Source organism: Dipodomys spectabilis, unplaced genomic scaffold (genome assembly GCF_019054845.1).
Source record: "Dipodomys spectabilis isolate Male_0828 unplaced genomic scaffold, ASM1905484v1 ptg000021l, whole genome shotgun sequence".
Classification (NCBI taxonomy): domain Eukaryota; kingdom Metazoa; phylum Chordata; class Mammalia; order Rodentia; family Heteromyidae; genus Dipodomys; species Dipodomys spectabilis.
The window spans coordinates 2,667,034-2,791,426 of record NW_024870698.1 but is presented as its reverse complement, the minus strand read 5'-3'; the positions used below and the strand labels follow the sequence as shown (position 1 = coordinate 2,791,426).

Below are 124,393 nucleotides of genomic sequence, written 5' to 3'. Positions count from 1 at the left end.
TCAGAGCAGCAATGCTGAGGGGCCTGAGACTGCTCCTCCACAGCTGGTGACCAAATGCTCAGCAGTGTTAGCAGTCATCAATAGCGCAAAGAAGCAGGGAATATGTAATGAGGTGGCCAGTAATGGTCACAATACAGTTGTGGTAGGAAGAGAAGGACAGTCAGCAGCCAGGGGAAGGGGCAGAGGAAACTTAAACAAGGGGCTGGGAATAGGATGAGAGTGCACGATCAAGGCTAACAATGAAGACCGAATGAAGATTCTTGTGTGAGTCAGACCCAGAGACGTGGTAAAAGGGCAGACCTCATGTGGGGCTGAAGTTCCACGAAGGTAACAGCCTGAGACCCACAACATGTGATGAGCCTCTCACTGGACAGAGACAGCAGCTGGAGACGAAGGGAAGAAGATGGGAGATTATCTATAGGAGTGGGAAGATAAGAAAAGCCCCAGAATGGCAGCCAGCTATCTGTGTTCAACAGCAGGGCTACATCAAAACAGAAAGATGTTTACAAACTTACAAGACTAAAAAATCGCTTGACAGGTAACTTTTTAAAGAAATGGCAAATACTTGTATATATTCTAGTTCAAAACACATTCACTAAGCACCGGCTACAAATGTTTGTAATCTTTTCTTTTTTTGGGGGGTCCGGTCGTGGGGCCTGAATTCTGGGCCTGGGCGCTGTCCCTCAGCTCTTCAGCTCAAGGCTAACGCTCTACCACTTGAGCCACAGCGCCACTTCTGGCTTTTTTCTTTTTGCTTATGTGGCGCTGAGGAATCGAACCCAGGGCCTTGAGCATGCAAGACAAGCGCTCTACCACTGAACCACCTTCTCAGCCCACGTTTGTAATCTTTTCAAGAACCAACTTCATTATTAAGACTTCTCTGAACAAAATATATTTAAATTTTTAACCAAGAAATCTAAAGCTGCCAATCAGAACTTGTAATCAAGTTGAAACCTTGTAAGAAAAAAAACGTTTAAAAGCTTTGCTTAGCTGGGTACTGGCGGCTGAGATGTGAGGATTGTGGTTTGAAGCCCGATTGGGCAGGGAAGTCCATGAGACCCACCTGAAAACCACTGTGGCTCAAGTGGTGGAGCGCTAGCCTTAAGCTGAAGAGCTCAGGGCCAGCACCCAGGCCCAGAATCCAAGCCCCATGACTGACAAAAGAAAAAAAAAAATCTTTGCTTAAGCCAGGCATGGTGGCTTATTCCTGTAAACACAGCTACATGAGAGGCAGAGATCAGGAGAATCATGGTTCAAGTCCAGTTTGGGCAAAAAAGAATCAGTTATAACCAATAAGCTGGGTATGGTGACAAGTGCTTGTAACTCCAGTGATGTGGCAGACATAGGTTCAGACCAGCCTCAGAAAACTTTGAGACCCTATCTGAAAAATAAAAGCAAAAAGTTTGGAACATGTCTTAGCAAGTAGTGTACCAGTGCCTGACAAATATAAGACCCTGAGTTCAGGTCCAGTACTGAAAAGAAAGAAAAAAAAAAAGCATTGTTTAACCTTAATCCAATTAAGGGAATTTTTTGGTGTGTTTACTTGCCAGATCTGAGGCTTGAATTCAGGGTCTAGGCGCTGTCCCTCAGCTTTTTTGCTCAAGGCCGGTGCTCTACTACTTGAGCCACAGCTCTACTTACAGCTTTTTGGTTAATTGGAGATATGAGTCTTAGATTTTCCTGTCCAGGCTGCCTCTGAACAGCTATCCTGATTTCAGCCTCCTGAATAACTAGGATTACAGGCACTGGCATCTAATTAAGGAAATTGGTTCGTCTCTGGCTGGTAATTATAGATCCATGTGCTAAATACACACACATAAACACTCCACAAAAATGAGCCTAAGTAGCCGGGCGCTGGTGGCTCACGCCTGTAATCCTAGCTACTTAGGAGGCTGAGATCTGAGGATCGCGGTTCAAAGCCAGCCCGGGCAGGAGAGACCGTGAGACTCCTATCTCCAATAAACCACCAGAAAACCGGAAGTGGCGCTGTAGCTCAAGTGGTAGAGCGCTAGCCTTGAGCTGAAGAGCTGAGGGACAGCGCCCAGGCCCAGAGTTCAAGTCCCACGACCGACAAAAAAAACAAAACAAAAAAATGAGCCTAAGTATCATATATAATGGCTAAAAAAGCCAGCTGCTATTGGCTCATGCCTGGGGAGACTAGTTGGAGAACTGAGAATAGGAGGATCATAATTACAAGCCATTCTGGGTAGGAAAGTTCATGAGACCCCTTCCCAAACCATATCAGAGTAGCATCCAGGCTGGGTCATGTGCATATGAGTGCTTGGGTGAGGGGCTTCACGCTGGAGAGAACGTGTTCCAGGACACTGAGCCACAGATATGCTATGCAGAAGATTGTGGAGTGTTTGGGTAAAGGGATGTAATACTGACAGACTAAGAGGGAGAGAGAGGGACATGCACCAAAGGGGCAAACACCTGTCCCTGTGCTTGCTGTGAAGGTGAAGTCTGAGGCGCGGCGAGGATTGTCCTGCAGGTCACCCCAAGCGGGAGGCCTGTGGAGTCAAACCCATGGATAAGAACCTTCCTTAAGGGGCTGGGAAGGTGGCTCAGTGGTAGAGTGCTTGCCTTGCATGCCTGAGGTCCTGGGTTCGATTCCTCAGCACCACATAAACAAAAAGAAAAAAAGCCGGAAGTGGCACTGTGGCTCAAGTGGTAGAGCGCTAGCCTTGAGCTGAAAAGCTGAGGGACAGCGCCCAGGCCCAGAGTTCAGGCCCCACAACCGGACCCAAAAAAAAAAAAAAAAGAACCTTCCTTAAGGAAACTGACCCTGCTCCCAAAGATTAAAACAGAACACAAGTGAACAAACCTCAAAACAGAAAGAACCAGAGTAAGCTTTGGCCCCTTGCAGTTCACCAGTGTCCCAAATGTCCTGCAACTGGGACAGGGCGGGTCTAGAGTTCACAATAGCTCACGGCTGTAGTGCACAGCAGCATTAGCACATCACAACCCTCCTAAGAATGAGTAAATACTGCCCAAATATACTTACCCCAAAAAAGCCAGCACCCAGAGGATCTTCCCATTGCATTATTATACTAACGCAGAATATTCTGGCCCACTAACCAAGTATCTCCAACACTATAATGCATTAGATTCCTCTGCCTGAGATAGTTCAAAGTCTTCAAACAGAAAATTTACTTATCTTTGTACACTACCATGACGGGTAGTTATGACAACAGGCCTACAACCAAATTCTTTATTTCCTGATCTTCAGATTTATAGTATTTTCCCCTCAGAACATAATTTGACAAATGCAAAGAATGATAAATTTTTTTTTTTAATTTAAATTAGTAAGCCAGGTCCTGGTGGCTCATTCCTATAATCCTAGCTATTCAGCAGGCTGAGATCTGAGCATCACAGTTCAAAGCCAGCCTGACAGGAAAGTCTGTGAGACTCTTATCTACAATTAACCACCAGAAAACCAGAAGTGGCACTGTGGCTCAAAGTAGTAGAGCACTAAACTTGAACAAAAACGCTCAAAGACGCCGGGCCCTGGTGGCTCACGCCTGTAATCCTAGCTACTCAGGGGGTTGAGATCAGAGGATCGTGGTTCAGAGCCAGCCCAGGCAGGGAAGTCCATGAAACTCTTATCTCCAATAAACCACCAGAAAACCGGAAGTGGCACCTAGCTCAAGTGGTAGAACGCTTGCCTTAAGCTGAAGAGCTGAGGAACAGCGCTCAGGCCCAGAGTTCAAGCCCCACGACCACCAAAAAAACCCCCAAAAAACAAACAAAAAAAAAACGCTCAGAGACAGCTCCCAGGCCCCGAGTTCAAGCCCCATGACTGACACAAAAAAAAAAAAGAATTAAAATTAATAAGTAAAAGCTCCTTAAAATTCCAACAATCCTGTGTTTCCATACTAATAGTGTGAACTTAAATACAAGAAACAAATCTCCTTTGTTTATCAAAACCATAAACATTTTATAAAGAAATCAAACTGAGTACTGTCTGAGACAAAGGGATTGAGAGTTTGAGACCAGTAGGCTATACACTCTCTCACCAGAGAGACAGACAGACAGACAGAGACACAGACTAATAGCTCATGAAATTATGGGGGAAATTCTATGGGAACATAAAACTGACATCATCTTATTCTCCAGCAAAGCAATCTTCCAAAATCCGGGTCCACAAAAGGGATGTTTGGTGAAACTGTCCATACAGGGCCATTAAGTCTGCTTTAGAGGAGCAGGGATATTGGCGGACGCCTGCTCCAGGTAGGCCAGGGAGCCCTGAGGGATGTCCGCTGGCTTTTTGTGCTGCAGGTTGATGTCCTCCAGCACCTGCTGCCAATGCCGCAGCTTCGTCAGGTGCTTCTGGACCAGTGTATCCTTCCGCTGCAATTCATTCCTTAGTTCTGAGACATCCTACAAATGACATGGATGGAGTAAGCCAGAGCCAACAAATATAGGGAAAACAAACACAGTTCCTCACTGTGAACACTAGGGAGAAAGCAAACTCAAAATCAAGAGTACATTCGGCTTGGGTCCAAGGTGTGAGAACCCAAAGCAACTCTTCCAATGAATGATGTTTATCTAAAATCCTTTCATTTTAAATTTCTGTAATAACAAAGTTACAAGAAGGGGCTGGGAAGGTGGCTCAGTGGTAGAGCGCTTGTCTTGCATGCATGAGGCCCTGGGTTCGATTCTTTAGAACCACATAAGGAAAAAGAAAAAAGCCGGAAGTGGCACTGTGGCTCAAGTGGTAGAGCGCTAGCCTTGAGCTGAAGAGCTGAGGGACAGCGCCCAGGCCCAGAGTTCAGGCCCCACGACCGGACCCAAAGGAAAAAAAAAAAAAAGTTACAAGATTCAACAACACTTGAGGGCAGTGAAAAGAAATGAACTTTTGATCAGTGTGATAGCACACTGCACAGCCCTCCAGAGGCTGACGCAGGGGAATTCAGAGTTCAAGGGCACCCTGGCTACACAGCAAGAGTCTCAGTATCAAGTCCAAACACAGGACAAAGCTCCTCTGAAATAAGCTTTCACCTATGCCAATGACTTTCAGCCTTTTTTAAGAAAGCTCTTCCAGGGCTGGGAAGGTGGCTCAGTGGTAGAGCGCTTGCCTTGCATGCATGAAGCCCTGGGTTCGATTCTTCAGCACCACATAAGCAAAAAGAAAAAAGCCAGAAGTGGCTCTGTGGCTCAGGTGGTAGAGCGCTAGCCTTGAGCTGAAGAGCTGAGGGACAGCGCTCAGGCCCAGAGTTCAGGCCCCACGACTGGACCACCCCCCCAAAAAAAAAAAAAAAGAAAGAAGAAAGCTCTTCCAGGTAAGTTCTCCCAACTTCTGAGTGCTGCTCTGTCTTGAGGCTCTGCTTTCCAACCCTACTCCCCAGCTCCCTACTTACCCAGAGGGTCATGAACACTAATAACCAGCAGTGCTAGACAGTAGCAAGCTGGAGTCCGACAGTAACTCCAGGAAAAGGGTGTAACCCACCAAAGCATAATCAAAATCCTTATATTGGTGGTAAACACTGAAGAACAAAGGAAGTTTATACCTCTTTGATAACTTGCTCTGGTTTCTGGACAGATAACTGCAATCTTTTTTGTAAGAAAAAGCATTCTGTTTGTCTTGCAATATCCAGAAACTTTTGGATACACTGATCAACACCTTAGGAAAAAAAAAAAAAAGACCAAGAAATGCAATAAAGTAAACATAAGACATATAGAGCTCCCACATAAAGTCAGAATATTAAAGCAGCATCTTCTCATAGGCATAATCTGGGCTTTTTAATCTTGGCTACAGCACTGACTCCCCAACTTCCCATGTGTAACCAACATTACTTATCAGATAACTCATGTTTTTCTTAAATGAAGCAGAGACCTTCTGTGTCATGAAAGCCATGAGGTCTCCTGAAGAAAGCCAGTCAGACTCAGTATTAGTATCACAAACAAGGGATTATAGGAAAACACAACAGACTTTCCCCTGCCGTGTTTCCCCCCAGCTCTTTAGTCATCTAGTACCCATGTGAAAAGGGCTCATCATGACTGACTCAGCATGTCAGAAGTGTAGATACACCTCCTACATATATCTTATTTATCAAAAGAAGTTCTCAACATACACCACTGAAAAGCACTGAGTACAAATGAGCACCAAGAGTCTTACTGATGATAAAAAAAACATGATAAAAAATGAACTTACCAGTTCGAATTTCTTCCTGATCAGTTCCATTGACATAGTCCTGACTCACAAGAGAGGCAAAGCAGGCCTGTGTGATGAAAACATCAAAAAAAATGTCATCTGCACATCAAAAACCTCACTTCAGCATTGAGAAGTAACTTCTCCTGAGGCCAGCCAATAAGTTAACAATGTCTCAAAAGCCAAGACAATGAAGATTTCTGGTAAACTAAATCTCAACCAGCCTCACACATGAGACAATGGTATTTGTAGGCACCAGCATCTAATCGTCCTCCCCCCCCCCCCCCACACACACACACTGCCATCTGCCCCTTCCTCACTGTTTCATTTTGCATCGGAGCCTGGATACCGTTAAGCCCCTTACACCCATCCCCACTGATCCTTATATGACTCAATTTATCAGGTGCCATCAGTAGACTCTTCCAGTCTAAATGGGGTTCCCTCCGGCTCCAGTTGTATTTTTACACAATGAACCGACATTGTTATCCATTATTATTTATTCCTTGCCAGTGGGTGAAAATTCTGCCTGGTTCAACACTGTATTGAGTCCTAGGAATACTCCAGGTTGAGGAACAGCACAGGTCTTAGATTACCAAGCCCAATAGAGGATGTTTTCTCTCGAGGAGCAATGACTGAGATGCACAAGAGTCTGTTATGGAGTTCCATGTGCAGGTAACTCTCAGGAAATGCACCACAATGGCCCACTTGCAGGGCAGCAGAGCCAGACAAAGAACATGATGACAGCTGTCAGAGAGTAAGGTTAGAAAGCCTCAAGTTTCAGGAAAGCAGAATCGCATCAGCAGTATGCAAACTATATTTGGTAGATGTTAGGCAAATTTATGTCATCAACTAGATGACCTCAGAAAGTAACAGATTCTTCAGCAGTCACTTTCCCTACTGGACTTCCGAGAATTTCCTCCATCCTGGCAACTGCTCAACAAATTAACTACCATTCTGTGTACTACTTGAAAAGTTAATTCTTGTCAGATTTGAGATGTAAGTAGGGAATGGGCATGCTTTGGGAAACTTATGGCTAACCAAAAGCATCCCCTTCAAGATACCAACCAACACACAAGCCCACGAGGCTGGGTAGGGATATGAAGAAAGGTAAGAGGAATCCTAATTTGAGGAATAGTAGTCCCCTCTTACTCTTAAAAAAAAAAAAAAAACCCAACAACTAAGTACACAGACCTTTATACACAGTGTAAAGGACATCTGTATGAAGAAGAAATGACATGGCAGTTAATTTTTAAAATGTTTTAGCCAGTGACTCAAGCCTGTAATACTAGCTACTCAGGAGGCTAAGATCTGATCTCGGTTCAAAGCCAGCCCAGGCAGCCAAGTCCCTTGGGATTCTTATCTCCAATTAAATAACAGAAACCCGGAAGAAGCACTACCCTTCAAAGTAGTAGAGTGATAGATAGCCTTGAGCAAAAAAGCTCAGGGGCAGTGCTCAGGCCCTGAACAAGTTATCTAAGTCTGTGTCTATCTACATTTTTAAGAAGCACAGATAACTTTCTCCTTAAGAGTTTAAAGTCCCAGTTACACAAACCTAAAGTCGGCCTTAGTTTGGGACGGTTTCGCCTGTTCTCTGGGGCCCAGTTTCTCCATCCATAAAAGGAGACCGGATTAAGTAATGTCCAATTTTCTTCCCCAAGGCAAGGCTGCAAAAATCCCAACACACTCGTTCCATCAAAGGGCATGTATCGAACAACTAGAAGGAGAAAGCCAGAGAAGAGGCATCACCCAGAGGAACGGGAGAGGAGGAGGGCGGGCCAGCGCCGCTGGGCGGTCTGCCCATGCAGGGGAAGCGCAGTCTCGAGGCTGCGCTCGAACCCGGCACGCAGAGAGAGGGGACGGCGGGCTGGGACCCCAGGGCTGAGTCCACAGTTCTCCAGCGACGTGCAGCTCACGAGCCCGCGCCTGCGCGCCTCGGCTGCACACGGCCACGGGCGCTCAGCCTGGAGGCAGCCCCGGCACCCGTCCCCGCGGGGCGCCGGCGCCGGGCCGGGAGGGGGAGGACGCGCACGCGCACGCGCAGCTCTCGTTCAAGGGAAGGCTGGGAACTCCCCAGTTGCAGCTTACCTCGAATGATGACTGCAACTCGTCCACCAACGTCGTGTTAGAACTTCTCGGAGCTCCCGGCGCTGCTTGAAGAAGCGAGGCCTGGCCCGGGAGGCCCGGTGGGGGTGGCGGGGGCCCGGGGGGCTGTCCCGAGAACATCCCTCCCAGTGGAGCTGCCATACCTGGAACGACTGGAGGGGGGCTGGCGGGGGAAGCCCACTGCGCCTGCGCAGAGCGGCGCCGCGTGACGCCCCTGCCGTGTCCGGTCAGTGACGCCGCGGTGGAGGCGTGGCGTCTCGTGGGTTCCCGGAAGCCGGAAGCTCGGGGCTTCTGTCGGCTCTTCGGTCTCGGCCCGGGTCTGCGTAGCTTTGCCTTTCGTTTTTCTTAACGGGAGCCGAAGGCGTTCGGTGGCTTTCCAGCTGCGGTGATGCGCCGGCTCCCCGACTGCTCCCGGAGGTGTTAGCGGGACGCTGGCCTAGGGACGACTCGTGACCCGGGTCACCCCTGACCCTGCGGCGGGAGCTGCGCGGCCCGGCACGTTCGGCCTGCACGGAGAAGGTCGTGGCGCTGGTCTTAAACCACTCGCCCATTGGTCTCTTCAGAGCCCAGGCTCTTTTTCTTGATGATACTGTGCTTTTCCTGGCAGGTACTATTTAATAATCGTGGGATCATCGCCATCACTCTCCTACCTCAGTCTATGGAGAAGAGTCAAGCCCAAAACTATATGTAGAAATATGGTGTAGAGATAAACGCCGAGGACCAAAGGTGAGGTGGGAAAGACACGTCCCCATCCCAGGAGATGTGCTTTAGAAGTGCTACACAAAGGGACTCCTAAAACGATCCTTCCTCAGCGGCCGATTTAGGAAACCACAGGGAGGCAAAAGGCCCAGAGGAAGTGGAGCTGGGCTCACCTCAAACTTATCCTCCCAACCCTGGATCTACGCGAGATCCAGACTCTGAGACACTTCACTCATTTAACTTGACAGCATTTACACATACCTGAAAGTATATTGGTTATTTTATTCTGCACATTTAGTCGTTTCTCTCCCTCCTCCTACTTCTCATGCTAAACCCCTCGAGCTCTATTTGGCAAAGACAGAAGTAGGAAATATCTGTTGACCAAAGATAAGAAGAAAATGTTAGCTGGGTGTCATGGTCTCATGTTTGTAATAAGAGGCAGAGACCTGGAAGATTTCAGTATAAAGCCACTCAGGAAAAACAAATCTGAGAGACTTCCATCTCCAATATATAGAGAAATATTCTTAACCATTTAAGTGTTGGCCTGGGGTTTGGCTCAAGGAGTAGAGCAGCAGATGTAAGAAAGCCAAGCTAGAGCTGAAGGTCTTGAGTTTCAAACCAAAAACCAAAAAGGCCAAGAAGGAACTTGTCTGTAAGCTGTTTTGATTTCAGCAGCACTGTACATTCCTAAAACTTAATGAGGATCTCAGTTGTAGTTTATTGCGGGTTACAATATATGCTAATACCCATTAAAACAGATTTTTTAAAATCAGGTCATTAAAACAGTAATACCCATCAAATGTTAACATAATTTTATTTAAAAACCATAATTTTTCTAAAACAAAAAATAGGAATGGTATCATTTTATTTTTGTCAGTTGTGGAGCTCGAACTCAGGGCCTAGGTGTTGTCCCTGATCTCTTCAGCTCTAGGGGAGAGCTCTACCACTTGAGCCACAACGCTACTTCTGGTTTTCTGGTGGTTAATTGGAGATAAAGAGTCTCATGGACATTCCTGCCTAGGCTGGCTTTGAACCGTGATCCTCAGATCTCAGCCTCCTGTGTAACTTAGGATTACAGGCATGAGCCACCGGCACCCAGCTTCATTTTACTTTGTGCAAATTTATAGCTAGTTTGCCTAACACTGATGTAGGTTGCTAAGTACAAGCTGAATGTATCTCTCTTGGATTCTCTCTAGTGAGCACAGATAAAGTGCTCGATGTATTTTACTAAAGAAAAATCATTTTCTCATTGATAGCATGAGAAAAAACGGTCTTAAAAAGTTTACTGAGACAATATACCTAGGGGTCTAACACAGAAAGAAAGGCATGAATGGGGAAGCTTTGCAGTTGATACCCTGTGATTTGTGTTTAAAAATAGTTTCTCCATTCATGGAGAACATAACAATTGGAGGCCAGAAATGGAGGCCAGGACCAGTGAGGCACCCAGGGGCCTAGACAAGATTGTCTAGTAGTAAGGCAGGCCTGGGGCTGAAATGTCTGATAAATACTTATTAGTTTGCTTAGGGAAGAGACCAAATGGTTAGGAGTCAGTATATGATCTGTTGAATGTGACCTTTCTGAAGGTAGGATTTAAGCACATTTCTTTAGGATCATGATGAAGGGAGCTGTAGGCCACAGGTAGAGGTAGAATATGGCCAGCCACAATAGACCAATGGTGTCTGCCTGACATACCAAGTGATAGAGAATGGTTTTAGAACTCTCCCCATGGCCTTATTTGTGTGTTTGCGTGTGTGCTGGTACTTAAGACTTGAATTGAGGGCCTTACCCTTGTTCTTTCTCCTTTTTATTTATTTTTTGTCAGTTGGGGGGCTTGAACTCTGGATCTGGGAGCTGTCCTTCAGCTCTTCAGCTTTTCAGCTCAAGGCAAAGGCTTGAGCCACGGAGGCACTTCCAGGTTTCTTGGAGTCTCACAGACTTTGCTGCCCAGGCTGGCTTTGAACTGCAACTCTCAGATCTCAGCCTCCTGAGTAGCTACGATTACAGGCATGAGGCACCACGCCAGGCTTGTTTGTTTTCTTAAAGGTAGTGCTTTACTTCTTAAGACACACCTCCACTCCTGGCTTTTTGCTGGTTAATTGCAGAAGAGACTCAAGAACTTTCCTGCCTGGGCTGGCTTAGAAATGCAGTCTTCTGAAGGATTACACACGAGCCACAGGCAACTGTCTGGTCTGAAATTTTTTTTTTTTGGTCGGTTGTGGGGCTTGAACTCTGGGCTTGGGTACTGTCCCTGAGCTCTTCAGCTCAAGGTGAGTGCTCTACCGCTTGAGCCACAGCACCGGTTTTCTAGTGGTTTATTGGAGATAAGAGTCTCACAGACTTTCCTGTGCGGGCTGGCAGGAAGCTGAGATCTCAGCTTCCTGAGTAACTAGGATTACGGGCTTGAGCCACCAGCGCACGGCTTGGTCTGAATTCTTTGAAGATAGGGATTACATCTTGTTTACTTTGCCTTCCCAAGTATAACTTATGACACAAAGTAGGCATGGAATATTTGCCAAATCAATGAATCTTTTACTCCAAGATGATTAAACATTTCCTACATCTTTGACTTTGGAAGGTAGAAGGTATCTTTGGATTTACTCTGCTCTAACTGCCAAGCATTCCCAAGATTTCATCAAGTTGATCTTTAGCCATCGTCTCCTTTCTCATTTGACCAACATGGATACTTAGAAGGTTGGGTCTTGTGCTGTGCGCAGATAGCAGTGAACTCCAGACAAGGCTCCAGAGGCCCTCATGGCACAGACTATGCACTGACCCTTCCTAGCAAGGCATTCTGTTGTACATATCCAGGGGTTTCCTGTGCTCAGGACCAGTGTTGGGGAACACAGATGCTGGGACTTTGCAGGTCTAGATTATAAAGTTCCTATTTTAGAGTTCATGAACTGCCACCTTTCCTCTCTTCTGTAGCTCTGAAGCTGCAATATATTCTGGTTGATGATAAGAGCAATGTATATGGAACTTCAGTGAAAACTCATTAAAATGTGAACTGTGGCTGTCCCCTTTGCTCTTCCTTCCATTTTGTGCTATCCTCAACACCAACTGAGAAGCTTGAAGGCCATGCTGAAGATGGACAGTACACAGGGGTTTCAGATGGCCCCCCACTGCCCTGGAGCCTTGTGATCCTCACTCTGTCAGCTACTAAAACTACTATGCTCTAAATCACTGGTTCAAATTTGCTGCTGTACACCATACCAAGTTCTAGCTGACACACAGAGAACAGGCAACAAATGAAGTATTGGCAGCTAGATGTATGATGGGTAGCAACCATTTCATCTCAAATCAGATTTCGATAAGCAGGCAGGTGATTCAATAAGCTATGCCTTTGTATCCCCCACACAAAGAGCTCTGTTCTTTTATCTGTAAGAGGCCTTTCACAGAAAGCCTTCTGCTAAAGTCTACTAGCCCTTTTGAACTACCTAGGATTCTGGATCCAGTTTTCTTCCTATATTAGTAGTTACAACTATGACTACTCATTCTAATGACCATGGTAGGTATTCATACATACTTGCTACTCACTTTTTTTTTTTTTTTTTTTGCCAGTCCTGGGGCTTGAACTCAGGGCCTGGGCACTGTCCCTGAGCTTCTTTTGCACGCTACCACTTGGGCCACAGCACCACTTCCGGCATGCATGCTAGACAAGAACCCTACCACTGAGCCAGCTTCCCAGCCCTTGATTTTCTTTAATTCTAGAAAATACAACAAATAAGTATGCCCACTTCCATTCCCTCTGCAAGCCAGTTTAGATGAAATATCATTACACACCAAATTTCTGGAAGTTAAAAGTAACCACAATAAGCCTCCTTTTCTAGCCAATGTTTCAGCCTTTAAAAAAAAAACAAACCAAAAACATATCATATTCATGGATAATTTGACCCATCATACAAAAGCAAAATCTTTGTCCTAAAGTTGGAATTCTGCTGATTGCAATCTCAGGAGGTTAGCAAATGTGCCTTTTATGGTCTTGTTTTTCTGTTGGTATTTCAGTAAACTCCATTTAAATTCAAGTTACCAAAAGCAAAGCATTGCAGTATACCACATGGGTAGACTCATTCCTAACTCTGCTCATGCCTCATTTTCCTCATCTGTCATAGGAAATAACCTCATTGTGTTGCTAGAGGGATATAACAGCATAATATATGAAAACATTTAGAATAGTGCCTGGCCAGAGTTAAGAAATAACTAATACAATTAGTCTGTGATAGATTCATTTTGGAAGTCATGTGCCAGATTTTATATACTGGTAAACTGAATCACTGAGTACCCAAAGTCATAATTAGCACTGAAAAAGACATCTATGTAACAAGCTCAAAAGAAACAAGTTATGCTATGGTAACTATCAGCCAAACTAGACAGCACAAAAAACAGGATTTATTATTTATTGTAACTGCATAATAACTTTTAATTTGCTCATGTCCATAGCACCACAAATCTGAAAGATAATTTTTTCCCTCAATTAGAAGCATACACTCTGAAATATGATCAGGAAATGTTTTTGAAAATTAATTGCCATGTGTAGAACATCTTAGGAAATCTTGCCAAGCAAGACACTAGCTTTCCTTTCATCAGATTTTGCATCAAATAAAAAGATCACATCAAGGCACACGTCTTTCACTGTGCTGCAACTCTTAAACAGCCTTGGGTGCCTTGAAAAGAATTCCTTTCATCTAAAACTATTTTCAGCTGCGCTCAGACAGGTGCGGGCTTTCCGAGGGGCTACTCGCTGTTCTGACTGAAGCGGAGCAAGAACTCGATGAGCGTGCGTGTGGGCCTCCCGGTCATGCCCTTCCGCAGGTACGGCACCTCGTCCTTGTTGGTCATCACACCCGCTATGTCCAGGTGCGCCCACTTAGGGTGGGTCACGAACTCCTTCAGAAACGCCGCAGCTGTGCAAGCTCCTGCAGATCTGGAGAGAAAGGCACACACAGCACTGCTGACCCTGCGTCTTCATGCACTGGACATGTCAGTAAGATCCCATATTCCTGCTAGCTAGGTTCCCCAGAGTGCAAAACGCTTGTAAGACCATGTAAGAAGTTAACCCAGAAATCACTTCCAAAGTATTTCTTTTACATGTGGCTTTAAGCCAAACATGAGATAATTTCCCCTATTTTACATTTACATGTTTTGTATCTCTTACTACTTCCTTTTTTCTTTTTTTTTTGGAGGTACTTAGGTTTAAATTCAGAGCCTTGGGCCACACTCTAGCTCTGTTTTAGTTTTATTTTTCAAATACAATCTTGAATTTTGTGCCCAGGCCCCAATCCTCCTGCTTACGCCTCCCACATAGTTTAGCTGACAACGCCTCCCACATAGTTTAGCTGACAGGTATAGGCCATCATGCCTAGATTTAATTAGCTGAGATGAGGTCTTGTGAACCATTTGCCAGGGTAGCCTCAAACATGTATCCTCCCCATCTTTGCCTCCCAGATAGATAGGCTGATAGGTATGAGCCACTGAGCTTGGCTCTTTGCCACTTCATTTGCTATGACCTTTAGTATGCAACAGTTTTAGAGTCTGTTAGGGAAATACTTTGAGCACTTAACACATCCCAGAAAGTGTACATGTTCTACACCAAAAAGAAACTGCAGCCAAACCCTTGTAAAGAGACTTAAGACTAAAAAGTCATCTTGGCAGCCATGGATGATTATAAAAACAATACATTTGGCTCCTCTTACCTGTATTTCCCAATGTTATTAACATCAGCAAGCTGGCAATCTACAACTTGTCTGGTGTAATGCTCAAAGAGGGGCATCCTCCACACACGGTCTCCTGTGTCAATGCTGGCCTAAAGAAGACATTTGGGTGACAGTTAAAACTGGATGAAGCCAGGTGCCAGTGGCTCACACCTGTAATCCTAGCTATTCAGGAAGCTGAGATCTGAGGATCACGGTTCAAAGCCAGCCCAGGCAGGAAAGTCTGTGAGAATCATCTCCAGTTAACCACTAAAAATTGGAGGTGGTGCTGTGGCTCAAGTGATAGAGTGCTTGCCTTGAGCTGAAGAGGTCAGGGCCAGCGCCCAGCCCAGAGTCCAAACCCCACAACCAACCAAAAAACAAAAAAACTGGATGAAGTAGGTTCTGAAAATTTCACAAAATGCTTGAAGCATTAAAAGAGCAATTCAGGGGGAGGGACAAGTTGTGGAGGGGGGGAGGGATGGGTTTAGTAGGGGAAAAACCAAGGAGGGTGTAACACAGTAGGAAATATACTCATGCCGGCACCGGTGGCTGGTGAGAGAGGCCCAGAGCTCAGCAGTCAGATGAACCGCTGCACTCATCTAGCAGGCGAGCTGCATGTACACTATGTGACTCACAAGGCGCTCCTTCCCAAGGCCATCCTCATACCCTTCACTACTAGGGGATTCTCAACATGGCCACATTATTTGTAAGCTGATTCATTTATCAGGAAACCTAAAGTGCCTGGAATTAAGATTATTGCTGCGGTCCATTTCCAGCTTAAAGGCAAACCCACAGCATGATAATTACTTTAACACGGGGGATGAATGAGTATGTAACTGGAAAACCACAACTTACTCATCTCCGTAATTTAGGCTCCCATCTGTGATTCCTACCTTATGCAGCTTCTCCCATAGCCAGGATGAATTGGTGAAGACCCCAGTAGCACCTGACCCCAGGGCTATGTCCATGGCACCTGTAACACACAGCCCCCTCAGGTCACCATCTGTCTCTGCAAGCCGGAACTACAGCCTCTAACCCAGTCTAATGAATCAATCCCTTATTTTCAAAAACATCTAAGCTTCAGACATCTTCATTCCTACTGTCCAAGTAAAATTTCACTCTCATTATTAAGGGAAAAAAAAAAAAAAAAAAACAGTATCAAGTGTCACCCCTAGTAATCTCATCCCAGGGTAACTACAACCACCTTCTGATATTTTCTTCTGGACTTTTAAACATTTTTTAGAGAAATAATTAAGTGGGCATTCTTCCTTCCATTCTTCCTTTTACACTGTAAACACTCACTCCTCTATTATAAACAGATACCTGAAAAATCTCTAATGATATTAAGACAGATGGAGGTATCGTAACTGACCTCACTACTGGCATTGAGGCTGCTCAGTTTTCAGCACTTCTAATCACACCTCGGGAACTATCTGCTATAAGACTTTGATTCCTTTAAGAAAAAAGTCTGCTATTATTCTAACTTACATATTTCCTCTACTTCTCATCTCCAACAGACTTGTGTCCTATTGGTTGATCTTTAAAAGTTAATAATTAGCATTAAATAAAATCAGTTTAAAACTCGTATTTCTAGGTTATCTCGAGTTCCTGACCATGTACAACAGCTTAGTGCTGCCATCCTGACTTCGGTATTGGCTCAAAGGAAATGAATGATGGGCCTGGGTCCGTGGTCCCTGAAGTCTTTCTAGTTCACTCCATCACTGCTGCTGACACTGCAATCTACCACAGGAAATAGTCATGTTCAGAAAACAAATAAAATGCCCTGGGAAACTTCAAATAAACAAGAGAGAGAAAAGAGAAGTGGGCATCCAGGTATCAACAGTGATCATTTCACAGACACGATCTCACCTCTCACACCCCATACCCAACAGTGTATTTTGAAACTAATTAAAGATACTCTAATATCCATCCGTAAAACACATACAGATCGACATCTCAAAATTCAACCTCCCCCCAGCAGGACTCTCTAGCTTCACCAGCCTGCCTGGGTCCATTTGTGTCTTTTTCTAGACCACTCTCCACACTGGTGTGCTGGGTAACCGTTGCAAGGCATAAAGTGGACCTTAGCACCTTGGTGCTCGTGTGCTTCAGCAGCACCTGGTTCAATGCAAAGCCCTGTAACACATCACCAGCCACAAAATCAGGGGAAGTGTGTGCCGTCACCTGTTAAGGTAGCGGCGTTGATGATGAGTTTGGGATTAAAGGTGTGAGCGTAGCAGAGTGCATCAGCTAAGATGAGCCTCCCCTCGGCGTCCGTGTTATCAACCTGCAGAGAGAATGAACAAAGAGAAAGAGTATGGAAATGAGGCCTAATAATGCTGGATTTAAATTGCCATCAAGTATCAAAAACATACTTATATAACTGTCTCCCTCCCTACCAGAGTTGAGAACTTTGATTGGACTTTTTACTGACAATCTAACAAGAAGTGGGGAAATGTGTAGATTCCTGAAAAGTTAGACTAAAGAGCTTAGAAAAGCTAAGTGGCAGCATGGATTCCTAGGCTAGAGAACTCTTGCCAATTCCTGCAATCCTGTGTTTTCTTAGTAGAAACTGCCATGTTCCTGGCAGTTTTCACAGGAGTACATGCTGCCTCACCCTCAGCGTATGGAGTGGTGTTTTCCATGTAAACATCCAACACGGATGAAAGCTAATCATGCCACAAGCATAGGCAGACAACGGCTCCTGCTATTTCCTACTGTTCAGACACAGAGCCCATGCTTTACTGCTACACCATGTTCTACAGGGCTGGCTGCAATTTCAAGGTCATTTGTGTGTACAATAGTTATTGGAACATGAATCTGTTAGTGAGCATGAAAAATACTCTTAAATATTCCCATTGAGAAATTCCTATAGGGCTAGGGGATATGGCTCAAGCTGTAGAGCAAGGTAAAAGCAAGGTTCAAACCCAAGTAGTGCTGATTTAAGAAACAAAGTAACAACAAAAACCACTCATGACTCTGCCTGGAAGAGTACTCGCCCTGAAGACAACCCCAACATGGAGCCAGGGCCGTGAGGGGTTCCTTGAGGAACCTGGGAGTGGGATGCTCTGGATGGAAGCTCCACTACAAACCTGGATGGTCTTCCCGTTCTTGGCTCTAACCACATCTCCAGGCTTGTTGGCCTTGCCACTGGGCATGTTTTCACAAAGAGGGGCCAAACCTATGACAAAGAACATAAAAGAAACATAGCACATACTGGGTCTATACAGGCCATCCACGGCAGGCTGCAGGTGAGCCACAGCACGCTAGACACTGCATGACCTCAACCAAGTGAGAAACTTGAGCGCCACCAGTGACACATCAGCATGCTTATCCAGGCCTAATGTGATTCCATTGAGGAAGAAACACATAAAGTGCAACTGGTGGAAGATCAGGAGACTAATTTGGGCCCTTCAAACCCACCAATGTCATGAAAGAAAAAAGGGCAGGAAGAGGGCTTAGACGAAGGAAAACCGGAGGGTCACGGCAGACAAATCAATGTGGGATCTTAGCTGGATTTTAGTTTCAAAACCAATTATAAACAAAATGGATTTTTTAAGGCAATGGGAAATCAGATTTGGTTACTGTATTAATCCTTGGAAAAAGTAACGGTATTGTCACATAAAATGTCCTCGGTAGACATGCCATGATGTTGGCAACTTCCTTAAAAAGGTACAGCAGGGGGAAAAAGGACTGATATAATGAAACAACACCGGCAGAGGCAATGATACTGGAGTGGTGGGGAGGGGAGCACAAGTCAGACAGACTTAGCCGTTCTACTTCTCTACACAGGGGCTGTGAACGGGCCAAGGCATGAAACCCAATCTCTCTCTTCTCCCCTTTGTCCTCTGAAAGATGCCATTTGCAGCACTACAACCCCTGGCGCTGTCTCTGTGGTCTGCAACCTATAACACCAAGAGATGCCAACTACCAAGAGCTTTTTCTGCCCCAGGCAATTTCTATCAGGCATTTACTTGGCCACATGGTCCCATGAGATAATCACGACATGAGCCAGTGATGAGGCCCTGCTGACTACAGAGCATCAATAAAGCACAAACTTGACATTTGTGCCCCTGACTGCTAACCACTTTTTGCAGAAGTAAAACAAATCAATGGAGCTATATAGTCCACTGATTGCAAGACGCATCTAACTTAGTCAGCTCAGAAATAAAGCATTCATCTCAGCTACACAGCTCTTCTTGATGAAAAGCTATTTAAAACCTGTCTCTGGATCTTTCTGGACGGGAGGACACCAAATATGCTGAGTGCTGGAAGCTCTACCACACGCAATGCTTCCTTTCCCTCTTACCTACGATATTGATGGGCAAATTGAGCTTCGCAGCAGACACAATGGCTGAGCATATGGTTGCAGCTCCTCCCATGTCAGCCCTCATGAGGTCCATATTTGCAGAGGGCTTGATGGAGATACCACCACTGTGGGAAAAAGGCAGTGAGCAAGACCAAGGCCAAAACCACCGCCAGGTGTGGTGGCACATCCCTGAAGCCCTGTCTTTTCCAACTCTGCCACTCCTGGGCTGCTTTCCAGTTGTAAGAAACACTTATGGCTTGGTAAGACTAATGACTGCTAGACCACTCAGCTAAGGGAGGTAAGGCTTGCAAAGAAAAGACAGTATGTTCTTAGCAACGTATGGCCACATCCATGTGGACAGGTTTCCACCAAGGAGAATCAAAGTGTGTAGTGAGCAGATTTTAAGACATTATAAAGACAGATCTGATTTTGAGTCCTGATTCTACTTCTTAAGTTTTTTGGTTTTTTTGGGGTCGGTTGTGGGGCTTGAACTCTGTGCCTAGGCACTGTCCCTGTGCTATTTGGCTTCCGGCAAGCACTTACCACTTGAGCCACAGCGCCACTTCCTGTTTTCTGGTGGTTAATTGGAGATAAAAGTCTCATGGACTTTCCTGCCCGGGCTGGCTTTGAACTATAACCCTCAGATCTTAGCCTCCTGAGTAGCTAGGATTACAGGCATGAGCCACCAGCGCTCAGCTCCACTTCTTAGTTTTGAGACTGAATAAATTAATCTCTCTGAATTATGGCTTCTTTACAGTAGAATGGCCACAAGTCCCAGTGCATATGGTAAGAGTAGGGCTAATATACAAAAAATGCCTACTCAGCCAGCACCTGTGGCTTATGCCTATAATCCTAGCTAATCGGGATGCTCCCAGTTCCAAGCCCAGCCTGGACAGCAAAGTCCATGAGACTCTTATCTCCAGTTAATTACCACTGTAAACCTAGACACAGAAGTATGAATGCTAGCCTTCAGTGAAAAAGCCAAGGGACAGCAGCTAGACCCTAAATTTAAGCTGTAGTAAAACACCCACATACCTACCCCTCCCCCCCAACCCTAGTCACTGACATGTAACATAAGCATTTTGTAACTGGTAGCGTGATACATTTTAAACAATCTGCAAACAAGGTGGGGGAGGGTTCATAGCCCAGTTCTACACTTATACAATGTAGCTTAATCAAACTTCTTTACCATTCTCCCTTAATGTTTCCTACTTCTTAAAATAATTTCCACAGGTTTCAGCATTCTAATTTACTTCATGCAAATAAATTACTTCAACCATTAAAAAAAATTGCGTAATCAAACCCCATGGTGTGGACTCACACTGTGACCTGAGTAACACATGTACACACAAAACAGTCACCAACACGCAAAGCACAGACCTCCGGTGCTGTAAAAGGCAATTACCTGTCAAAAGTGATGCCCTTCCCCACAAAGACCAGGGGTGCATCACCGGCATTAGGGCTACCCGTGTAGTGAATTTCCAGGAAGACTGGAGGCTCTTCAGACCCTTTGGCTACGCTTAGAAACGAGCCCATCTCCTGCCCCTCAATCCAAGACTTGGGTCTGCAGGACAGAAAGGGAGGAAAAAAAAGATATGCTATTACATTTCAAAACTACCCAGGAAAAGCTCATGGGCATGTTCTTTTGGTTTTTGTTTTTACTTTTTAAAAACTTTGTTAGGCTGGGGGGCCAGTATCATGCCTGTAATCTTAGCTACTCACGAGGCTGAGATCTGAGAACAAGATTTGAAGCCAACATAGGCAGGAAAGGTCATGAAACTCAATTCCAATGAACCACCAAAAAGCTAGAAGTGCAGCTGTGGCCCAAGTGGTAGTGCACTAGTCTTGAGCAAAGTGGCTCTAGAACATCACCTCAGCCCTATGCTCAAGCTCCAGGACCAGCTTATTAGTGCCTATTAATTGTACAAATTAGTGTGCATATATTTCCATGTTTTACAGTTTTTAATGGGTTTCATTATGCAAAAGCTCTTAAATATACTGGAGCAAGAAGTGTGGCTCAGTGCTTACCCAGCATGCACAAGGCCCTCAGTGCAAGGGATGTAGAGGCCTGTCCGTGTCCATTGATAATACTCTACTACTTGCTCTGTGGATATTCTGGGGCAAATCACTTACTTCTGAGCCTATTTGCTCAATGATGAAAGAAAATTTATGCACAGTAGCAAATACAATGTTAAAAAATAATGTGTAACCAATAAATGGTAACTTCTATCCCAACATACATAAGTTATTCCTAAAGTTTTAACCCAAAGATGAAACACCCAAGAAAAATCCAACAACACTATCCTACACTGCCTAGAATAAAATACCCTATTTCCTTGCTTTCTGAGGATTGCTGGAACTCCATTTTCCAATACTGTCATACTATTACAGCTTTACCTGCAGTTTGAGATGTCTCTGAAGTGTCTAATGTGGGAAAAAGAATTCATTCTTACCTAGCACACAGAACCAAGGTGGAAGATAGAATAGAAACAGTTCTTAAGGCAAACTAGAAGAGTCACCATACTCTTCTACAGGGTACAAGGGAGCTTTGTATTAATTTCTGTGTTCCCAGACAGACCAAGCAGCACCAGGTCCGAGAAAGACTCCATACTTGCCTATCCATTGGTCCTCAGATTAAACCAGGACTGCCACCAATCTTCAAAAGGACAAAGAATATATGTACCAAGAAGTCAAACAAGGGTGTACTATGAAAGCCACTGTACATGAAGTCAGTATTTGATGTTTTATAAAGACCTCCCTTCTGGAAGAACTGTTTGTGCTACTTCTTTTTTGTTGGTCAGTTGTAGGGCCTGAACTCTGGACCTAGGCGCTGTCCTTCAGCTCAAGGCTAGCACTCTACCATGAAAGCCACAGCACCACTTCCAACTGTCTGTACTTCTTTGATGGAGACCCACCTACACTAGCCAAGGTTTTATGCAGCTACACCTCAGCTACATGAGTCACATGCCACCCACACATCTTGCCTCTTCTCTGCCTGAGCTCTTCTTCCCTCTGATCTTGTCCAGAAGCCTTGCAATTTCTCGGAGATCAAAGCAAACCCGCATCCGAACCCAAAGTGCCCATGTGTACCCTTTGTGAAAGTGTAGGCGAGGCTCCACATCCTTTTACAGGCATCCTGGTCCCTGCTCCCAAGGGGGGATTGTGTTCCTTCCTGAAGATTCTCATTGACAACAAAGACCACAACCCTGAACCTTTGTGTCTAAGCTCCTGGGCATGCTAGAGGCGCTGTGCCTGCTGTAACGGCACCGCCATTACTTGCTGACACAAAGTAGCTCTGGCATCGCCTCTCATAAGCCAAAGCAATGTCAGGACATCTGCCGGGACATCTCGATAAAGCCTACATACCACTATCGATTAAACACCTATGAGCCACTGCTGAGACTTGATCAAACGCTAAGGTGCCGTGTTTTTCTATACATTACAAGCTTTCCTTCACTCAGCTAGTTCATGTTATCCTAAGAAACATGAACTCTAATTACTGAAGAAAGCTTTCAGATGAAGGTCCCTGAAGATGTTACTCTGGTAATGAGTAATTGTTTGGGCAAAGCAAATACCTGCCAACTTATTTTAATTGTAAGTCCCTAACTGCTCAAATTGGGTTGCTTAGACAGCTATGAAGAGAGCTCAAGAGAGCAATGGAACTTGGAAGGCAGGACCTGAAGTTCTCTAGCCCTGCCCTGATCCATTAGCACTAACAACACCAATCCTGCAATCTAGCTAAGGGAATTCCCTTTTCATGCCCCTAGGCATACCCTACCTTTACTGCATCACAAGCAAAAAGACAGGAAGAGCTGACCAAAATGACACACTTAAGTTCCTGAGAGAGCTCCTCTGCTACTATGTCATCCAGCAACTCAACTCCTAAATATTCATCTAAAAGTTAAGAGACAAGTCCACATAAAATTCATATTCAGTTGCTCCCAGCATTGTGTGTAGAACACAACTCTGATGGGAGAGATCACAGAAACGATGCAAATGCATGTGCATCACTAAGGCCTTGGGAAAGGAAAGGGAAGGGAAATGAGCAGGGAAACTAGAAAATGCGTGGGCAGGGCTGTGGCTCAGTGGTAGAGTGCTTGCCTTGCATGCCTGAGGCCCTGGGTTCGATTCCTCAGCACCACATAAGCAAAAAGAAAAAAGCTGGAAGTGGCGCTGTGGCTCACGTGGTAGAGTGCTAGCCTTGAGCTGAAGAGCTGAGGGACAGCACCAAGGCCCAGAGTTCAGGCCCCACAACCGGACCCCAAAAACAACAAACAAACAAAAAAAGAAAATGCGTGGGCACATACATACACACCCACAGCATGAAGTCATAGCACATTCTCAAAGATGAGGAAAGACCCAAAGACCCTCAGGGCCCTAGCCCGTGGGTGGCTGTTGGTGGATGATCTCACCTCTCTGGGTTCAAGTTACTACTCTGAATAGACAAGGGGTAGCATTTAGGACCCGAAGGGCTTCTTCTGGCTCTGACCTCCTCTAGGTCTGAGGCAATCTTGAATTACCTGATGTGGACCTCTGTTTTAGAACTAGCACTTCTGAGATTCTTCTCAATGATCTCAGCAAATCTGGTTGGTGTCATCTCGTTGGCTGGAGTCTCCATCAAGTGGCGGGCCAAGTTCTGCCCAGAAGCAAAGAGGACACCTCTCTGCCAGGCCTCCTGATCCCCGCTGCAGAGCAAGTAGAGTTACTGTCAAATGATGTAAAAAATACCGGCCACTCTGCAGCTAAAGAGGCTCATAAACAAAACAAAACAAACGCAAAAAACCTAGAAGAGAAAGACTACAAATAGACTCAGGTAAAGGAATAATGCAAAGAGCTTGAAACTAGGCCCCACTAAGGCCTGTTTGTCAAGCCAAGCAGTCAACTTACAATCTTCCCCTGTATAAAATAGGGGCTGGGCTTATGGATCTTTGGAGCTATAATCCACCTCAAACACAGATGGGCAGGCTCCTGTACAAAGGTTTATTTTGTACCCTTTTACAGTACAGGGGTGACACAGGTCAAAGGCCAGCAGTAAAGCAAGCAGTCCACAACCAGACATTAAGCTAGAGACTTTTTTGCCTGGGTCAGAGCTCTAAATCCTAACTCCTGGATGGCAAGACTAATTGTAGAACAGTAGCACACAACCATGTGTTACATGATTCTGGCTCTTCTTGCCCACAGCAGGAGTTAATATGGGCAGCTTGGAGATGGATAAAAGGACAGCTGACCTAGCTCAAAGGGGTCGCTATGCATCACACACTTGTTACAATCTGTCTTTGGATCATCCCAGAGACAATGGAACTGGAAATACAATGCTAGAGGTCTTACTCACTGAACTAAGGTCACCCTGAGAAAGTGGTGGAGCCAAGAGTCGAATCCAGCTGACTGCATTCCTAGCTACTCCCTTCCAGCTGCTCAGCACCACGGGCCAAGGGCCACCCATGGTCCCGCAGCACCTGTACTGTAGTGCCTCTAGGTCTTTGCTATCTGTTCTTTTCTCTTTTTTTTTATTGGTTCTGGGGCTTGAACTCTAGACCTGGGCGCTGTCCCTCAGCTGATCAGCTCAAGGCTAGTGCTCTACTACTTGACCACAATGCCACTTCCTCATGCTATCTTTTCTGACAGCAGGGATCTTGCCCTTCAGAATCTAGTGCAGGGCTGGGATGCACCAGTGACTAGTGGCCTGCTGAAGAGTCTCCCCAGCAGATTCTGACAGCAAAGACTGTGCAGCTCTATAATGAGCACAAGGCCCACAGGTGCCAGCCCAGTGGGAATGATATGGACTGAACCCTGCTCGGACACCTCTGTCATCACCGCTCCCTTCTGGTAACAGGATGAGCAGTATGGACTCTATGGGGGGAAACGTAACACGGGACAGAGCCTCAGACAGTTACCAGTACTGCAGTGGCTAGCAAGGTTACAGACAGCCCAGGCACTAGCACCCGACACTAAGGAGCAGGCAGCTCATCTCCAAAAGGCCACCTGTGAGAATACCAGGAAGTACCACCCTCAGCTTAGCTTCCTTCCATCACCTTCCATAGAGCTTTGCTGACACAACTGTCTTCTTCTTCTGCTTGAGGTCATCGTATTCATAGAGACCAAGCACAGCTCCTTCCGCAGCAGCCTGGGCATCTCCGCAGGGATCCACCTCCACGGAAGACAGCTCCAGGTCTTGAACCTGTCTGCACCCAGCTTTGTAAGGACCCAGGAAGCAGAACACGGATGTCAGTCAAACAGAAGAGGAGCAACAGGTAGCAGAGGCAAAGGTGGTATGCTATGGAACAAGCCTGGGGTTCAAATCCTAGCTCCGACACTTAACTATTCTGAATCTCCTTTTCCTTTTCTGTAAATGAGGACGGATGTACAACTAACTTGCAGACAAGACACAGTGCACAGCAAATCCCAGAACGGGGAGGCCCGAGAGGCAGCTCTTCCTATGATCATTTCTGAAACACTGGTGTTTTAGATGAAGCTTCCCAATCACCAAGAGATCCCCAGATGAAAAGGGACAGAGAAATGATGACCTTGTAACTATGCCCATAGCACTGAGCAAAGTCCATCATTAACCTTTACTGCTTATATTCATATCCTATACATAGGTTATGAAATAACAGCTTAACATGAACTTTCAAAGTAAACTTAACAAGCATTTATGATGTACACAGGGCCAAGTATTAGTCAAGTTAATTACTGGTGCTTCAGAATGCTTCTCAAAGCACTTTTGGTCAGTCTCTCCGTGACAAAGGCTGTCCTTGCCACTCAGCTCTCCAAGGGACTATGTCCCCTTAATTCCTCCAAGCTAACTGCCTGACAAACAGGAACAGGCATAGCCCTTTTTATTAGGGGTGAACAAGTAGCCCATTCTCTGCTCCTCTAAAATATGATAACTCCATACACCTAAAAGTCTGGCAGTGCCCCAAACAAAAATAACTCACATAGCACAATCTCTGGTTGGATATAGCTCTAAAAATAAATGACAGTAAAGCCTAACAGAAACTACAGAAGTACTAAAAGTAAAAAATCTCATAAGTTATCTTTTACTATAAGCCAAGCACCTTGCTAAAGGGGAGCTGACTTGGCTAAAATGTGTCACTGGATGAGAACATGCAGGAGTGGCGATGGTGGAGAACAGAGAGAAAAGGCAGTCTTAAAGGGAGGGCCCTCAAGCACTTTTATCAACACAGACATGAAAACAAATCACCTGCTACAGCAGCTCTGATGTTCTCTTTGCCTTCATTCCAGTTCTCCAGGTCATCAAATCCAGCTGTCCTTTTGCCGAGGCCGACCACTACCACGCTGGGGAAGTCCTGGCGCACAAACACACGCCATCAGCCCCCGAGGTTTGTGAAAGCTCTCCTTCCCAGCAGGAAACGGTCCGTGGCACATCACTGATCTCCCACAGACACTTAACCCTCCATAGGGGGCAAAATAAGGATAGCGCCGTAAATGATTCTACATTCTGAGGGATGTTCAGAGTGAGAAACACAATCTAGGCAATGGACAGCGGTGCCTGGTCCCAATCTTAAATACATCTGCTTAATGCTGGAATGAAACTGTATGATCCAATACATACTTTCTAGCACGACTGGGCAGCCGGTACCAAGCCCACAGAAGGTTTACTAAATAACCACGATCTTCATCTCATACCTGATGCAGACCATAAAAGGTTCGGGTTTTGCCGGTCTTCAGAGGTGGTCCAGATCTAGAGCAAGGAGAAATGATTGTTCTACAAATGGCTGTAATATAATTTGCTTTTACAATATTTTCGCAACTGCATCTATGGATTTGTTTCTACAGAATGCTCTCAGGCCAGACTTTTCACATACAGCACTTCTCACTGTAGCTCAAAAACTTGTTAGCAAACTTGTAGATTGGATAACATGAATGTATTCACAAACAAGGGAAGTCACTGCCACAGATGGGCTGGCACAGGTGCTCAGGGGATCTGAGCACCGGATGCTAGCTGAGCTGATGACTCTTGAATCTTTTCCTAAAAGACACAAACACCAAAACAACTATGGCAACCAAAATAGAGGACTTGACAGCATTATATCCGTATGGAGGTTGTAGTAGGGGCTTATCTGGATGAGAAATAGTCAATCGCCCGGTCAAAAGGGGGAACTCCATGTAGCTAGGAGACAGGAGCAGAGCTGAGGCGATAGATAGCCCAGTGAGCTAGCAGGAAGGCCAAAGTCTGGATCCATGACCTAAGGCTCTCTCTACTGGTGAAGGACTAGTAGTAATACAGAGGATATGCAAATTCTGCAGTCCACCCATTAGATAAATTTTTATAATTATTAGACCTCTAGTAGAGTCTACTAGATGATAAGCTATTTGCAGTGGCTCATGTTAATACTTCTACCTTTGGAAATATGGCCTGAAACTCCAGTGCTTCCTACTTTCTCTCCAAAAGTGGTCAGATCTCAGGCCCCTTCTAGCCTTCCTGAATTACAATCTGCATTCTTACTACATCAGCAGATGAGCCACTTTAAAACTTATATTCAAATTCCAGGCAGGCAATAAATGGTAGAAATTTTGACTGTTTTTAAACTATAAGTTACAGGAGACAGACAAACTGGTGGGAAGGCAGGAGGAAGGGATTAGGAAAAGTGAATTTGAGCCAGGGGGTGAGCTGAAGCCCTGTGGTACTTCCCCAATCCTGCATCCCTTTACAACAGGGTTGTGATCTGCTTGCAAACCATGTGACTTCCCAGAACTCCAGACCTACCCGCATTGAACATAAAATGCCTTCTAGACAGTTCCACTTTCACTTCCACTAAGGAATCCTGGCCAGCGGATTTCCTGGCATTTTATCCACTAACAAGAAGGCATTAAAAAGAAGAAAAAAAAAATCTTTGGTTTGGGGGCCTTTAGGAACTAGAACTCCCAGGTAATACTTACATGTTCAAAGTTTCTCTCAGCTTTCCAGCCACCAATTTATCAAAATTCTCTCCTGCACTTGTAAATTGTGGCACATCATCTTCTTTGTCTTTGGAATAGATTCCTAAAATAAGGCCCTGTGAGGACAACCAGGAAATATGTAAGTAATCAGAGTTGAGTCCTTGGTGGTCCCAATACTCCAAAAGGAGCAAATACTTTTACCAAAACTTGGCCTTTCCCATGGACAGAACAGAGGGAGCATGGGTCATGCCGCTGGCTGGGGTATCTCTCACATCAGTGCTTCCAATTCCTCACTGAGCCAAACCAAGACGACTACTACCATTCCATAGCTTAGCTTGGGTTTTATGTCTAGAAGAGTCGCTGACCCCCACCGATAGGGAGTTGCTGACATCAAATGGAATTGTCCAAACAAACCTGCTGAAATAAGCCTTCATTTCCACCTGGGTCCACAACTTACTGCCTTGGCCCAAGCACTTGTTTCCTTTTGTCCACTCCCATATGCATGTGAAAATAGCAAGCTCTATTCATATGCTTTTGTCCTGCTGATACAATAGGTCAGGTTTGATTCTTAGGCCCGCCACAGAACAGAGGAGTGTTGAAATTTCTTTCCTCCTCGAATGCAGGTATTCTTACAAACACAACAAAACCAATGCTTACATTGACGCTATAGGTTGAGCTTCTCTTACCTGAAATGTTCCAGATTTTCTCAGATTTCAGAATATGGGAGCTGACATGGAATGGAACCCGAACCCAGGCCAAAGCATAAAATTCACTTGCTCCATATACTCATGAAAGGCATTATACAATATGTTTAAAAACTGTTCTGTGCTTTTTTCACTGTGACTTGTCACAGGAGGTCACTTTCCACTGGTGGTGATCAAGTCATTGTTCCAAAAATTCTCGATTTTGAATCTTTAAAGGAATTTCAGACTTGTATTAATAATTAAGTACTGCACCAACCTCTAGGCTTGGGAGAGGCGGCAGTAGAACATTTTCCCAGGTGGGGCAGTATCCCCGGTCTGTTACACAAACCCAGGGTCCTAACATCAAAACAAGACAAAAAAAAGTAAACTCTGAGCTCATCATTTGCTTTTGCAAGGCCATTATTAATGACTTTTTAAAAAAATTGCTGTTCTGTTTTGCTGAGGGCCACTCTGTGAAGTGGAAAGAACACGTAGTCTTGTTCCCCATGTGCCAGTTATAAGAAACCAGAACCTGGGGGGTGGCCCCTTGGGGATAGGCCTGGGTGCGAATCCAGATCCTTTCTTTCCGTGCTTGGTCCCTTCTACAAACCCCACAAGTCCTGAGACTCAGCAGTGCTCCCGCCCTCCTTGCCACCAAAGCAGACAAGGCTTCTGGAGCGCCGGTTCACTCCGCCAGGTTCCAGCGTTTTCTGTTGGCCCGTGGGGATCCCACGGGGCCACGCGCCAGGCTCTGAGAGGAGACAGCACGGTCTCCGGAGGAGCTCCGGACCGGTGCTCAGTCCTCCCCGCTCCGAGACACCCACCGGCGACCGGCCCCACCCCATCCAGAACATCCCGGCTCTCCCGGGCCCCCTAACGCGACCCCTTCACTTCGGAATCCCTCTGTGCCCAACTTCTCCACATCCAATTCCCTAAAGGAGGATTTTCCTCCGGAAGTCGCTCCTCCCCACGGCAGAGCCCCGGGCCTGACGGACCCGGCCGCGCCACTTCTCACCCCCCCACCCCACCCTCAGGCCTGATTCCTGACCTTTCACCGCGGGGGGAGGGGGCGGGCCGCGGAGCCGAGCCCGGGGCCGGGCCGACCCCGGGACCTCCGCACGGGCTGGGACGGCGGTGCCACCCCCCCCGCCCGCCCGCGGTGACCGCACGGGTGGAAGACGCGACGGGCGGGACGCACGCGGGCGCCACGGGAAGGGGAACGCGCCGAGCACGGCCCGCCAGGGACTGGGGACCGCGGCCGCCGCCGCTCCCCGCAACCGGAGGTAACTTCGGGTTGTTTTCTCTTTCTCTCCGGCCGCTCGGTTGGCAGCTCGGCGCCGGCGCCCCCCGCCGCCAGCCCCGGCCGGCCGCGCAGCGCCCCCCGCCCGCGCGCACGAGGCTCCCGCGGCGGCTCGGGAGCGGCCCCGCGGCCCCCTCTCACCTTCGTCATGTCTGCGCTGGAGAGACCGCGGCTCGAGAGACGCCGCACGCCCAGACGTCGGACGACGACTCGCCCCGCAGCCGGAAGAGGCAGCCAGAACATCGTCTCCCCTCCCAACGCCGCGCCCGGAGCCGCCCTCCGGGAGCACGTGGCGCCTGGGGGGCGGGCGCGCGCCTGGGGGCGGGGCCATGGGCCGCCACGCAAAGCACGCTTGGGGATGGGGGAAACAGGTGCCGGGGGGCGGGGCGAGCGGGCACGTGAGGGCGGGGTTGTCGGCGACCCGCCCCCGGCTGAGGCTTTGGACCAATGCGCTTAGGTAAGGGGCGGGGTCTGGAGCGGGCGGTGCATGCGTTGGGGCGGGGCTTCCTGCGCGTGCCACCAGCGCGGCTCCTTGAGCGCGCCTGGGGGCGGGATGGGCGGGAAAGCGCAGCTGGCCTTCGGGCGGTATTGGGGTGAGCGGGTGTCTGAGGTCCAGTACCGGCCCCTGAGGGCAGAGACGGAGAGATGATGGTACGACTGGACGGGGCTCTGAGGCCCGAAAGTCCAGCGAGTGGGGTGGGGCGGCCTGCGGGGGAGGAGCGCGCCGGGCCTGGCGGGCGTGGGGACCCCGCGCCGGTCGTCATGGTTACTGGATTCACTAGCGGACGGGAGGACGCCGCCCGGCTTTCCTGGGGGCCGAGGGTACGGCGGGGTCAGTTAGACCAGGTACCGGCTGGTTGGTGTTTAAAATGCGTTCGCTTTTCACCGCGAGAAATCCCGGCGGGGCGCGGGAGGGTTGGCCCCGCTCTGGCATCAGACGGCGGGCGCGCGAGCCCGGCGTCGCCGGGTCCGGGATGGCCTTCGGGGGAGGCCGACCCCGCGCAGCGGTCTCCGGCCCGGAGTCCCGGCAGCCGTCTTCCCTGTGACCTCCGCTGCCACTCGCCTCTGCCCCCTTCCCCCTGAGCTGCTTTCCTGAACGTCTTCAGAATCCTTTTCAGACTAGAATTCAGGAGCTCGGGACCAGAGAGCCCTGGGGAGCTGGGCTGAATACCGCTCTCCATTCCTCCCCCCACCACAGAGGGTAACAGGGACAGTCCTGTGTGGACCGTCAGTACACAGGAAGCGAAAGGAACGTAAGGATAAATGGAATAGATTTTATTTGGACAATGTTCCCCCCCCCCCAACTCATCTCTCTGGTGAAAGTATTCTTTGCCTCCTTCTGTGGCAAATGCTTCATTCATGTGAGAGTGATCCTCATTCTGGCAGAACAAAGGAGGTCAGGATATCTCCCTCTTAAATTTGATGGGTCTATAGCTCAAAAGAATGCCAAAGTGGTGTCTTTTGGGATTGTATAGTCTGCTAGCTTTCATGATCTTGTAGAGGTGAGAAAAGCTACAATTGCAAAATGATGTTTAAAAACGCATTCTCATATGGTTATATGTGGGCATGTGTTAAGGTTTGGATTTGGAGTATGTCCCAGAGGCCATTAATAGTGAGAATCCTTTTTGTTTTCCAGCCCTGTCAGGCAGTATAAGACTCAAGAATTCCTTTGGCCCAAAATGGGACACACACACACATACACATACACACACACTTCTCCTTGGCTGCCTAGGCCCCCCCTCTGCCTGTATTGATAATTTAGTGTGGCCTTAGACTGATATTATAAATATCCTAATGATCCCTGGCAGATAGATGTTTTCCCTCTGCTTTGCTAAAGGTTTGGTTGCCAGATGTTGGAGGCGGTAGATACTTGGAGGTGGTAGAAGGAACCCTTAGGAGGTGGGGCCTATTGGAAAGGAGTTCTCCCTGAGCATATGTCTTAAAAGGGAACATTGGGACCTATCCCCTTCCTGTATCTTTTTACTTCCTGGTCACCACAAGGTAAAACAGGCATCTTCCACTACGTACTCTTGCTTTGATGTATGCTGTGGCCACAAGTCGAAAACAACAGGCCCAAATGATTATGGACTTCTAGAACTGTGGACTAATAATATCTAGAAATAATCCTTCCTCCATATAAGTTGATTTTTTTCAAGTGTTTTTGTCACAGCATTCCTGGAGTTTTAGAGCAAAAGTCCCCATTCCAGAAGTCCTAACAGCCTAGCTCTCCCTCTGTCCCAGTATTTTAATTAAAGAGATGAGTAGCGATAAAAGGCAAAGGAAGGAGAATTAATCAGTGTGGAGAAACAGATAAAGGATTTCAGTGACCACAAGTCTGTCTTCAAGGAACTAACAGGAACTTTGAGGTTTTACCAAAAAAGGAATCAGAAGGCAGGATTCAGGCTGCTCAGTTGACAGCATATAATTTTGGTCCGGCCAATGATCTGACCGATCCTTATCTGGTTCCAGTTTTTCAGGGGGTTGTGCTTGCTTGCCTACCTTTCCCTGCTTCCAAAGCAGCGTGTGTGAATATGCTGACTACCTGTGTTCTACTTCTCCCAGCATCCTGGGAACCATGGCTTTCCCCTCTGGGAAAGCGCTCATATAATGTTTGAAGGAACACATGATTAAGCTGGAGTAGCACTGATAATTAAAGAACAGGATGTGTACTACTTGTGACATTTAGGTAATTAATAGCAGAATGTAACGATTAAGTGGCAGGGAAACCTCAAAACCAGGAAGAGTGGGTGCCAGGGTGTTGGCTTGGCTTGGGGTGGAAGGATCAGGACTGCCTGAAATAAAAGGTGACCATAAAGAGAGTGAGGCTGGCTTGAAGAGGATCTTGAAAGGTTAGGAAGCAGACCTCACTGTGTATGTGGGAGCCAACCGAGAGCCAGTGTGGTAGCTTGTAGAAGCAGGGAGCAGGAAAATCAGTGTGTTAGTATATTTGGTGGGGATTAGTGTTCAAAGTGGAGTGGAGAAAATCTGAGTAGAGTAGGGAAGAGCTAAGCTACAGGAGAAAATGGTTCATTATTCAAGACATTTTTTTTTTTTTTTTTTGTCGGTTGTGGGGCCTGAACTCTGGGCCTGGGCGCTGAGCCACAGCACCACTTTGGTTTTTTTTTTTTTGCTTATGTGGTACTGAGGAATCAAACCCAGGGCCTCATGCATACAATGCAAGGCAAACACTCTACCACTGAGCCACCTTCCCAGCCCTATTTAAGACATTCTTAAGACCCCTTTGGGTTATAAGTTGTAGATGTCTCTGAGTTGCAGTCCCACCTTGTTTAACATGAGCATTTGTCCTGTCTTTGTTAATGACCATGTTTAAAGTATTGAGAGATGCTCTGGGGCTTTTTATCAGGAGGGAAGGAGGGTGGAGAGTTCATGGACAGGAAGGTGGCAAGCTGAGGTATCATGCATCTGCTCATTGGCCATCTTTGCCAACATCCGCAGCTACAAATGACCTTCATCTCCTGAGCCTGTCATGTGATCCTCTCAACACATTATTTCCATGCAAGTTAAATAGTATTCTTTTAATTAAAGAATAGGATTAGCAAAGTCCTTGGCCCACATTTAAATGCCAATGACTGTCTTAGATTCTAAATCAAAATAAAGATGGGGAGGTCTGAAGAGCATTTTCCCTCTTTATCCCCTTTCCCCAGAATACTTTATTCTAGTAGTAAATATCTCAACCATTCAAGATTTGATTTATTAAAAAAAAGTTACAATACTGGGTAATGGGAAAAAAAAGGATAACATTCACTGCCGCTAATCTTCAGTAGGAGGCATAAAGCAGCAAGGTGTAGCCATTACCCTTGGCCGAGTGGGGGGGGGGAGTGGGGGGGGGTTGAGCTCCGCCCCTCAGGAAACAGCAACACTGGGGATGGCTTCATGCGGCCACAGATGCCAGCCCGGCTGATTCTGCAGTGGGGCTCAGAGGGAAGTTTAGGAGGCAGAGATTCCTGGAGCAATAGCCTGCATGGCTTCAGCACTAATCTGCTGAGAACCTGGTCCCGTCCAGGGACTCTACTGACATCCAGCCTTCCACACTACAAAAGCCATCTGGAAACCACTGCCTTCTGTGTGTTTCAGGAATCGCACCTTCAGCCCCTCCAGGAACTCTGGTTCCCTGGGAATCTTCCCACTCAGGATGCACTTTGTAAACCGAAATCTTCCCAGGGGTCCTGGGCCTGCCTCCACCTGCTGGCACAGAGTCCCTCACCTGTTCCCTAGCGAGCTGGGGCCTCCCAGGTGGGATGAATGTGCCTTAAGAATAAGTGTGCAAGAAGTGCCAGGAAGCCAGCAAGCCAGGGAGCAGCTGTCCATGGGCCTTTGCTTCCTGATGAGGAATTTGATAGCTTCACAAAGGAAACAAAATGGGGGAGGGGGTGACTGAGGGCAGCCAGAGGAGCAAATGGTTTTTCTTACTGGCTAGAAATTACTTTTAATGTGTTATTGCATACATTAGATGAGTAATTATAATGTGCATGCTACTTATAAAGCACACTAACAAATCAGATACCTGTGAACCCAATACTTAAGACTAGGAATTACCCCTGCCATTGAAGTTACTGATGCATTTCTTTTTTTTTTTTTTTGGGTCCAGTCGTGGGGCCTGAATTCTGGGCCTGGGCCCTGTCCCTCAGCTCTTCAGCTCAAGGCTAGCGCTCTACCACTTGAGCCACAGTGCCACTTCTGGCTTTTTTCTTTTTGCTTATGTGGTGCTGAGGAATCGAACCCAGGGCCTCAGGCATGCAAGGCAAGCGCTTTAACACTGAGCCACCTTCCCAGCCCATGATGCATTTCTTTTTCTCCCTCTTTCTAGGCTTTATTAAAGTGTTGAGGCTCAGAAGGTGGATTAGGGAAAATGAGGACTAGTGCAAAAAACTCAGAAACATAAAAAGCAAAGCCGGGCACCTGTGGCTCAGGCCTGTAATCCTAGCTACTCAGGAGGCTGAGATCTGAGGATCACGGTTCAAAGCCAGCCCGGGCAGGAAAGTCCCTGAGACTCTCATCTCCAATTAACCACCAGAAAACCGGAAGTGGCACTGTGGCTCAAGCAGTAGAGTGCTCGCCTTGAGCTGAAGAGTGCAGGAACAGCGCCCAAGCCCAGAGTTCAGGCCCCACGACCAACCAAAAAAAAAAAAAGAAACATAAAAAGCACTGAAAGGAGCTGGGAAGGTGGCTCAGTGGTAGAGTGCTTGCCTTGCATGCATGAGGCCCTGGGTTCGATTCCCCAGCACCACATAAGCAAAAAGCAAAAAAGCCAGAAATGGTGCTGTGGCTCAAGTAGTAGAGCACTAGCCTTGAGCTGAAGAGCTGAGGGACAGTGCCCAGGCCCAGAGTTCAGGCCCCATGACCAGACCAAAAAAAAAAAAAAAATGGCACTAAAAAAATCTTTGCTTCTGAGAAACACAATAGGATGCATTCCTTACTAATTCATTCCTTACCTCAAGAATTAGCATCTGGTGAGCAATGGTGGAGTACCCCTGTAATCCTAGCTACACAGGAGGCTGAGAGCTGAGGATCACGGTTCATGGCCAACCTGGGCAGAAAAGTCCCCATGAGACTCTTATCTCCAAGTAATTACTCAAAAACTGGAAGTGGAGCTGTGGCTCAAAGTAGTAGAGCACTAGCCTTGAGCAAAAATAGCTCAGGGATAGCACCCAGGTCCTGAATTCAAGTCTCATCAATGACAGGAAAAAAGTTTGGTTTTATGAGCACAGTGAATTTGCAAGTGAAAAGAAACCCAAGTCTTATACTAAGCTTCACAATGTTTGTTCTTTCTATATCTGGGGGAAATTATTAGTTTGTAATTTAAATTTTATCTTTATTGCATTAAGTTTCCTATACATAGTGTCAACGGTAAATATTCTTCCTTTTTTGCTGGTCCTGGGGCTTGAACTCAGGCCCTAGGCACTGTCCCGGAGCTCCTTTTGCTCAAGGCTAACACACTACCAGTTAAACCATTGCTGCCCTTCTGGCTTTTTTTAGTAATTTATTGGAAATAAGAGTCTCATAAACTTTCCTGCTTGGGATGGCTTCTAAAGGTAATCCTCAGATGAACTACACACACACACACACACACACACACACACACACACACACACACATACACCCTCTTCTTCCTTTTCTTCTGACTTACCTTTAAGATGACACACACACACACACACACACACACACACACACACACCCTCTTCTTCCTTTCCTTCTAACTTACCTTTAAGATCACACACACACACACACACACACACTCTCTTCTTCCTTTCCTTCTGACTTACCTTTAAGATGTCTTCCAGGAAGTTTGAGACATGTCTTAGTGGAGGAGTGTTTTCCTAGGGTTTGGTCCTATGGCAATTCTCTTCCCCCCATCCCCTGGAGCTCCCCTCCCAAGAAAAGATTCTGAGTAATTTTTACCATTAGTGAGGTATTGACCTTATTAGCTACAGTAGCTTAAGAAACCGTCCAGTTAAGGAAATAAATAAAAATACCACTAATGTTTTCTCATGGTTTTGGCCTTTTCAAATGTCCTTGGCTTGAATTATTAAATAACATTTTTGTTTGTTTTTTTTAGAATGAAGCTTTATTAGAGGGAACAATTGAGTCTAGGCATGTGTGAGGGATGTAATGCCTGATTACTATTTTATACTTGTTGAGTTACCAATTAATCAAGTACTTTAATTTTTAGGACCCTCTGTTCTCACTAAAAGGCGTGTCCATGGATGTGACTGATAATTACTGGTAAGATACAAGACCCTTAAACTTCTAAGTTTCTATCCCCATCCTTCCTGAAGGATAATGATATATAATACACTGAGAGGGCCCCATGCCCAATTCCATCTTGAAACGGGTTTTGTTTATTAAAATCAGAATGAGTGAGTTACAAGACCTTCAAGGTCCACTGGCCCTGGCAACCTCTGGGAAAGTTTATTGCCTGTGCACTTCTGCCCCCTTGTGGTCAAAGCCAGTCACACCACTTCAGTTTTCAAAAATGTTTAATTTATATAAAGTTTATGCCGTGGATTGCTTTGTCTATAAGATAAGGAACCTGAGGTAGTGTCATATAATGACAACACTGAAACCGTTAGCTTTCAATTTGAACAGTGAAAGCACGAATATCTTCTGTTGTTGGAGCTCATTGCGTTCCTAATTTCTGCTTCAGAAAACTTATCTCTGATTTCCAGTATTCCTGCTGTTAAGAAATCTTAAAGATACGCATGCAGTTGTATTATGTATAAATCATCCCTTTTCATACTACATGTTCACAGCAGTTATAAGCCAATGTGATTAAGTTTCCAGAAATAGCAAGCTCCCACCAGTAATAGCACCTTTGGAAACAAAACCCAACAAAAAGGATTTATGCATTTTTTAAATTGTTGTATTAAACAGATTATACCTACAAAAAGTTTGTCATTTTGAGACAAAAGCTTCATTTGAACTAAATGTTTTAAAATAATATTTTGGTATTCCAGAAAAGCGTATATAATATAGTATATTATACATCTTATTTTATATTATACTATAGTATATTATACTATATATGATATACAGTACATAATATGTATTATATGTAGTGCCATTACTAGGGCTTGAACTCAAGGCCTTGATCTGTCTACCACTTGAGCCATGCCTCTAATTCCAGCTTTTTTCTGGTTAATTGGAGGTAAGAGTCTTACCGATTTGTCTGAATTGTCTTCAAACTCAGATCCTCCTATCTCAGTTTCCTGAGTAGCGAGGAATACAGGCATGACCCACTAACATCTGGCATTTTATCTATGTGAATATTACATTCATACAGTTTCCAAAGACTTCTGCATATAAAATGTTATTTTCATTTAATCCCTCAACACCTCTGCCAGATGGGCAGGGGAAGTATTATTATATTGTTTTTATGGTACATGAAACTGAAACTCTGTAGCATGACCATTCCCAGATGTGGGACAAGAATCCTGGCTGCTTCCAAGCCTTCTTGGAGTTGCTGACTGTGTGCTTTTATTTTGGTGCTCTGCCCATGCGCTCTTGGATCCAGCACATCTCTTAATTCTGTTGCTAATGATGTCATTGCTTTCTATCTAGCCATCAAGGAAGAAACTGGGGAGGTCTCCCGGATGCTGCTGCTTCCAGCCCCACTTGGAATCCGTGAGTCCTGCTGACTTCTGCTTCCTGTTATCTATATCTTTGTATCTGAGTCCTAGGGTCACCACAACAGAAACCCCTGGGCTGGCTGGGCCACTTCAATGATTCAAATGCATTTCCTCCTGAACTGTAGGCTGGAAGTCTAAGGCCAAGGTTTTCTGGTGCTTCATTGGAGATAAGAGTCTCATCGACTTTCCTGCCTGGGCTGGCTTTGAACCGTGATCCTCAGATCTCAGCCTCCTGAATAGGTAGGATTACAGGTGTGAGCCACTGGCACCTGGTTTCAACATTGTCTCCTCTTAGAGGACACTGGCCATATTGGATTAAGACTCAGCCTAAAGATGTCACTGTCAATTTCAGAACCTATTTCCAAAAGATCCTGGGGTCTGAATTTGCATGGGAAAATGGACATCAGAGACAACAGTGTGGCCCACAACACCATGCTCCATCTCTTCTTTCTTCTTCTTTTTGACGCTTTGGAAGTTCTGGGGCTGGAACTCTGGGCCTCATGCTTGCTAGTCAGGGGCCACCGAACTCCTTGGGGGCAGTCTTCCTTCCTCCCCTTACCTTGTAAGCCGCTTCCTCCCTGCGGCTTCCACTCCACTAGATGTCCACCATGCTGGCCAGAAGCTTCTTCTAAATGTGTACCCCTCCCTCACCAGCTTCCAATTCCTTGCTGGAGCCCAAGTTCCCTTGGGACACCGAAGCCCTCCCTGCCTGGCCCCTGCCTTCCACCGGCCTCTTCCCCTTGTGATTGTACTTTAACCCGATGGTGCTGAACAGCTGTGTATGGTCATGTGATTTCCGTCTCCAGACTTATTTATGTTTATGCCTTCACCCAAGGCCATTGCATTCACCCCTTCCCTCTGTCGTCTGCAGAGCAGCCTCTGAGGTTCTTCTGGTGACTCTCAGCTTTGACTTCCTGCCATACCAGTTCGACCTGGCTGCCTGTGTACTTGGCTCCAAGGCCAAGGTGCGCAGTGCCCTTGGAGACAGTCTGTTTGGGAAGGAATGATCCATTAAGCCAGTCCTGAGCCTCAGGGGCTCTGGGCGCGCTCCCTGAGGTTCCCTGGGCAGCTGTTCTCTCCTTAGAGTGTTGTACAGACAACCTGATCCCTTCCCATTTGTGGCTGGCTATTCTGCACATATATATGCATATATATATATATTCTGCATATATCATCTATGTATACATATATATATTTGTGAGGCTGGAACAGCTTGTTGATATGTGTCTAATCCTTCCCTGCTTTTCTCCTTCTGCGTTCAGGCTGGATTGAGGCCCTCCCAAGGGAGGCAGTGCTGCGATGACTCGGGAGGACCCCCGTTTTCTAGCTTATGACTTGGGCCTAGAACTCCGGAGCAAGCTGAGGGAAGTGGCCAGGCTGGCCGTCAGCCTCCTAGAAGCAGCCCCTTCATCCATGTGGAGTCTTCACAGTAATCCAACAACCAGCGCTGCCATGCCCCAGCTCTGCTACGGTCCACCAGCTCCCCGGGTGGGACTTCTGATGAGTGCTCTTCTGTATCAATGCTCCACTGCCCGCCTCCCAGCCTCCAGCCTCCTGTCACCAGCCAGTGGAAAGTTTGTGTCTCTAGCCCCAAACAATGTCGCATTCATCTCTATATTCCCTGGGGATCCAGCACCATGCCGGAGGTAGTCAGACTCCCCAAATAGCCGCTGAAGTCATGGTGACGGAATCGGGTCCAGGGGAGAACGAGGCAGGGGCAGCCCAGTAACTAGGAGGTGGGGTTTATATAAAGAAGCTTTTGTTAAAGGGGGAAGAGGAGGAGGAAATAGTACAGGTGAGGTAAAGATGAGCCCAAGTTGATACTTGCTGGAGCTGGATAATATCTTGTATTGCATTATTGTAGTGATATATATATATATATATATATGTATTCATATGTATGTGTGTATGTGTCTGTGTGTGTGTATATGTGTATATATGTATATGTGTATATGTATATGTGCGTATATATGTATGTGTGTGTATATGTGTATGTGTATGTGTATATATGTATATGTGAGGTGTTCTCTAATACAATCTGTGGTCATGAGCTGGGTTGTTGTCTCTGCTGGGAAGGCTTGTTAGGGTGCATTTTGTGCCAGTGGCTCTATGTGGGCAGTGACGGCACTAGCGTCGGTCTCTTCAGGGGAGACGCTGCATGAGGGTGAGCTTGGAGGCTGTCTTCGCTTGGGATGGGCTGCCATTTCCTGGGGATGAAAACCTTCATTTAGCTGGGGAGGGAACAATAGTGAAGTGATTATTGTCCCATGTTACCCTTTGACTCCGATTCTGCAAACAGATTCATCTTTAATGATAGCATTGTCTAGAAGGACTAAGCCTGGAAATTTCCACTGCAGAGGGCTGGGTGTCATGAGACTCAACGGTATTACAGCCACTGAAACACTGTCTATTTTGCTTTGTTTTCTCGTGGTGTTGGGGATTGAATCAGTGTTATACATGCTTGGCAAATGCTTCACCACTGAGCTGTATCTCCAGCATACAGCCATTAAGCTTTATAAAGTGGAAGATGAAAGTCGGGGGTGGGGAGGGGGTGCCGGGGGCGGGGGGCTGTAATCCTAGCAACTCAGCAGGCCAAGATCTGAGGGATAGGGTTTGAAGCCAGCCTGGACAAGAAAGTCCATGAGACTCTTATCAACAATGAACCACCAAAAAGAAGTGGAAGTGGAGCTGTGGCTCAAGTGGCAGAGCACTAGCTCTGAGCAAAAGCAGCTCAGGGACAGTACAAAGACCCTGAGTTCAAGCCACAGAAAAAAACAAGATCACAATGATAGGATTCACCGAGTCCTGCTTTAAATAACTGAAGTGCTGCTTGTTGGGAATTTTCTAGAATTAAGGCAAAAGTCTCAAACTTGCCTCTCAATGAAGCGTATTGAAAGTACCAAACATTGTTTAATTCAATCTTTATGACGCTTCATATTCCTTTTGAGAGAGAGAAGTATCACCTACGTGCTCTGATTTGACGTGAGTGAGTCCTGGCTATATAAAAGTTTTGACGCATTGTGTATTCTATTTTAATTAGAGAAAAAAAAAACCACACATTCACATTTTTATTGAGGAGCCATAGAGAATTCATTTTTCTTGACTCTTTATTACTTGTGTTAATTGTGCTAATAGAGGATATTATTTCAGTGTTCATCTCATCAAAAATTACCTTCAGAGAAAAATCTGGAATAGTGTGATCATCTCTCTGGATATTGTGACCTGGTCAAGTTCACACATAAGATTAATAATACATAAAGTCATTGTCTTAGCCAAATGACGGCAACACAAAAAATGGATCTCCCCAGCAGGTCAGCCAGAGGGACGCGGTCACCCTGCCCACGGCTTGCGTGTCTTCCCGGTCTCCTTGGCTTCCAGGCCTCGTGCCAGCTCTCTACCCTGACTCACTGCAGAACAGCTTTCTCTGCCCTGCATCCTTCCTTGGAAAAGAGCTACTCATCCTTCACAGTTCTAATCAAATGTGAGCTATGTGATACTTGCTTTAGTACCCTATCTTAAAAGATTTAATTCCTGTCAGTCCTGTATGCCTGTGCTATTTTTGCATTTCTCACATCTGGCGCAATTGCTTGCATCTCACCAAATAACAACGTAGGCATGAGGTTCCAAGTATAGATCTGGTTTCAGACTTCCTAGACTTCATTATCCAACTTGACTCTGCCTGCCTTAGGTTTTCACATCGTCAGACGGCACTGAGTAGCAATGACGACTCCCTGTGGATGGAGTAAGGATCTCACCTGTTAAAATAGGTAAACCACAAGGAGAATGCCCCTCATAAACGTGCTACTCTGTCAACGCTTAGTATTTTCACCCTTGGAGTATTGCTCCGAAGGCATTTCTTGAACCCATGACTGTCCTCTCCAACTGTGTGGGCAGACCCAGGGTCTGTGGACACTTCCTGGGGTATGTGGTACCTTGTATTAATAGAATGCTCTTCTGTCAGCACCACTGAAAACACCTGTTTTACAGATGAGGAAACTGAGACGCTCATAGTAATGAGAGGCCCAGCATCGTGACACAGGGTGAAGTCCCCACTCACACTACAGACTGATTCAGGACAGGATGTGAGGAGGAGAGAATCTCAGGACTACATGTCCACTCACATTACAGTCTGACTTCGGGCAGGGTGTTGGAGGAGGGGCTCTCAGTACAGGATATCCTCTGCTGTGACTGTGGCCTCTTCTATTTTGGTCTTGATCTCGGGGAGCGGGATTTGACTGATGGCCACTACAACCAAGTTAGCTGCATGGGCCGAAGCGCTGGCCACACAGATCCAAAAGGACTCTTCATACTGCTCTTCCACCACGACGAACTGGAAGAGCTTCTCCTGGAAGTTGGCGATTCGCTCGGTCAGGTTGTGAAATTTCACTGCGGCCATGAAGCTGGTGATGGCTAACGCCACGACTCCACCTGACCCCCAAAGAGACAGCTGTCACTCAGTGGCTGGTGGCAGTCCTGAGGACTCTGAAAAATGGCGTTGGCTTAAGGAATTCTTAGGGCAGCACAAGTGTGTGTGTGTGTGTGTGTGTGTGCGCGCTGGTCCTGGGGCTTGAACTCAGGGCCTGTGTGCTGTCACTGAGCTTTTTGCTCAAGGCTAGTACTCAACAGGTTGAGTCTCAGCTCCACTTCTGGCTTTCTGTGATTACTTGGAGATAAGAGTCTCACAGATGTTCCTGCTCGTGCTGGCTTCAAACTGTAATCCTCAGATCTCAGCCTCTTGAGTAGCTAGGGTGACGGGCATGAGCCACAAGTGCCCAGTTTGGGTAGCACAAATTTTAATTGCTTTTAAAAACAGTGTGTTGGATGGATTATATAGGACTTTGTTAATGTTAATACAGATGGTTGATTACATGTGTAAATGTGAATTAATTCAATACACTTACCAACATACATACATACACCCTGTACAGATACAACCACAACTACCAGCTTTTGCCCTGGAAAAGTTTTTGGCTTAGAAAATAGGGCTTAAGACCCACAAATAAGACCATAGCTTGACCGGGAACAGATGGCTCACTCCTATAATCCTAGCTACATAGAAGGCTGAGATCTGAGGATCTCGGTTCAAAGCCAACCCAGGAAGGAAAGTCTGTGTGACTCCTATTTCCAGTTAACCACCAGAAAACTGGAAGTGGCGCTGTGGCTCAAGTGGTAGAGGGCTTGCCTTGAGCAAAGAGCTCAGGGACAGCGCCCAGACCCTGAGTTCAAGCCCCAGATCAATTAAAAAAGAAAAGAAAATGTTCTAGGCAGGGAGGTGGAAGCAGAGGGTGAGGTGAGCCTTCCGCTCAGATACCTGGAGCCTAGCTTCGCGATTCCCTGGGCAGGCGTTTCTCTCCTTGGGGGACTTCTTACCTGCCAGCACATTCCATAGGAAGATGCCTCCTGGGCCGTTGACTGCCCGGTAGGGGACCTGGGTCATGTTGAGAATGGCAAGGCCCATGCTGACCAGAGACAGAGCCAAGGCCAGGGAGAGAAGCAGCAGAATGGTCACGTGGAGGCCCGTGTTGAGCTCCTTCACCAGATGTGGGAAGACTGGGGAGAGAAGACACAGAGCTCAGGATCCAAACTTGCTTCCCATGAAGGCTTTGGAAGAGGAGGACAGATGGCAAGTTCTGGGTTCTCAAAAGTTAGGAGACTCCGTGAGGGGAACTCACTGCCCCTCGCAGGGCTGCTGCTCAGTTGACCAACAACCTTCTTTCTCTTGGAGTGGCCCTCCAGCCCAGATGTGCCCCAGCGAGCGCTGGCCTTACAGCTCGAGGGTCCAGTGTGAGCAGGTGCACAGCCACGAGGCACTGACTGGCCTGGTGGCCCTTAGGCCTCATGATGAAGTTCTCATGTTGCACAATGCTTCGTGACAAATGCAACTTTCCACGGGAATGTGGACAAACAGATGAAGTGTTGATTTGTATTTTGTTTTCTTTACACAAGTCATTGGTACTAGTTGGGAAGGTCAAATGACATTCTAGAGCACTTCAAACATTGTCTGGGACAGCCTGTTCTCAGAAAACGCAATTTTTTCTGGGCACCGGTGCCTCACACCTGTCATCCTAGCTACTCAAGAGGCTAGATCTGAGGATTATGGTTCAAAGCCAGCCCAGGCAGGAAAGTCTGTGAGACTCTTATCTTCAACTAACCACTAAAAAGCTAGCAGTAGAGCTATTTTTCAAGTGGTAAAGCACCAGCCTTGAGCACAAAAGCTCAGGGAGAGGGACAGCACTCATTCTTAGTACCAGTAACCAGTACACACACACACACACACACACACACACATACGACCAGTGACCAGTACACACACACACACACACACACGACCAGTGACCAGTACACACACACACACACACTGAAAACATCTCCCAAGCCTGAGAGCCAAGTTTTTGTTGTTCTCCCTACAAGGTATTCCTTTGGCTCACAAGTTTCCAGGCAGCCCATGTTCACAGCCTGAGTTCTGATTTAACTTTCCTTCCAGTTCTGTTTCCATCTGTTATTATCTCCACATGGTCATCTCATTCGCCCTGGATACTGTACCCGGGAAGATGAGCTCTTTTCCATGGACTGGGTCTTTCTAAGGTGTCTTTCTTCCCTCTGCTTCCATTCCATCTCCCCTCTCTGAGAGTTTACTTTTCCCTTTTTCCAAATCCTCAGGCTTGTCTTATTCCAACCATGGAAGCTAATGCCCAATATCCTGTCTCCTTATCTCATCTTGATCCGACCATGTAATCCTTATGACCAGCAGAGCAATCCTCACCAAACCCTTGAAATAGGAAGTAACCACTTCCACATGACTGGCAAAGTTCAAAACGACTGTGAACACACCGCGTGGATGGCGGTGTTGGAGGAAGGCACTCTCCGATCTTGTAAGGATATTAAATCCTGTGATTGTGTTAGATGGCAATTAGTAGACATCTGTCATAGCAATTTCACTTCTTGGCATTTATTTTCCAGATACAATGTTATACATGCTCAAGGCTGCATGTATGAGGTGGTCATTATAATAGCAAAAGCTGGAGAGACATCAGTGGGAGCCTGATGGCATACTGTGTCACAGTCACACAAGGCAGGTTTTAAAGAGCTAAGCACATATGCATGGTGATGGTAAATCTGGATATTCCTATCCATGCTTGATTAATAAACAGAGCAGAAAAAAGCCATATTAGGATTATGGAGAGAGGGATTTGGGAGCATAAACTGTGATATTGGGGGAAGATGCCCAATTCTTAGCTTCCATAGTAGGAAATGTATTTTTAAAATTTTAATTTTTTTTTTTAAATCAAAGGGTGAGTATCAGCCAAATCTCCATCTAAAGGTCTTCCAGCGCATGGAGATCTTAGTTATCATTTACATCACTATTTAGAAATTCAAGTCTTTGGGAGTTTTCACGGCATCAATGATTTCCATTTGTTTTTGAGGTTGAGTCCAGATCTGGTTCCCAGAAAGCTGAGGCTCATTGGCCTTTCATGTTTGCGCCATTTTCAAGAGTTTTAGGGTGCCTATGACTCAGTGAAATTGAGGTTTCCCACTTGAAATCCATGAATGCATGAGCCACAATTGCTCTCCAGCATGGGCTGTGTACACGCCAGGTGCTTTGCACATGCTCTTTCCTTCACTCACTCTTACAGATGAGGAAACTGAGACTCAGAGATGTTAACTAGCTTAGCCAATTAGGTCAATTTGAGCTCAGAAGTACTGCCTTAACTACTCTGCTACAGGGCTTTGAAGAGAAAAACAAATCAGAAAAGCTAGTTAAGAAGAGGTCAAAATTTTCTTGAAAGTGCAGCTGGACTTCTAGAGATTTCATTTGAATTTGAATAGATATTCAAATTTCTTATCTATTGGAGTTCCTTCATTTGACTACCATATCTGATAATTCTATCAGCATCTGAGACTTAGATGATTTGTTTGCTCCTCATGCCATTAAAGTCCCTTTTGCTTTAGCAAAGCAAATATGTGTGACATTAGAAGCAAGACCCTTGTCCTAGTTGCGATGGGGAGCATACTTGTGGGGTTGAAGGTAGGGATGGAATCAGAGAATGAAAAACCACAACCCATCTAGAGTATTAGTTGCTTTGACTAAAGTTTTTTCATTCATTGATTTCTCTTTTCTCAATTTCTTCCTCTGTAAAATGGGCATAATAAACCAGTTACTGGGAGCTTATGCCTGTAGTTCTAGCTGGAGGCTGAGATCTGAGGATCAAGGTTCAAAACCAGTCAGGGCAGAAAAGTCCATGAGACTTATATCAACCAGCGGAAGGCTGGTAATGGAGGGGTGGCTCAAGGGGTAGAATGCCAGCCTTGAGCAAGAATAAAAGCTAAGCAAGTATGGAGCCTTGAGTTTAAGCCCCAGTACACACACACAATGTGTGTGTGTGTGTGTGTGTGTGTGTGTGTGTGTGTGTGTGTGTGTGATAAGCTCTTCAAGCACAATGAACCATAGCAGATGCCCTGGGGTATGACTGTGCCCTGTGCCCAGCTCCTCCGCCTCACCATCTCCTCTCCATGACCTGCTTCTCTGGGCAGGAGATATGCTCAGAGACTTTTTCCCTTGAATAAGAAGCATGAATTTCCTTCATGTGTATAAATGAAGACAATTTGTATTACATTTATAGCTTCCTGTCTTTATACATATTTAGTAAGATCTGTAGCCTGAGTAGGTAACTAGACATGACTACAATTCTGAAATAAGTCAAGTAACAAATAGAATTCCTACTCTTCTCGGACTCACAAAGTATCGATTAACTATATTTTGCTGGGATGTTGTTTTCGCCACTGATCTGACTGGCTAAAGGCCTATAACACGTTGTCTTTGTTGTGTTTTCCTTTCTGGACAGCTCATCCCCACCCCTGCTTGGATTCCTGCCTCTGCTCTTTGGCAACTGCTCTGTTTACATCTTGAGTAGCTCCGAACCGACACTTGAATGCGGGCCAATGTCAGTGCCCCGTGCCTGCTCACGTTCCCCAGTAGTCAAGTGACTTGCCCATGGCCTCCCAGTGCTCCTCACACCCCAGCACCCCAGCTCCAGCCCATTTGCTGTTGCTCCACTGGGAAGTGTTCGTATAGACTGGCGTGGAAGCAGCGCCCGCTTCCTCACCTGCCTCCTGTCTGCAGGCGCTCAGTCCTGGGAGCGAGTCATGTGGCGTGCGTTGGCTCTGCTGTTTCCTACCTGAATGATGGCAGGCAACTTATGTAACCCCTTTCCCCCAAAAAACCACCTCTGTGCATCCTCAGAAAAGCGAGAGCTCACTCCTTATACGTGTGTTGCAAGGGATAAAAGAGATGAGTGGAGCACAGGGAATAGTGTAATGCCTGACACATATGAGCACTCAATTTGTGATAGACATTACTAATAGCGGTAAGCTAGAAAAATACACAAACCCCTATTTTCTATGTCTCTATAAAAAAGAGGAATTAACGCCTCTGTGAGTGACTAAGAACCCTGGGTAGGCGCTCTATGGACCAGGCCATCCTGCGTTAGAGAAAGGCAATGGTGAAAATGGACAGTTAGACATAAACACCCTTGCAAACACCAAACAAAACAAAGCCCAGGGAAGTGTCCCCGTCCGTTTTCACAGAGCCATGCCGTACTCACTTGTGAACCGAGACTGGCGGCCCCCGAGTCCGCATTGCCGCACCTTGCACCCCCGGAAGAGCCCGTAGTAAATGTCTCCGAGGAACTTCACCAGCTCTGGATCGGTGGCATTGACCAGGTCCACTCCGGTCTGACAGAGGATCTTCCCACTCAGCCAGTGCGGCACGGCCAGTGCGACGATGATCAGGAGGAAGGAGGAGAAGCTGAGTAAAGACGCCAGCCCATACCACACTTTTTTGAACCATCCAGGCATGCTAGTGAGTGCCGATCATCCCCTGGGTCTCCCAGAAGCCATAGAGGCTGATGATCTCTTAGGGGTCTTCTGGAATCCCAGCCATGCCTGGCTCTAAGGCCAGACCTCCCCAGCACACCACAGCAAGACTTGGAGTTCTTCCTTGCATCTTTCCTCAGCACCTGCCTCCAGAGCCTGTGTTTACTACACTCACACCCCGAGCCTCTGCAGAGGTGATCTCTCCAGACGCTGGGACTCTGTGTGTGTTACTGACTTCAGCATGTTACTGAAGGCAGTAACCCTATATCTCCCAGCAGACTAGGGTTTCAGCGGCGGGCTTAATTGCTCCCCGGTTCAAGTATTTGAATAACCCTAGCATAGACTATGTACTGACCAGGCAGTTATGAACAAGCAAAACCAGGTCGATCTGATGATAAGGTGATGCACTCGAGTCTCAAATAATGCCCAGATAGAAGGAAAATACACCCAGTTGTGACGAGCACCTGCCAAAAAGGCTCAATATCAAATGTCCATCTCTTCCGTGTGTGCCCTGGCATTTCTCTAAAATGTCACTGCTGTCAGAATTCCCGGGGCTGCTGTTAATAACACAAGGACGCTGGTTCTTTAGGCTTTCATTGAAATGTGTAAACTGGAGCTTTGTAGAATGATCACTGGCTGAACCTGTAACATCTCTTTGTGGTTGTTGGAACAGCCTAAACTCTGGACCCCCTAAACACTTCCCTCACCCCTGGTCTGATGTCTTCCATCAGAAAAAAAAAAAAAAAGCTTTTTTTTTTTAATGTGTTATCAAGTAGTAAACAGTCACACTTGTCATCAGGTCCCTCCTTCCATCCCCTCCCCATCTCTCCTCTGTCCCATCCATTCCCTTTCCTTCCCTTTCTTTCCTTTTCCCTTTTTTCCCTCTTCCCTTCCCTCAGTAGTGCTGGAATTCAAAACAAAAACATAATAACCTAAAGCAGGGTACCAGTGACACATCTGTAATTCTAGCTACTCAGGAGGCCGAGATGTGAGCATTACTGTTCCTGAAAAACCAAACCAAACCTGGTTTGAAGGTATGACTCAAGTGGTAGACTGCCAGCCATGACTGAAAAAGCCCAGCCAGTGTTGAGGCCCGGAGTTCAAGCCCAGGACTATTAAAAAACCAAACCAAGCCAGGAGAAACTATGTGAAACAGGGTTGAAACCTCTACACGGGAGGAGCAGGCTGTGGCTGGGGACGGCTCCAAATGTGGATCCGGGATGTTCTTGGTCTGAGGTCAGATCTAAGGCTCCGCGTGGAGAAGCCTCGTCCTCCTCTTCCTTGGTGGTCTTTAATGGCGTTACCTCACGAAGTGTAATTCGTGAGTCAGTATCACTGTGGTGGCCATTTTTCCCTTTTAGATTATCTCCCTCCTCACATACGGGAGAGGCCTGAAGCTCAGACTCCCCGAGGCCGCTTGGTGGTCTCCAAGAGCTAGAAACCGTGAGAAGAGCCATCGCAGAATGGCCAGTGTGGGCATCGGCTGGCCTTGATTAAAACCTTTACGGCATGATCATCAACAATCCCTCCCTAAACCCTACGGGGACAGGCGGCTGTTCCTGTCTTCAGAGTGAGGACACTGAGGCACGGAGCAGTCCAGGGAGTCGGTATCAATCCGTGTGGCCAGGCTCAGCCACAACACGTTTTAGGCGGTTTGTCAGGCAACAGCCAGGGACGAGCACGAGCAAGCCCCGCCCGGGTGCCCAGCTCCTATTGGCTGGATGGCAGGAGGGACGGGCTTGTCCTGTGTCCCCGCCCACGGAGGGGCGTGGCATCTGGGCGTGGCGTGGCGCTGCGGAAAGCAGAAGTGCCGGGGGGCGGGGCGCGGCGCGGCGCTCGGGGCGGGGCTTCGCCGGTGTCCCCGCCCACGGAGGGGCGTGACATCCGGGCGTGGCAGCGGAGAGCGCGCGTGCCGGGGGCGGGCTGGGGCGCGGCGAGGCGGGACTCTCGGGGTCGGCGGTGGCCGCGGCGCTCGGCGGGGCGTTCGGAGTCGCGGGACCCGGCGGGACGAGCAGGATGGCGGCGGCGGCGGGCGAGGCGCGCCGGGTGCTGGTGTACGGCGGCCGGGGCGCGCTGGGCTCGCGCTGCGTGCAGGCCTTCCGGGCCCGCAACTGGGTAATGCCGGAGGCTGCGGGGCCGTGGCGGCTTGGGGGTGCCGCTGGGGGGAGGCTGTCACGAGGAAGTGGGGGGCCCTGGCGTCGGGGAGAGGGTGCTTGCACGTGCGTGCGCCGCCCCGCGCCGGTCTCGGGGCGCGTGCGCACCGCGGGCCTCGGCTCGGTGCTCGGCGGAGCCAGGACGCGGGATCGGGAGAGAAAGTTCCAGATGAGGGTCAGGCCTGGACCCCGGCCGTCCCCGCCCAGCCGGGCCTGACGCCCCGGGGCACACGAAGCCCCTCGAAGCAGGAGGAGGGCCCAGCCTTTCCTTCGGGCTCAGAGTCCAGCGTAGGATTCGCTCCATCCCCACCCCCGAGATGCGCGGGCCGGCCTCCCAGATCGGCGCGGGGAGCCGCGGCACCGCGGGCTCCACGGGCTCCACGGGCTCCCAACTTCATCCAGCCCTTCCGAGAACGTCCGTGCGCCCGTGCGGCCGGGCCCAGTGCGGGCAGCGGAAAGCCGCGCCTTCCCGGTGGGGTTCGTGGTTCACCGGGACTCGGGCACGGTCTGGGGAACTGGTGGACCTCCATTCTTTGTCCTTGTTACCCCCCTTCCTGTCCTGGGGCGGGCGTGCTGGAGACTTCTTTGTGTCATTGTGACTCCCCCGGGCTTGTTTTGATCCCTGTTTAGAGTGGAGATACTGATCTCTGGGGACTTCAGACTGAACAGCCCCGTTTTCGGAATATGAACCCAGCCTCACCTGTGCCAGCAGAGTTTTTCATTTTTCTCATTTAATTCTTTCTAACCAACCTTATTAATCTTTAACAGCCTGCTTTTTGGGGGAGGAAACTGCCAACTGATTAACACACACACACACACACACACACACACACACACACGCCACTTTGTGGCAGAGTCAGCATTCAGACCCCAAACCTACTGCCAACTGATTAACACACCCACACACGCCACTTTGTGGCAGAGTCAGCATTCAGACCCCAAACCTGAAACCCCTCTGATTCAGGGCAGCAGTCCTAGTGGGGCAGGGTCCTCCAGATGTGGTCCTGCAAGTGGAATCTGGGCAGCCACTTGTTTATATAACATATATATTATATGTTATAATATATTTTTATTAGCCTAAGAGCTAAGAAGAGTTTGCCATTTTCAAAGGGATTAAAAAATTGAGATCTGGATTGCTGTCTCTGGGTGTCCCTAGAAGGAGGGTTTGCCCTGGAGAAGTAGTGGTGGGGAGGAAGGAAGGTGTTGGGGTGTAGGGTGCATAAGAGGTAAGAGGTCAGCGCTGTTTTTTTTTGTTGTTGTTTGTTTTTTTGTTTTTGTCAGTTATGAGACTTGAACTCTGGGCCTGGAAACTGTCCCTCAGCTCTTCAGCTCAAGGCTAGCGCTCTACCACTTGAGCCACAGTGAGCTAAGAGTCTCACGGACTTTCCTGCCTGGGCTGGCTTTGAACTGCGATCCTCAGATCTCAGCCTCCTGAGTAGCTAGGATGACAGGAGTTAGCCACCAGTGCCCTGCTTTGTTTGTTTTTTTCCACTTGTATCTTGAGCATCCCTGAAATACTTTCCCCCAAGTAAGCTTTTTTTTTTTCTTCTTCTGGTGTTCGGGGCAGAACCTTTGAGTGTGTGAAGCAAGCGCTCTGTGACTGAGCTACACCCTCAGCCCCAGGCCAAAGCTTTTTTGAGAGCCCATGTGATGCCCCAACTGGAAAACGCTGTATCATGAAACTTCACTGCTTGCACAAAATCATTTTCTAAAAAATTGTGAGAAGGAAAAACTAGTAGAGAGCAAAGGAAAGGGTGATACTGTCCAAAAGAAATGAATTCATTACCCGCCTTATGAAATGATAACCCCTTTGTACATCACCTTTATAATGACAAAAATATTTAATAAACATTGTGTAAAATGACCTTCGGGCTATGAGTATAAAGTATATATGAAACAAGTGAATTTTGGGTTTAGACTTGAATCCTATCCCCAAGATATTGTCTATGTCCATATAGATATCTATGGATATATAGATATATATGCAAATACTCCAAAATTTTTTTTAAAGTCCAAAATATGAAACATTTCCAGTTGCAAGCATTTTGGATAGGGATACCTATAAGCCCACCTTCCTCCCCTCCCTCCGTTTCCAGGTGTGGGTCTTTAAAGAAGTAAGAACTTCCTCTCTCCTCACCAAAACTATTTTTTCCTTTGCTCAGTGGGTTGCCAGCATTGACGTGGTGGAGAACGAAGAAGCGAGTGCCAGTGTCATTGTTAAAATGACAGACTCATTCACGGAGCAGGCCGATCAGGTAGTTCCAGAAAGATCTCTAAATGCTGCAGCAGGAGAGCTTTGGGGAGGGGTTGCCCTGGCTAGGTCTTTTTTTCCTTCAGTGATTTATTTCTCACAGTGTTGGGGGTAGAGACCAGGGCCTGGAGCACTCTGGGAAAGTGCTCTGCCACGGAACCTCCCCCTCCAGCCTCCCACTATTGCCTCTGTAATGATAAAAGCTATTTGTGTCTGTGGAGGAAAAGTTGGAGAAAGTAAAAAAAGAAAAAATGGATCTGGTTCCAGTGGCTCACACATGCAATTTTTGCTACTCGGGAGGCTGAGATCTGAGGATGCCAAGCCCAGCAGGAAAGTCTGTGAGACTTGTCTCTAATTAACTCCAAAAATCCAGAAATGGAGCTGTGGTTCAAGTGGTCAAGTGCTAGCCCTGAGCAAGAGAAGCTCAGGGACAGTGCCCAGGCCCTGAGCTCAAACTCCAGAACCAACAAAAAAAATTAATTACAAAGATAAATTGTATAATCTTATTTTCTTGTCTGGCTTAGGCATACTGATTATTACTTTTGCAAGTAGGAATAATTTCGTATTATTATTTTACAGTTAGACTTTTTAAAAAAATTTATTCTTTAAACGTATCTTCAGATATACTTAACTCTTAAAGGTAAATGTATATTCAAATTGTGTATGTAAATATTATACATTTAATTTAAATACCAGTGCGTTACTTTAAAAAAGCCTCTTTGTAGACAGAGCTTTTCACTTTGTGGATTGCCCACAGTTTACTTTCTGCTTCATGGTTTTTTTTGTTTTGTTTTGTTTTTATTGCTTTACTATTTATCAAGAATGGTGTGGTGACCATCTTTGTCTCTGTATCTGATTGGTCTTTATCTGATTTGGGTCTTTTCTAAAAAATAGAGTTACCTAGCTCAAAGCATGAACAGATTTTTTGTTCAGTTTATATGTTATATGTTCAGTTATAATGTTATTCCTGTTATGTAAAACAAGAAGCCCGTTAGAATGACACAAATATGGAGGGAAACTGTGATTCATTCCTTTCCTCCCTAGGAGAGGGTCACTTTCTAGAAGGATCATTGGTACTGATGTGCCGATGTCTTCATCTACATTTCGTGGTTGTTCTCACTCAGAGGAGTCTTCCACGCGGCGGCGCCGGGCTCGGTGGAGTGTGTCCTGCGCCAGTGCCCCAGCCCTGGTTCACAGAGAACCCTTCCCTCTTTGTATGATGCACCACATTTTTCTGAATTTTGAGATTTCTTTTCCAGTGCTGGTACTGGGGCTTGAATTCAGTGCCTTGGGGCTGTCCCTTAGCTTTTTTGCTCAAGGCTAGTGCTGTTTGAGCCACAGCTCCACTTGTAGCTTTTTCTTGCATGCCAGAGGGTCGGAGTGGGTGGTGGCGTGGGGTGGGGTGATTATTTGGGGATAAGAATCTCACGAACTTTCCTTCCCCTGCTGACTTTGAACTGTGACCCTCAGACCCGAGGCTTCTGTGTAGCTCAGGTTACAGGCGTGAGCCACCAGCACCAGGCTTGATGTGCCATTTGTTCACCACCATTCTATGAGGCTGGGGATGGGCAGTTTTCCCTCTGGAAGCGCTGGTTTCAGGTGCTGAGTGGCATGGCCAGCCAGCCAGCCAGGGCGCGGCGGAGCGCGCTCTTCATGTGAACTCGGGGTCTGAGTGGGTGGACTTTACATTCAGTTGCGCTTTCCCTCATCATCGGGACACTGAAGACAAGACCATTGGCCATTCTGAATAATAAATGCGGGCACCAAACTCAGCAGATGCCCAGCTCTCTTCCATGAATAGTGTAGTCTTTGTATATAACCTGTAATCCTCCAGTACACCTTAAACCATCTCTCAATGACAGTACTTACATAATAGCAATACCATGTTAATACTTGTTAAACCATGTTATTTAGTATAATGACAACAAAAAGAAGTCCTTAACATGTTTAACAGATACAAGGTTTTTTTCTTTTTTTTTTTTCCCCAGAATATTTCAGTTTGAGGTCGTTTGAAACTTTGGATGTGTAGGCCACGTAGGACCCTCATTTTTACCTATGTGATACCTGGGCTGTACTAGACGTTGACACGGCCTCATGAGCTGCCAGCCACCATTCTGAGGGCTGTATTTACATGAAGGCACCTGGTCTCCATACAACGCGCAACATCTGTTTCTCATGTTATCTCCCTTTTAGAAATGATGAGGCGGAAGCCCAGAAACACTAGGTCTTCGCTCAGGGTCAAAAGGCAGGGGTAGCTTCTGTGGGATTTGAGCTGGCAGTGGTGGCAGTGGGGTTTGATGGCTATGCTCTTAGCATTGAGCGAAAGCAAATAGCATCATGTGAGCAGAGTAGGGAGAGCTGGGACTGGGCGGGGGTGGAGTCCCCGGGTCTGGAGAAGCGTGTGCCTTCTATGAGTGGGTCCCCGTGGTCTGGGCCGCCAGCGGCTCCGTGTTCACCGCAGGTCCTGATGTGCACAAGGGCTGCCTGAGTTGCTGCTGCCTGAGACTTGAGTATGAAAAGCATCAGGAAGACTCAGACGGCCCCAGGGCTGGCAGAACAAAACCAAAAAGAACTCCCAAGCACTCTGTACTCACCAACATTTTGCCATTGACAATCTTACCTTGCTGTTGATATTTCGTGGACATTTTCTTAGGTTACGATTCTATCATTTGTGAAGAAAGTTTAAAAAGGAATATACCAGAATATATTACTACTCTATTTCTGGCTTTTTCTTGGTCTTTTCTCTTTTTGGTACTGGGGATCGAACCCAGGATGTTGCACGTGGTACACAAGCGCTTTGCCACTGTTACACCCCAACACATCTCAGCGTTCTCCACTGTCTGTAAGGAGACTAGCCTGCTTCAGGAGAATCTCACTGAAATCGACTTGGACCTCAGCAGTGTATGGTCTGTGGACTAGTTTCCTATGCAAATTGCCAGCCAGCTTTATAGGAAGAAAGAAACTGAGGTGTCTGTAAGGGTGCGTTTCAGTTTGCCCTACAGCTCACGCCGCTTTGTGTCCCTGTGTTCAAGGTGACCGCTGAGGTTGGAAAGCTCTTGGGTGATCAGAAGGTGGATGCCATTCTTTGTGTGGCCGGAGGATGGGCCGGGGGCAATGCCAAATCCAAATGTAAGTTGTTTTCTGAGTTAATCATTCATTGTGCTCTGCTCTGCCCTTTGCCCTGCTGACATGGATTGCCCGCCACCTGGGTGCCAGGCAGCTGTCTGGCTGTTTGTCTCCCGGAATCTTTACAGTAGCTGAGCATGTCTGTTTGACTGGGCTGTGTGTAAAGAACAGATTATTTCTCACAGTTCTGGAGGATGGGACATCCAAAGCTGAGGTTTTGGCCCCTGCAAGGGCCTCCGCTAGCATCATCCCCCAGTGGAAGAGAACACGGGGAATAGAGTGGAACGGGGCCTGGAACCCATCTTTTTGCCAGTAGCCCATTCCTGCAGTAATGGCTTCACCAGTTTGTGAGTGCAGAGCTCTTGACTTGACTCTTTAAAAAAGTGGCAGTACTGGGGTTTGAACTCAGGGCCTTCCTCACTCTTGCTTATGCTACCATTTGAAGCATGTCTCCAGCCCTACTTATTTTGCTGCTTTTTTTTTTTTTTTTCCCCCGGTCGTGGGGCCTGAACTCTGGGCCTGGGCGCTGTCCCTCAGCTTCTTAGCTCAAGGCAGCACTCTACCACTTGAGCCACAGCACCACTTCCAGCTTTTTCTGTTTATGTGGTGCTGAGGACTCAAACCCAGGGCCTCATGCATGCGAGGCAAGTACTCTACCACTGAGACACCTTCCAAGTCCCTTTTGCTGCTGCTTTTGGAGATGAAGTCCAGTGAGCTTTCCTGTCTAGGCTGGCTTCAATTTTCTAGATCTCCATTCTCTTGAGCAGCTAGGATTCTAGCTCAGTCCCTGACACTGGGCATGGCCTCCCATGAACACATCCGTCCATCAGCACTGCGCACTGGGGATTAAGTTTCCCACACCTGACCTTGGAACCACCTTCACACATAGATCTCTATTGCAAGGTAGTGACAACACCTCATTTTATGGGTGAAGGAAAAGCTTCCCACTGAGTAATAATCTTTTGGAATTTTTATCAAGACCAAAAGCTGACATAAACATATACGTTCTTAAAAATCTAATCCCATCATAAGATTAAACAGGTGTGAGTGTGTGTGTGTGTGTGTGTGTGTGTGCACGAGTGTGCACATGTTCTCATATTGGGCTTGAACTCAGGACCTGGATGTGTCTCTGAGCTTTTTCACTCAGGGCTAGTGCTCTACCTCTTGGATCACAGCTCTACTTCTGGCTTTTTGCTCACTAATTGGAAATAAGAGTCTCTCAGATTTATCTGCCTAGTCTGGCTTCAAACCTTGATCCTCAGATCTCAGTATCCTGCCTAGCTAGGATTACAGGTATGAGCTACCAGTGCCTGGCTGGTTAAACAGGTTTGAGACAATACCAATCTAGTGAATTTATTAACCTCAGCTTTGTCTGCTTAAACTTACTGGTTCAAATTTTACCAAGTAGCAGGTAGGAAAGCTGAGCCTTGATTGGGATATCAAAACTGTGCCCCTGCCATTGAACCGGATGTTGTTTGTATCAATTAGATCTTGTTACAAATGGGGATGAGGAATGGGGGGGGGGGGGGGACACCTTGGAAGGGTCTTTCTTGAGTCTTGGGTTGTGTGAGTTGAGCATGAATTTTGATTCCTTCTCTGGGAATGATGAGCCCACTTTTTTTTCTCTTTCCTTCTTTCCCTTCTTCCCTTCCTTCCTTCTCAGCTCTCTTTAAAAACTGTGACCTGATGTGGAAGCAGAGTATGTGGACGTCGACCATCTCCAGCCACCTGGCCACCAAGCACCTGAAGGAGGGCGGCCTCTTGACCTTGGCCGGTGCCAAGGCTGCCCTGGATGGGACCCCGGGTAAGCCCGTAGGACTCGGCCGTGAAAGGAGAGTGTCCCTGTGCTCTGGGCTGCTGGATGGGCTGTAGAAACTGTGTTGGTTGTGAGTTCTTTTGACTTTGGTCCTTACTTCCCGCACACCTGGGGAAATCTATGTATAGTTTAGAATAAATTATGAATCAGACTTATCAATAAACCCACTAGTTGGAAAGAAAATTGTCACTTGGAAAGCTGCTCACCTCCCCTGTCTCAGGTTGTGCCTGTGGACTGGCGGGTGAGCTGTACTAAATGCCGGACCGCCGTGGAGCGGTTAAGCACCGGTCGGGGATGGCAGTCCTGCCTTAGGGATCATGCGCCATGTTATAATTGGAAAGCGGTGTTTTCTTAGTTACGGATAGTTTGTTTTGTGCCTTACAAATGATCTCTTCCTACCTGCATTTTGTACCCAGAGAAAGGGTTGTGGCACACAGTGAGGCCATCTGGGTAGCTGTGTGTTTGGGTTTGATCCCGTGTGTTGCTGCAGTGAGTGGGAAGGGAGTCCAGGGCTTGGCGGAGCTTCGGGTGTCCGCGTGGAGAAGTCGGCCGGGGTCCGCGCCCGCCCAGAGCCTTCCCACGGTCCTGCCTGCCTGCCGTCCAGGAGCGAGAGGGACGCCCGCCCCCGGGGGCCTCGAGGCTAGGCGCCACCCTCCCCTCCGCCCTGTCACTTGGGGCCCTGTCACTCGGGGCCTGCGGGGCGCGGCTGTCCCGCGGCGGGGCGGGGCTGTCCGGCGGCGGGCGCGGTCCTGCGGTCCTGCGGTCCTGCGGACCCGCGTGCCCGGCTGCCGTGGTCACGATTGTCTTCTCTCCATCTGGCAGGGATGATCGGCTACGGCATGGCCAAGGGCGCCGTCCACCAGCTGTGCCAGAGCCTGGCGGGGAAGAACAGCGGCATGCCGCCCGGAGCCGCCGCCGTCGCCGTGCTCCCGTAAGCCGGTGCTCCCTAAACCCGTGCTCCCTGACCCCGTGCTCCCTGACCCCGTGCTCCCTGACCCCGTGCTCCCTAAACCCGTGCTCCCTAAACCCGTGCTCCCTAAGCCCGTGCTCCCTAAGCCCCATGCTCCCTAAACCCGTGCTCCCTAAACCCGTGCTCCCGTAAGCCGGTGCTCCCTGACCCCGTGCTCCCTAAACCCGTGCTCCCCTTAGTGCCGTAGTGCTCCCGGAGCGCCTGCTGAGCTCGGCCTGTGGCCCAGAGCCGCCCTTGCGGTTTCCCAGGGGCCGGTAGGCTGCAGATACTTCTCTGCGCCGCTGTGGTCAAGGGTCCCAGGCTGGTCACGTCGCAAGCAGCAGGCGTTTTGGCCTCAGTTCTGGAGGTCCATGGTGTCCGGGAGCGCGCGTTCGTGTCCGCTGCGCCTTCTCTGCGTTAGTTGGGAGCGGGCGGAGGCGCGCAGCTCCGGGACGCGCAGGAACCCTTTCTGTGCGGGTGGAGCCCCATGCAGGCCCTGTGAGGGCCGGCTCCCGTCCCCGCCGCTCGGCACACCCTGGCAGGACCGCAGGCTGGACTGCCCCGGGCCGTCTGGGCTGGTCGAGGCCTGGCTCCGTGTGTCTGTTTGGTTTTTTCCCTTTCTTATTTTCATTTTTCCTTTCTTCTCGTTCCGTCTTTAGAATTAGTCCACACATTTTATTTTGCTATAATACTTGGGTTTCACACTGGCCAGTGTGTGTGTGTGTATGTGTGTGTGTTGTGTATGTGTGTGTTGTGTATGTGTGTATGTGTTGTGTGTATGTGTGTGTTGTATGTGTGTATGTGTGTTGTGTGTGTATGTGTGTGTGTATGTGTGTGTGGTGTGTGTGTGTATGTGTGTATGTGTGTGTTGTGTGTGTGTTGTGTGTATGTGTGTGTTGTGTGTTGTGTGTATGCGTGTGTGTTGTGTGTGTATTGTGTATGTGTGTTGTGTGTATGTGTGTGTTGTATGTGTATGTGTGTTGTGTGTATGTGTGTTGTGTGTATGTGTGTTGTGTGTGTGTGTGTGTGTTGTGTGTATGTGTGTGTGTGTTGTGTGTATGTGTGTGTTGTGTGTGTGTATGTGTGTTGTGTGTGTGTTGTGTGTGTGTGTTGTGTATGTGTGTGTGTTGTGTGTGTGTGGGGGGAGGGGCAGGCAAGGCTGCTGGGATGGGGAAGGGAGACATGGGAAACCACAGGGACATTTCTCTCTGTGACCCGCAAGCCAGTCCCCAGCCAGCTGTCCCCACCCCGCAGAGGCCCCTGCCTTGGAGGTATCTTGTTCCTTCTGTTAGAATTCCTCACTGTGTGGCTTGACTCTGCCTCATGTCCACAAAGGGACTTCCCTGTCCTTTCTGTTCTGTACTTTGAGCTAGGTTTTGGAGACATTCCTGAGGGTCTGAGCTCCGCTTTCCCCTCCTGAAAGCCTTACGAGCTTGTGCTCTCCTGTTTAAGGAATATTATTCCACTTAGTCCTTGGAGATGAGCATGCCACCTTTTGTGACTACACAAAGCACTTTCCTCTGAGAGTATTTAAAGTAAGAGTGCAGTGGGCCTCTGCCCACTTTCTTCTTGTCTGCTGGGGGGTGTGTCACAAAGGAGCCTTACTGAGTGACACTGAGAGGTTGTTTTTTGTTTTTGCCAGTCGTGGGGCTTGAACGTTGCCCCAGCTCCTTTTTTGCTCAAGGCTAGCACTCTATTACTTGAGCCACAGCGCCACTTCTGGCCTTTTCTGTGTATGTGGTGCTGAGGAATCGAACCCAGGGCTTCGTGCATGCAAGGCAAGCGCTCTACCACTAGGCCTCACTCCTAGCCCAAGAGCTAACAGCTTCCTGGTCCCTGGTGTTCTGGCTGACCCCACGAAAATGTCACACTTGGTGCAAGACGCTCAGAGGCGATGCTGCCCTGCCGTGCTTTCCTGAGGGCTGCAAGTGACCTCCTTCTCTCTGCCTTGCAGGGTGACCCTGGACACCCCCATGAACAGGAAGTCCATGCCCGAGGCTGACTTCAGCTCCTGGACACCCTTAGAATTTCTGGTGGAGTGAGTATGGCCACAGCCACGGCTGCCTGCGAGGGTGGAAGGAGAAGCCCCTGCTCCTGGGTCACGGGGGACCCCAGCGTGCCCCCGGCCGTGTGGGACTCGCTCAGGACCGGGGAGGAGCAGTGGTCTGGAGGGGCTCCTGGTGGCAGCGCAGGCCCTGGCTCACTCCCCACGGACTGACCCGCGCCTTTCCCGCCGCGGGCCTGGGTGCCCGTCCTTATAAAGCGGTCCATGGTAGTGGTTGGGAGGAGACAGGGCGGCAGCGAGCGCCAAGCCCTCGCTCCAAGGCCCGGCCCCGCCAGCGCCCAGGAAACGGCCATGGCAGCGAGGCTGGGTGGAAGGTCTGGTCCGTGTCCCGTCAGCGTGGGCCATTGCCACGCTGGGAGCCCCGCGCAGAGCGCTTTGCTCCTTTGTGTTGCCCGCGGCGGCACAGCTTCTCCGCCGTCTGTGGCGAGCCCCACCGAGCGGCCACCCTGTCCTCAGAGCAGGTGAGCTGAGCACGGGGCGACGCCCGCCCCGCTGTGCCCGCTGTGCCCGCTGTGCCCCGCTGTGCCCGCTGTGCCCCCTGTGTCCGCTGTGTCCGCTGTGCCCGCTGTGCCCGCTGTGCCCGCTGTGCCCCCTGTGCCCGCTGTGCCCGCTGTACCCGCTGTGCCCTCTGTACCCCGCTGTGCCCGCTGTGCCCTCTGTGTCCGCTGTGCCCGCTGTGCCCGCTGTGCCCTCTGTACCCCGCTGTGCCCCGCTGTGCCCGCTGTGCCCCCTGTGTCCGCTGTGCCCGCTGTGCCCCCTGTGTCCGCTGTGCCCGCTGTGCCCCGCTGTGCCCGCTGTGCCCCCTGTGTCCGCTGTGCCCGCTGTGCCCGCTGTGCCCCCTGTGTCCGCTGTGCCCCGCTGTGCCCGCTGTGCCCGCTGTATCCGCTGTGCCCCGCTGTGCCCGCTGTGCCCGCCCCGCGGTGCCCTGCTGTGCCCGCCCCGCTGTGCCCGCTGTGCCCGCCCCGCTGTGCCCCACTGTGCCCGCTGTGCCCGCTGCGCCCGCCCCGCTGTGCCCGCTGTGCCCCCTGTGCCCCCTGTGTCCGCTGTGTCCGCTGTGCCCGCCCCTCTGTGTCCGCTGTGCCCGCTGTGCCCGCTGTGTCCGCTGTGCCCTGCTGTGCCCGCCCCTCTGTGCCCGCTGTGCCCGCTGTGTCCGCTGTGTCCGCTGTGCCCGCTGTGCCCTGCTGTGCCCGCCCCTCTGTGTCCGCTGTGCCCGCTGTGCCCTCTGTGCCCCGCTGTGCCCGCTGTGCCCTCTGTGCCCGCCCCGCTGTGCCCGCTGTGCCCCGCTGTGCCCCGCTGTGCCCGCCCCGCTGTGCCCCGCTGTGCCCGCTGTGCCCGCCCCGCTGTGCCCGCTGTGCCCCGCTGTGCCCGCTGTGTCCGCTGTGCCCGCTGTGTCCGCTGTGCCCGCTGTGCCCGCTGTGCTCGTGTGTCCGCTGTGCCCGCTGTGTCCGCTGTGCCCGCTGTGCCCCCTGTGTCCGCTGTGCCCCCTGTGTCCGCTGTGCCCCGCTGTGCCCGCTGTGCCCGCTGTGTCCGCTGTGCCCGCTGTGCCCGCTGTGTCCGCTGTGCCCGCTGTGCCCGCTGTGTCCTGCTGTGCCCGCTGTGTCCGCTGTGCCCGCTGTGCCCGTGTGTCCGCTGTGCCCGCTGTGCCCGCTGTGCCCGCTGTGCCCCGCTGTGCCCGCTGTGCCCGCTGTGTCTGCTGTGCCCGCTGTGTCCGCTGTGCCCCGCTGTGCCCGCTGTGCCCGCTGTGCCCGCTGTGCCCGCTGTGCCCCGCTGTGCCCCCTGTGCCCGCTGTGCCCGCTGTGTCCGCTGTGCCCGCTGTGCCCGCTGTGCCCGCTTTGCTCGTGTGTCCGCTGTGCCCGCTGTGCCCGCTGTGTCCGCTGTGCCCGCTGTGTCCGCTGTGCCCGCTGTGCCCGCTGTGCTCGTGTGTCCGCTGTGCCCGCTGTGTCCGCTGTGCCCGCTGTGCCCGCTGTGCCCGCTGTGCCCGCTGTGTCCGCTGTGCCCCGCTGTGCCCCCTGTGCCCGCTGTGCCCGCTGTGTCCGCTGTGCCCGCTGTGCCCGCTGTGTCCGCTGTGCCCCGCTGTGCCCCCTGTGCCCGCTGTGCCCGCTGTGTCCGCTGTGCCCGCTGTGCCCGCTGTGTCCGCTGTGCCCCGCTGTGCCCCCTGTGCCCGCTGTGCCCCGCTGTGCCCCCTGTGCCCGCTGTGTCCGCTGTGCCCGCTGTGCCCGCTGTGTCCGCTGTGCCCGCTGTGTCCGCTGTGCCCGCTGTGCTCGTGTGTCCGCTGTGCCCGCTGTGTCCCGCTGTGCCCGCTGTGCCCGCTGTGCCCGCTGTGCTCGTGTGTCCGCTGTGCCCGCTGTGCCCGCTGTGCCCGCTGTGCCCGCTGTGTCTGCTGTGCCCGCTGTGTCCGCTGTGCCCGCTGTGCCCGCTGTGTCCTGCTGTGCCCGCTGTGTCCGCTGTGCCCGCTGTGCCCGCTGTGCCCGCTGTGCTCGTGTGTCCGCTGTGCCCGCTGTGCCCGCTGTGTCCGCTGTGCCCGCTGTGTCCGCTGTGCCCCGCTGTGCCCCCTGTGCCCGCTGTGCCCGCTGTGTCCGCTGTGCCCGCTGTGTCCGCTGTGCCCGCTGTGCCCGTGTGTCCGCTGTGCCCGCTGCGCCCGTGTGTCCGCTGTGCCCGCTGTGCCCGCTGTGCCCGCTGTGCCCGCTGTGTCCGCTGTGCCCGCTGTGTCCGCTGTGCCCGCTGTGCCCGTGTGTCCGCTGTGCCCGTGTGTCCGCTGTGCCCGCTGTGCCCGCTGTGCCCGCTGTGCCCGTGTGTCCGCTGTGCCCGCTGTGTCCGCTGTGCCCGTGTGCCCGCTGTGCCAGCGCGCTCGCCGCTTTGAGGGCTGCCCACGGTGTCGGCGGAGCTGGGGCTGCACATTGGCCTGATGTTCCCACTCACTGATGTTGGAAGGAAGTGATATGCTGGACTCACCTGTCACGTGCTGGCCATGCTGAGCACGTCCTCCTGACCTAAGGCTTGGGACTTGGAGCGGGGGAGGGGCCTCGGGTCCCACAGAGTCCAGCAGCTGTGACCCGTGACGCCCGTGCTGGGGACCACAGTGTTTGATTGGTGATAAAGTCAAAATTGTGCCAGAGACTAAGCTTTGAATCCCGATGAGGTTCGAATTTCCTTTCTTTTTCTCTCTTTGGTGGTGTCAGGTCAGGGTTTGAACCCAGGCTTCACACGTGCTAGGCAGGTGCTCTGCAGACTCAGAGCGAAGGTCGTCACCTGACATCCTCGCTAGTATAAATAGGATCATGGTTGTGGACGGCCGAGGCCAAGTGTAAGCCTCCATTTCAAAAATAACCAGAGCAAAAGCGGTTGGGGTCATAGTTGAGTGGTAGAGCATCTTCCTTGCAAGCGCTGAGCCCTGAGTTCACACTTCAGCCCTGCCAAAAAACAAAAGCAAAATTTAAGAAGGAAATCAAATGTCCGCGCAGCTCTGAAGCACACCTGGCCTTTGTATCTGTGTTCTGCGCCCAGAGCTCTTCAGCGGCTTTTGAGCTGAACACATGCAGATACTTTTTCCCTTGTCAGTGTTTCCTAAACCTATTAAAGCTGTTTAACTGTGGTGGTCTCTGGTAATGCTGAGACGACTGAAATACGGGAGCTTGTGTATAGGTTACGTGCAGTCCGTGCTGTTTTCTGTAAGGGACTTGAGCTTCTCAGATTTTCTGTCCTGAGGTCCTGCAGCCAATGCCCTGCAAACACTGAAGGACTTGTTTGCTGTACATATGTCCATCTATTAGAATTAACCAACTGAGGTCTTTTAAAATTACTTAAAAAGGTTGCGACCGTGTTGTAAAGAATTTCAACCACGCAGAAAAACTGCAGAGATGAAAGCTGAGAGCACGGTGACTCCTGCTGCTCAGGCTGCCGTGATTCTGGTCCAGAGCTCCTGGAACCTGCTCTGGGATCCATGATGTCCAGTGGTCTCCCAGCTTCACCTCTCATCATCCCGCGCCGAGGCCATTGGTGTGAACGTAAGAATGCTTTGAAAATGCTAAGTGTTTGTTCTTTGTTCTAGAACTTTCCATGACTGGATCACAGGGAAAAACCGACCAAGCTCAGGAAGCCTCATGCAGGTGGTAACCACGGAGGGAAAGACGGAGCTCACCCCGGCGTATTTTTAAGCTCCATCTCCATACCTGAGAGGAACCTGCCAGAAGCATCATAGCCTGTGTCAGTGTGGCTACGTCCGGCACTTGTTTTCCATGCTTCTGTTTGTGGTACAAGATGCGCTAATGTGAAGTAACTTGGGAGGAGGGCGCAGCCTGCCATACTGTGCTCCTGCGTGGGTGGGGCGTGGGCAGCAGCCTGCACTGTCACGTTGGATTGCTCTGCAGCCGCTGGTCTGCCTGACGGTGGCTGCCATCTTGATAATCGGGGCGCCCTGGTATGGAGGGGCCGTGTATTTTGAGGGCCCAGTTGTTTTTGCGTGTTGTTTATGTCATAGTTGTAGTTTTGTGGCCTCAAGTTAAACTGCCTTAAAACTCTCTATGTGATAGAAGCAACATGTCACAAACTCTGTCCTGTGTCCCTTGAGCAGTTGCCAAGTGTCCCTCGGTCTGGGCTAAATGTGCAAGAGAAATACTTGGGAGTGTTCTTCCTAATAAACACCCCTCCCTCCTGTATCATGTGGTCTTCTCTAAGCAAACCCCGCCTCGTGCAGGCTCAGGCGCGGTGTGGCAGGGTGACAGGCTGCTGCGGGACTTCTGATGTTCTTAAAAGGTGTGAGTGCAAATTCTGGAGTGTGCTTTGCACACAGCAGCACAGGCCAGAGCATATCCTGGACATAGCCAGCTCTCGGGGGGTGGGGGGTGGGGGGTGGGGGGGCCCCTCGAGGGTTGACTAAAAGCGACCCTCACGTGACTGGTGCAGGCCCTTCTCATGAGGACTGGTGCTGCACCGCATCCGCTCAGAGGCGGGAGCAATGCTCATTGCTGCCAGGACTTGGCCCACGGCCTCTGCTACGATGTGGGGTTTTTGGTCTCTCGCACATTTAACACATCTACTGTTGGAAATATTACAGTGGCTCCAAAGTAAAATGGAGTGTCCTGGGATGGGCTTGGCGTCGCTTCTGCCTCTGGCAGCCACCCCTACCCATCCCGCACGCCGTTCATGCTGCAGGGAGTGTCCACCCTGGCCGGGGCACAGAAATGCAGCCAGTCCATGGCCTGTCCGGGTGGTTTCCCGCGCGTGTTGTCAGTGGTCTTCCATGTTGCCGCAGGAGTGCTGGGCGCTTTCCTCCTGCGTCACGTTCCCGTGCGTATACACTGCAGTCTTGTTCACCCACGGAGCCACCCATACACACACACCGCTTTTCACTTTAGGCTGTTGTGAACAGTGCTGCTGTGTACAAGTAGTTTTTGGTCCTTTTGGATATAATCAGGAGTGACTTTACTTGATCTTAGGCTTTCTGTGTTTTAGCTTTTTATGGAGTCCTGTGGTTCTTGTCATGGTACTTCATGGTGATTGTTTAAGGCTAGCACACTTACCACTTGAGCTATAGCTCTACTTCTGTCTTTTCTTTGCTGGTTAATTGGAGATAAGTGTCTCACAGACTTTCGTGCCCAGGCTGACTTTGAACCACGATCCTCAGCCTCCTGAGTAGCTAGAGTGACAGGTGTGAGCCACTGGCACTCAGCCCTTTGCGGTGATGTTGTAAGTATTAGAGGAGAGCCGATGGACGCTCCCTCTTGGGAAGATGGACTGTGAAGTTTCCCAGCTGGAGAGCAGCACGGTGGGTCTGGAACACCAGTCCAGCTGCTGATGGCTCCGTACTGCACACCTGCCCACCCTCACGTCCCAGCCTCCTGCTCGCCCTCCCAAGAGCACAACACGGGTACCTTAAGCTGCACCTCTCTGAGGGAGAATTGGCCTCAGGAAGACTGGCAGCTTTTATTTTGTTTACAAAGCAGACTTAATAATTGCTTATTATTTGTGGTTTTCTTTATCTGCAAAACTGAACATCGTAGCCGCTTTGCAGGGAAAATTTTTCCTGGGTCCATCTCAGTTCAGAGCAGGCAGTTCAGAGCGGCTTTGGAGCAGCCATGAAATAAACATGGCTAGCATGCACTAAATATGTGCCCAGAAGAGAAGATTAAGGAGGACGGGGTTAGCCAAAATTGAGGTGAAGAAGAAAAGGAAAGTTGCCAGGATGCTGTGTGAGTCCATGTTGCACTACTGTAGAGAAACACCTGCACTATATAAAGAAGAGGCTTACACTGGGCCCTGGTGGCTCATGCCTGTAATCCTAGCTCCTCAGGAGGCTGAGATGTGAGGATCACAGTTTGAAGCCAGACCAGAAAGTAAAAGTGGAGCTATGTCGCAAGTGGTCAAGTGGTGAAGCACTAGCCTTGAGCATAAAATCTCAGGGACAGCGGCCAGGCCTTTATTTCAAGGCCCAGGACACACACACACACACGTTTATTTAGTTTGCAGTTCAAGAGCTCACGTGATGATGGAGAACGGCGCTTCCGCACAGGAGTGCTATGGAGAGACGCTCAGCTTGTGTGCAAACTGAAGAGGCTGTGAGGGAAGAGCACTGTGAGGATGTGGCATTAGAGAAGAAAAGTGAAGAAAGTCTTGCGTGAAGGGGGAAGGGAAGCAACCTGGAGAGCCAGATGCTAACTCCTGCATCTCACGGGTTTACGGTCAACGGCTCCTGACTGGTGCCGGTGGCAGGCATTGTCACCTGACTTGGCAGTGTCAGTAGTGCAGTGGTGTAAGGGTGGCACTGGCCCCTAGAGAGAGTTTGGGGTACAACTTCAAGTCATTTCAGATACTTGGTGAAGTCTCACGGACTTAACCCATGGCCAGTTTCTAGAAAAGTCTGCCAGGCTTCAGGTCGGCTTTGTTCCCCCAGCTAGGCTTTATTGCCAAAATCCTTTCTTGGGGAGTTGGTCATGCACGTAGAGCTTGAAGCCTGACTTAGGACTTTTCATTCATGTTCCTTCAACCAGCAGAGTGCGTATCCCTAGGCACCTCTGCTCACTTTCCAAATGGCCCTCGCGGGCTGGGAGGTCAGCTGGCGAGCTGGGAGGTCAGCTGGCGAGCTGGGAGGTCAGCTGGCGAGCTGGGAGGTCAGCTGGCGAGCTGGGAGGTCAGCTGGTGAGCTGGGAGGTCAGCTGGTGAGCTGGGAGGTCAGCTGGTGAGCTGGGAGGTCAGCTGGCGAGCTGGGAGGTGAGCTGGCGAGCTCGGGTCTGGGCTGCAGGCGCGGGGCTGTGGAGGCCTGGGAAGGACCGCTTGCTCCCTTGAATCAGAGCTTTCACCTTGAGTCTGACCTTCCCTCAGCAGCTGTGGGAACAGAACTCTGATGCCATGATGCCGATCCATCCATGTATTAAATGAAGTTCTGACCAAATGAAGTTAATTTAAAAAAAAAATCAATTTCAGAAACAAGCATTTTAAATTCCCAGGCCTGTGTGGTGTGATAGAGCTCAGTTGATGTGATGCTCTCAGGCAGTTCCAAGCATTTCCACCAGGGGGCAGGCATCAGCAACAGATGAGCACACTGCGTGGGGTGGCCAGCCTGAGAAACTTGCTTCAGTTTTCTTTTTCCCATCTCTGCTCAGGCTCTGCACAGATCTAGAATCAATACGTCGCCTGCAGCAGTCCCGCTGTAAGCCTGCTGCCTTTTCCCTGCCTGCTTTCTGTTCCTTTTCTTTCCCCTACCCCATTCTTCTAGTTGGCTTTCCTTATTGAAGTAGAAACAGGATCTATGTCTGCTTGCCTGTCTGCCTGTCTGCCTATCTGTCTGTCTGTCTGTCTGTCTGTCTGTCTGTCTGTCTATCTATCTCTGTCCATCTATGGGGGAAAAATCATGAAAATCTTACCGGAGTAGATAAAGATTGGGAGATACAGCCTTACCTCCTGCAGCCTCTGTAAAGGCCAATTTAGAGAATGATTCTTACTTTTTAGGATCTGTGTAACAGGAAAACTTGGATATTTTGAGAGCAGAATTTCCCATCCGTGAGGGCAGATCACTGTGTAAGAAAGCCCCGTGGAGAACTGGTAGACCCAGAATTAAACTCAGGAGTTGGAACTGGAAAGAGCTTAGAGTATAGGCATGAGCCACTGGTGTCTGGCTCAAAATGTTTTAAAATTTATTTTTGTTCTGTTCTTCTAAACTTGAAGACACAATTTGGTCATGGTGAGAAGTTGTCTGTTAGAAATCAAGGGTTTGTCACTGCAGACACACGGATGTGACCATCTCCAGCTTTATCACAGTCCAGTTAGCTTTATGACAATGATACTTCTTATCAGGGTATTGCCATTCTTTTTTCAGACTTTTGCTCATTACATGAGATCAGTACTGAGTACCACTTTCCCACACAAATACTAGCTGATCTTTCTGTGCTGCCTGCGTTGCGGAGCGCATCATGTTCTTGGATGGTGGGCTGGGCGTGTATTTCTGGACCACGTATTGGAGTGTATTCTGTTCAGAGTTACTAGAAAAAGAAGTCAAAGCAGTGGGAAGGATCACAGCATCATGAGTAGTACACAAAAGAGAAGTCTAGCACTTTCCCAAATTACAGCTTACTCAAAATTGCCATTACTCCAACACATAGATAATCTCATGATTTTACTTTTCAAGTAATCCAAAGTCTTAAAAAGGACTGTCTGTCAAGAATTTCTAAATTTTTATTGCCTTGGAGTAAATCTGTGGAATTTCCTTAGAGCTGGATGCGCCGTGGTGGTGGACAGACTGCCCTTGGAGCCTTAGTTTCCCTGCTTGTAAGGTGGGAGGGATAATAATAACCCTAAAGTTATACAGTTAAAATACTTTATTCCTAGCAATGAGGCTTTCACTTGAAACTTGGAGCATCATAGCTATCCACTGCGTACCTGGTCTGTTTCTTGCGGTCAGGTATATTCTAAGGATTCAGTGAATAGTTGTTGGGGGTGTACAGTTATGACATTAATCATGGAATTGGATATATGGTATAAAAACAAAATTAGTTATTGAAGTTGGAAACATTTCAGATTTTCTTTTTTTTCTTGTTCTTTGTTTCCTTGGTGAGGGAATCTCCACGGCTGGATGTCCTAGACTAGCCAGTTCTTTGCCTAAATAGTTTGGTGGTTTTTTCTTAGCCATTTGCACTATAACACTTACGTTCAACAAGCATGCACCCAGGCAAATAAGACGGGAGGTGAGAAATATCTCACGCGCTCTGGGTGAGGAGCTGGTGCTTCAGCGCGGCTGCTCTGGGTCAGTCGGTCTCTGGTTAATCCGCAGCCGAAGCAGGAAGCTGTCTTTGCCTTCTGACTTCCTCCATGTCCTGGTTCACCAAGCCGCTCTACAGATGAAGTTCAGACTTCACTGATCAAGTTGGGTTGTTGTCTTCCCCTTCCTGAATCCACAGTTTCCCTTGGAGGAAGTAGGGATAGGTGTGCGACCTGTCAAGTCACTCTGAGCCCAAGCAGGGGACACACAGACAGAAGACTTGCGCGCTCTTCAGCTGTGTCCTGAGGAGTTAGAGCCGCAAGGGGGGGTCACCTGGATCACGAGGTCCCGTGGGTGAGGACAGTGGCCCTGGAGAACCACCCCATCCACAGGAGCCTGGCAAACGTGAGGAACAAGCCCACAGGGCAAAGGGGACCGAACCCTGAGGCTGCTCCCGTCCTCTGATGTGGGCTGTGGCGTGCATCAGAGGGGAAGGCGTCCAGTGAGCCACGGAGCATACCGTGCCCCCAGGATCCTCAGGACCGGCCAGCAGCCCCGTGCTAAGAAGAAGAGAGGGAAGCCGTGCATTTAGATGAGCTATCCGGCATCATGTGTAGAATAGTACGCATTTCCCCCTAAGTTTTGAGTTAGCCTGTACTCTTCCTGCATGCCAGGGCTTACAAATTCTTTGCCTAACCCCAAGGAATCCCCCTGAAGACTAGTATTTTCAAAATGCCTTGAAGATTGCTCGTAGCAGAGGCCAGCTAAGTATGTGCTGATGGCCAAGCAAGGGACAATACACAAGCACAAGACTTCAAGTGCCCATGCTGCCTGTGCTTGATGTTAACAAATAATTTGGGTTGACAAATGCACGGAAGGCTCATCATCCATGGGGTCTGTGTTTGTGTGTGTGTGTATGCACGCTTGTGCGCACGTGTGCGCACACATGCCAATCCTGAGTCTTGAATTCAGGGCCTGAGTGCTGTCCCTGAGTTTTTATTTGCTCAAGGCCAGCACTCTACCACTTGATCCATGACTCCACTTCTGGCTTTTTTTTGGTAATTAATTGGAGATAAGACCTTCATGCTGGGGGGGGAAGGAGAAGGATTGGGATTGGGGGGGGAGAGGGGAGGCTGGGAAGGGATGTGAAGGGTAAACCAAAGGAGGAGGCTGCAATGCTTGGTAAGAAATGTACGCATTATCCTGCCCATGTAATTGTAACCCCTCTGTACAGTATGTTCACAAATAAATTAAAATTAAATTAAAAAAAAAAAAGACCTTCATGCTTCTCTGCCTAGGCTGGCTTCTAACTACGATCCTCAGATCTCAGCCTCCTGAGTAGCTAGGATGACAGTCGTGAGCCACTGGTGTTCAGCTCCATGAAATCATTTTGAATGCAACAAGGTTCTAGCCCTTAAGAGCCTTGCAGGCGCCGGGAAGGTGGCTCAATGGTAGAGTGCTTGCCTTGTATGCCTGAGGCCCTGGGTTCGATTCCTCAGCACCACATAAACAGAAAAAGCCGGAAGTGGCACTGTGGCTCAAGTGGTGGAATACTAGCCTTGAGCTGAAGAGCAGAGGGACAGCGCCCAGACCCTGAACCCCACGACTGACCAAAAAAAAAAAGAAAAAAAAAGAGAAGAAGAGCCTTGCATTTTGGAGGGAGAGAAAGACTCAGACATGAGTTAGCTGGGGCAGGCTATCAGGATATCTATTAAAAATATGATGTGGGGGTAGGAGAAGGAACAGATTTGTTCTGGTTGGGAGACAGGTACACTATGTTTGAACTAGTACTTGGGGGACAACCCAGAGACAAGTGATTTTCTGTGATTTGAAAATCAACCAGGGCCATTTCTGTAGCTTTAGATACATATGTGCTGTGTGGACATTAGTTCAAGAAATGTGTAATTTGGGCACTTTCAAAGCTCATGTAACTAAAGATCTGGGAACACCAATATAATGTCACTGGATGCAAAAAAAATGATGTATTTTTGCTAAATTGTCCTTATTAATGATTCATCCATTTTGTTTTCTTCCTGCATGATAGAAAGTCTTGCTGTAGAATTGAGCCTACACATGTACAAACAGAGCAGGTCCTCCACCCTTGTTCTGCTTTCTACATGTGGGCTGTTGACTTGTAGATTTTAGAATCCTAGAACAGATACGTGTATGACAGATTGAATTTTCCAATTAAAAAAAAGAGATTGAATTTTCTACTGCATACTAAGATCAGTGTTTCTTACACTGTGATTCCTAGAATATTATTTTGGAGCTAATAAGTGTAATATAGAATAAAAGGTTTATGGAATGGTGTTTAGTGGGCCAATGAGTAGTTTATTAGCTCTTGGTTTCATGTTCATTCATTTAGTAACCAGCTTCATTATATTTTTTCTTGGCAGCAAACCTGAGATTAAGCCTGGTCAATAGAGGGCGCTAGAGGGACATTGCAGCTGAATGGGGTCTTTCTCTTGTTCCCCTGCCCTGCTTTTGCTGCTTCTTCCTCTCGATGAACTAATGCCTGCTCAGCCACGAGTCCCAGCCTCAGGCCCACAGCAAGCCCACGGCCCCAGTGCAAGCCCACGGCCCCAGCGACAGGCTTGGCAATCGCTCTACTCTAACGCTCTACCACTTGAGCCACAGCACCACTTCCAGTTTTCTGGTGATTAATTGGAGATAAGAGTCTCACAGACTTCCCTGCCCAGGCTGGCTTTGAACTGTGATCCTCAGATCTCAACCACTGGAGTAGCTAGAATTACAGGCGTGAGCCACCAGTGCCCAGCTCTTAACATCTTTATAGTTACTTCCTTGTTTTGTTTAGTAAGTATTCATATTAAACTTCCCCTGTTCAAGTTATTATGTAGTTCTCACACTTCACTGGGTCTTAGACTTTGGAAGTAGGCTACAGCAATGGTTTCTCAAATACTTTATACACTTATATAGAAAACCAAAGGAGCTTCTACTGTGTCTGATGTATTTATTAGTATTTGTCACACTAAAAAGTAAAACAAAGAAATTTTAAACACCTTTAAAAATCAGTTCCTTCGAGATGGGAATGTGGCTCAGCGGTGGAGTGCTGCCTAGCATGCATGAAGCCCTGGGTTTGATTCCTCAGTACCACATAAACAGAAAAAGCTGGAAGTGGTGCTGTGGCTCAAGTGGTAGAGCACTTAGCCTTGAGCACAGAGAAGCTCAGGGACAGTCCCCAGGCCTGGAGTTCAAGCCCCAGGACCAGCAAAAAACAAAAAAATTAGTTCCTTAAAAAATAATAAACCCCTTACATATTAGGTAATATTGGAAAAAATCTACATTATCAACATGAAGTACTAGAAGAGCATAATGTGTATGTGTTTGCAAATACCTTCCACCTCTGGCGATAGATGATGAAGGGGTCTCATCTACTTCTGCAACCAGTCGTGTTGTTTAGTTTGAAATTTATGAAGAAACCCTAGGCTGTCACAGGTATGTAGCTGTAAAGAGAAGAGGATAATTTAACTATTAAAATTTCATTAGCATATATTAGTTGTACAGGTGTATTCCATTGTAACAATTTCACCTATGAATACACTGCATTTTGTTCAGAATTTCCCCTCCCTCCTCCTCTTTCCTTCCCTGTCCCTCTCCTCATGGGCTTTCCTTGAGTCCATTGTCACACATGTACATAGATTATTAGGACTGGATTCAAGTGGCTTTGTAGGTATTTTCCTTCGATGCTACTCCAAAGCTCACCAAGCGGCAGTGTCTGTACGGTTAGCGGCCATGGTGCTGTGGCTCCGCTGGGTTGCATCGCTCAAGGGTAGAAGCTCAGTGCCCAGTGTGGCACTATGAACTGGGTTAGGGTTGGTGGGGAGTGGGACTTAGGGGCAGCAGTAAAATGTACCTGAGCACCAGCGACTCCTTCACCCTGATCAGACCCATCCGAGACATCCATGGAGTCAAAACTATTTTCACAAAGGCACTAAGACTGTTGATATTTACATCAACGGTGGAAAAGTCATGGCAGATCATTTAGTGTCATTGAGATTCTGATATTGGGGTGTGTGTGTGCACATTTTTCTTCTTTTTTCTTCATGTGTATGGGTTTTAGCTGTAGTCCTTGGGTTCCTTAAAAGCTCAGATGTTGCCTCATTCTCTGGTAGTTCACAGGACATACAGGAGAGTTGCTAGGGTGCTAGGTGCTAGGTAGAGGTTGATTCTCTCCCTGATCCTTGCCACCGTTTGAGCTTTCGAGGTTCATCGCGTGAGGCTGCGGTGTGAGAGCGCCGCCATGTGAATGCCGAGGCGGTGAAGGAGCACATCCCAGTCTCACCTTGGCTCTGTGGGGCTGCTCCTCTGCTCGGTGCACTCTGCTTCCCTCTTGTTTCTCATTCCTCAATGTGATTATGCACTGCATTGCTTGGCTATTCTTTTCTATTTTGAACTAACCGTTCCATTATTTTCACACCAGTGAGCTAAAGAAAGGTGTTTGTTTCATTTAAAAAAAAAAAAGGGGAATGCCTCTCTTCATTCCTCAAGGAAGTTATGACCAAGACCGACAGGAACTCTACGGAGCATAGCATCACCACATCTGGAAGGCACAGATCTACGGGGTATCAGAATCTCCTTCAGATGTTAGCTATTTTAACCATGGCCATTTAACATGTGCAGTAATTATGGGCATCATCTATAGAAGCCGGCTTTTGAGAGCCCCTGGCTACTCTTCCAAAGGAACTCCATTCATTGCCTACATCACATTTTTTTTATGAGTAATGTGATACCTTTTAAAATATTAACTCCTTTAAGAACTTGTAAGTAGTTAAATGTTGCTAGCATTATGAGCATACTCTGAGATGCGTAGAAAAGTTAATTTTGATAATTTCTATAATGTTTGAATTTTTATCCAGTGAACTAGAAACAAACCAAATTTGGAAATTCATTGTGCAGCAGGGGAACATTTGAGATGATCGTGAATTTTGTCATAGATTAAGAAGTTCAACACTGAAGTTAAAATTACTTTTGGTGCAGCACAATTTTAAGGTAAGACAGGTTTTTTTTTTTTTTTTTAACCAAATGAGGACATCTCTAAACCAAAATTGTATTGGAAAATTGGCTGTAGTATAGGCATAATTCACAGTTGTACCCATAATATCACCATTGTGTTAGTCTACTGATCAAAATAAATGATTTCTTGTCAATTTTATATACTTTTTTGAATATACTCAGGTTAAGTGATTAAGCCTCAACATTTCAGTGATGTAAAAGGGCAGTACATAACCTTTCTTTACAAGTAATCAGATATTGAAAACGTTTGACTCTACAGACAAAAGTCAATCAAAGCTTTGAAAAAGTCCAAATTTAACTTAAAATTTCAAAAAACAGCAGGAACATTTATGACAATATTACACATGATCAACTGCTGATTCTTTAAAATTATCATTGATATTGTATTATATACATATATGACTAAGAAATTGGTTGAAGTAATTATATATAAATAATAATTCTGCCTGTTATTTTTGATGTGTATAAAATCAATATGAAGACAACCTTTTCCTACCCCCTCCCTAATTTCCCTATTTTGTTCTAGTGTTTGAGTATCTGTTTTTGGAAACATCATTTTGTGTGTGTGCGTGTGTGTGTGCGTGCGCCAATTCTGAGTCTTGAATTCAGAGCCTAGGCTCTGTTTTTGAATTTTTGTGGTCAAGGCTGGTGCTCTACCACTTGAGCCACAGCTCCACTTCTGGCTTTTTGATAGTTGGAGATAAGAGTCTCTCAGACTTTACTCTGGGCTAGCTTTGAACCATGATCCTCAATTCTCAGTCTCCTGAGTAGTTAGGATTATAGGTATGAGCCACTGGTGCTTGTTTTGGAAAATAAATTTGAACAGAACTATTTTAGAGGCCCACCCAGTGAATCAAATTGTTGTTAGCAAACTATGTATTTCAAACATTTTGTAATCATAGTTGGCTGTCACAAGGCTTTCTGCTTTGAAGGTAATTTCTGTGGTCATTATAGGGCTGGCGGTTATCAGTCCCCTGGAAGTTCATGAGCCAAGTGTGAGGTATGAGGGCCTGAACAGGGGAAGCAGGGAGGATGGAATGCATGGTTGGCTGTCAAAACCAACTGGGCCTTCAAACACCTGACCAGCATGCCAGTTCTCAGAGGCTCTGGTGCCAAAGTTCATTTTCCATTCTTCCCGTCTTCTTAGTGACAATGCTCCTCCCTTTGCCCCTCCAGCTCCACCACGAAATTCCAAGAGCACAGCTTCCCTTCGGACCTCAAACCCAGAGCATTTTCTTTAATCATGTCTAAAAGCTACCACAAATTCATGTCTGAACTCCCTGCTAAACAAATTCGTAAAACTGAAATCCCTATTCTCAGCTGAGCTGGGGAGACGGAGCGAAGGCAGAAGCTTCCAAACAAAGCCTTCAGTGAACAATGAGAAGAGACTGGAAAATAATATGCAAGTAGCAGCACTCCACCAGCGTCTCTTACCCCTCTATCCTGTGGGGATTTTTTCCTTTGCCATCGTAAGTTACAGTTGCCAAAGCAAAGCAGTCACTCCATTAATTATAAAGTAAAGGAAAAACATGAGTATTGATCTTAAGTAGTTGCCTTCTACTTGTTCAGTATTAATTGAAAGTTACTCCTCTGATGCCATTTGAAAGAAGCCCTCGAGACAGTATAGAAAATAATGCTTCAAATATTTATTCTGGGTTAAGTGAACCCCAGGTTGAGTTTTTATAAACATGCTATCTTAAAAAAAAAGTCTGAGCCGGATTGCCTATGAATGACAAAATGATCTCAGAGTTTCCCTTCGAGCTCACAGTTCAAGAACTCACCTGCTGATGAGTGTCCTGGGTGGTCAGAGAGCTCGTCCAGGTACACAGGAGCGATGTCCTGCCCCGTCCAGGAAGGGTCCCTGTGAAACCAGCCTGCATCGGCTCATTTATTGGCTTCTTCAACCACTGCTCCTGGGAACTGAACTCTATAATCGGGTAGGATGCTAACCTAGCTATATGAAACCCACCGTTCAGAATGCTGTATGCACATGAACCCCTTCAATCCTCACTACTCACTACTGCATCTGAGAGGTGGGATCGTTGTCACCTGCATTCACAGAAGACATGGGAGTCCAGGCAAGCTAAGACTGCCCCAGCTCCATCATGTGGCGAATGGCACAGCCGAAGCTGCGACTAGAACCCAGAGCCCTGGCTTCCTTGCTTAGACTCTTCACAGCAAGCTCCCCTGCAGCTGCCTCAGATACCTTCTGGTCTACCTGAGTAATACCTGAGCTGTTCTTTGGTGACTTCAAAACAGGTTGGTTGAGATGATCTACAACCACATTTTAGACCAAGAACTGAATAGAGCTAGTGGAAGCATACTTATAAGGATTAGTATTACATTTATTTAAAATTTTTGTTTTAAAAAGAATTGGTTAAAAAAGAACCCTCGATGCGGAAATGATCGAATCTTTATTCAGACCAGTCTGGTTACATTATTTTATTCTTTCTAATGGAATTCCTCTATGCTTATGGTGAGGAAGACCAAGTTTGCTATACAAGCTTTCTCCCAACTAAAATGTGTGTTGTGCTTGCAGGGTTGGGATGGGAACTAAAAGTAGATGTGTTTTTGTAATTTCAGAGATATCCACAATTCTTGTTTGTTTGTTTTTATGGTGGTGGGTGTTGAACCCAGAACCTCAAATGGTCTAACCATAACACTTTACCCTTGACCCCTATCATGTTTTATTGTCATTTAGTGCCTTAAAGCCTGTCATACACAGGAGTAGGTTAGATAGAAATCAGGTGGTGAGTGAAAGCGTGTGTATTTCTCTGGCTCTCGGGCACTTTTTCATACTTCTACATAGAGACATGTCTGCACTCAAGGAGTATTACAACAGATGCCAACCAGATGGCTCCTGAGATGTAGTTGTTATTGCTCAAATAGCTTTGGACTTAGGTTTGTGTGTGTGTGTGTGTGTGTGAATGCACATGCACATGTGCATGTGTGTGTGTTTGTGTGTGTCAGTCCTGGGGCTTGTGCTTTAGGGCCTGGGAGCAGTTCTTGAGCTTTTGTGCTCAAGGCTAGTGCTCTACCACTTGAGCCATAGCTCTACTTTGGGCTTTTGGTGATTAATTGGAGATAAGAGTCTGATGGACTTTTCTGCCTGGGCTGGCTTTGGATCAGTATCCTCAGATCTCAGCTTCTGAGGAGCAAGGATTACAGGTGTGAGCCACTGGTGCCTGGTTCATGGATCTGGTTTGTATCCTGGGGTCTTTCAGGGGATGAATGAAGCCCTGGTTGCTGTTTGAAGGCTTCCACCAGTACCTTTTGGTAAAGGATGTTGTAGTGTCAGAACTTGCAGAATGTAAGCCCAAGGTTTGGGAGAATAATCCATCCAGAGATAATAGCACAACAGTCTGGCAAGAAATACATTATCAATGCATTTGACAGCATAGAGAATAATAATGAATGGGAAGGCGTGGACATTAGTTACACTGAGTCAAAAAGCGATTTGTAGGAATGGAACATGGAATGTAAGCATTTAAAATATCTTACTGTGTTTATTTTGTGATATATTCCTTTAGGTGCAAAGACTGAGCTCTGAGGAGACTGTAGCGAAGTATAAAAAGTCCTTTATGAGAAGTGGTGAATGGGAAGCATTTTAGTGCTCAGCTGCAGTATTTTGCTTCCTTTTTTCACTGTTAGTGTTAAATATACTGTTAGCTACAACAGTGAGTTCTTCAATGATGTCAAGTTAGATCGAGGACTTAGGACAGTATGAGCTTAAGAGTAGGTCTTAATTACTATTTAAAATGGGATCATTATGCAGTGGGCCATGTTGACAATGGTTGCTCTTAGGAGGTAGAAGCTCTGCAAACAGTATCACACAGTTTCCTAATCAGGGAGTTTGCTGTCTCCTCACTGGTCTTGGCTCAAGAGAATCCACATGAGATTCAAGCAAAATTCTCAGGCCTTCAGACCATGCTGGGGTTGTCTCTGATGGGATCCGTGGGATGGGCTAGTGTTTTATTTGAGATCTCAAGTATGAATGCCTTGGCAGGCTAATCATTTCTCATTCAGGATTTGTGAATTTTATAACAAGCAAATCCAAGTGGACATTGACCGGCTTGATAGCCTGTTTGAAAGGCTAGTCACGCTTCCTTTGTTTTAAATGTATTTTTGCAAGGTATAGACATCTAAGTTGATACTCTTAATATTGCCACAAGCCTTCACCCATTGTCTCTCAGTTGCATTATTTTTTTTGATGGGAAGTCTGCTCTCATCTTTGTTCTTTTATCTTTTATTTATTTTTTTGTCAGTCCTGAGGCTTGAACTCAGGGCCTGGGCACCGTCCCTGAGCTTCTTTGTGCTCAAGGCTAACACTCTACCACTTGAGCCACAGCACCACTTTCAGCTTTTTCTGTGATTAATTGGAGATGGAGAGTCTCATGGATTTTCCTGCCTCTGTGGCTTTGAACAGGGATCCTCATATCTCAGTCTCTGGAGTAGCTAGGATTATAGGTGTGAACCACGAGCCTGGCCCATCTTTGTTCTTTTGTGTATAATGTTCTATCTCTTCCCCCTCTCTACCCTCAAGCTGCTTTTAAGAATTTAATCTATTTTTTTCTTTTTTTTTGTTGGTTGTGGGGACCTGAACTCTGGGCCTGGGTGCTGTCCTTCAGCTCAAGGCTAATACTCTACCACTTGAGCCACAGCATCACTTCTGGCTTTTTCTGCTTATGTGGTGCTGAGGAATCAAACCCAGGGCCTCATGCATGCAAGGTAAGCACTCTACCACTGAGCCACCTTCCCAGCCCAGAATTTAATCTACTTTTATCTAATTCTATCACTGATGTCATTTCTGGATCTGTTTCTATAGGTTGATTTCTCTTTTCATTTTGGTCATGCTTCTTGTTAAGTCTGGTAAGTTTTCATTAGATAACAGGCATTGTAAATTTTTCCTTTGTAGATAGTTTGTGGATATTTCCTTGTGGATATTTCTGTACCCTTACCTGAGCCTTGTTGTGCGACACAGATTTTAGAAACATGTCAATCCTTTCAAAAGATGGTTGTGGGCCCTATAATGGAAGCAATATCCTTTAGGTTAGCAGCTGATGCTTCCTGTGTGGTCAGATGGTCAAAACACGAGAGGGGGGTGAATGATGCTCTCGTTCTTTTTTTTTTTTTGTCATTTCCCCAACATCTGGTCGTTTTCTCGGATGTACCAGCACCAGGTGAAGATTTCATGTGTGTCTGTGCGGATCTTCAGAGTTATTTGTGTCTTTTTCTCTTGCATGTGGTCTCTCTCTTTCTTTTTCCTCTGGCACTCTGTTCCGAAAATTGCAGCTTTCTTACTGTGTCTGAACCCACCTCCTAACCCAGAGAAGTTTTAGACTCTGTGTTTCCCCTTTCTGTAAGGTAGCCTCACTAGCCCTGAGGGTGTCTTTAGGGCTCTCTCTGTGTGTTTTCCCTTTCTTGGGGATCGCTTGTACTCAGCCTGATGCCAAGAAATCCTCTGCTTCATCTATGTTATTGGCTTGTTTTAATTCAGGTCTTTGGATTTAGATAAAGCTGGATTGGATTCCTGGCTTCCTACTTGTTATCAGTGTAACACCAGATAATTTCTTTATAATTATCTCCATTGAATGTGTTTCTTCATCTGAAAAATGGAACCAGTGACTTCTAACTTGGAGAGCTGGTGAGGGGATTCACTAAGATCACACGTGTCAAGTTCATGAAAATAGCTTAGAGGTATTAAGCACTTGCCAGGTTTTATTGTTTAATAGGAATCAACTAACCTAAGCCTTCTGATGATCTCATGAGGTAGATATGATGTTGTTTGTTTTTTCAGAACAGTTGGTGTAAATGAAGACAGCCTTCAGATTCAGGACTTGTGCACCCAGATCCCTTTTTGCTGGCCCTTGTCATCCCCTTCTGCTTCTGCTGCAAGTGGGCTCCATCATCCCCCTCTGCTTCTGCTGTAGGTGTGCTCCATCATCCCCCTCTGCTTCTGCTGTAGGTGTGCTCCATCATCCCCCTCTGCTTCTGCTGTAAGTATGCTCTATCATCCCCCTCTGCTTCTGCTGTAGGTGTGCTCCATCATCCCCCTCCGCTTCCGCTGTAGATGTGCGCCATCACCCCCTGTGCTTCTGCTGTAGGTAGGCTCCATCATCCCCCTCCACTTCTCCTATAAGTGTGCTCTATCACCTCCTCCACTTCTGCTGTAGGTATGCTCTATCATCCCCCTCTGCTTCTGCTGTAGGTGTGCTCTATCATCCCCCTCTGCTTCTGCTGTAGGTGTGCTCCATCATCCCCCTCTGCTTCTGCTGTAAGCATGCTCAAGAAATGATTGTTATAGACATCTTGTCCACTGGATTTCATGATAGATTGGTTCCGGGGTCTCCTGTGAAGACCAAAATGCTGAAGTACATTACATAAAGCAGAGTACTTTTTGTATACATCCTTCTGTATACATAAAGGCATCTCTAGAGGGCATGGTGGTGCATACCTGTAATCCTAGCACTCAGAAGGATTGTGAGTTCAAAACTAGGTTGAGCTCCATAGAATAGGCCTGTCTCAAAAAAATCATCTCTAGATTACTTATAATTACGAACATAATACAAATACTATATGAATAGTTGTCATACTGTATTCTTTTCGGGAATAATGACACAAGTGCAAGTGTTCAGAAGATGCAATATTTCTTGAATGTCTTCAGTGCACTGTTGGTTGAATCTTACCTATGGTAAGACAGGGCCATCTGTGTTATCCTGACCTGCCTTGGCTACGCAGCTTTAATTTGGAATTGCATCATGCTGATCAGAAATGTGAATTGGCATTGTGATGTATAAAAGTATACTTAAAACCGTGACTTCAGTATTGCCTGGGGATTTAAATATTTCAACATGAGAGCACGCAGGGGATATTTTCCCTGTCTGTACTCTCTTAGTGTGGGTCTGTGTTATAGACACGTGCAAGTGTTTAATTACCATGAAGTTCAGCTCCTCAGTCTCATTGGTCACATTTTTAAGAGTTCACTAGCTGCATCTGGTCAGCAGCTAAGACCCTGGACTTCACACATCACGTGATTTTTTTTTTTTTTTTTTGGTTGGTCATGGGGCCTGAACTCTGGGCCTGGGTGCTGTCCCTCAGCTCTTCAGCTCAAGTCTAGTGCTCTACCACTTGAGCCACAGCTCCACTTCTAGCTTTTTCTGCTTATATGGTGCTGGGGAATTGAACCCAGGGCCTCATGCATGCGAGGCAAGCACTCTACCACTGAGCCACCTTTCCAGTCACCACATGATGTTTTTATGGGCAGCACCACAGGGATTTATTTTTTTTTTGTGCCACTTCTGGGGCTTGAACTCGGGGCATGGGTGCTGTCCTTGGGCTTCTGTGCTAGCACTTTACCACTTGAAGTACAGCCCCACTTTTGGATTTTTACTGATTAAGTAGAGATAAGAGTCTATGGACTTTCCTATGATCCTCAGACCTTAGCCTGTTGAGTAACTGGGATAACAGGTGTGAGCCACTGGAGCCTGACTTGTATGGGTTTTTAATATTTCTCCTCAACATGAAAACCTCAGAAATGATCTTCAGGTTCTTCAAGCTGCCTTCCTTCTTCATCTGGTCAGTGTCTCCTGAGCATCTCCCACCTGTTAGGCCTTGGTGGATAGGACAATGGGCAGAGTTAAGCTAAAGTCATCTTCCGAATTCTTGTTGTGTACAGGACTCTAGACATTCACACGCAATCTGACCGAAGGAAGATACTCCTGGGGGGGGGAGGGAACACAAAGGCGTAATGCCTCTGAGCCTCTGATCATATAAAATAATATTTGCCAAAAAAAATTCGTGCTGTCTTCTATCAACCAGCTTCAACCAGTACATTCTACACGCTTGGCTTCCCAAATATTTTAGAATGTAAGTCTGAATATGTTTTCTCCTGGGACCCTACAGTCTGTGTTCTGTAGCTACCAAACAACCTCACTGGGGCAGGGAACGTGGCTCAGTGCCTTGCATGGCTGAAGCCCTGGGTTTGATTCCTCAAGACCACATACACAGAAAAAGCCGGAAATGCTGCTGTGGCTCAAGAGGGTGGAGTGCTAGCCTTGAGCAAAAGAAGCTCAGGGACAGTGCCCAGGCCCTGAGTTCAGGCCCCAGGACTGGCAGAAAACAACAACAAAACCAAAACCAAAAAACCAACCTCACTGCTCTATAGCCTGTACTAAGGCCCTCTGAGATCAGGCTCTGCCTCTGACATCCGGCTCTGCCTCTGACATCGGGCTCTGCCTCTGAGATCAGGGCCTCGCGGAGGCTCTGGGGGGTCTGCGGCCAGGAGCTCCCTTGGAAGTGGCCCCAGCACCGGGCAGGCTCATTCACAGCTTTGCTCTCAGGCCCTGGGAGATGGGAGACAGCTCCCCAGCTGGCCGGGGCAGCGTCCTCAGAGACTCCCCAGCCATGAAATCCCCATTCTTTCAAATGTCTTCCCTGTAAGTACTATTCCCTTTCAGTAAAATGAAATGGCTATGAACTGAAGGTAAAGGGGTTTCAGGGCGTCAGTGCGCAAGTGCAAGGCCTCTTTCCAATGTTGCCCCTTTCCTCAGTCTCCCCATCTCTCCCAACCCCACCCAGCCCCTGTTTTCTTAGTGCTGTGTTCGTATATGGACTTTGAACATCCTGACTGCATTCTTCTTTCTCTAATGGCCGCCCCCCCACTGGCTTCCCCTCCCTAGCTGCCCTCCGACCCCTCAGCTTCCAGCTTCCTGACATTTCTCATGTTAGACGGTGAGTGAGTTGTTCGCAAGGAGTTACACCACTGGAATCCTCCCCGCCTGCCCTGCCTTTAGTTAACACGTGTGAGTAGATTCACAGTGGGCACTGTACATGTTTCCATACCTCTACATTCATAATGTAGCCCTACCTTCTCCAGGGGCAGCACGCATGCATCCCCTGTCTCTCTGGACCTGACCTACTCCACATATTTTTTTCCAGCTCCATCCATTTCTCTGCCAATGATGTAATATGGTTCTTCCTGATGGATGGATAAGTAAAATCCTAGTGTGTGTGTGTGTGTGTGTGTGTGTGTGTGTGTATGAGAGAGAGAGAGAGAGAGATTTTCTTAATCCATTCATCCACCAAAGGGCACCAGGGCTGCTCACCTTCCCCTCTGTCCTTCTATCAAGAAGGTTCTGCGCTCCTGGGTCACACTGTACTGTTCTCTGTGCTCAGTGCTCCTGCAGCCCCTTGTGGCCTTTAAAGGACTATCGTTGAAGCTCCGTGCGTGTACCTACTGTGTGCCAGGCACCATGTGTATACCTACTGTGTGCCAGGCACCATGCTCACCCCGGTGCATGCAAAGCATAACGGGACTGGCCTCTGTTCTCTAGGAGTCCAGCATTTTGCATAACATGTGTGCTGGTGGGCAGGCAGAGGGGCGCAGCTGAGAGAGGTGTTTAGAGCAAAGTGGTGAGCCAGGCAGGCCGCCCATGCGCCGTAGACTTCCCACAGATAGTGGTGGATAGGAATGCCTGCAATGAGTATGCATCCCAAGGAATGTGCGCGCCACACCGCAGTATGAATGCCATGATGACTGCATACCACAACCGATGAACCAATCGTAGGCACATATGACATGTTACCCACCTGCGACAAAGGGCTCAGTGGAGATCCTCTCACTTGATTTCTCACGACTACCCGTGAATGTTTTCAAGGGAGGAGGCTGAGGCTAAAATTACTTGCCTGTAGTTGCCTTCACTGGTGTCAGTGCAAGATTTGAACCCAGGATTTTTAAAGCTTGTGTATCACTATACACAGATAGCTACTTCTTATGAATGCAGACGGGTTTTAAAGAACGAATAGGAGGGGGGACCAAGATGGCGACGGGGCAGTAGGGAAACGCCACAGCTCTCTCCAACCAAAAAGAGAGTTCGAGTTCCAACGCTTAATCTCCCCAAGAGACCGACAACAACAAAAAGACGAACACTCAGAGAAAAACCAGAGGTGGAAAATAACAAAAAAAGAAAGAGAGGAAAAGGAGAATTTCAGAACAGAGAAGAGCGAAGACCCCTCCCCCAACCTTTACTGGCCGCGCGGCAGTGCGCCAAGCCGCCGGCCAGCCGGCCCGGCTGGGGCTGCCGGAGCCACAGAGACACAGGGGGCTGCTTGCAGATCACCAGGTACCGGATTGCAGAACAGCGGATCTCAAGGAACAGAGAAACCTACCAGCCGGGAGTCTCCACGAGGATCCCACCCCCACCCCTCACTCTCCACCGGAGTGGAGAGGCTCCATCCCGCCAAAGCCGCCCGGCACCAGCAGCACGACAAAGGGACCTGTCGGCAGACCACCCGCCCAATCGCGATCGCAACGACCCGGCGGGGGCCGCCTAACCCAGCCCGCAACCACCCCAACTGAACTTGGATTGCAACAACAACTGACGACCTACAGGGTGAGTACCCCACAGGGGACAGTGAATCCCTCAAGGGAGACCAGAGCTGGAGGGAATCCCCAGACCCTGACCTAGACTCCCCACCCCAACACCCGGACCACAGGACCCACTAAAACTGGGAACTGTTCGAGAGTTCCACCAGCCGGTGGAGCATAATCTGCTGGCCAGGCCAGAGCAAGAGTGCCCCTGGAAGGGAGCTTAAATGCCCAAGCCAGGAACAGCGCCCCTGGGTCAAGACTACCAACAGTAGAAGAAATTTGAACTGTGTCCTCCAGGCTGCATAACCTAGGTGGTATACACATTAGCACAGGCCTAACGAGTGCGCTCCAGGCTGGGGCCGGAACCAGGCCCGGGGACCCGGCGCCTGAACAAAGCAAAAAGGGTCAGAAGTGGGGCTGTGGCTCAAATGGTAGGGTGCCAGCCCTGAGCTGAAGAGCTGAGGGACAGCACCCAAACCTAGAGTTCAAGCCCACAACCAGCCCAAAACAAACAAACAAAAACACATCAGGAGCCCATAGCAGACTCCAGTATTTGGGAGAGTGCATCCAGAGCATCTGATCTTCCCAAGAGCACCCACAGGAGCAAACACAAGCAGTCTAGGCTGCTCAACCCTTCCAAAGGTGGGAATTGCCAGCAATCTACAGCAGAGAGCTGAGAATCCTAAGTAAGTCAGAATAGCAGCTGGAAATAGGCTCCCAACAGAATCCAGATCAGGCACAGACTCTCTCTACCAATACAGAATCAGCAACCAAGCAAAGACAGACACACCAAAACAAGATTGAAGAGCAGTCTCCTGAACCCCCATGCGAAAATCACAGAGAAAAATCACAAGGTTTACCACTACCCAGGACAGCAAGCTCACCTCAAAAGCCAGCAGCCACGCAGGGGAGAGCCCCAGTGGGAGCAAAGCAGGAATGGAAGACAAAAGCTACATCCAAGGGTTGCTGGAGGCAATGACTCAAGAAATAAAGCGAGAAATGGATCAGAAATTGAAAGAGCACAAGGATGAACTATCAAAAGATATACAGGATATCAAACAAAAATTGGATGCAAAAATAGAAGCTGCACAAACCTCAGTAAGAAGTGAGATAAACGCCAAATTAGAGGTAATGCATACTGATCTCAGAGGTGAGATCAGTACTCTGAGAACCAACATTGAATCCATAAAGGGATCCATTTCCACCATGCAAACCACAATAGAAGCCACGGTCAACAGAGTGAATGAAATGGAAGGTAGAGTGTCAGATACAGAAGACAGAATACACCAACTGGACCAAAAAGTGACAGATATGGAAAAATCACTCAAATTAAACCAAAGGGAAATTCAAGAGCAAGCAGATAATGCTAAAAAATTTAACCTTCGCATAATCGGATTGGACGAAGGTGAGGAATTCCAGAGCAAGGGAATGCAACACCTATTTAACAAGATAGTCAATGAAAATTTTCCCCACCTCAAAAACGACCATCTTAACTACATCACAAAAGCTTATCGAACACCCAACAAGCAAGATCCCAGGAGAAACACTTCTAGACACATTATAGTAAAAATGATGGATCTGAATAATAAGGAAACAATCCTGCATGCAGCAAAAATGAAGAAGGAGCTATACTACAATGGGAAAAAAATTAGAATCACTGCAGATCTCTCCACACAAACAATGAATGCAAGAAAAGCCTGGGAAAGCACCATACGAGCCCTGAGAGCCAATAACTGCCAACCCAGACTGATATACCCGGCAAAGCTAGCATTCACATTCGATGGAGAACTGAAAACTTTTAATAGCAAAGAAAAACTAAATGAATACATAAACATTAAGCCAGCATTACAAAGAATTCTAAGAGGGGGGACACAACCTGAAGAAAGCAACCAGGAACTGGGACCTGCCCCAAACAGGCATTACTCAAAGTCTAACTGAGCAAGCACAGGAGGAAAGGAAAGAAGAAAAACTTAGGAAAATGGAATGGCAGGGACAACAATGCATCTCTCTATACTTTCTCTTAATATAAATGGGCTGAATTCGCCAATTAAAAGAAAACGAACTGAGGACTGGATCAGAAAACAAGACCCATCCATCTGTTGCCTTCAGGAGACCCACCTCTCAGCCAAACATACAAACAAACTCAGAGTGAAGGGGTGGAAAAGGATCTACCAATCAAATTCCCCCAATAAGAAAGCAGGTGTAGCTATCCTGATATCTGACAAAATAAACCTTTCATTAAAATCAGTACAGAAAGACAAGGACGGACACTACATATTAATAAAGGGAACAATCCAAGAGGAGGATATAACCATCATCAACTTATATGCCCCAAATATCGGTGCACCCAGATATGTTAAACAAATGCTCTCAAACTTACAGAATAAAATAGATCCCAATACGATAATACTAGGAGACTTTAACACGCCACTCTCACCAAAGGACAGGTCTACCAACCAGAGGATTGGCAAAGAAGCTACCGAATTAAGTGAGGCCATACTTCAAGCGGAATTAACTGACATCTACCGAGTATTTCACCCTAAAACAACACAGTACATATTCTTCTCAGCAGCTCATGGAACTTTCTCCAAAATAGACCATATCATAGTTCATGCAAGGAACTTAAGCAAATACAAAGGGATCGACATAATCCCCTGTATCCTATCTGACCACAGTGGAATCAAGCTAGTTCTCAATAACAAAGCATACCGCAGAAATTTCTCTAATACATGGAAATTGAACAGCACACTCCTTAACAAGGCCTGGGTAACAGAAGAGATCAGAGAAGAAATAAAGCATTTCCTACAACTCAATGAAAATGAAAACACCTCACAAAGAAACTTGTGGGACACAGCAAAAGCAGTCCTGAGGGGCAAATTTATTGCCCTCAGTGCCCACATCAAGAGAATGGAGACAGACCAAGTAAATAATCTCATGTTGCAACTAAAACAGCTAGAAAAACAAGAAAAAATGGGACCTAAAGCTACTAGATGAAGCCAGATAACCAAATTGAGAGCAGAGATTAACCAATTAGAAAATCAGAAAACCATAACCAAAATAAACCAAACAAAAAGCTGGTTCTTTGAAAAAATAAACAAAATTGATGGCCCGTTGGCAAGATTAATTAAAAAAAGAAGAGAGGAAACCCATATTAATAGGATTAGGGATGCCACCGGAAACATCACAACACGTACCCAAGATATCCAAACAATTCTAACAGACTACTTTCAAAAGCTATACTCTCTAAAGGAAGAAAATCTGGCGGAAATGGATGCATTTTTAGAGAAATACAAGTTACCCAAACTGAGCAAAGAAGAAGTTAACCAATTAAATAAGCCAATATCCTATAATGAGGTATAGGAAGCTATCAAAAGTCTTCCAACAAAAAAAAGCCCAGGACCAGATGGATTCACAGCAGAATTCTAGAAGACCTTTAAAGAAGAACTAATACCCATACTCCTCAAGCTCTTCAGAGAAACAGAGAAGGAGGGAGCTATCCCAAACTCATTCTACGAAGCCAATATCACACTCATCCCCAAACCAGGCAAAGACCCAACCAAAAAGGAGAATTACAGGCCAATCTCCTTGATGAACACAGATGCAAAGATCCTTAACAAGATTCTAGCTAACAGAATCCAGAAACACATTAAAAAAATAATACACTATGATCAGGTAGGCTTCATCCCAGAGACACAGGGATGGTTTAACATACGTAAGTCAATAAATGTAATCCAGCATATCAACAGAGCCAAGGTCAAGAATCACATGATTATCGCCACAGATGCAGAAAAGGCCTTTGATAAAATTCAACATTCATTCATGCTAAAAGCTCTGGAGAAAATAGGAATAGAAGGAACATTTCTCAAAACAATAAAAGCCATTTATGACAGACCAATAGCCAATATTATACTTAATGGGGAAAAGCTACAACCAATCCTCCTAAAAACAGGAACAAGGCAAGGATGCCCACTGTCTCCACTCCTCTTCAACATAGTCCTAGAACCCTTAGCCAGGGCAATAAGGCAAGAAAAAGACATTAAAGGGATCCGCATAGGGAAAGAAGAAGTGAAACTATCCCTTTTTGCAGACGACATGATACTATACCTCCACGATCCCAAAAACTCCATCCCCAAACTTTTAGAAATCATAAGTCACTTCGGCAAAATAGCAGGATACAAAATAAACCCACAAAAATCAGTTGCCTTCCTATACACTGATAACGCACAGGAAGAGAGGGAAATAAAGGGAGCAACCCCATTCACAATAACCTCCCAAAAAATAAAATATTTAGGAATTAACCTAACCAAAGATGTAAAAGAACTATTTAATGAGAACTATAAAAAGTTAAAGAAAGAAATTGCAGAAGACACTAGGAAATGGAAAGACCTCCCATGCTCCTGGATAGGCCGACTTAATATAGTAAAGATGGTGATACTTCCAAAACTAATATACAAATTCAATGCAATTCCTATTAAAATCCCAATGACGTACATCACTGAAATACAGAAAACAGTCCAAAAATTTATATGGAACAACAAAAGACCTAGAATAGCCAAAACAATTCTAGGGGATAAAGACAATATGGGAGGGCTATCCATGCCGAACTTCAAACTCTACTACAGAGCTATAATCACAAAGACAGCATGGTACTGGCACAAAAACAGACCCGAAGACCAATGGAACAGAATAGAAGATCCAGATATAAATCCACAGGCCTACAGCCAGCTGATATTCGACAAAGGAGCCAAAGACATACAATGGAAGAAACACAGCCTCTTCAACCGCTGGTGCTGGGAAAACTGGGCAGCCACATGCAGAAAACTAAAAGTGGACCCCAGCCTATCACCATGCACCAACATCAACTCAAAATGGATTAAAGACCTTAACATTAAACCTGAATCTCTGAAACTACTGCAGGACAGAGTAGGAGAGACACTTGAACTAATAGGCACAGGAAGGAACTTCCTGAACAGAGTCCCAGGGTCACAACAAGTTGGAGAGAGACTCGACAAATGGGACTACCTTAAAATAAAAAGCTTCTGCACAGCTAAATCTATCGCAACTAAGCTAGAAAGACAACCAACTAATTGGGAAAAAATATTTACCAGCAATATATCAGACAAGGGGTTAACATCCTGTATATACAGGGAACTCAAGAAACTAATCCCTCCCAAACCTAACAAACCAATTACTAAATGGGCAAGGGAACTAAAGAGGGACTTCTCAAATGAAGAAATAAAAATGGCAAAGAAACACATGAGGAAATGTTCATCATCCCTGGTGGTGAAGGAAATGCAAATAAAGACAACCCTGAGATACCACCTTACCCCAGTCAGAATGTCCCACATCCACAAATCAGCCAACGACAAATGCTGGAGGGGATGTGGAGAAAGAGGAACCCTATTACACTGCTGGTGGGAATGTACACTTATACAACCACTTTGGAAAGCAGTCTGGAGGGTCCTTAGAAAGCTAAAGATTGACCTCCCTTACGACCCAGTCATACCACTTCTAGGCATCTACCCTGAACAACAGGAACCAATATACAAGGACACGTGCACCTCCATGTTTATTGCAGCACTGTTCGCAATAGCTAGGATATGGAAACAACCTAGGTGCCCCACCACAGATGAATGGATCCAAAAATTGTGGTATCTATACACAATGGAATATTATGCAGCCATTAGAAATGACAAAATAATGGCATTTGCAGGGAAATGGATGGAGCTAGAAGGAATCATGTTGAGCGAGGTAAGCCAAGAACGAAGAGACAAACGGTACATGGTCTCCCTCATAAGTAGATGCTAAATCCAAAAGGTTAGGTGATACGACAAAACTAACAGGACTTAAGAAACAAAGAACTCCCGCTCATCTGGTTGAACCACTACTAAATATCCCCATGCTGCTGATCACAAATATGGTATATAACATGTGAACACCGTTATATATTACAGACTGTGATAGACAATTTGCTCCAGGAAAGTTAGAATGAACTTGTGACTTTGAAATTATGTAATCATTTAATCACAATCAAAAAAAAAAAAAAAAAAAAAAGAACCTCGGGGAAGGGAGGGAGGGAAGGGATGGTAGGGGGAAAACAATGGAGGGGGTAACAATGTTCAAGAGGAAGTGTACTCAGTACCTCACTCATGTAACTGTAACCCTCTGTATAGTAGCTTTACAATAAAAAAAAATCCTTTCTTAAAAAAAAAAAAAAAAAACGAATAGGAGTTTTTCATGTCGATAGCAATGTGATGAGCACTCAAAGTAGAGGGGAAAGCAAACTTTTTTTTTTTTTTTTAAGAGGAGGCTCAGAGAGATTGATCAATTGGTTCAAAGTCACACAGTGCAAATGGAGAGTTTGAACATGTTTCAGAGCATTCATTAAAATGAATTAAATTCGGGGCAAGGAGAGGAAGAAACGAGAAAGCAGAAGGTTAAATTTTTTTTTTTTGTGATTCCCTCTGTACTTGTCTGCAACTTGCTATGTAAAAATGAAAGGGGTATCGATTGGCAAAGCAGCACGTGCAGTTAGTAATGAGATTCTGTCTGAAAATCCTTTAAAGTCTCCATCATTAATTTATTTGGGAGGTGAAGCAGACGGTGCACGTGAAAGGAGTTAAAATGATCCACAGCTGGCCGGGCCGGCGTTGGAGACCGCAGGGTGGCACGAAGGCCACACGCTGCCGGTCCATCGCCTGCACAATCACAGTCTCCAAAGCGATTACCGATCACACCCGGGCCCGGCTGGCATCTCCAGCCCTGCGGCTCAGCTCAGCCCAACTCAGCTCTGCCCGGACTCCCGGTCCCCGCGCCCCTCACACCAGGCCTGGGTGGACAGGAGGGTGTTCCCACCCACCTGCTTTCCCCCGGTCCACCCAGCAGAAACTGGCCCTGGGGGAGCCTGGCACAATGGTGAAGCTGGGTTAGAAGGGATGATGTGCAGAGCCAGTGGGCGTGGCTGCAAGGGGGACAGGGGTTTGTCAGTGTGGGCCTTGGTGTGGGCCTTGCTGGCCGGGTGAGGGCCGGGGAGGGCCCTGTGGAGAGGCAGCTCGGCCTGGTTTCTTTTTTTCTTTCTTTTTCCTGCTGCTGGGATGGGCTTTGAACTCTTGAACCCCTTGCGTGGTAAGCTCTACCACTTGAAGACTTGGCCCTCCTCAGACCTTTGTGCTTTTGTTATTTTTGAGACATTTTTGGTGAGGTCAGCCTGGACCGCAATCCTCCTATTTGTACTTCCTAGAGAGTTTGAAAGGCAGATGTGCATCACCAATACAGCTATTACAACAGAGGAGCTCTTATTAACTTACTGCCTGGGCTGGCTGCCAGCCAGAATTGTACAGGTCCCTGCCTTCTGAGAAGCTGGGATTCCAGGGGTGAGCCACTGTGCTCAGCCAAGGCTTGTGCATTCTTCTGCCTGAAGGGGAAGAAAGGGAAGCAACTTATTGTGTTTTATCACCTTTCTTCTCTTTGACTACAGAAATGCTAATACTAGTATTAAAAATAATGATTGTGAGGCCGGGCGCTGGTGGCTCACACCTGTCATCCTAGCTACTCAGGAGGCTGAGATCTGAGGATCACAGTTCAAAGCCAGCCCAGGCAGGAAAGTCCGTGAGACTCTTATCTCCAATAAACCACCAGAAAACGAGAAGTGGCACTGTGACTTAAGTGGTAGAGCACTCACCTTGAGCTGAAGAGCTGAGGGACACCGCCCAGGCCCAGAGTTCAAGCCCCACAGCTGACAAACTAATAATTAATAATAATAATAATGACAGTGAGGACATACTTAATGTCAGACATGGCTCCATGCATTTTTCAGTCCATCTAATTTTCATAACAACTCTGCATGGTGGGTACCACGATGGAAGCCTTATATTCATAGCAAGACTTAGAGGGGTGAAATAGAATAACTTGCCTTGAGTGCCCAGCACGCCCCGGACGGGCTCCTCTGCTAGTGCTCACGGCGCGGTCCCTGGCACTGCTGTCTCAGGATTTTGTGCATTGTTAAATTCTTTTGTTCCAAGGGAAGCCAGCGGCGCGAGCGGCGTCCTGGGCTCGTGCAGGTGTGCAATGGGCTTCTGTGGGTTCGTCTCTAAACTCCACCCAGAGGCAGGACTTCCAGTGGACTGGAGACACTGAGGCCGGGGTACCACACACCAATGTGTGACCTGGATTTGATCCATCCTGGTACCAAGGGAGCAAGGGCTGGGAATGTCGCCTCCAGGCCCAGCTGCGGTCCTGAGCCTCCCGAACGGCTAAGTGAAGGAAGCCTGCCCTGGACAGAATGGATTAGTGGCTTCCATCAAGGTAGAACAGTGAATTAAGAGACTTATGTGACTCTCATGGAAAATGCCACACAGGTTACACATTGGCTTTGCAAATTGTTCTTTTCTTTTTCTTTTTTCTTTCTTTCTTTTTTTTTTTTTTTTTTTACAAATATCATTTATCTTCACAGCAGTTGTGTGACAGAGGGATTTCCACACACATTTGATGGATCTAGAGAAAATGGGAGCTTGAAGGGGTTATAGGCAAGGCAGATTTGAAAATCCAGGAAGCCTAACTCCCAGTGCGTGACTTGCTCTCCTTTTCCATGCAGTCCCAGGGCAGCCCGGGGCGGGGGCGGGGGGGGGGGAGGGTTGGGGGGGGGGAAAGAGGTTTGTCCCCAGGTGTCCCATGGGAAATGATCTGGCCGCCATGCAAAGTCCACAGCTGGCTAGAACAAAGCTCATTGAACAGGAAAGCCCAAGGACCAAGTGAAGCTGTTTGATTCGCCTGCTTTGGTAGACAGCTTTCAGACTCCACAGCATGATGCAGGAGGCACAGAGTGGGTGGTTCCTACACTGAGGAGAGGGTTCAAGCAGGAGAGAGAGACCCCGGGGGCCGATCTCTTGTAGAGCAGAGCCCCCAGCGGATCCGTCTCTCTGCTACCTGGGCCTTCCCTCCTGCTGGCGAGGTTTCAAGAGTGAGGGTTGAAGTTGGGGAGCTGGAAGGTGCCTGGGACCAACACTTGTCCTATCAAAGATGCAGGGCTGGGGGTAAGGATGCACGACCCACTGCTGTAATTTCCAGAATCTTCTCATGAGCAGCTATGGGCAATGGATGACGTGGCAGATGAGAAGAGATGGCGGTAATGCGTGCCTGATTGAAGACCTCACCAATACTGAGAGCGCATGGATCGCACTTGGATCGCGCATGACTACATGCGAGCTGAGGCACCTCATGCGTATCTAGTGAGCTGCAGTTGTTTGATACTCATTGGCTTTTCTGTCTCTCCCCATGCTCGGTGCACACATCCTCTACTCATCTATGTGAACGCCCTCTGGAAGTTTCTTGCTTAAATGTACCCAACACCTGGAATGCATGCTGCCCGTGTGACATTTGTTGCAATTTGTTTCTGGACTTAGTTTCATTATCCCTGTGCTCTTCCCGTTCCTGCTTTTACTCTAGAAGCACGGGAGAGCTTAACATCACACAATAGATCTATTCCGGGTGGGGATGGTATTGGGGCATCTCCACAGGTGTCTTTGAGGTAGCAGGAGAGAGGGTGGGAGGTTTCTACACTCATAGTTATTTGGGGGTGCATGCATGTTTGGTGTGGACGTGCCCTCGATCCCAGCTCTACTGCTGACTGCTGGAGACAGGTTGCTAACTCTCTGACTCTCAGTTTCCCCTGTGTCAAATGAGCTTATTCCATGCTTATCCTCTTGCTATCTGATGATTTAATAAGATATGAACTTCAGCTTGAGTGGGAGCTCTTGCCTACAGAAGTGTAGTTTTTCCATCTCGATGGGGGTTTTATCTCCTTACTATTCTTTATAAATCCTACTTCTAATGGCCCTGAAGAGTAGCTCTGCAGGTTCCCAAGCCACATTTCCAAACAGTGGATCTAACAGACGGGAATTCATATGTGCTGAGCACAGAGCAGCTGTTTCTGGGGGCTCTGGGCTCCCTCATCCTGTCCTTACGGTTGCCACCTTGGAAGGAGACACAGATGCAGGGACACGACTGTGGAAACAATTTGCCCACAGAAGGGAGGCATCAGAGTGGCTTGACCTTGAGTCGAAATCTCTAGAATTGACTAAGCCTCCAAACTGGTTTGCTCAAATGTTGGGGAGGAAGGCAAGGGTAAGAGAGAGCGTCCCACCTGCACAGGGCTGCAGGGGACTTGCCTGGCTCCAGCGAGCAAGCAGGCTGGCAGCCTGTCCAGCAGTCAGCAGTAGAGCGGGGTTCCAGGACGAGTCCACACCAAACACGCATGCACCCCTGAACATCCATTCCTTGACTCAGAACACCCATTAATACAATATCCACTAGTCCCTGCCCAGGTGCTGTCCAGTCCTAAACTTACTCACGCCACAATGACCCAGCAGCATCCAATCAGTAATCTATATCCTCCAGTAAGAACTGGAGGGAAATGAGGGAAGAGGAAGAGGAAGAGGGAGGGGTGGGATTTTTTTTTTCATTTTAAAAAATGTGTGCTATGCTTCTGGCCTCCAATTAGTGATATGAATTGAAGGAGATTTAACTTTATGCCAGAAGGTGGTGGGAACGGAGTCTCAGCTTCAAGTTCCAGGATTCCTAGTTACTATGCATGAGGAGGTCCTCCGACTTCTCAGACTTGGCAGTCGCAGCTTTTAGGAAGCAGCTTTGCTCCCCAGCCCCTCCCTGTCCCCCTCCCCCCACTTTGTGGAAAAGGATAAAGGTGGAAGATTTAGCATCAGCCAAATGCATTCTGATTTCTTCCTGTTGGAATGTATCTCCATCTCCAGCTTCAAAAGGAAGCGGGGTCTGAGGAGTTGGTACCGAGGATATTTGAATGCAAATTGAACTTTAAGAAATCCTTCCAGGAAGCCAAGCTCAGACCAACCCCTCAGATAGGTCTGAGATCTTTTTCTTTTTCTTTTTTTTTTATTGCATTTAGTAGCTCTTCCTGGGGACAAGCCAAAGGAGCCGGCCACCTCTCACCCTGACACGAGCCTCTTCAGGAAGGGGCATACAACTTCATTAGGATAAGCTGAAGGCCTATCACAACCCTCTTTAATGTAGCTTTTATTTAGTTGTCTATTTCTAGTGGCCCATATTCAGGAGTTTGAACAGTCATGTGGTGCAGGGCTCAGCAGAGGAGGAGATCAAAGGAAAACTAGAACTGGCTTTGCAGTTTCTAGAAAGGGAGGAGCACGTGCCTTTTCTTAGAAAGAAAAAGGCCACGTGGACGGAGAATGCAATGGAACGATGAAGTCACTGGCCTGGGCCTGGGTTGGGCTGTGTGACCTCTCTGGCCTCTGACCTCTGACCTCTCTGAATGCCCCAACCCCTCTGGTTCATTTTCCTGATTGGTACAATGAGCATAACCACATCTGTCTTCTCGAACTGTGGCAGTGACCAAGCGAAAGGCCATCTAACTTGATGGACATACTCTATTACTATCAGGATGTGTTTGATATTCAGAGCGTCCCAGGTGCGGCCAGCGGCGCCTTGGAAGGTGGCTCTTATGTCCTCTGCCCTGTCCTCACCGCGGCTGGGGTAGATCCTTACATGTTCAGAGCCACTTTCAGGTTCACTCGGTACTTTTCTTGTGTGAATCCTGGGTTCAGTTGCTTAAGGAGCCCTGATTCCTTTCATTGAAAAGTGATGTCTGGAAATCTCGGAGGGACGGGGGGGGGGGGGGGGGGGGGGGGGGGGGGGGGGCTAGGGGGGGTGGTGTCCACCAGTCCCACAGTTACTGTGACGCTGTCTGTACGCACTCGGCCCCTGCACCGTGAAATGCACCGGGCCAGAAGCAGCGGAACGTTCGGCATCGTAAAGACTTCAAACGTTCTGTTCAGTGACATTGCAGACATTCACCTGTGTCCAACCATCACCGCCATCCATCCCGGAACCTCATCTTCCCAAATGGAAACTCTGTACTAACTAACTTCTGGTTCCTTCTCCCAGCTCCTGACAGCTTCCATTCTCTGTCCTGTCACTGAAGGTGCCTATTCTAAATCCTTCATTGTGGAAGGAGACCCATATGGCATTTTTCCTTTGTATCTGGCTTATGTCACTTACCATCATTGTTTCAGAACTCTCACATATTGTAGCTATGTGAGAATTTTACATCTCACTTTAAGGCTGAAGACTATTTCATTAGATGTCTGTATTATGTTTATGTTTGGGTTGGTTTCCTTTTTATTGATTGTAAACAATGTTGCGGTGAACAGTTTAAACCTGGAAGTGGGAGTGTTAGATTGTAAGGGAATTCCATTCATAACATTTGATGCAACTGCCTTACTGGTTTCCAGAGTGGATACATCAGTGCATTGCAGTTTCTCCACGTGGTTGAAAGCAAAGAGTTACTGTTAGTATCTCATTTTGTGCATTTACTTAATAATTAGTGATGTTTAGTGTCTATCCATGTGTTTCATGCCTGTATGTAGACCTTTGGAGAAATTTTTGTCAAGTTCCTTGCCAGTATTTTAATTGAGCTGCTACTTCTTTTTTTTATTATTGAGACAAAATCTTTATATATTCTAGATATCACTCCCTCATTGTATTAATGATTTGAAATTTTTCTTCGCATTCTAGAGTGCCTATTCATTTTGATGTTTGTATCTTTGGATGCCCAAAAGATTTAAGTTTGCATGAGGTCCAATTTATCAATTTATACTTCATTACCTATGACTTTGCTGTTATGTCCAAGAGGAAAAATGATCAAATTGAACGCCGTAAAGTTTGCCTCCTTTGTTTTCTTCTAAAAGTTTTTAAAAATAATTTTAGTTCTTTTACTGCTATCTTCAACTCATTTCATGTAAATTTTTGTGAAGTTATGTTACTGAAAATTCCACATTTTTTAAAAAAAGCTTTTCACAATTTTAATAGATAAGCTAGAACTAGTTTTATTGATTGATTGATTGATTGATTGTCCGTTGTGGGGCTTGAAGTCTGGGCCTGGGTGCTGTCCCTCGGCTCTTCAGCTCAAGGCGAGCATTCTGCCGCTTGAACCACAGTGCCCCTGAAGACATTTCCCAACTAAAGTGTGTAAGAAAGTCCAGTTGTGGCTGCTTACCATTTTCTGATTGATTTTAAACAGGAAGACAATGATTAGTAGAGAAACTTATGGATCATTGGACTATTGCCCTGTTAGAGTTAGAAGGATCTTGGAGATACCATTTTAGATTGTTGTAATTCTAAACATTTTAAGGACTTTTTTTTTAAACATTCAAAGGCAATCTATCGTATGATCAATCCTAACAAATAAATACAAGCTTTACAAAAACCATCTACTTAAACTTAGCTCTCATTTCTGTTCAGAAACTCTCTAGTAAACCCCTTCAAGCTGATGGCTACCTAGCTTGGGATTGGTAAGCATGGGGCCCAATTTTTTGATCAAGTTCTTTAAAGTAGGTAAGAGGAGACATGTTGTCTGGGGGGGGGGTGTCTTTTTGTTGTTGTTGTTGTTGGTCATGGGGCATGAACTCTGGGTCTGGGTGCTGTCCCTCAGCTCTTCAGCTCAAGGCTAGCGCTCTACCGCTTGAGCCACAGCACCACTTCCAACTTTTTCTACTTACGTGGTGCTGAGGAATCGAACCCAGGGCCTCATGCATGCGAGGCAAGCGCTCTACCACTGAGCCACCTTCTCAGCCCGTTTTGTTCTTCTTTTCCAGAGACCAGATGAGAAGCAGAGGAACGAGAAGGAGCAGACTGATCTATACTGAGAGAGTTCCCTTCTCCCTGAGCAGGAAGGTGCACAGGAAGGGCACTGCTGGGCTTCTGTTGATGGAGCAGAATTTGGACCCAGAAAGGAGTGAAGACAGGCCTTCCCACGTGAGAGAGACGGATCACACTCAGGTAAGAAGGCTGAGCGGGGCTGGAAGGGATCATCAACAACTAGCAATAACGAAAAATAACACCAATAGCAATTTACAGAGTAGTCACTCGGTTCCCAGGCGGTTGAAATCCTTTACATTTACCTTGTTGAACGGTCACAATTCTGAGAGATAGTCAATTACCAAAAAGATGGAAGATGCAAATTGGACAGGAGTTGGAAATACATTTTGCATATGAGATGAGGTCTATCACTAATAAGTAGTTGAGAAAACCATTCATACAATATGCAACATGTATTTATTGAGCCCTGATTAGTTCCCAAGCAGTGTACAACTTTCCTTTATAAAACATTTAAAAGTCTCTTGGAAACTGTCTCTGGCAACACTTTGCCTTTAATTTCCTGTATTAGTCAGGATAAGATAAGCAATGTTGCATTAATAAACCCTGCCCCCTCCATTTCAATAAACCAGTTTGTTCCTTACTCACTCATGTTTGGAGCTCAACTTCCTGGCAAGTGTCATCCTAGGGCTCTATTCCCCTGTGACTGATCAGCAGGGGAAGAGAACATGCAGGGGATAAAGTAAACTTGTCTGTGACCTCCACCTAACTACATTGATGGTAATAAAATGTATGATCCTTCTGTTCCAGGAGAGGAAACCTGCTTATGAGTACACTGAAGGCCTTCATCTTATTTTCCAAGACCTTGTGTTGTTCCCCTCCCTCCCTCCCTCTTTCCTCTCCCTCCCCCTCCCCCTTCCTCTCTCCCCCTCTCCCTCCCTCTTTTCTTTTTTCTTTTTTCCCTCCTTCCTCTCTTCCCCTCTCCCTCCTTCCTTCTTTCCTTCCTATTCTATATCATTTATCGCCATGATTTGTTCCAGATTCAGGCTCTAAGCCTCGAACCTGATTTCCAGAGACCACTGAGTAGTAGCTGACCTTTGTTTTAATTCCACAGCTCTGAATTCAGAAAGTGTAACAACCGGACGGGGCTGCATTCGCTGGGGGCGGCTGAGGTGATTAATGATTGTGCTCACATTTGACTACACAGTATTGTACTGTATTTTCAATCATACCTTGCATCGTCTAACTTTAAGATTGATGAGGCGCACGGGCTCCTGGTGCAATGGTTTCCAGGAGACTTGCCATCTGCTGTGGGCTGGGGCAGGGCGGCTGAGATGCCAGCAGGTCGGACTTCCTTAGCAACGGATCACTTAGCAACCGTGAGCTGGCTGGCGAGGGCTTGGGCTCTGGGAAGCAAGCACCTTCCTCAGCAACTCAGCTCATTTTTCTTCAGTGAGTCTTGATGGAGCTGCCATTCTTCTCTATATATTTTAGATAAGACATTTTGTTTGAGATCTCCAAGTAGTTTCAATGTGTGTGTGTGTGTGTGTGTGTGTGTATTCTGTTTATCAAGGCTTACTATACTTTGGTTAACTCAATACTTTCCTATACTTTCTTTCCTTTTTCCCCACCAGTTTTCTAGTAGTTAATTGGAGATGAGTGTTTCCTGGGCTGGCCTTGAACTATGATCCTAAAATCTCAGCCTCCTGAGTATCTCAAATTATAGGCACAGGCCACCAGCACCCAGCCTCCTTTCCTTCTTTCTTTTTTGTCGGTAGTAGGGCTTGAACTCTGGGCCTGGGTGCTGTCCCTCAGCTCTTCAGCTCAAGGCGAGTGCTCTACCACTTGAGCCACAGCACCACTTCTGGTTTTCTGAGTGGTTGATTGGAGATAAGAGTCTCACAGACTTTCCTTGCCTGGGTTGGCTTTGAACCGTGATCCTTAGATCTCAGTCTCCTGAGTAGCTAGGATGACAGGCGTGAGCCACCGGCCCGGCTTTCCTTTTCTTCTTTTAAGTACTGCATTCTAGACACTGTGCTGGGTGCTGGGGTATCAAAGGAAAAGGGGTGCAACCTCTTTCTTGAAAGAGCAATGGAGCTCAGGCAGAGTCACCTCGCTGTTCCTCTTTTGCAGGGAGGAAAACTGCCCAGTGTGTACAGGAAATCTGCTTTTCTATTGGACAGGGGGAGAAAATGAAGGGCTGCATGAAAACTTGCAGTGGTTAGAAGCCTAAGACCACTTGTTTTTGAGGAGAAGGAAAGGCAAGGTGGAATACGAGTCTGGTGGAGGTAAGATGGATGGACAGCGACAGAGCACAGCGATCCCAAGGAAGGCCAAAAATAGGCAGAACGAGAGAGGAGGGACCCGGGGACTGCATGGGTATGGAAGTTGTTGCTCAGTTCTGAAATTCAAGCTACCTGGAAAGTCTAAACTTGCTTGGCATGCTTAGATGCTCCTAGGTATGCTTGCCAATCAAGTGTGCATTTTCCATTGCTTTGGAGTGATAATTTTTCGAAGAATCTTGTAAATTTTTTATCTGATAGAAAAGAATCTGTGACATTCTTGTATTGCTTGAATTATTTCAAAATTAACTCCTGGATAGTCCTTTAGGGGTAATCAAAGAAATGGAAGCATGAAACTACATTATTCTAAGCACCTCACAAATTCTCTCATTTATACATGGTCACACAAACATGTGGTATTTGTTTCTTTTTGCTAGGATTCTTCTGGCGGTATAACATAATAGCGAAAAATTTGGTTCAGACCTAGGTTGGTGCTATAATTTGATGTCTTACTATCTGTGTAGGCTTATGCATGCAACTCTTCGAGTCTTGGGTTTCCTCATCTATACCGTCAGGGGAGTACCAGGATTTTTTTTGTTTTTGTTTTTGTTTTTTTTTTTTGTCGGTTGTGGGGCCTGAACTCTGGGCCTGGGCGCTGTCCCTCAGCTATTCAGCTCAAGGCTAGCACTCTACCACTTGAACCACAGCGCCACTTCTGGCTTTTTCTGCTTATGTGGTACTGAGGAATCAAACCCAGGGCCTCATACCTGTGAGGCAAGCACTCTACCACTGAGCCACCTTCCCAGCCCTGGGAGTACTCGTTTTGATCTCATAGCAGTACTATGGAGATTTTGTAACTTCATGCATATGAAGTACTTAGTGTAGAAAGTAGTTAGTGTAGGTGTTTAGTAAGTGCCAAATTCATACTGATCTTTATCATTAATAAGCTCTATCTTACAATGCTTGTGGAGGGGGCAGATCCTAGTTTGTGTTTTGGTCTGCTAAAACTTTGGAAAAGGCTAGGTATGGTGGTATATATTCTCAGCATCTTGGGAGGGAGAGAGAAGAGGATTATGATCTGAGTCTAGCACAGGCAAAAGTGTGAGATCTTATGTGAAAAATAAACTAAAAGCACAAATAAAAACTAGGGGTGTGTACGAGAGATAGATTGCTTGTGTAGCTAGGATAAAGCCCTGAGTTTAAGCCCTAGTACTGCCGAAACAATATCCAAACATACAACCTTGGGCAGTAAACAATGAGTAAGCTAACACCACTTATTTATTCCTTTGAATATGTTAAAACAAAGTCAAAGTAGCAGAAATTATCATTCACTACAGAAAGGTAGTGAAACAGAGATCAGGATGTCTGTCCTGTATTAGGACACAGAGATAGTGGCCTCTGTGAATGTGGCCACAAAGCAGGAGTTTCCTTGCTCTAAGCCGTGTTTGTTTTGCTTTCGACCTGATTTACCTGCTAGCACTTAGGAACCGAGAGATTTTCACATAAAAATGCACGCCTCCTTCTGGGCTCACGTCTGGCCTGTTTTACTCTTTTATATTACCTGCCTGTGGTGGTGGGAATAATGATTCCCCCAGGAATCCTTGTCCTGATTCCAAGAGCAGAGGAAAATGAAGAATGTAGATGGGGTTTGGTGGCAGAAGACCTCCAAAGGAGCCGACCATCCTCCTTCACCCTCCTTCACCCACGTGGGCCCAGTGTAACCCCGGGTCCTCGCAGGCCCACAGGGAGGCCCAGGAGAGAAACAGCTTTTGGGAAGAATGCCAGGGTGACACGCTGCTGCGGGCTCTGAGATGCGGGAAGAAGCCACCTGTGAAGGAATACCGGTGGTCTCCAGAAGCCGGAAGAGAAAGTGCACAGGTTATCCCAGGACAAGAACAGCTCAGTGTTCGCCACCCACCTCGGACTTGTAACCTGCAGAACTATGAGATAACACATCCAAACTGCTTGTCATTAATTGTGGTGATTTGTGATAGTAGATATCAAACCTAAACACCCTGGGTTATCCCTGTAAGATAAGACTGTTCGCCTCTTAATCTTATTGCTTTATAGTTGATTCTTTTTCTTTTAAATTAAATTCTTTTCTGTCAGTCTTGGGGGGGCTTGAACTCAGGGCTTGAATGCTGTCCCTGAGCTCTTTTGTTCAAGGGTAGTGCTCTACTATGTGAGCCACAGAGCCACTTCCAGCTTTTTAGTGGTTAATTGGAATCTTACGGATTTTCCTCCCCGGGCTGGCTTTGAACTGTGATCTTCAGATCTCAGCCTTGTGAGTAGCTAGAATGACAGCTGGGAGCCACTGGTGCCTGGCTTATATTTGATTCTTTTGAGGAGCTTTTTAATCTCAGCCAAAGCTGCAGAAACTTCTAGTCTCCCTACTGGAAGAGGCAGGTCAGTACGGACACACATTGCCTCTGATGTGAGTGTAGGTGCTGGCACTTGTAAAAGATTTCCTTCCTTCCTTCCTCCCTCCCTCCCTCTGTCCCTCCCTCCCTCCCTCCCTCCCTCCTTCCTTCCTTCCTTCCTTCCTTCCTTCCTTCCTGGTTGTGGGGCTTGAACTCTGGGCCTGGGCACTGTCCCTCAGCTCTTCAGCTCAAGGCTAGTGCTCTACCACTTGAGCCACAATGCCACTTCTGAGTGGTTTATTGGAGATAAGAGTCTCTCAAGGACTTTCCTGCCCTGGCTGGCTTTGAACTGTGATCCTCAGATCTCAGCCTCCTGAGTAGCTAGGATGATAGGCGTGAGCCATTGATGCCTGGCTAAGATTTGCAACTACATATTAGATGCTACTTTTGGTATTAAAGCGAGGATTAGGTGATAGTAATTGTGCTAATGTTCCCTCCTCTTGGAATTTTAGCAGTAGGTTTTTGTTTTTTTCCCCCGTGTTTGGAGAAGTCCAGCATTTTCCTCTAAACCCAATTGTTATGGGATCATTAGTTCACAATGGGGGTGGGTGTGAGTGGGGAGATCTTGTCTGAGAAAGTTTCCTTGGTCTGATTTCAGGAGCACAAGGACAAAGCTAGAATGAAGTATGAAAGTACTACACTAAGTGATATATGTCAGTCACAAAGGCATTAATCCTGGACGATTCTGTTTATATGAGGTCCCTGGAATAGGCAAACCGTAGGGGCAGGAAGGAGAATGTCAGTTGCCAGGGAGAGGGGTAATGGGGGATTGTTGTATAATGGGTACAGAGTTTCAGTTTGGGAAGATGGAAAGTTCTGGAAATGGAAGGTATGATAGTTTGTATGACAATGTGCAACAATTGCTTAATGCCACAGAAGAAATGGTTAACATGATCTGTTTTACCAAATTAAGTAAGGAAGTAAAGCAGAAAGGATGATACACATGTGTGCCTTTTTTTTTACTTAAATTTGAATTGGCTAATGAGACTCAGATGTTTGGCCACTCGACAGGACTGAGGAACGTTGTACTCCTCAAACACAGAATCTCATACTTAAATGCTTTGCTTGGTATTATAAAGGTGATGCACAGAGGGGTTACTGTTACAGAAGTCGAGTAATAAGTATTTCCTTTTGGACAGTATCACCCCTTCCTTTGTTCTCTCCTAGTTTTTCTCTCCTGTCCCCACCCACAAGTTGTATAGTTCATTTTAAACTAGTGTCTAGTGAGCACCGCTGGTGCATTTGTTCACCCTTTGTCCCTCCATTTCTGTGCACCCCCTTATCTTCCCAAAGACAGAAAAATGAGCAAGACAAAAGAGAAGAAAACAGAAACAACAACAAAGAAAAAACCCTCTTACTTCCATTTTCTGGAGTTCATTTTGGTATGGATCATTTTATATGATCCAAGACACATAGTTAACTTGAAAATGTACTGTGAAGTATAACTAAACTTGCGACTACAAGGCATGTTAATAATGTGTCTATATTTTTGAAAGCTTATGACTGAAAAAATTTCCCTCTCTCCAGCATTTGTATTATGAACGGAGCTTCCCTCTGACACTTCTAATCCCTTCCTTCAGCATGGAAAATTTTGAATGGATCTTTCTAGATGCACAGATACATCAGCACGATCTTCCAATGAAACTATAAAGCCAGCGTGATGGAAGAGCCCTGCTTCCTAGCTTGGAAATGGCTTCAGCAGTGCCTTCCAGACCCTGTGACAGAGCCTAGGCTCAAATCTGACTGGGCTGGCAATAAATGCCTCCTACAATAGGCACAAGAAGCTCTAAGACCCTGACCCAAGCACTCATTGCCCTTCTCCCCGTGGGTGGTGGAAATGCGAAGGCTGTGGGAGTTGGTACTGGACAGAAATAAAGGAAAAGAAGAAAGGAAAAAAAAAAAGCAGAGGCAAGGAGGAGTCTGATAATAATTACCCTTTGCACAGACATTATTGACCCGAGATCTCTAGGCAGAAAGAGGGCTTTCCAGCTCAGAAAGGAAGCTGCCAAAATGAGATTTGGAAAGCAAATCTAAGAGCTGGGCTTGATGCAATGGATTTATGCATGCTGTCAGCTTCTAAAGCAATCTGATTATTGTCATTTCTGCCTGGAGCGATTGCCCCTGGTTTCTGGGAACAGGCCTAGAGTATTTCCCCTAATCTTCCCTTGGTGACATTTATTACCACTGCCCCCCTCCACTCCACCCCCAAGCAAAGTTCACTCTTCAATTCCCCTGCCCCTCCCCCCACTAAATCACACACTTAACAAGTGTCCCCAGACCCCTTTCCAATGGTTAGCATGAATAATGAATCAAGTGACAGGGATTCATTTGTGGAAGACTATATGGAGGTAGATTTCTGTGTCTCAGGCAGCTGAGACACGGCTGATGGCTTCAGATTCCAGGAAGTATCTGCTGATGGAGGCTCAGGCCTGTGGACAGGTCGGTAGAGGGAGCTCAGGGTTGATGTTTCCATTCACAAATGCCTCATCCTGGAGAGGCTCCCCTCAACGAGCTGGGTTTCCAAGATGGAAGGGTTTCCTCTGGCTGTTCACGGGCCTTCATCCATCTTTCTTCCTTCCTTCCCCCTCCCTGTCTCTTCTCTCTGTCTTGTCCCAGAATCGGTGGTGATTTGGTACTCAGGGAGTTCTTTTCTAATTCTCTGAGTTGAGTGGGATCTATAGATGAGTCCTAGCGGTCACTTCTCAGCTCTCAGAGATGGTAAACACTGGCTTATAGGTATGCAGTGCTAACCGTCAGCCCCTTCAGTCATCATCATCATCATCATCATCATCATCATCAGTCACCACTATCATCATCGTTGTTCTCCTTATTCTGTTATCATGACCACCAGCCCTAACATTTGTCATGAACGTCTATTCTGTGCTTGCTACCTCAGAAAGACATCCTGTAGATCTTATATGACTCTCACAATGACACTGAAAGGTCGATATTACTATAGCCATAGCAGGCTAAGTATGGCTCAGTGGGACCAGGTATCTTACACTGGGATGGGTAATGAGATTTGCACATAGCACTGTTCGATTTCAAAGTCTACATCCTCCATGTGATACTATGCTGCTGCTTTCCAAGATTTAGCCAACTTAAAAAAAAAGTTTATTATTTTTGTTGTAAAGGTGCTATACAGAGAGGTTACAGTTACGTAAGTAAGCTATCAACTTTGTTTTTAAATTAGAGATTTTATTGTACTCTGAATCAATGGGGTTGGTATAACTGGATGTAATAAAAAAATTCTTAAAGGTAAATACTGGAATGGAAGAATTGGTTCCTTTTCCTAAGCTCATTGTAAGTTCGTGTTTTGCAGTTTAGTTAGGGTTCACTTAGTTTTCTGTGTAGCCAACTGAGTGTCCATATTTTAGAATCGGACTTGCTGTTTGTGTTTTGCTTTGGTTGTGAGAGCCTCCTGCCAGCCCCTCCCAGACACGTTTGCAGTGAAGTTTTCTTCCTGCTCATGGACTGTCCTGTTTACAACAGGCCCGACAGTTTCATTGAATGTCCTGTCTTTCAGGAAGGGAGGAGTTGGTAAGATTTTCCACTCCAAGGCATCATAAGAATCAATGGCCAGAAAAAGTAAACAGATAAGCAAACGAAAAGGCCAGTGCTCCCTGTTTCTGCATCGACTCCATCCTTGGGTGGCAGAGGGTGGTGGGATCTGGAGGTACCTGGGGCCGGAGGAATATGATTATCTTGTGGGATAAAATCTAATATGTGTGGCTCATCAACTTTTTCTATTTAAAATTATTATAAAGATGCTGTACAGAGGCGTTACAGTTAGGTAAGGTAATGAGTACATTTTTTTGTGGAACATTGTTACCCCCTCCTTTGTTGTTCTCCCACTATCCCTTCCCTCCCCACCTCCCTCACTCCCCCCTTTGAAGTTATACAGTTCATTTCCAATATAGTGTCTTGTGGGTATCATTGTTGCAATTGAGCCATTTCCCACTGAACTCTATCGCTGCATCTTGACGCCATCAGAAGCTCTGCTCCCATTCATTTACTCCATAATCGAATTGTGGCAGAAGGTAGAAGGCACACGTTGTTCTGGTGATAGCCTTGAAAGAGAAGTGGAGATTTGATCAGGACAGTGTTTAGGAAAAACATATACAATGGTGTTTGCATGCTTTCATTCAAAGCGCAGGAATTACTTTCAACTAAAAAGCCTTGTCCCTCTACAGTGCTCTTCCTTTTAGGGTCAGCTTGCACTTGGTGACTAGCACAGAGCTGGGCAAAGGACCAATCATGTTCTTCAATCCCAGACAGTTCTGAGGAGCCAGCTCTGCTCTGCACCTCCTGTGCACTGGCTGAAGCCAGTTTTGTGTCATGCTACAACCTATCCTCCTGTCCATCCTGCCTCCCTCCACAGAACTTCCTGTGTCCTCCACTATTTTGTGCTGCTATGACAGAATTACCTGACACTGATTATTTATCATGGGTAGAAATTCATTGGCTCATGGTTCTAGAGGCTGTGAAATCTAAGAACAAGGAGCCTGATCTGGTGAGGACTTTCTTATTGTTAGGGGAATGGTGGATGGGCAAGGGAGGGAGAGGGAGATCTAGTTCATCATTTTATAAGGAATTCAATCCTATACTAATGGCCTTCCCAGTGAGCCCCATCCCACACCATTATTATATTGGGTATTGAGTTCCCAACACATGCTTTCCAGAAGATGTTATTCAAACCATAACACTAAGACACTTGTATATTTTAAAGTAAACCTCCCAGGATGCTATGGTATTTTTATACTTATTTAGAAAATTGAGGAATCAAGGCTTAAGGGAGGTCTATGTGACTTGTGCTAGGTCGCAGAACCAGTCAATGACGCAATTGGAGCCATGTCCTCATTCCTAACTGTCTCCTGCTCATGTTTTCTAGACACGCTACCCCAAGGCGGCAAGTCAACTGAAGCTGGAAGGAAGATCGAGCGCTGGACAGGCTTGGCTTTCTCTGAGGACAATTGTTCTTTGCCCTCAGGAGTTAATCTGGATTTGGCTTGCCCGGGGTAAGAATCAAGTCATTTATTATTGATCTTAAAAATGCTACTGTCCTTATTTTCTTTCTCCATGAAAGTGTCTGTAAATGCAGCCTATTGATTTCTGAAAGAAAATTTAAGCCGTTTTTTTCAGAACTATGAAAATATAGATTTTGTTAAAAACTCAAATCCATAAAGCCATTTGGATTGCTTATGATCGTGGCCTAATCACTGACTTCCATCAGGGAGCAAGTGCTGTCAAAGAACAGGAAGGGCTGATGCTATTGAAATACTTTATCTGCATGGAGCTGGGGCTCTTCACTAAAACACGACTCTCTTCAGTGCCCTCTTGTATTTATGTACATAATGGCCACAACATAGTTTTCTATTCACGATCTCACTGTTGAATCCCATTAAGCTGATGGTAGGTTTGAGTAAGTCTCAATTTCAGGTAAGGACACTGGGAGTTTACAGGATTCCGGGTCACAGAGCTAGAGAGAGAAAAGCACACCACTCAAAAATGAGTGTTTCTGTCTCCTACTTGCCAGCTTCCGGGAGGCGATGTGAGGAGTCAGATGACTATTGCCAGGGCTCAACTCACTGTTCTTGTTTCTTTGCTTTAGTTTGGTTTTTATAACTATTATGGGAATTTCTGTGTGATGGATATAACCCAGATATATTTGTTGTGATTAATCACGCATTTGAATGTGTTTCTGCTATTATGTGTCATGATTTCCTTGTCTCCCCCACCCCCATCTCTCCTTTGTTGGTACTGGGACTTGAATTCTGGGCCTAGCAAGGCTGATGCTCTACTACTTGAGCCTTAACTCCACTTCTGGCTTTTTGGTGGTTAATTGGAGGTATGAGTCTCACAGATGTTCCTGTCCAGGCTGACTTCAAATCACAATCCTCTGATCTCAGCCTCCTGAGTAGACAGGATTATAGGTGTGAGCCACTGGTGCCTGGCTCTTGTTTCTTTTTCCTGTCTTGTTTTTGTTGAATTAAGATGCTTTTTTGTTATTTTCTCTACCAATTTTCTTATAAGTACAGTTTATAAATACAACGTGTCTTGGTCAATGTCAGTTCTTTGAACATTCTCATCCCTCCCAACACCCCATCCCTGCCCACCTACTGTTGTTAACAGTTCTTAACAGTATTTCAATGACAACAAACTCTGGGGGGTGCTCTTATAATCAATTTGGACATATTATATAAGAATCTTGTATATATTTAGCTTTATGGAAACATCGTTATTCTCATATTATTGAAGAAACTAAATTTGGAACATGCTTTTGGCAATCCCTTTTTTTTTAAGTCTTTTTTTCTCCTTGTCTTCCCACCGTGCTTGAATATCCCAAACATCCTTCCTTTCTCCCTTGCTTTCTGCTTGCTTTTCCTTTCTCTTCCCATAATTCTTTCCTGCTTCTGTGGATTTGCAAATAAGATCATTGGTGAATGAAAGGCCTTTCCCCTGCTCTCTTCCACAGAGATTACAATTTATGCAAGGAATATGAATTTACATAATTCAAAACGAACATAATTAAGATTAATTTCCTTGCAGATCTGACAAAAGTATTTCTGGTGGTGTATATTTTTGTTTGCCAGCTCAAGTAGTAGCTGTGTAAACACTGCCTACAACCCACTTTGCATAACAGCATGGAAAACAAACAATTCTTGATGAATTAAACAATGTTTTGGAAATTCCATCATCTTGAATCTTGTGCATAAGTTATGGCATTATTAATATTTTTGTATCATATACTTTCAAATTAACTCAGTGTTGTATAATAAGCAATTGGCCTTCATTATCCTGTCTCTGATTTCGCATTAGTGCTTGATTATATCTGGGATAATAATTGCAATGGTGCAGCCAGGGACCTTCCCTCATTCTAAGGGAGGAAGTGCTGTTGTGATTGGGTACAGCCTGAGCTCACTGGAGGCCATGCGAATGGGAATGAGGAGGAACACAGGGCCGTGATGGGAGGGTAACTCTATGTGTAGCTGTTCCAGGATGGTCAGACCTGGGTCAGGTCTCAGCAGGGGCAGGATCCAGGTTCCAGATCCAATATTCCTGGGATCTTACTTCATCACACAAGACTGGCTCTCCCCACAGCCCACTGCCTCACTTACTGTATGGCTCTTTTTCTTACTTCTTTTCTCTTGTGAAGCGCTTCTTTCTGGGCCTCCACTGGAATTCATTTGACAAAGACGTGGTCTCTGTGGCTGGGTGCCGAGAACCCTGTGGCTTGGGCAGCATTGCCCTCGGTGTGAAAGTCTCTACTAACTTGATCATCATTTTCACACAGCTGAGTTCAGGTCTTCATGTGGTGCCCAGTTTTCTCCAGGTTCTCATCTTCATTTTCATTAAGAATTTTCTCAGGATCATTTTTATTTATGGGCTAGGAGAGACCTCAGAACTCATGGAGCCCAACTCTTTCATTTTCTAAAAGCATGGATGAAAGGTCAATGAATTACTCTGAGATGTAGTTAATTAAATTAAAGCAAACTTTGGGTTCTCTATTTCCTGATTTGTCTTCTGGTTGTCTTTTCAGTTAACCAACTTGCATAAAATATTGTTGCTCAAAAAACCAAATCAACTAACCAACAAACAGATTCTCTGTCAAAGTCAGACAGGAATGAGTTAACTACCTTTAAATAGCATTCCTTAAGATTCTTTTGAGTCTTTAAGATAACAATGAGAAATGTGATAATCTGAGTGAGTGAAAGTATAATATATCCAATAATTTCCAACTTATTTAAAAATGTAATTCCATATTCTCCCAGAATTGTGTAAATGTATCATTTTTAAGGCAAAAAGTCCTAATGTATTTTCATGTATACTTAAATACTCTTAAAGACAGACAGACAGACAGACAGACACACACACACACACATATATTTCCTTTACTTACTGAAAATTCTTTTTTTATACTAGACATACTCAACTCCTGGGCCATTTTAACTCAATGAGCTCAAAGGGCAAGGTATTTAAAGAAGATATTACTTAGGAAAATATTTTCCTCTTGAGTAATATAATGCAGGGTTTGGGGGGGTATTTTTGCTTTGTGTTGAAGCTGAGTTCCTATTATTTATCAGGCTTTCATATTTGCCTTGTAAATGTCAAGGTTAAGTGTAGGTGAAATCTAACAGTTCTAGGGAAGCCAAGAGGCAAGTAAATGCTCCTCGTTAATCCTGTTCTCAGGCACTTAGCTTTTCCCAGCCATTACTATGCAAACACTGTTATTAGCACATAGACACCCAATCACCTCCCGTGCATTAGCCAAATTAGATGTGTTGATTAAAGATACAGATTATGTGACATGTGTTTATATATCAAAATAAGATAGTTTTGGCTTGACAGGAGAGTTTTGCTTTGATTTGCAATGTGTATTTATGTGTGTAGGTGCGTGCGTGCATGTGAGTGGCGTGTGTGTGTGTGTGTGTGTGTGTGTGTGTGTGTGTGTGTGTGTGAGAGAGAGAGAGAGAGAGAAGATCTGAAGAGTTATGCAGGTAAAAGTAGTGTGATAAGTTTCCAGAAAAATCTCCATTTTGCAAATCAAAAGAAAATAGTCGTGTCAAAAATTTATTTCCTCCTATTTATCATGGCATTACAAGGAGCTTCAAAAAATATTAGTGTGACTGTAGTGTGAGAATTCTAGCAAGTGTGAAATCAGCTGAGACATCAAATAAAGTAAACATTATAATAGCCAAGTGAGATTTTGCAGTGTACTCTGAATAGTCTAACCCTTCAGTTTCTAACAAAAAAGACCTTTTCTGGGTGGAACCTGTCACTTTAAGGAACAGTCTTATTTGGGAGGACATTGTCTCTAATAGAACAAATAAACGGCTTATCACCTTTCAAAATGCAACCATGCACACCCGAAGGAAGGAGTTAGCTATAAAATGCTTGGTAGGATAGATGAGTGTTTACACACACACACACACACACACACACACACACACACACACACACACACACACAAATCTTTTATATTCACAAACAGGGTGGAAGACAGGCCATCTGTATTAGGACATCCTAAAAGCGAGAGTGAGGAATGACCCTGAGTGTTCCCACACTTCGGCACATGGCGGCAGCAGTCTCTGCTCTGCTTCCATGCTACTGGCCATCACAGCCAGGGCCTCTGCGCACAGGTCATCAGAGGTGCACCTTGGGCATGGGAAAGCAGAAGCTCCCTTTAAAGACCTCTACAAACCTTTCATGTTTAATTCCTCACTATGGAACAGGCCCAGCTCCCTGACCTCTAATCCTCACAGTCTCTGATAGCTCCTTTAAGGAAGAAATGCATATACAAGAGTTCATTTCCTTTGTCATTTATGTCATCCAAACTAGAACACTTTCGGTTACAAAACACACCTGTGTTTTATGGTCACCAGGAAAACTGCTTCTAGTGAGGCTGTGATGCACCATGAGTCATATAACATTGTGATGTAAACTTTTTTTGGGGGAAAAAAAAAGCTTGCATCTGATCATTTTGGCTAGCAGCAGAAGAAAGGCACTCAGTGACATGGGATCTTACGTCACGTTACAGAATCATGGGAGAAACAACCCATGGTTTTGCCACATTCTGTAGGTTAGAAAAGCAAGTCAGAGCTCTTGCCTACCTTCAAGGGTGAAGACACAGGGGATGGCTGTCAGGAGACATAGATCATTGTCGGTCATGCTAGATGAAGCTAGAAATCTGGATATTAAGTTGGGGGAATTTAAAGAATTTTAGAGCCTACAAAGAAATTCTATGGAGTTACAAAAATAAAGAGGAGTCTCTTCCAAATCCTTGTAATTCTGTCTAGGTGGTGGAATTCAGACATCCATGGTTTTAAAAATAGCATGGTGATTTGATTTGGATATGTAGTCAGGACTGAATCGAATAAATAAATAAATCGAATCCACATTCTTTCCTTTAGACACAAAACACTTGGCTTGGAATGGGGTGGAATTGCCAACCCAAGACACAACTAGCAGATCCAAGTTTAAAACTCAAGGTTTGTAACGTTTTAAAACCTTTTTCTATTATACTATGCTTTCTTCTTATTTTTGGACAAAGTTTTATCTTTTTGCATACTACGGTGCAAAGATTGAGCATTGAACTCCCATTTTTCAGGTTTATATTGAGCTGGCTAATCTTAGCTTAAAATAGCCCTTTCTTTCTTTCTTTCTTTCCTCCTCTTCCTCCTCCTCCCTTCTTCCTTCTCCCTTTCCCTTTTCCCTTTTCTTTCCTCTTTCATCCTCCTTTTACTCTTCCCCTCCTCCTTCTCCTCTTCCTCCTCCTCTGTCTTCTGCATTCTTTAAAAAAAATAGCTTTAAGCTGGGAATGTGGCTTAATGGTAGAATGCTTGTCTAGCATGCGTGAAACCCTGGGTTCAATTCTTCAGTACCACATAAACAGAAAAACCAGAAGTGTCACTGTGGCTCAAGTGGTAGAGGGCTTAGCCTTGAGCAAAAGAAGCTCAGGGACAGTGCCCAGGCCCTGAGTTCAAGCCCCAGGACAAAAAACTATCTTTAAGTAGTTGTACAAAAAGAGTTTCCATTTAACACAGCACTTTATGATCAATATCTTCCCTTTTAACATTGTCACCCATCCCTCCCCTCCCCACTCCTTCCCTCACTCATTTTTTTAGGACATACATTGGATTCTTGATTTAATTTCCACCCTGCATCTCTTCTTCATTTGTCAACCCCTTTCCTGTTGATCTTATCCCATGCCTTTCGAGTACTAGCTTCCTGGCATTTTATTTTGATGAGCTTTGTCTCTAATGAATTACACTATTTTTCTTCCTTGAGCTTATCATATTTCAGTCATTAGATTTGTATACACTTGCATACTACCTAACATATTTACTTAGATGTTTATAAGCTTAAATCTAGCTTTCCTGTGTAAGTGAAAACATATCTTTTTGTCCCTCTGGGTCTCACTTCACTTATTTTTTTCCCTTTTCTTTACAAATGATGCAATCTTGTTCTTTCCAATGGATGAGTAAAATTCCATTGTGTATCTATACTACATTTTTTTGATCCGTTTGTCCATTGAGAGGCATCTGGGCTGATTTCATACCTTGGCTATAGTGAATAGTGCTGTAATGAACATGGCTGTGTTGGTGGCTTTAGTGTATGCTGGTTTGTAATCTTTTGGGTAAATGACCAGGAGTGGGATTGCTGGATCATAGGGTAGTTCTATGTTTAGTTTAGAGAAAGCAGTGCTTCTGAACACCTCATTTAGCACATTGTCTTGGGATCTGTGGTAGAAACATTTATACCAGGGATATTGGCAAATGCTTTACATCGGACTTCCTATACTGCACTCCTTTTAGGGGGCACTGGTAAACTTTTGCCAGCACCCCAGTGTTGGGTTTCATTAAAAAAATATGGAAAGAAATTTTTTTTACAATACATATTATAAATTTGTGTTAAGCTCCCAGAAAATACAAAGATCTAAGTTAGAGTTGGGAACAATAATTTGCAGTGTGATACTTGTGTCTTCCTTCTGATGCTGACATAATTGTAATTCTTGGTGGGTGACTCAATGAACCACTTGGGAGTTTTTTTCATGGTCTCCCTATCTCCAAAGTTAGAGCAAGCTGATTCACTAGACAGGTTGTTATTTTAACTTCAGACCAGCAATCGCTTTCCACTCTCCTTCCACTTTCAGTCATGGTTTCCGGCCCCAGGGTCTCCTTTGCCAAGGGCTCAGTGAGACATCCAGTGATTGAATTCTCTGTGTATCTTCACATGTTCAGAGTCTTGGGAGCCTTTTTACTTGCTTACCTGGGCAAAGTCTGAGATGTCAGATGGGAGAAACCAGAGCATTGTTTACAGAACATAAAATCTTCTGTCAGCCTCACAGAGTAAAAATTTTCCACCTACTTCTGCCCTGAGGGAACCTGGAAGAAGTGTTTCTGTCAGTTGTTTCTTGGCTGTGAAGCATCGCTTTGAGCCTTAATTTTGTGGGTATCTCTGAGGCCAGAGGCTCAGGATGGAGCGGAAAGCCAGCCCAGCCCTGAAAACAGCCCTTCCTCTTGATGTCAGCTGATTGCTCATCCCATGGCTCACAGGGTTTCTGACTCCAAGTTGTCAACCATGAACTTGGTGTGGATCTTTTCCTCCCTCCTCCTACTTATTGATCTCTGGCTGCTGAGTACTGCTCTCTTTGTCTTTTGAGGGAAATCAGTGTGAAGAAAATGGCAGCAGGGCTTCTAGAAAAGCACAGATTTGATGCAAGGCTGAGATGTGTGCTACCCTCACTAGTTGTGGGACTCCAGGACCAAGGGCTCTGTGAGCCTTCCTCTTCAAAATAGCCAGCAATACCCGGTCATCAATGTGGATTTTGTTGGAAGGATTAAATGGAAATTATATGTAAAATGATGAGCCAAGGACCTGGCACACAGCAGACTGAAGGAATGGCAGTTCCCTCTAGTGGATATTTCTTCTAATAACAATAATAAATATTCATAGTATATTCTCAGTACTTATGGATTTTCACGATACTCAGCATTTTACATGCATTTATTTCACTTTACCTTTATATTCCTGTATAATTTGGGAGATCCCATTTCATCTCTTCAATAAGGCTTTTCTTTTTATATAGAGACATAAAACTCATTGGAGACAATTTTTTTTTTTTTCATTTTTGGTGCTGGTCCTGGGGCTTATGCTCAGGGCCTGGGCATTTCCCCTGAGCTTCTTTTGCTCAAGGTTAGTGATCTACCACTAGAACCATAGCTCCACTTCCAGCTTTTTTGGGTAGCTCATTGAAGATAAGAGTCACATAGAGGGGCTGGGAAGGTGGCTCAGTGGTAGAGCGCTTGCCTTGCATGAATGAGGCCCTAGATTCGATTCCCCAGCACCACATAAGCAAAAAGAAAAGAAGCCAGAAGTGGCGCTGTGGCTCAAGTGGTAGAGCGCTAGCCTTGAGCTGAAGAGCTGAGGGACAGTGCCCAGGCCCAGAGTTCAGGCCCCACGACCAGACACCCTCCCCCCCCCCCCCCAAAAAAAAGAGAGTCACATAGATTTTCCTGCCTGGGCTGGCCTTGAATCATGATCCTCAGATGTCAGCCTCCTGAGTAGCAAGGGTGACATATATAAGCCACTGAACACAGGATCTTTTAATTTTTAAATTATCTTTTTTTTTTTTGGTCGGTCATGGGGCCTGAACTCAGGGCCTGGGGGCTGTTGCTCAGCTCTTCAGCTTAAGGCTAGTGCTCTACCGCTTGAGCCACAGCACCACTTCTGGCTTTTTCTGCTTGTGTGGTGCTGAGGAATCGAACCCAGGGCCTCATGCATACAAGGCAAGCACTCTACCACTGAGCTTAAATTATCTTTAAGTAGTGTACAAGGAGTTTTAATTCACTATGCCAGTTGATGAATACAATCCATTATGATCAGTGTCGAGACAGGGTCTTGCTATATACTCCATGCTGGCCTTGCACTCGGAGTGCTAGGATTACAAGTATGCTTTTTTTGATTGAGAATGCTACTAGCATCTCATGAGTAAGGACAGGGATGTGGCTGACTCTCTTACAGCTGAAGGACACACAACCACAGTGCTGGATTTTCTGTTTTCAAATGTCAGTAATGTTAACGTTGAGACAGCTTGCTTTCCAGAGAAAGGTAGGTCACTGAAGAGCTTGGAGTGAGTGAATGATACAGTCATGTACTGTGTTAAGCAATGGAAGACTGCATGGCGTTCAGTCTTACCCTTAAAGAAGATAAAGACTTAAGGCAGGAGGATACATTTCTGCAGCAACACAGAGTGAGAGCTGGTGAGAAGACTAGAGTCTTCTCCACAGTGTGGAAGAGAAATGTTATATCTGAGGCCTTCATGGGTTTTTTTTTTGGATGTGCATTGGAAAAGAGAATAATCAAATAGTGTGGCAGGGCATCTGGCTTTGTCATTACTTGAGTTCAACCTGGGAGCAGAGTTGTTCTTGGCAAAAAGGGGTTAAAGGAAGCTAATTTGATTTCTCTGTGGGTCATACAGGCAACGATATCCAGCAGACGTTGGCCATGCAGATCTGCAGCTTAGAGAATCATGATTTGAAGTCATTAGGTTAGAATAATGGAAGAACAAAGACAGGGTAATGGAGGTGCTGGTAGCTGCTTCCTCCTGAGTGAGTTTTTTTCTTTTTTTTGTTAGCATGGCAACTTATTCAGGAATATGATGCATCACACTTTTCAATGCAGACACCACAGCAGGTGAGTTTTCATCAAGAAGGGGAAAGATGTGGGGTTAGAGGGAAGATTCCAGGGCTAGAAAGGTTTGGGAGATGCAGAAGACACGAATAACAGTAGCTGATATTTATGAAAAAGCCTGTCTATCTGTGGAGCCACCAGGAACCTCTTTATATGCTGTTCTGACTTTTTCCCCCCCTAGAAAGTCATCTTCCTTGAACGGTTTAGCAGAGTTGACTATTTTCACACTTGTAGCCACATTTGTAGAATCCATGAGACCCTCATTCCAGTTAGCCAGGATTTCCCCAGGGTTTTATCATCAGACACTCCAGGCCACTGCCCATCTTGTTCCAGTCCTGAGCAAGTCAGGACACTAGAGGTCACAATTTCTATATTTGCTAGAACAGAATATTTTACCCATTTTTCTTACATACACTTTTTGTATCATTCAATTCCTAAGATATTTTAGCTGCTGTCCTCAAAGTCAGGGTGCTGGGTCTAGCAGATACAGGGGACAGAGGGAGAAAGTTTTATCTGAGGATACTGGGCAATGGGACAGTGCTAGTGTTTGCCCTGTGGCTTGTGCTGCTTGTCAGTAACTGTGAGTAATGTTGGGGCATTCTAGCAGGAGAAGGCCATTGGCTGACTTCATCAGTTTGTTAAAGGACATTAATTAGAACTTCCTACAAAACACGATGTAGAAAGATCATTCTGTAAACATATGTGAGTAGAGTAAATGTAAAAAATAATGTGCATGATAGAGTTTTGTTTTCTCTTGGTGTACATCCTCAGTAGTTTTAGACTATTTCAAGAACAGGATGATAACTTTAAACTGAAGTCAAAGTCATCTACCTGGGATGCAGTGGACAAACCAAGCAGCAGACCAAAGCCTTCTGAGAACTCTGACCTCCAGACCAATATAATAAGTTATGTCAGTTAAGTGATTGAAGGATGTTTTTCCTCTTTCCTCTTTGCTTTATGCATAATTTAAAAACCGATGCTATCAAAGCAATATGGATGCTTTTGGAAGGAAGTCAACAGAGGGTAAAGGAGTACCCATTTTCTAACCCCACTAAAGAGGTAGAAAACTATAATAAATAAACAAAGCAGATAATGGGGTCATGGAATAACAGAGCCCAGTAAATATCCCCAACTTTCATGGAAGTCATGCTAATGCAGACCTCCAACACAAAGGAAGTAGAGATTATGGACTTATAAACTTGAAAGCCAGACCCTGAAAATTCACCTTGTCAGGTATATTTTTTGGGGGTGGGGGGAGCCAATGAGCTGATGCCCAGGTGGCATGCTGACTTCGTGCCTTTTGTTCAAACTCTTGGCATTTTCAGTTGATCCGATTTAGGCATCTGAGAAAACAGAAGTAGAGCTCTTGGTCAAATGAGATGACACTGAACCTTTTAAGTATCAATACTTGACTATGATTTATAGTAGTTTAAACTGCATGGAAAATACTACAAATATCGGCAACCACAGCTAGCGACAGCAACAGAGCCATATGAACGGTGCCAACTGTGATCTGAGGGCATTGGGCAGTGGGAGGCAATAGCAGCCCCAGATCCATTTAGACAGGAGAAGCATAATGACCTAATTTGGCCAAGAATCCTCTGCAAACCACAAGAACAGTTTAGGAACATGTATCAAATCACAGATATTATTACATGCAATAATTTCCCTATAGCCTCATGTCAGATCCAATGACGCTTCATCAGGGCGTTGGAAATCCATAATGCCATAAAATGATGAGCACAACTCAAGCCTTTTGGAGATTCTACTTCTCTGCAATCTCTAAAGCTTTTCATAGCTCCATGATTTTTCTACTCTGGCTTTCTTTGTCCTCTTTCCATCTGGACGACAACGATGACTCCACATTAGAACCTAACTGCCATGCTCTTCTGAGCTTTTTATCTGAGGCTCTTTTATAATTTATCTTTTTAGAGGCCTACTTCTTCCACTAGATCAAAGGCAGGCTGGAATATATATATATATATATATATATATGTATATATATATATACATATACATATATATATATATTCTTACGTTGTAGGGGCTGGGAAAGTGGCTCAGTGGTAGAGCGCTTGCCTTGCATGCATGAGGCCCTGGGTTTGATTCCTCAGCACCACATAAGCAAAAAGAAAAAAGCCGGAAGTGGCACTGTGGCTCAAGTGGTAGAGCACTAGCCTTGAGCTGAAGAGCTGAGGGACAGCGCCCAGGTCCAGAGTTCAGGCCCCACAACCGGACCCCCCCTCCCCCCCCAAAAAAATCTTACGTTGTGACTTGTTTTTGATTTGCCTGTGTCCTGCAAGGGTCTGCATGATTCAAGTGTGATCCTCAGTATTGGTTGTATTGAAAGGAGATGAGGCCTTGAAGGATTGGAAGTCATGAGGAGACTGGAGGACAGCCTTGAGGAAGGGTTAAGTAAGTCTTGTGAGGGCTCTGGCTAGTTCTTTCAAGATTATTATGAGAGCAACACCAGCCCCTCCCATGTCTCTCAGGGTCTTGTCTTACCATGTAATCATTCCGTCTTGCATACGTTCCAGTCATGTTATGATGTTCTCAGCCACAAGACCCTTACTAGAGAGGGTTGCTTGTAGTTTCATTCTCCAAATCTATGAGCTAAACACACCTCATCCCTTTATGAAGTTCCTAGCCTCTGGTACTGTGTCATAGCAATGTGAAACACAACAGTCTAGGTTACAGAGTAGATAGATATGTTAGGCTTTGTGATCCTTTCATAACTATTAGATTCTGTTGTGTAGCACATTAGCAGCCATAGACAATACATAATGAATGCATGTAGCTGTTTCTCAATAAAACTTTATTTATTTTGTCTTTTTTGCAAATTCTTTATTGTGATTAAGTGATTACATAATTTCACAAATTCCACAGCATTGTGGGATAGTGATGCTTAGTCAAGTCACAAACACATTCTAACTTTCATGGGGCAAATTATCTATTGTGGTCTATGAGTTCTATGAGCTTTGACAATACAGTTATTTCTTCCACATCAGGTGATATGTACATTTCTTTCCTTTTGTATAGCATCAGCTGTTCCCTCTTTCCCACTCATTCCCTCCCTCCCATCGCTGCCATTGAGTTGCTTACTTTGTTTTGGTCAATGTCCAGTGCAGCTGATGGGTCCCACTGTTGTATGTTTTCCCCTGATTCCCTCTAGTTATGTGCTTTCCTCCTAGTTTCCCTTTGCTGTGCACATATATACCATATAAATAAAACTTTATTATGGAGACAAATTTGTATGTCATGTGATTTTTATGTGACATTCCCTCAATTTTTTGTAGCCACTTCATGCGAAAATCATTGTTCACTTGCAGGCCATGCAAAAACCATCAATGTGCCAGAGGTGGCCATGGGCTGTCATTTGAAGACAATGTTACTTATTACTGAGGAACAAAAATGACTGTAAATTCTGCAGCTGAAAACAATACAAGTTAATTGCCTCATAGTTTCTCTGCATCTATGGCTTCACTGGGTTCTCTGTCCAGGGTTTTAGAAGGCCACAGTCTGAGTATTGGCCAGGCTTTTTTTTGTTTTTTGAGGGCCTGGGATTTAACCAGGGAAGAATTTAATTGCAAACTCATTTAGGTTGTGGGCACCATTTGCTTCCATGTGATTGTGTAGCAGAAGGTCCTGACTTTGTACTATCTGTCCTCCCCTGCTGTGTGGGTGTCCTCAATTTGGCGTCTTACTACACCAAATGATAGAGGAGTTTCATACAATTTAACCTAATAACAATGACATCTCATCTTGTTGCCCTATTATGCTGATTAGAAGCTAGCCCTGTATTCTGCCTGCACCCAAAGTTGGGGGCTACACAAAGTCATGACAGCAGAAGGAAGAATTGTAGAAAATGAATTTATCTCTTATTCCAATCTCTGACTTAGATGATAGGTTCTGGAGATGGGACTCAAGGGAAGGATTATGAATTATTATTATTATTATTTTATTTTGTTGTCACGGGCTTGAACTCTGGGCCTTGGCACTGTCCCTGTGCTCTTCAGCTCAAGGCGAGCGCTCTACTACTTAAGCCACAGTGCCACTTCCAGTTTTCTAGTGGTTTATTGGAGATAAGATCCTCACAGACTTTCCTGCCCAGGCTAGCTTTGAACTGCAATCCTCAGATCTCAGCCTCCTGAGTAGCTAGGGTTATAGGTGTGAGCCACCGGTGCCCAGTGATTATGAATTATTTTGATGTCTTCAGCATTTAATAAAGCATCTGGCACAGTATAGAATTTCAGTAAATGTTGATTGAAAGAATGCATGGATTGTCATTAGCACTCAGGCCACCCAGTAGAATATCATTCCTTTCTCAAGTAAAATTTAGTCATAATGTTGTTAGTATTAATAGTCCTGATGAAAGGCTGTCAGATATTAAGATATATCTGTGAGAATAAGATTTTAAGCAGATATCTCTATTTAGCCTACACACTCTTCTTGGAATTAGATTCATAGTTGTTCAAGTTCACAGGTTTCAAGAGCTCTTTTCAGGTGAGGAATAATGAATGATTCAAAGGGAAAGCCTATCCTGCTCCAAGCAAGATGCTGATAATTGCATAAGCAGGTTTTGAAGACGTGACAAATGAAGCTTTAATGGCATTCATTGCAAGCAAATGAGGGTGAAAACAAGGTAAATTTTTATTTAAGTAAAAGCTAGAAATTTTAATGAGTAATAGGAAGGAATAGAGAGCCACAATATGGATTCAGAAGAGCAAAAATAAGAATACTAAAGTAAGTGTCTATGGAGTGAACATAGCCATGTTTATAAGCATTGGACCATCAGACTGCCCCGGAGCTTCAGAAGGGACTGAGCATCTTTTGATGGAAACATATGGACCCACACTCTCAACACCTGCTCCGTCTGTCAGGCGCCATGAAACACCTACAACTCTTGCCGTCGATTGCAATTTCTGCTGTGCTATCCATCTAATTACTGATCTATCTCTTCAACTCCTGTTTTATGGTTCACCCAATTCATCTCATTCAGAGATGAATTTGGGGTAAGAGCTCCCTTTTATGTAGTTGGTTTTGCATCCCGATTGGAACAGATGGTTTCTCTAAATGCACATCTGGTTGTGGACTATAAAAGAGCTTCAAACTTGGCTCTGCCAATGTAAAGTGAGTCTTGGCTTTTCTTTCTTTGAGGGGAAATTATCTTCTTTTATTGGGATTAGGAAAAATTTTCTTTCAATAAACAGATTGTAAAATTCATTGGTGGAAGTTTTACATTCAAATAGACCAATGGTCTTTTTTTTCAGCTTTGAGATGAGTCTTTTTGGCCATCTTTTTGCCAACTCTGCCCTTAGCAACATCTTCTCACCACAGAGAAGCAATGTGGGCAGTGCCCAGGAGAGAGGGACAGAAGTGTGGGTCATAGCTCTGATTCCGAACATATAATTTCTCTAGATCTGTTTCCAGGCCTGTTCTTTGAAAAGAGGGAACTAAATTCTCTTCCAAGGGTCTTCAAACTCAACCTCTGTAATTCAAGGGTTATTGATAGAGTTTGTAAAAAATTGGTGCCTCAAAGTGAAGTTTTTTATTTATGTTGATAGGTTTATTATGTTTATTTTAATAAAAAGCATACCTAACTAAAACATCACCTTCATTAATGAGATTCACATTGGTAAAGTCACTTCTGTTGTAAATTGCTAGCTCTTCATCTCCCAATTAAGTCCCCCAAATGTGTCTTAAATGTGATTTTTGACAAAATGGTGTTGGTTGGGATTGTAAAAATCAAAATCAATCATAAAGTTTTAGCTTTGAAAGATACAAGAAACATCTTTCAAGATTTAATTGGTTTTAGTATTTAATGAAGAAAATACTACTCGAGGTGTAGTGGAAAATGCCCACTGACTTTAAGGAAATTGGTTAGTCTCTTGGAACCAGAATTCTTATTCTGAAATGCATCTTAGATTTCAAAGTTTTAGAGATTTTTTTTTTTTAAACCCTGAAGCTCTTGATGTTTACCAAGTTCTCAAAATCCTTAGTATCTTCTACTTCTTATTGATACTTGTAGAAGGCAAAACACAATTTGACATAACAGGAAAATAAAACATATGGAGAAGAAAGAAGAATTTCTACCACTTCTCAGCCCAGACTTAGGAGTAAAGATGAGTTGGGATCCCATAAGAATGTAATAATCTGCAAAACAATATGCCCTCAGGATGGTGGAGATTGGAGATTTCCTGCTTGTGTGTGGATAATGGGGGAGATTCTGGTTCTTCAGTTACTTGAATTTGCATCAGGGCATCCCAGGATCACATGGGGATTGTGCTGTTCTTCACAACCCATCAGGTCCCGGGAGGCTGAGGGTCCCAGTCTGTATGACGGCTTGGAGCAGTCCACCTGTGTGTCGAGAGGGACTCTGGAGCATGGCTTGTGTTCTGTTCTCCTGGCTTTCTCTATTTCAAGTACATCCTTAGACTTCAGCTTCTTTGCCTCTACTGCTTTAAGGGCAATGTGCTACAAAATGGATGCGAGATGATCTGATACTTCAACTGTGGAGCTGATTGATTTGAGTTCCTCAGGGAGAACCGGAAAGAGAAACCTGCACCTTGGGGAGCAAGGAAGTGAGAGCTCAGGAGAGAAGGAAGTAGATCCAGGACCAGGAAAGGAGGGAAGCTGGTGGTTTCCTAAGGGCAAGACCCCCCATCTCTGTCATCACACCCCTGGGGCGGGAGGCTGGGTGGCTCCCAGGGCCAGCCCGCGTTCTCACATCCAAGGCCGCCTGTCCCCCACGCTCCCGGGGCTCTGTCTGCGTCTTCAGATCCTGTTGGGGGGACTTCTGACCACCTTCGGCAGCATGCCTCTTGGCCTTAGTAGTTCTTCAGAGCTCTGGAGAGCTCTTTTACTTTGATCACAGTTGGTCAAGATCGCCAGAGAATTATACCCTGGAGGAAGCCCCTCGCAATGACCCTAGGTAACGGGATTGAAACACCTTTGCTGTCTCTTCCTTCAGTGGGGATAACTTTGAAGAGGGAAATTCACAACAGCTCCCATAGTTTCATCTTAATTCGGTCTCCCATTCCCCAATCCT

At 46.5% G+C, this 124,393-nt stretch overlaps 4 protein-coding genes and 1 long non-coding RNA gene across 6 annotated transcripts; 2 read left to right on the top strand and 3 right to left on the bottom strand.

The window, feature by feature from the left end:
- Positions 1-3,894: 3,894 nt before the first annotated feature.
- Med28 (mediator complex subunit 28) lies at positions 3,895-8,419 on the bottom strand. The gene is made up of 4 exons (XM_042674787.1): positions 8,237-8,419; positions 6,155-6,221; positions 5,511-5,623; positions 3,895-4,380 (listed from the first exon to the last, which is right to left on the bottom strand). Exons 1-4 carry the CDS (start codon positions 8,393-8,395, stop codon positions 4,183-4,185), a joined length of 537 nt encoding a protein of 178 aa, XP_042530721.1. The 5' UTR covers positions 8,396-8,419; the 3' UTR covers positions 3,895-4,182.
- Positions 8,420-13,467: 5,048 nt separating this feature from the next.
- Positions 13,468-30,115, bottom strand: Lap3 (leucine aminopeptidase 3). 2 transcript variants are annotated; one of them, XM_042674734.1, is made up of 13 exons: positions 29,978-30,115; positions 27,854-27,969; positions 26,600-26,654; positions 26,154-26,259; positions 24,985-25,144; positions 23,473-23,637; positions 20,358-20,516; positions 18,959-19,077; positions 17,736-17,830; positions 16,828-16,930; positions 15,537-15,616; positions 14,644-14,753; positions 13,468-13,874 (listed from the first exon to the last, which is right to left on the bottom strand). In XM_042674734.1, exons 1-13 carry the CDS (start codon positions 30,077-30,079, stop codon positions 13,685-13,687), a joined length of 1,560 nt encoding a protein of 519 aa, XP_042530668.1. In that variant the 5' UTR covers positions 30,080-30,115; the 3' UTR covers positions 13,468-13,684. The 2 variants fall into 2 exon arrangements, with proteins under 2 accessions (XP_042530668.1, XP_042530667.1); XM_042674733.1 differs by having other exon boundaries at positions 17,736-17,824; positions 18,953-19,077; positions 29,978-30,114.
- A 314-nt stretch (positions 30,116-30,429) lies between these two features.
- On the top strand, positions 30,430-37,979 carry LOC122104061. Its single transcript, XR_006146877.1, has 3 exons — positions 30,430-30,487; positions 36,528-36,580; positions 37,916-37,979. It is a non-coding gene; the product is annotated as an uncharacterized LOC122104061 (long non-coding RNA).
- Positions 37,980-42,145: 4,166 nt separating this feature from the next.
- On the bottom strand, positions 42,146-47,838 carry Clrn2 (clarin 2). Its single transcript, XM_042674715.1, has 3 exons — positions 47,586-47,838; positions 43,354-43,533; positions 42,146-42,411 (listed from the first exon to the last, which is right to left on the bottom strand). The coding sequence occupies exons 1-3, from the start codon at positions 47,836-47,838 to the stop codon at positions 42,146-42,148; spliced, it is 699 nt and encodes a 232-aa protein (XP_042530649.1).
- A 2,000-nt stretch (positions 47,839-49,838) lies between these two features.
- Qdpr (quinoid dihydropteridine reductase) lies at positions 49,839-64,869 on the top strand. The gene is made up of 7 exons (XM_042674793.1): positions 49,839-49,971; positions 52,172-52,264; positions 55,293-55,389; positions 57,050-57,190; positions 58,025-58,133; positions 60,106-60,189; positions 64,265-64,869. The coding sequence occupies exons 1-7, from the start codon at positions 49,873-49,875 to the stop codon at positions 64,368-64,370; spliced, it is 729 nt and encodes a 242-aa protein (XP_042530727.1). The 5' UTR covers positions 49,839-49,872; the 3' UTR covers positions 64,371-64,869.
- The last annotated feature ends 59,524 nt before the right edge of the window (positions 64,870-124,393 follow it).

Coding starts and splice junctions, on each gene's coding strand:
- Med28 (XM_042674787.1), bottom strand. CDS start 8,395: ATGGCAGCTCCACTGGGAGGGATGTTCTCGGGACAGCCCCCCGGGCCC. Junction 6,222..8,236: donor AGTTGCAGTCATCATTCGAG/GTAAGCTGCAAC, acceptor TTCATCACACAG/GCCTGCTTTGCCTCTCTTGT. Junction 5,624..6,154: donor TCAGGAAGAAATTCGAACTG/GTAAGTTCATTT, acceptor TTTTTTCCTAAG/GTGTTGATCAGTGTATCCAA.
- Lap3 (XM_042674734.1), bottom strand. CDS start 30,079: ATGTTCTGGCTGCCTCTTCCGGCTGCGGGGCGAGTCGTCGTCCGACGT. Junction 27,970..29,977: donor CCAGCGCAGACATGACGAAG/GTGAGAGGGGGC, acceptor TTGTCCTCACAG/GGCCTTATTTTAGGAATCTA. Junction 26,260..26,599: donor CCTTTTATGGTCTGCATCAG/GTATGAGATGAA, acceptor TTTGTGCGCCAG/GACTTCCCCAGCGTGGTAGT.
- Qdpr (XM_042674793.1), top strand. CDS start 49,873: ATGGCGGCGGCGGCGGGCGAGGCGCGCCGGGTGCTGGTGTACGGCGGC. Junction 55,390..57,049: donor GGGCAATGCCAAATCCAAAT/GTAAGTTGTTTT, acceptor CTTCCTTCTCAG/CTCTCTTTAAAAACTGTGAC. Junction 57,191..58,024: donor TGCCCTGGATGGGACCCCGG/GTAAGCCCGTAG, acceptor TCCATCTGGCAG/GGATGATCGGCTACGGCATG.
- Clrn2 (XM_042674715.1), bottom strand. CDS start 47,838: ATGCCTGGATGGTTCAAAAAAGTGTGGTATGGGCTGGCGTCTTTACTC. Junction 43,534..47,585: donor CCGCCAGTCTCGGTTCACAA/GTGAGTACGGCA, acceptor TTCTCTCCCCAG/TCTTCCCACATCTGGTGAAG. Junction 42,412..43,353: donor CCTATGGAATGTGCTGGCAG/GTAAGAAGTCCC, acceptor TTTGGGGGTCAG/GTGGAGTCGTGGCGTTAGCC.